This window comes from Microcebus murinus, unplaced genomic scaffold (genome assembly GCF_040939455.1).
Source record: "Microcebus murinus isolate Inina unplaced genomic scaffold, M.murinus_Inina_mat1.0 scaf013_hap2_Mmur4.0, whole genome shotgun sequence".
In the NCBI taxonomy this organism is placed as follows: Eukaryota; Metazoa; Chordata; class Mammalia; order Primates; family Cheirogaleidae; genus Microcebus; species Microcebus murinus.
In genome coordinates this window covers 1-134,422 of record NW_027438959.1, presented here as the reverse complement: position 1 = coordinate 134,422, position 134,422 = coordinate 1, and the positions used below count along the sequence as shown (strand labels likewise).

Sequence of the window (134,422 nt, the reverse complement as noted above, 5' to 3'; positions counted from 1 at the left end):
ACCCCTTTCAGCTGCGCCCCCCCCCTCGCCCTGTGGGTGGGCTGCCGCCTATTCCCCCGGGCCAGGGCTGGGGCACAGCCAGTGTATGGGGCGTCTCTCTCTGGGGATGTGTCCCATGGGTGGGGTGGGGTGGCGTGGTTTGGGGGGCGCTGAAGAAATCAGTCCCCTCCATCTCCTACCTCTGGAAAACGCCCAAGCCCGTGGAGAACTGCCGGCACCGCTTCGTGGGGGCCGGGACCCTCCTCCGTGTCCTCCTGTGGCCCAGTCCAAGGGGCCTGGGCCTGGCCGGGGCTGCATTGGACCCCGACCACCCTGGCGTGTGGACTCGCTAAAAATCGGCCATTAGATATTGGATTCCAGCTTCCTGGAGGTCATTTCACTAATGAGTGCACCGGAAAGAGTTTCCTAATCCATCTGTGAGGGTGGCAACTGAAAGAGAATTTTAAAGCTGACAGAATAGGCGAGGGAAGGCATAGGAGATTTCCACACCCAGCAAGGAAGACTGTCCCGAAATGGAAGAAAGAAACGAGCAAACAGAGACACCGGTAGCCCGCCCGGAAAAGAGTCTGCCCCTGAGAGAAAGCACCCTGACCAGGTTCACCCGTGGGTGGGTGGCGAGCTAGCGGCATTCAGAAGAGCGAGGCCCGCAGTCTGTGCGGAAGACACCTGCGCTCGGGTGTGTGTGGCGGCGCGATTCCCAAGCAGCTCTAGACGTTAAACCCAGGAGAAGCCAGGGAGTTCCCAACGCCCCAGGTGTCCTCAGCCCACGACTGGCTGCTGTGGGAATGCGAAGCCCGGCTCCTTGTCTCAGAGCGGGGTTCCCAGGAGGATCAGGCTGAAGCTGGGACTTGGCCTCAAAGTGTCCCCTCGCATGGCCACCCCCTTCCCCTTCCTGCTCCTCTACTCCTGGTGCCCCTCCATCCAGGGGCCAGACCTTAAAGAGTCACCGCAAGAGAATCCTGGTCCCAAAGGAGCCTTCTGGGGGACCGGTGCTGAGAGAGGTTGTGGGCATGGCCCGCTGGGGCTCTGCCCGACCCAGGGCTGAGAGATGCCACCTCCCAGCTCTGGGTCCCTGCAGGAAGTGTTGGCAAGCACAGGGCCGGTCCTCCAAAGGCCCAGGTGCAGGGAGCCCAGGCCAAGCAGCCTGTGGAAGAAGCCACTTGCCGTGCCACCCCGGGAACAGGACTGCAGGCCCCGGCCCTTCCCACCTCCTCCTCCTCCTCCTCCTCCTCCCCCCCGCCCCGCCCCCACAGGGCACAGGGCTCAGAGACACCTCAGACTCTTGCTACCCAAAGTGCAAAGGGCATCAGTTGCTCCTCCAACCCCCCCACCACCGCCCAGCAGACCACGTTGTCCAGCCAGCCCCCGGGCCTCCCTGGGGTGCCCAGCACAAAATTGCAGACACCCACCGGACCCTCAGTCTCAGTTTTCGGAGGTTTTTGCCACTCTAAGGACCCGCAGGCCAGCTGGGCCTTCGGGCAGGACAGAGAGCCCCGGAATCCGACGTGGAGAGCTGCGTGTACGTCCCCATCAGGAGGCGGTCCCCACCTCCGCGGCTCTCCCCTTGCGGGGAGCGGCAGCCCAGCCGGCAGCCGCAGGGCCTCAGGGAAGACACCAGGCTGGGCCCCCGCGGCACAGCGGGGGCACGTCCCCCGCACTCACGCGACTTAGGGACCGCTGCTGGAGACTGCTGCGGCCACCCTGCTGCCGGGTTTCTGGAGGGCTTCCTGGAAGCAGCATCCACACCAAGCCCTTGGAAGGCCCAGGCGACGGAGGAGCCGGTCAGGCAGGGGCCGAGGACGGTGAGAGGCCGGGCGGGAAGAAGCGTGTCAGGCAGGGGCAGAGGACGGTGACAGGCCGGGCGGGGAGGAGCCGGTCAGGCGGGGGCCCAGGACAGTGACGGGCCTGGCCGGGGAGGAGTGCGTCAGGCAGGGGCAGAGGAGACGGGCTGGGTAAGGGTTAGGGTTACAGTTAGGGCACAATTCACAATCCCAAAGACGTGGAAGCGACCCGAGTGCCCATCCATCCAGGAGTGCATCAATAAAATGTGGCGCGTGGACACCACGGAGTGCCATTCGGCTGTGAGGAGCAGCGGTGAGAGGGCGCCTCTCGTGTTCTCCTGGCCAGAGCTGGAACCCGTTCCAGTAAACCAAGTATCCCAAGAATGGACACACGAGCACCACGTGAGCGCGCTCACCAGCAAATTGGTACGAACGGATGGACGCCTAAGTGGACAGAGAGGAATCACCTTCATCGGGTGGGTGTCGGGCGGGTGGGGGGAGGGGAGGGGCATACACATCCATTAGGCATGGGGTGGGTGCGCACCGACTGGGGGATGGGCGCACTTGAAGCTCTGACCCGAGGGGGGAGGCTTGGAGAGGGCAAGGCACCCGACCTTAACATTGGTACCCCCACAATACGCTGGAACAACATGAGAGGTATATGAATAAGAACACAGGGGGGGCCGGGCGCGGTGGCTCACGCCTGTAATCCTAGCTCTCTGGGAGGCCGAGGCGGGCGGATTGCTCCAGGTCAGGAGTTCGAAACCAGCCTGAGCAAGAGCGAGACCCCGTCTCTACTAAAAATAGAAAGAAATTAATTGGCCAACTAATATATATAGAAAAACACAGCCGGGCGTGGTGGTGCATGCCTGTAGTCCCAACTACTCGGGAGGCTGAGGCAGCAGGATTGCTTGAGCCCGGAGATTGAGGTTGCTGTGAGCTAGGCTGACGCCATGGCACTCACTCTAGCCTGGGCAGCAAAACGAGACTCTGTCTCAAAAAAAAAAAAAAAAAAAGAACACAGGGGGGAGGGCGGCACGGGCAACACATGTCACCTGAATACTTGTACTCCCATCATCTGCTTGAAAAGAGAGAGAAAAGAAAATGCAATCCTAGAGGTAAGAGACACTTTTTAAAAATAATGAATCCGAAGAGAAAAGTAAAAGGAGGCCTGTGGAGCAGGTCTGGGTGTGACTCCGGATCCCCCAACATCAGGTGCCACCACCAAAGTTTCCTGCGTGTAGCCCATAGAACCCCAAAATCAACGGGACGAGTTCTGGTCACATACTCCCTCAAAATGACATCCTGGCCTTCTTCTGGAACTCCCTCCCCTCTCAGACTCTCAAGGTTTCCTCCAGCGTGTCGGTTCCCACAGAGCAGACCTTTGGTCTGAGACCTGACAGTCCAGATGCCACGCATGCTGCCGCGTGGCGGCGGTGTCGAGGCTTGGGACAAGAGGAGGCCCCACGGTGCGGGCTGGGGCGCCAGGCACCGCGCGGGCGCTGAGGGTGGGGGTGACCCCCACCCCGGGCCGCCGCCGCGCTCCCAGAAAGGGGACAGAACAAGAGGCAAGAAAAAAAAAAAAAAAAGCAGCAGCCTGTGGCACCCGGTATTCCCAGGCGGTCTCCCATCCAAGTACTAACCAGGCCCGACCCTGCTTAGCTTCCGAGACCAGACGAGATCGGGGGCGTTCAGGGTGGTGTGGCCCTAGACGGCGGCGGAGGGCGCCCCTGCCCCGCTCGAGAAGCCGAGCCTCTCTGGGCTTCCCCGCCGCCGCCTCCCGCCCCAGGCCCCGCGCCGGGCCGGGCCGGGCTGGTTGAGTTCGCCGGCCGGGTCCCGCTGGCTCCCAGGGACGGGGGTGATGGGTGGGGCGGGGCGGGGCGGGGCGGGGTGGGGGGCTGTCTCTCTATACACACACACACACACTCACACTCACTCACACTCACACAAGATGCGCCTCCACGGCTGGACTCGCCAAGGTGGAGCCCTCCCAGCCCCCCTCGTCTCCTCGCTCGGCCTCCTTCACCTACCCGCTGCCCACCCCCAGCGCGTCGCTGCCGCTGACTGTGCAGGCGCGGGACGCTCGCCCTTTGACCCCAGCCAGGGGCCGCCCTCCCCCACAACCCCTTTCAGCTGCGCCCCCCCCTCGCCCTGTGGGTGGGCTGCCGCCTATTCCCCCGGGCCAGGGCTGGGGCACAGCCAGTGTATGGGGCGTCTCTCTCTGGGGATGTGTCCCATGGGTGGGGTGGGGTGGCGTGGTTTGGGGCCGCTGAAGAAATCAGTCCCCTCCATCTCCTACCTCTGGAAAACGCCCAAGCCCGTGGAGAACTGCCGGCACCGCTTCGTGGGGGCCGGGACCCTCCTCCGTGTCCTCCTGTGGCCCAGTCCAAGGGGCCTGGGCCTGGCCGGGGCTGCATTGGACCCCGACCACCCTGGCGTGTGGACTCGCTAAAAATCGGCCATTAGATATTGGATTCCAGCTTCCTGGAGGTCATTTCACTAATGAGTGCACCGGAAAGAGTTTCCTAATCCATCTGTGAGGGTGGCAACTGAAAGAGAATTTTAAAGCTGACAGAATAGGCGAGGGAAGACATAGGAGATTTCCACACCCAGCAAGGAAGACTGTCCCGAAATGGAAGAAAGAAACGAGCAAACAGAGACACCGGTAGCCCGCCCGGAAAAGAGTCTGCCCCTGAGAGAAAGCACCCTGACCAGGTTCACCCGTGGGTGGGTGGCGAGCTAGCGGCATTCAGAAGAGCGAGGCCCGCAGTCTGTGCGGAAGACACCTGCGCTCGGGTGTGTGTGGCGGCGCGATTCACAAGCAGCTCTAGACGTTAAACCCAGGAGAAGCCAGGGAGTTCCCAACGCCCCAGGTGTCCTCAGCCCACGACTGGCTGCTGTGGGAATGCGAAGCCCGGCTCCTTGTCTCAGAGCGGGGTTCCCAGGAGGATCAGGCTGAAGCTGGGACTTGGCCTCAAAGTGTCCCCTCGCATGGCCACCCCCTTCCCCTTCCTGCTCCTCTACTCCTGGTGCCCCTCCATCCAGGGGCCAGACCTTAAAGAGTCACCGCAAGAGAATCCTGGTCCCAAAGGAGCCTTCTGGGGGACCGGTGCTGAGAGAGGTTGTGGGCATGGCCCGCTGGGGCTCTGCCCGACCCAGGGCTGAGAGATGCCACCTCCCAGCTCTGGGTCCCTGCAGGAAGTGTTGGCAAGCACAGGGCCGGTCCTCCAAAGGCCCAGGTGCAGGGAGCCCAGGCCAAGCAGCCTGTGGAAGAAGCCACTTGCCGTGCCACCCCGGGAACAGGACTGCAGGCCCCGGCCCTTCCCACCTCCTCCTCCTCCTCCTCCTCCTCCCCCCCGCCCCGCCCCCACAGGGCACAGGGCTCAGAGACACCTCAGACTCTTGCTACCCAAAGTGCAAAGGGCATCAGTTGCTCCTCCAACCCCCCCACCACCGCCCAGCAGACCACGTTGTCCAGCCAGCCCCCGGGCCTCCCTGGGGTGCCCAGCACAAAAGTGCAGACACCCACCGGACCCTCAGTCTCAGTTTTCGGAGGTTTTTGCCACTCTAAGGACCCGCAGGCCAGCTGGGCCTTCGGGCAGGACAGAGAGCCCCGGAATCCGACGTGGAGAGCTGCGTGTACGTCCCCATGAGGAGGCGGTCCCCACCTCCGCGGCTCTCCCCTTGCGGGGAGCGGCAGCCCAGCCGGCAGCCGCAGGGCCTCAGGGAAGACACCAGGCTGGGCCCCCGCGGCACAGCGGGGGCACGTCCCCCGCACTCACGCGACTTAGGGACGGCTGCTGGAGACTGCTGCGGCCACCCTGCTGCCGGGTTTCTGGAGGGCTTCCTGGAAGCAGCATCCACACCAAGCCCTTGGAAGGCCCAGGCGACGGAGGAGCCGGTCAGGCAGGGGCCGAGGACGGTGAGAGGCCGGGCGGGAAGGAGCGTGTCAGGCAGGGGCAGAGGACGGTGACCGGCCGGGCGGGGAGGAGCCGGTCAGGCGGGGGCCCAGGACAGTGACGGGCCTGGCCGGGGAGGAGTGCGTCAGGCAGGGGCAGAGGAGACGGGCTGGGTAAGGGTTAGGGTTACAGTTAGGGCACAATTCACAATCCCAAAGACGTGGAAGCGACCCGAGTGCCCATCCATCCAGGAGTGCATCAATAAAATGTGGCGCGTGGACACCACGGAGTGCCATTCGGCTGTGAGGAGCAGCGGTGAGAGGGCGCCTCTCGTGTTCTCCTGGCCAGAGCTGGAACCCGTTCCAGTAAACCAAGTATCCCAAGAATGGACACACGAGCACCACGTGAGCGCGCTCACCAGCAAATTGGTACGAACGGATGGACGCCTAAGTGGACAGAGAGGAATCACCTTCATCGGGTGGGTGTCGGGCGGGTGGGGGGAGGGGAGGGGCATACACATCCATTAGGCATGGGGTGGGTGCGCACCGACTGGGGGATGGGCGCACTTGAAGCTCTGACCCGAGGGGGGAGGCTTGGAGAGGGCAAGGCACCCGACCTTAACATTGGTACCCCCACAATACGCTGGAACAACATGAGAGGTATATGAATAAGAACACAGGGGGGGCCGGGCGCGGTGGCTCACTCCTGTAATCCTAGCTCTCTGGGAGGCCGAGGCGGGCGGATTGCTCCAGGTCAGGAGTTCGAAACCAGCCTGAGCAAGAGCGAGACCCCGTCTCTACTAAAAATAGAAAGAAATTAATTGGCCAACTAATATATATAGAAAAACACAGCCGGGCGTGGTGGTGCATGCCTGTAGTCCCAACTACTCGGGAGGCTGAGGCAGCAGGATTGCTTGAGCCCGGAGATTGAGGTTGCTGTGAGCTAGGCTGACGCCATGGCACTCACTCTAGCCTGGGCAGCAAAACGAGACTCTGTCTCAAAAAAAAAAAAAAAAAAAGAACACAGGGGGGAGGGCGGCACGGGCAACACATGTCACCTGAATACTTGTACTCCCATCATCTGCTTGAAAAGAGAGAGAAAAGAAAATGCAATCCTAGAGGTAAGAGACACTTTTTAAAAATAATGAATCCGAAGAGAAAAGTAAAAGGAGGCCTGTGGAGCAGGTCTGGGTGTGACTCCGGATCCCCCAACATCAGGTGCCACCACCAAAGTTTCCTGCGTGTAGCCCATAGAACCCCAAAATCAACGGGACGAGTTCTGGTCACATACTCCCTCAAAATGACATCCTGGCCTTCTTCTGGAACTCCCTCCCCTCTCAGACTCTCAAGGTTTCCTCCAGCGTGTCGGTTCCCACAGAGCAGACCTTTGGTCTGAGACCTGACAGTCCAGATGCCACGCATGCTGCCGCGTGGCGGCGGTGTCGAGGCTTGGGACAAGAGGAGGCCCCACGGTGCGGGCTGGGGCGCCAGGCACCGCGCGGGCGCTGAGGGTGGGGGTGACCCCCACCCCGGGCCGCCGCCGCGCTCCCAGAAAGGGGACAGAACAAGAGGCAAGAAAAAAAAAAAAAAAAAGCAGCAGCCTGTGGCACCCGGTATTCCCAGGCGGTCTCCCATCCAAGTACTAACCAGGCCCGACCCTGCTTAGCTTCCGAGACCAGACGAGATCGGGGGCGTTCAGGGTGGTGTGGCCCTAGACGGCGGCGGAGGGCGCCCCTGCCCCGCTCGAGAAGCCGAGCCTCTCTGGGCTTCCCCGCCGCCGCCTCCCGCCCCAGGCCCCGCGCCGGGCCGGGCCGGGCTGGTTGAGTTCGCCGGCCGGGTCCCGCTGGCTCCCAGGGACGGGGGTGATGGGCGGGGCGGGGCGGGGCGGGGCGGGGTGGGGGGCTGTCTCTCTATACACACACACACACACTCACACTCACTCACACTCACACAAGATGCGCCTCCACGGCTGGACTCGCCAAGGTGGAGCCCTCCCAGCCCCCCTCGTCTCCTCGCCCGGCCTCCTTCACCTACCCGCTGCCCACCCCCAGCGCGTCGCTGCCGCTGACTGCGCAGGCGCGGGACGCTCGCCCTTTGACCCCAGCCAGGGGCCGCCCTCCCCCACAACCCCTTTCAGCTGCGCCCCCCCCCTCGCCCTGTGGGTGGGCTGCCGCCTATTCCCCCGGGCCAGGGCTGGGGCACAGCCAGTGTATGGGGCGTCTCTCTCTGGGGATGTGTCCCATGGGTGGGGTGGGGTGGCGTGGTTTGGGGGGCGCTGAAGAAATCAGTCCCCTCCATCTCCTACCTCTGGAAAACGCCCAAGCCCGTGGAGAACTGCCGGCACCGCTTCGTGGGGGCCGGGACCCTCCTCCGTGTCCTCCTGTGGCCCAGTCCAAGGGGCCTGGGCCTGGCCGGGGCTGCATTGGACCCCGACCACCCTGGCGTGTGGACTCGCTAAAAATCGGCCATTAGATATTGGATTCCAGCTTCCTGGAGGTCATTTCACTAATGAGTGCACCGGAAAGAGTTTCCTAATCCATCTGTGAGGGTGGCAACTGAAAGAGAATTTTAAAGCTGACAGAATAGGCGAGGGAAGGCATAGGAGATTTCCACACCCAGCAAGGAAGACTGTCCCGAAATGGAAGAAAGAAACGAGCAAACAGAGACACCGGTAGCCCGCCCGGAAAAGAGTCTGCCCCTGAGAGAAAGCACCCTGACCAGGTTCACCCGTGGGTGGGTGGCGAGCTAGCGGCATTCAGAAGAGCGAGGCCCGCAGTCTGTGCGGAAGACACCTGCGCTCGGGTGTGTGTGGCGGCGCGATTCCCAAGCAGCTCTAGACGTTAAACCCAGGAGAAGCCAGGGAGTTCCCAACGCCCCAGGTGTCCTCAGCCCACGACTGGCTGCTGTGGGAATGCGAAGCCCGGCTCCTTGTCTCAGAGCGGGGTTCCCAGGAGGATCAGGCTGAAGCTGGGACTTGGCCTCAAAGTGTCCCCTCGCATGGCCACCCCCTTCCCCTTCCTGCTCCTCTACTCCTGGTGCCCCTCCATCCAGGGGCCAGACCTTAAAGAGTCACCGCAAGAGAATCCTGGTCCCAAAGGAGCCTTCTGGGGGACCGGTGCTGAGAGAGGTTGTGGGCATGGCCCGCTGGGGCTCTGCCCGACCCAGGGCTGAGAGATGCCACCTCCCAGCTCTGGGTCCCTGCAGGAAGTGTTGGCAAGCACAGGGCCGGTCCTCCAAAGGCCCAGGTGCAGGGAGCCCAGGCCAAGCAGCCTGTGGAAGAAGCCACTTGCCGTGCCACCCCGGGAACAGGACTGCAGGCCCCGGCCCTTCCCACCTCCTCCTCCTCCTCCTCCTCCTCCCCCCCGCCCCGCCCCCACAGGGCACAGGGCTCAGAGACACCTCAGACTCTTGCTACCCAAAGTGCAAAGGGCATCAGTTGCTCCTCCAACCCCCCCACCACCGCCCAGCAGACCACGTTGTCCAGCCAGCCCCCGGGCCTCCCTGGGGTGCCCAGCACAAAATTGCAGACACCCACCGGACCCTCAGTCTCAGTTTTCGGAGGTTTTTGCCACTCTAAGGACCCGCAGGCCAGCTGGGCCTTCGGGCAGGACAGAGAGCCCCGGAATCCGACGTGGAGAGCTGCGTGTACGTCCCCATCAGGAGGCGGTCCCCACCTCCGCGGCTCTCCCCTTGCGGGGAGCGGCAGCCCAGCCGGCAGCCGCAGGGCCTCAGGGAAGACACCAGGCTGGGCCCCCGCGGCACAGCGGGGGCACGTCCCCCGCACTCACGCGACTTAGGGACCGCTGCTGGAGACTGCTGCGGCCACCCTGCTGCCGGGTTTCTGGAGGGCTTCCTGGAAGCAGCATCCACACCAAGCCCTTGGAAGGCCCAGGCGACGGAGGAGCCGGTCAGGCAGGGGCCGAGGACGGTGAGAGGCCGGGCGGGAAGAAGCGTGTCAGGCAGGGGCAGAGGACGGTGACAGGCCGGGCGGGGAGGAGCCGGTCAGGCGGGGGCCCAGGACAGTGACGGGCCTGGCCGGGGAGGAGTGCGTCAGGCAGGGGCAGAGGAGACGGGCTGGGTAAGGGTTAGGGTTACAGTTAGGGCACAATTCACAATCCCAAAGACGTGGAAGCGACCCGAGTGCCCATCCATCCAGGAGTGCATCAATAAAATGTGGCGCGTGGACACCACGGAGTGCCATTCGGCTGTGAGGAGCAGCGGTGAGAGGGCGCCTCTCGTGTTCTCCTGGCCAGAGCTGGAACCCGTTCCAGTAAACCAAGTATCCCAAGAATGGACACACGAGCACCACGTGAGCGCGCTCACCAGCAAATTGGTACGAACGGATGGACGCCTAAGTGGACAGAGAGGAATCACCTTCATCGGGTGGGTGTCGGGCGGGTGGGGGGAGGGGAGGGGCATACACATCCATTAGGCATGGGGTGGGTGCGCACCGACTGGGGGATGGGCGCACTTGAAGCTCTGACCCGAGGGGGGAGGCTTGGAGAGGGCAAGGCACCCGACCTTAACATTGGTACCCCCACAATACGCTGGAACAACATGAGAGGTATATGAATAAGAACACAGGGGGGGCCGGGCGCGGTGGCTCACGCCTGTAATCCTAGCTCTCTGGGAGGCCGAGGCGGGCGGATTGCTCCAGGTCAGGAGTTCGAAACCAGCCTGAGCAAGAGCGAGACCCCGTCTCTACTAAAAATAGAAAGAAATTAATTGGCCAACTAATATATATAGAAAAACACAGCCGGGCGTGGTGGTGCATGCCTGTAGTCCCAACTACTCGGGAGGCTGAGGCAGCAGGATTGCTTGAGCCCGGAGATTGAGGTTGCTGTGAGCTAGGCTGACGCCATGGCACTCACTCTAGCCTGGGCAGCAAAACGAGACTCTGTCTCAAAAAAAAAAAAAAAAAAAAGAACACAGGGGGGAGGGCGGCACGGGCAACACATGTCACCTGAATACTTGTACTCCCATCATCTGCTTGAAAAGAGAGAGAAAAGAAAATGCAATCCTAGAGGTAAGAGACACTTTTTAAAAATAATGAATCCGAAGAGAAAAGTAAAAGGAGGCCTGTGGAGCAGGTCTGGGTGTGACTCCGGATCCCCCAACATCAGGTGCCACCACCAAAGTTTCCTGCGTGTAGCCCATAGAACCCCAAAATCAACGGGACGAGTTCTGGTCACATACTCCCTCAAAATGACATCCTGGCCTTCTTCTGGAACTCCCTCCCCTCTCAGACTCTCAAGGTTTCCTCCAGCGTGTCGGTTCCCACAGAGCAGACCTTTGGTCTGAGACCTGACAGTCCAGATGCCACGCATGCTGCCGCGTGGCGGCGGTGTCGAGGCTTGGGACAAGAGGAGGCCCCACGGTGCGGGCTGGGGCGCCAGGCACCGCGCGGGCGCTGAGGGTGGGGGTGACCCCCACCCCGGGCCGCCGCCGCGCTCCCAGAAAGGGGACAGAACAAGAGGCAAGAAAAAAAAAAAAAAAAGCAGCAGCCTGTGGCACCCGGTATTCCCAGGCGGTCTCCCATCCAAGTACTAACCAGGCCCGACCCTGCTTAGCTTCCGAGACCAGACGAGATCGGGGGCGTTCAGGGTGGTGTGGCCCTAGACGGCGGCGGAGGGCGCCCCTGCCCCGCTCGAGAAGCCGAGCCTCTCTGGGCTTCCCCGCCGCCGCCTCCCGCCCCAGGCCCCGCGCCGGGCCGGGCCGGGCTGGTTGAGTTCGCCGGCCGGGTCCCGCTGGCTCCCAGGGACGGGGGTGATGGGTGGGGCGGGGCGGGGCGGGGCGGGGTGGGGGGCTGTCTCTCTATACACACACACACACACTCACACTCACTCACACTCACACAAGATGCGCCTCCACGGCTGGACTCGCCAAGGTGGAGCCCTCCCAGCCCCCCTCGTCTCCTCGCCCGGCCTCCTTCACCTACCCGCTGCCCACCCCCAGCGCGTCGCTGCCGCTGACTGTGCAGGCGCGGGACGCTCGCCCTTTGACCCCAGCCAGGGGCCGCCCTCCCCCACAACCCCTTTCAGCTGCGCCCCCCCCTCGCCCTGTGGGTGGGCTGCCGCCTATTCCCCCGGGCCAGGGCTGGGGCACAGCCAGTGTATGGGGCGTCTCTCTCTGGGGATGTGTCCCATGGGTGGGGTGGGGTGGCGTGGTTTGGGGCCGCTGAAGAAATCAGTCCCCTCCATCTCCTACCTCTGGAAAACGCCCAAGCCCGTGGAGAACTGCCGGCACCGCTTCGTGGGGGCCGGGACCCTCCTCCGTGTCCTCCTGTGGCCCAGTCCAAGGGGCCTGGGCCTGGCCGGGGCTGCATTGGACCCCGACCACCCTGGCGTGTGGACTCGCTAAAAATCGGCCATTAGATATTGGATTCCAGCTTCCTGGAGGTCATTTCACTAATGAGTGCACCGGAAAGAGTTTCCTAATCCATCTGTGAGGGTGGCAACTGAAAGAGAATTTTAAAGCTGACAGAATAGGCGAGGGAAGACATAGGAGATTTCCACACCCAGCAAGGAAGACTGTCCCGAAATGGAAGAAAGAAACGAGCAAACAGAGACACCGGTAGCCCGCCCGGAAAAGAGTCTGCCCCTGAGAGAAAGCACCCTGACCAGGTTCACCCGTGGGTGGGTGGCGAGCTAGCGGCATTCAGAAGAGCGAGGCCCGCAGTCTGTGCGGAAGACACCTGCGCTCGGGTGTGTGTGGCGGCGCGATTCACAAGCAGCTCTAGACGTTAAACCCAGGAGAAGCCAGGGAGTTCCCAACGCCCCAGGTGTCCTCAGCCCACGACTGGCTGCTGTGGGAATGCGAAGCCCGGCTCCTTGTCTCAGAGCGGGGTTCCCAGGAGGATCAGGCTGAAGCTGGGACTTGGCCTCAAAGTGTCCCCTCGCATGGCCACCCCCTTCCCCTTCCTGCTCCTCTACTCCTGGTGCCCCTCCATCCAGGGGCCAGACCTTAAAGAGTCACCGCAAGAGAATCCTGGTCCCAAAGGAGCCTTCTGGGGGACCGGTGCTGAGAGAGGTTGTGGGCATGGCCCGCTGGGGCTCTGCCCGACCCAGGGCTGAGAGATGCCACCTCCCAGCTCTGGGTCCCTGCAGGAAGTGTTGGCAAGCACAGGGCCGGTCCTCCAAAGGCCCAGGTGCAGGGAGCCCAGGCCAAGCAGCCTGTGGAAGAAGCCACTTGCCGTGCCACCCCGGGAACAGGACTGCAGGCCCCGGCCCTTCCCACCTCCTCCTCCTCCTCCTCCTCCTCCCCCCCGCCCCGCCCCCACAGGGCACAGGGCTCAGAGACACCTCAGACTCTTGCTACCCAAAGTGCAAAGGGCATCAGTTGCTCCTCCAACCCCCCCACCACCGCCCAGCAGACCACGTTGTCCAGCCAGCCCCCGGGCCTCCCTGGGGTGCCCAGCACAAAAGTGCAGACACCCACCGGACCCTCAGTCTCAGTTTTCGGAGGTTTTTGCCACTCTAAGGACCCGCAGGCCAGCTGGGCCTTCGGGCAGGACAGAGAGCCCCGGAATCCGACGTGGAGAGCTGCGTGTACGTCCCCATGAGGAGGCGGTCCCCACCTCCGCGGCTCTCCCCTTGCGGGGAGCGGCAGCCCAGCCGGCAGCCGCAGGGCCTCAGGGAAGACACCAGGCTGGGCCCCCGCGGCACAGCGGGGGCACGTCCCCCGCACTCACGCGACTTAGGGACGGCTGCTGGAGACTGCTGCGGCCACCCTGCTGCCGGGTTTCTGGAGGGCTTCCTGGAAGCAGCATCCACACCAAGCCCTTGGAAGGCCCAGGCGACGGAGGAGCCGGTCAGGCAGGGGCCGAGGACGGTGAGAGGCCGGGCGGGAAGGAGCGTGTCAGGCAGGGGCAGAGGACGGTGACCGGCCGGGCGGGGAGGAGCCGGTCAGGCGGGGGCCCAGGACAGTGACGGGCCTGGCCGGGGAGGAGTGCGTCAGGCAGGGGCAGAGGAGACGGGCTGGGTAAGGGTTAGGGTTACAGTTAGGGCACAATTCACAATCCCAAAGACGTGGAAGCGACCCGAGTGCCCATCCATCCAGGAGTGCATCAATAAAATGTGGCGCGTGGACACCACGGAGTGCCATTCGGCTGTGAGGAGCAGCGGTGAGAGGGCGCCTCTCGTGTTCTCCTGGCCAGAGCTGGAACCCGTTCCAGTAAACCAAGTATCCCAAGAATGGACACACGAGCACCACGTGAGCGCGCTCACCAGCAAATTGGTACGAACGGATGGACGCCTAAGTGGACAGAGAGGAATCACCTTCATCGGGTGGGTGTCGGGCGGGTGGGGGGAGGGGAGGGGCATACACATCCATTAGGCATGGGGTGGGTGCGCACCGACTGGGGGATGGGCGCACTTGAAGCTCTGACCCGAGGGGGGAGGCTTGGAGAGGGCAAGGCACCCGACCTTAACATTGGTACCCCCACAATACGCTGGAACAACATGAGAGGTATATGAATAAGAACACAGGGGGGGCCGGGCGCGGTGGCTCACTCCTGTAATCCTAGCTCTCTGGGAGGCCGAGGCGGGCGGATTGCTCCAGGTCAGGAGTTCGAAACCAGCCTGAGCAAGAGCGAGACCCCGTCTCTACTAAAAATAGAAAGAAATTAATTGGCCAACTAATATATATAGAAAAACACAGCCGGGCGTGGTGGTGCATGCCTGTAGTCCCAACTACTCGGGAGGCTGAGGCAGCAGGATTGCTTGAGCCCGGAGATTGAGGTTGCTGTGAGCTAGGCTGACGCCATGGCACTCACTCTAGCCTGGGCAGCAAAACGAGACTCTGTCTCAAAAAAAAAAAAAAAAAAAGAACACAGGGGGGAGGGCGGCACGGGCAACACATGTCACCTGAATACTTGTACTCCCATCATCTGCTTGAAAAGAGAGAGAAAAGAAAATGCAATCCTAGAGGTAAGAGACACTTTTTAAAAATAATGAATCCGAAGAGAAAAGTAAAAGGAGGCCTGTGGAGCAGGTCTGGGTGTGACTCCGGATCCCCCAACATCAGGTGCCACCACCAAAGTTTCCTGCGTGTAGCCCATAGAACCCCAAAATCAACGGGACGAGTTCTGGTCACATACTCCCTCAAAATGACATCCTGGCCTTCTTCTGGAACTCCCTCCCCTCTCAGACTCTCAAGGTTTCCTCCAGCGTGTCGGTTCCCACAGAGCAGACCTTTGGTCTGAGACCTGACAGTCCAGATGCCACGCATGCTGCCGCGTGGCGGCGGTGTCGAGGCTTGGGACAAGAGGAGGCCCCACGGTGCGGGCTGGGGCGCCAGGCACCGCGCGGGCGCTGAGGGTGGGGGTGACCCCCACCCCGGGCCGCCGCCGCGCTCCCAGAAAGGGGACAGAACAAGAGGCAAGAAAAAAAAAAAAAAAGCAGCAGCCTGTGGCACCCGGTATTCCCAGGCGGTCTCCCATCCAAGTACTAACCAGGCCCGACCCTGCTTAGCTTCCGAGACCAGACGAGATCGGGGGCGTTCAGGGTGGTGTGGCCCTAGACGGCGGCGGAGGGCGCCCCTGCCCCGCTCGAGAAGCCGAGCCTCTCTGGGCTTCCCCGCCGCCGCCTCCCGCCCCAGGCCCCGCGCCGGGCCGGGCCGGGCTGGTTGAGTTCGCCGGCCGGGTCCCGCTGGCTCCCAGGGACGGGGGTGATGGGCGGGGCGGGGCGGGGCGGGGCGGGGTGGGGGGCTGTCTCTCTATACACACACACACACACTCACACTCACTCACACTCACACAAGATGCGCCTCCACGGCTGGACTCGCCAAGGTGGAGCCCTCCCAGCCCCCCTCGTCTCCTCGCCCGGCCTCCTTCACCTACCCGCTGCCCACCCCCAGCGCGTCGCTGCCGCTGACTGCGCAGGCGCGGGACGCTCGCCCTTTGACCCCAGCCAGGGGCCGCCCTCCCCCACAACCCCTTTCAGCTGCGCCCCCCCCCTCGCCCTGTGGGTGGGCTGCCGCCTATTCCCCCGGGCCAGGGCTGGGGCACAGCCAGTGTATGGGGCGTCTCTCTCTGGGGATGTGTCCCATGGGTGGGGTGGGGTGGCGTGGTTTGGGGGGCGCTGAAGAAATCAGTCCCCTCCATCTCCTACCTCTGGAAAACGCCCAAGCCCGTGGAGAACTGCCGGCACCGCTTCGTGGGGGCCGGGACCCTCCTCCGTGTCCTCCTGTGGCCCAGTCCAAGGGGCCTGGGCCTGGCCGGGGCTGCATTGGACCCCGACCACCCTGGCGTGTGGACTCGCTAAAAATCGGCCATTAGATATTGGATTCCAGCTTCCTGGAGGTCATTTCACTAATGAGTGCACCGGAAAGAGTTTCCTAATCCATCTGTGAGGGTGGCAACTGAAAGAGAATTTTAAAGCTGACAGAATAGGCGAGGGAAGGCATAGGAGATTTCCACACCCAGCAAGGAAGACTTTCCCGAAATGGAAGAAAGAAACGAGCAAACAGAGACACCGGTAGCCCGCCCGGAAAAGAGTCTGCCCCTGAGAGAAAGCACCCTGACCAGGTTCACCCGTGGGTGGGTGGCGAGCTAGCGGCATTCAGAAGAGCGAGGCCCGCAGTCTGTGCGGAAGACACGTGCGCTCGGGTGTGTGTGGCGGCGCGATTCACAAGCAGCTCTAGACGTTAAACCCAGGAGAAGCCAGGGAGTTCCCAACGCCCCAGGTGTCCTCAGCCCACGACTGGCTGCTGTGGGAATGCGAAGCCCGGCTCCTTGTCTCAGAGCGGGGTTCCCAGGAGGATCAGGCTGAAGCTGGGACTTGGCCTCAAAGTGTCCCCTCGCATGGCCACCCCCTTCCCCTTCCTGCTCCTCTACTCCTGGTGCCCCTCCATCCAGGGGCCAGACCTTAAAGAGTCACCGCAAGAGAATCCTGGTCCCAAAGGAGCCTTCTGGGGGACCGGTGCTGAGAGAGGTTGTGGGCATGGCCCGCTGGGGCTCTGCCCGACCCAGGGCTGAGAGATGCCACCTCCCAGCTCTGGGTCCCTGCAGGAAGTGTTGGCAAGCACAGGGCCGGTCCTCCAAAGGCCCAGGTGCAGGGAGCCCAGGCCAAGCAGCCTGTGGAAGAAGCCACTTGCCGTGCCACCCCGGGAACAGGACTGCAGGCCCCGGCCCTTCCCACCTCCTCCTCCTCCTCCTCCTCCTCCCCCCCGCCCCGCCCCCACAGGGCACAGGGCTCAGAGACACCTCAGACTCTTGCTACCCAAAGTGCAAAGGGCATCAGTTGCTCCTCCAACCCCCCCACCACCGCCCAGCAGACCACGTTGTCCAGCCAGCCCCCGGGCCTCCCTGGGGTGCCCAGCACAAAAGTGCAGACACCCACCGGACCCTCAGTCTCAGTTTTCGGAGGTTTTTGCCACTCTAAGGACCCGCAGGCCAGCTGGGCCTTCGGGCAGGACAGAGAGCCCCGGAATCCGACGTGGAGAGCTGCGTGTACGTCCCCATCAGGAGGCGGTCCCCACCTCCGCGGCTCTCCCCTTGCGGGGAGCGGCAGCCCAGCCGGCAGCCGCAGGGCCTCAGGGAAGACACCAGGCTGGGCCCCCGCGGCACAGCGGGGGCGCGTCCCCCGCACTCACGCGACTTAGGGACGGCTGCTGGAGACTGCTGCGGCCACCCTGCTGCCGGGTTTCTGGAGGGCTTCCTGGAAGCAGCATCCACACCAAGCCCTTGGAAGGCCCAGGCGACGGAGGAGCCGGTCAGGCAGGGGCCGAGGACGGTGAGAGGCCGGGCGGGAAGGAGCGTGTCAGGCAGGGGCAGAGGACGGTGACCGGCCGGGCGGGGAGGAGCCGGTCAGGCGGGGGCCCAGGACAGTGACGGGCCTGGCCGGGGAGGAGTGCGTCAGGCAGGGGCAGAGGAGACGGGCTGGGTAAGGGTTAGGGTTACAGTTAGGGCACAATTCACAATCCCAAAGACGTGGAAGCGACCCGAGTGCCCATCCATCCAGGAGTGCATCAATAAAATGTGGCGCGTGGACACCACGGAGTGCCATTCGGCTGTGAGGAGCAGCGGTGAGAGGGCGCCTCTCGTGTTCTCCTGGCCAGAGCTGGAACCCGTTCCAGTAAACCAAGTATCCCAAGAATGGACACACGAGCACCACGTGAGCGCGCTCACCAGCAAATTGGTACAAACGGATGGACGCCTAAGTGGACAGAGAGGAATCACCTTCATCGGGTGGGTGTCGGGCGGGTGGGGGGAGGGGAGGGGCATACACATCCATTAGGCATGGGGTGGGTGCGCACCGACTGGGGGATGGGCGCACTTGAAGCTCTGACCCGAGGGGGGAGGCTTGGAGAGGGCAAGGCACCCGACCTTAACATTGGTACCCCCACAATACGCTGGAACAACATGAGAGGTATATGAATAAGAACACAGGGGGGGCCGGGCGCGGTGGCTCACGCCTGTAATCCTAGCTCTCTGGGAGGCCGAGGCGGGCGGATTGCTCCAGGTCAGGAGTTCGAAACCAGCCTGAGCAAGAGCGAGACCCCGTCTCTACTAAAAATAGAAAGAAATTAATTGGCCAACTAATATATATAGAAAAACACAGCCGGGCGTGGTGGTGCATGCCTGTAGTCCCAACTACTCGGGAGGCTGAGGCAGCAGGATTGCTTGAGCCCGGAGATTGAGGTTGCTGTGAGCTAGGCTGACGCCATGGCACTCACTCTAGCCTGGGCAGCAAAACGAGACTCTGTCTCAAAAAAAAAAAAAAAAAAAGAACACAGGGGGGAGGGCGGCACGGGCAACACATGTCACCTGAATACTTGTACTCCCATCATCTGCTTGAAAAGAGAGAGAAAAGAAAATGCAATCCTAGAGGTAAGAGACACTTTTTAAAAATAATGAATCCGAAGAGAAAAGTAAAAGGAGGCCTGTGGAGCAGGTCTGGGTGTGACTCCGGATCCCCCAACATCAGGTGCCACCACCAAAGTTTCCTGCGTGTAGCCCATAGAACCCCAAAATCAACGGGACGAGTTCTGGTCACATACTCCCTCAAAATGACATCCTGGCCTTCTTCTGGAACTCCCTCCCCTCTCAGACTCTCAAGGTTTCCTCCAGCGTGTCGGTTCCCACAGAGCAGACCTTTGGTCTGAGACCTGACAGTCCAGATGCCACGCATGCTGCCGCGTGGCGGCGGTGTCGAGGCTTGGGACAAGAGGAGGCCCCACGGTGCGGGCTGGGGCGCCAGGCACCGCGCGGGCGCTGAGGGTGGGGGTGACCCCCACCCCGGGCCGCCGCCGCGCTCCCAGAAAGGGGACAGAACAAGAGGCAAGAAAAAAAAAAAAAAAAGCAGCAGCCTGTGGCACCCGGTATTCCCAGGCGGTCTCCCATCCAAGTACTAACCAGGCCCGACCCTGCTTAGCTTCCGAGACCAGACGAGATCGGGGGCGTTCAGGGTGGTGTGGCCCTAGACGGCGGCGGAGGGCGCCCCTGCCCCGCTCGAGAAGCCGAGCCTCTCTGGGCTTCCCCGCCGCCGCCTCCCGCCCCAGGCCCCGCGCCGGGCCGGGCCGGGCTGGTTGAGTTCGCCGGCCGGGTCCCGCTGGCTCCCAGGGACGGGGGTGATGGGCGGGGCGGGGCGGGGCGGGGCGGGGTGGGGGGCTGTCTCTCTATACACACACACACACACTCACACTCACTCACACTCACACAAGATGCGCCTCCACGGCTGGACTCGCCAAGGTGGAGCCCTCCCAGCCCCCCTCGTCTCCTCGCCCGGCCTCCTTCACCTACCCGCTGCCCACCCCCAGCGCGTCGCTGCCGCTGACTGCGCAGGCGCAGGACGCTCGCCCTTTGACCCCAGCCAGGGGCCGCCCTCCCCCACAACCCCTTTCAGCTGCGCCCCCCCCTCGCCCTGTGGGTGGGCTGCCGCCTATTCCCCCGGGCCAGGGCTGGGGCACAGCCAGTGTATGGGGCGTCTCTCTCTGGGGATGTGTCCCATGGGTGGGGTGGGGTGGCGTGGTTTGGGGGGCGCTGAAGAAATCAGTCCCCTCCATCTCCTACCTCTGGAAAACGCCCAAGCCCGTGGAGAACTGCCGGCACCGCTTCGTGGGGGCCGGGACCCTCCTCCGTGTCCTCCTGTGGCCCAGTCCAAGGGGCCTGGGCCTGGCCGGGGCTGCATTGGACCCCGACCACCCTGGCGTGTGGACTCGCTAAAAATCGGCCATTAGATATTGGATTCCAGCTTCCTGGAGGTCATTTCACTAATGAGTGCACCGGAAAGAGTTTCCTAATCCATCTGTGAGGGTGGCAACTGAAAGAGAATTTTAAAGCTGACAGAATAGGCGAGGGAAGGCATAGGAGATTTCCACACCCAGCAAGGAAGACTGTCCCGAAATGGAAGAAAGAAACGAGCAAACAGAGACACCGGTAGCCCGCCCGGAAAAGAGTCTGCCCCTGAGAGAAAGCACCCTGACCAGGTTCACCCGTGGGTGGGTGGCGAGCTAGCGGCATTCAGAAGAGCGAGGCCCGCAGTCTGTGCGGAAGACACCTGCGCTCGGGTGTGTGTGGCGGCGCGATTCACAAGCAGCTCTAGACGTTAAACCCAGGAGAAGCCAGGGAGTTCCCAACGCCCCAGGTGTCCTCAGCCCACGACTGGCTGCTGTGGGAATGCGAAGCCCGGCTCCTTGTCTCAGAGCGGGGTTCCCAGGAGGATCAGGCTGAAGCTGGGACTTGGCCTCAAAGTGTCCCCTCGCATGGCCACCCCCTTCCCCTTCCTGCTCCTCTACTCCTGGTGCCCCTCCATCCAGGGGCCAGACCTTAAAGAGTCACCGCAAGAGAATCCTGGTCCCAAAGGAGCCTTCTGGGGGACCGGTGCTGAGAGAGGTTGTGGGCATGGCCCGCTGGGGCTCTGCCCGACCCAGGGCTGAGAGATGCCACCTCCCAGCTCTGGGTCCCTGCAGGAAGTGTTGGCAAGCACAGGGCCGGTCCTCCAAAGGCCCAGGTGCAGGGAGCCCAGGCCAAGCAGCCTGTGGAAGAAGCCACTTGCCGTGCCACCCCGGGAACAGGACTGCAGGCCCCGGCCCTTCCCACCTCCTCCTCCTCCTCCTCCTCCTCCCCCCCGCCCCGCCCCCACAGGGCACAGGGCTCAGAGACACCTCAGACTCTTGCTACCCAAAGTGCAAAGGGCATCAGTTGCTCCTCCAACCCCCCCACCACCGCCCAGCAGACCACGTTGTCCAGCCAGCCCCCGGGCCTCCCTGGGGTGCCCAGCACAAAAGTGCAGACACCCACCGGACCCTCAGTCTCAGTTTTCGGAGGTTTTTGCCACTCTAAGGACCCGCAGGCCAGCTGGGCCTTCGGGCAGGACAGAGAGCCCCGGAATCCGACGTGGAGAGCTGCGTGTACGTCCCCATCAGGAGGCGGTCCCCACCTCCGCGGCTCTCCCCTTGCGGGGAGCGGCAGCCCAGCCGGCAGCCGCAGGGCCTCAGGGAAGACACCAGGCTGGGCCCCCGCGGCACAGCGGGGGCGCGTCCCCCGCACTCACGCGACTTAGGGACGGCTGCTGGAGACTGCTGCGGCCACCCTGCTGCCGGGTTTCTGGAGGGCTTCCTGGAAGCAGCATCCACACCAAGCCCTTGGAAGGCCCAGGCGACGGAGGAGCCGGTCAGGCAGGGGCCGAGGACGGTGAGAGGCCGGGCGGGAAGGAGCGTGTCAGGCAGGGGCAGAGGACGGTGACCGGCCGGGCGGGGAGGAGCCGGTCAGGCGGGGGCCCAGGACAGTGACGGGCCTGGCCGGGGAGGAGTGCGTCAGGCAGGGGCAGAGGAGACGGGCTGGGTAAGGGTTAGGGTTACAGTTAGGGCACAATTCACAATCCCAAAGACGTGGAAGCGACCCGAGTGCCCATCCATCCAGGAGTGCATCAATAAAATGTGGCGCGTGGACACCACGGAGTGCCATTCGGCTGTGAGGAGCAGCGGTGAGAGGGCGCCTCTCGTGTTCTCCTGGCCAGAGCTGGAACCCGTTCCAGTAAACCAAGTATCCCAAGAATGGACACACGAGCACCACGTGAGCGCGCTCACCAGCAAATTGGTACGAACGGATGGACGCCTAAGTGGACAGAGAGGAATCACCTTCATCGGGTGGGTGTCGGGCGGGTGGGGGGAGGGGAGGGGCATACACATCCATTAGGCATGGGGTGGGTGCGCACCGACTGGGGGATGGGCGCACTTGAAGCTCTGACCCGAGGGGGGAGGCTTGGAGAGGGCAAGGCACCCGACCTTAACATTGGTACCCCCACAATACGCTGGAACAACATGAGAGGTATATGAATAAGAACACAGGGGGGGCCGGGCGCGGTGGCTCACGCCTGTAATCCTAGCTCTCTGGGAGGCCGAGGCGGGCGGATTGCTCCAGGTCAGGAGTTCGAAACCAGCCTGAGCAAGAGCGAGACCCCGTCTCTACTAAAAATAGAAAGAAATTAATTGGCCAACTAATATATATAGAAAAACACAGCCGGGCGTGGTGGTGCATGCCTGTAGTCCCAACTACTCGGGAGGCTGAGGCAGCAGGATTGCTTGAGCCCGGAGATTGAGGTTGCTGTGAGCTAGGCTGACGCCATGGCACTCACTCTAGCCTGGGCAGCAAAACGAGACTCTGTCTCAAAAAAAAAAAAAAAAAAAGAACACAGGGGGGAGGGCGGCACGGGCAACACATGTCACCTGAATACTTGTACTCCCATCATCTGCTTGAAAAGAGAGAGAAAAGAAAATGCAATCCTAGAGGTAAGAGACACTTTTTAAAAATAATGAATCCGAAGAGAAAAGTAAAAGGAGGCCTGTGGAGCAGGTCTGGGTGTGACTCCGGATCCCCCAACATCAGGTGCCACCACCAAAGTTTCCTGCGTGTAGCCCATAGAACCCCAAAATCAACGGGACGAGTTCTGGTCACATACTCCCTCAAAATGACATCCTGGCCTTCTTCTGGAACTCCCTCCCCTCTCAGACTCTCAAGGTTTCCTCCAGCGTGTCGGTTCCCACAGAGCAGACCTTTGGTCTGAGACCTGACGGTCCAGATGCCACGCATGCTGCCGCGTGGCGGCGGTGTCGAGGCTTGGGACAAGAGGAGGCCCCACGGTGCGGGCTGGGGCGCCAGGCACCGCGCGGGCGCTGAGGGTGGGGGTGACCCCCACCCCGGGCCGCCGCCGCGCTCCCAGAAAGGGGACAGAACAAGAGGCAAGAAAAAAAAAAAAAAAAGCAGCAGCCTGTGGCACCCGGTATTCCCAGGCGGTCTCCCATCCAAGTACTAACCAGGCCCGACCCTGCTTAGCTTCCGAGACCAGACGAGATCGGGGGCGTTCAGGGTGGTGTGGCCCTAGACGGCGGCGGAGGGCGCCCCTGCCCCGCTCGAGAAGCCGAGCCTCTCTGGGCTTCCCCGCCGCCGCCTCCCGCCCCAGGCCCCGCGCCGGGCCGGGCCGGGCTGGTTGAGTTCGCCGGCCGGGTCCCGCTGGCTCCCAGGGACGGGGGTGATGGGCGGGGCGGGGCGGGGCGGGGCGGGGTGGGGGGCTGTCTCTCTATACACACACACACACACTCACACTCACTCACACTCACACAAGATGCGCCTCCACGGCTGGACTCGCCAAGGTGGAGCCCTCCCAGCCCCCCTCGTCTCCTCGCCCGGCCTCCTTCACCTACCCGCTGCCCACCCCCAGCGCGTCGCTGCCGCTGACTGCGCAGGCGCGGGACGCTCGCCCTTTGACCCCAGCCAGGGGCCGCCCTCCCCCACAACCCCTTTCAGCTGCGCCCCCCCCCTCGCCCTGTGGGTGGGCTGCCGCCTATTCCCCCGGGCCAGGGCTGGGGCACAGCCAGTGTATGGGGCGTCTCTCTCTGGGGATGTGTCCCATGGGTGGGGTGGGGTGGCGTGGTTTGGGGGGCGCTGAAGAAATCAGTCCCCTCCATCTCCTACCTCTGGAAAACGCCCAAGCCCGTGGAGAACTGCCGGCACCGCTTCGTGGGGGCCGGGACCCTCCTCCGTGTCCTCCTGTGGCCCAGTCCAAGGGGCCTGGGCCTGGCCGGGGCTGCATTGGACCCCGACCACCCTGGCGTGTGGACTCGCTAAAAATCGGCCATTAGATATTGGATTCCAGCTTCCTGGAGGTCATTTCACTAATGAGTGCACCGGAAAGAGTTTCCTAATCCATCTGTGAGGGTGGCAACTGAAAGAGAATTTTAAAGCTGACAGAATAGGCGAGGGAAGGCATAGGAGATTTCCACACCCAGCAAGGAAGACTGTCCCGAAATGGAAGAAAGAAACGAGCAAACAGAGACACCGGTAGCCCGCCCGGAAAAGAGTCTGCCCCTGAGAGAAAGCACCCTGACCAGGTTCACCCGTGGGTGGGTGGCGAGCTAGCGGCATTCAGAAGAGCGAGGCCCGCAGTCTGTGCGGAAGACACCTGCGCTCGGGTGTGTGTGGCGGCGCGATTCACAAGCAGCTCTAGACGTTAAACCCAGGAGAAGCCAGGGAGTTCCCAACGCCCCAGGTGTCCTCAGCCCACGACTGGCTGCTGTGGGAATGCGAAGCCCGGCTCCTTGTCTCAGAGCGGGGTTCCCAGGAGGATCAGGCTGAAGCTGGGACTTGGCCTCAAAGTGTCCCCTCGCATGGCCACCCCCTTCCCCTTCCTGCTCCTCTACTCCTGGTGCCCCTCCATCCAGGGGCCAGACCTTAAAGAGTCACCGCAAGAGAATCCTGGTCCCAAAGGAGCCTTCTGGGGGACCGGTGCTGAGAGAGGTTGTGGGCATGGCCCGCTGGGGCTCTGCCCGACCCAGGGCTGAGAGATGCCACCTCCCAGCTCTGGGTCCCTGCAGGAAGTGTTGGCAAGCACAGGGCCGGTCCTCCAAAGGCCCAGGTGCAGGGAGCCCAGGCCAAGCAGCCTGTGGAAGAAGCCACTTGCCGTGCCACCCCGGGAACAGGACTGCAGGCCCCGGCCCTTCCCACCTCCTCCTCCTCCTCCTCCTCCTCCCCCCCGCCCCGCCCCCACAGGGCACAGGGCTCAGAGACACCTCAGACTCTTGCTACCCAAAGTGCAAAGGGCATCAGTTGCTCCTCCAACCCCCCCACCACCGCCCAGCAGACCACGTTGTCCAGCCAGCCCCCGGGCCTCCCTGGGGTGCCCAGCACAAAAGTGCAGACACCCACCGGACCCTCAGTCTCAGTTTTCGGAGGTTTTTGCCACTCTAAGGACCCGCAGGCCAGCTGGGCCTTCGGGCAGGACAGAGAGCCCCGGAATCCGACGTGGAGAGCTTCGTGTACGTCCCCATCAGGAGGCGGTCCCCACCTCCGCGGCTCTCCCCTTGCGGGGAGCGGCAGCCCAGCCGGCAGCCGCAGGGCCTCAGGGAAGACACCAGGCTGGGCCCCCGCGGCACAGCGGGGGCACGTCCCCCGCACTCACGCGACTTAGGGACGGCTGCTGGAGACTGCTGCGGCCACCCTGCTGCCGGGTTTCTGGAGGGCTTCCTGGAAGCAGCATCCACACCAAGCCCTTGGAAGGCCCAGGCGACGGAGGAGCCGGTCAGGCAGGGGCCGAGGACGGTGAGAGGCCGGGCGGGAAGGAGCGTGTCAGGCAGGGGCAGAGGACGGTGACCGGCCGGGCGGGGAGGAGCCGGTCAGGCGGGGGCCCAGGACAGTGACGGGCCTGGCCGGGGAGGAGTGCGTCAGGCAGGGGCAGAGGAGACGGGCTGGGTAAGGGTTAGGGTTACAGTTAGGGCACAATTCACAATCCCAAAGACGTGGAAGCGACCCGAGTGCCCATCCATCCAGGAGTGCATCAATAAAATGTGGCGCGTGGACACCACGGAGTGCCATTCGGCTGTGAGGAGCAGCGGTGAGAGGGCGCCTCTCGTGTTCTCCTGGCCAGAGCTGGAACCCGTTCCAGTAAACCAAGTATCCCAAGAATGGACACACGAGCACCACGTGAGCGCGCTCACCAGCAAATTGGTACGAACGGATGGACGCCTAAGTGGACAGAGAGGAATCACCTTCATCGGGTGGGTGTCGGGCGGGTGGGGGGAGGGGAGGGGCATACACATCCATTAGGCATGGGGTGGGTGCGCACCGACTGGGGGATGGGCGCACTTGAAGCTCTGACCCGAGGGGGGAGGCTTGGAGAGGGCAAGGCACCCGACCTTAACATTGGTACCCCCACAATACGCTGGAACAACATGAGAGGTATATGAATAAGAACACAGGGGGGGCCGGGCGCGGTGGCTCACGCCTGTAATCCTAGCTCTCTGGGAGGCCGAGGCGGGCGGATTGCTCCAGGTCAGGAGTTCGAAACCAGCCTGAGCAAGAGCGAGACCCCGTCTCTACTAAAAATAGAAAGAAATTAATTGGCCAACTAATATATATAGAAAAACACAGCCGGGCGTGGTGGTGCATGCCTGTAGTCCCAACTACTCGGGAGGCTGAGGCAGCAGGATTGCTTGAGCCCAGAGATTGAGGTTGCTGTGAGCTAGGCTGACGCCATGGCACTCACTCTAGCCTGGGCAGCAAAACGAGACTCTGTCTCAAAAAAAAAAAAAAAAAAAAGAACACAGGGGGGAGGGCGGCACGGGCAACACATGTCACCTGAATACTTGTACTCCCATCATCTGCTTGAAAAGAGAGAGAAAAGAAAATGCAATCCTAGAGGTAAGAGACACTTTTTAAAAATAATGAATCCGAAGAGAAAAGTAAAAGGAGGCCTGTGGAGCAGGTCTGGGTGTGACTCCGGATCCCCCAACATCAGGTGCCACCACCAAAGTTTCCTGCGTGTAGCCCATAGAACCCCAAAATCAACGGGACGAGTTCTGGTCACATACTCCCTCAAAATGACATCCTGGCCTTCTTCTGGAACTCCCTCCCCTCTCAGACTCTCAAGGTTTCCTCCAGCGTGTCGGTTCCCACAGAGCAGACCTTTGGTCTGAGACCTGACGGTCCAGATGCCACGCATGCTGCCGCGTGGCGGCGGTGTCGAGGCTTGGGACAAGAGGAGGCCCCACGGTGCGGGCTGGGGCGCCAGGCACCGCGCGGGCGCTGAGGGTGGGGGTGACCCCCACCCCGGGCCGCCGCCGCGCTCCCAGAAAGGGGACAGAACAAGAGGCAAGAAAAAAAAAAAAAAAGCAGCAGCCTGTGGCACCCGGTATTCCCAGGCGGTCTCCCATCCAAGTACTAACCAGGCCCGACCCTGCTTAGCTTCCGAGACCAGACGAGATCGGGGGCGTTCAGGGTGGTGTGGCCCTAGACGGCGGCGGAGGGCGCCCCTGCCCCGCTCGAGAAGCCGAGCCTCTCTGGGCTTCCCCGCCGCCGCCTCCCGCCCCAGGCCCCGCGCCGGGCCGGGCCGGGCTGGTTGAGTTCGCCGGCCGGTCCCGCTGGCTCCCAGGGACGGGGGTGATGGGCGGGGCGGGGCGGGGCGGGGCGGGGTGGGGGGCTGTCTCTCTATACACACACACACACACTCACACTCACTCACACTCACACAAGATGCGCCTCCACGGCTGGACTCGCCAAGGTGGAGCCCTCCCAGCCCCCCTCGTCTCCTCGCCCGGCCTCCTTCACCTACCCGCTGCCCACCCCCAGCGCGTCGCTGCCGCTGACTGCGCAGGCGCGGGACGCTCGCCCTTTGACCCCAGCCAGGGGCCGCCCTCCCCCACAACCCCTTTCAGCTGCGCCCCCCCCCTCGCCCTGTGGGTGGGCTGCCGCCTATTCCCCCGGGCCAGGGCTGGGGCACAGCCAGTGTATGGGGCGTCTCTCTCTGGGGATGTGTCCCATGGGTGGGGTGGGGTGGCGTGGTTTGGGGGGCGCTGAAGAAATCAGTCCCCTCCATCTCCTACCTCTGGAAAACGCCCAAGCCCGTGGAGAACTGCCGGCACCGCTTCGTGGGGGCCGGGACCCTCCTCCGTGTCCTCCTGTGGCCCAGTCCAAGGGGCCTGGGCCTGGCCGGGGCTGCATTGGACCCCGACCACCCTGGCGTGTGGACTCGCTAAAAATCGGCCATTAGATATTGGATTCCAGCTTCCTGGAGGTCATTTCACTAATGAGTGCACCGGAAAGAGTTTCCTAATCCATGTGTGAGGGTGGCAACTGAAAGAGAATTTTAAAGCTGACAGAATAGGCGAGGGAAGGCATAGGAGATTTCCACACCCAGCAAGGAAGACTTTCCCGAAATGGAAGAAAGAAACGAGCAAACAGAGACACCGGTAGCCCGCCCGGAAAAGAGTCTGCCCCTGAGAGAAAGCACCCTGACCAGGTTCACCCGTGGGTGGGTGGCGAGCTAGCGGCATTCAGAAGAGCGAGGCCCGCAGTCTGTGCGGAAGACACCTGCGCTCGGGTGTGTGTGGCGGCGCGATTCACAAGCAGCTCTAGACGTTAAACCCAGGAGAAGCCAGGGAGTTCCCAACGCCCCAGGTGTCCTCAGCCCACGACTGGCTGCTGTGGGAATGCGAAGCCCGGCTCCTTGTCTCAGAGCGGGGTTCCCAGGAGGATCAGGCTGAAGCTGGGACTTGGCCTCAAAGTGTCCCCTCGCATGGCCACCCCCTTCCCCTTCCTGCTCCTCTACTCCTGGTGCCCCTCCATCCAGGGGCCAGACCTTAAAGAGTCACCGCAAGAGAATCCTGGTCCCAAAGGAGCCTTCTGGGGGACCGGTGCTGAGAGAGGTTGTGGGCATGGCCCGCTGGGGCTCTGCCCGACCCAGGGCTGAGAGATGCCACCTCCCAGCTCTGGGTCCCTGCAGGAAGTGTTGGCAAGCACAGGGCCGGTCCTCCAAAGGCCCAGGTGCAGGGAGCCCAGGCCAAGCAGCCTGTGGAAGAAGCCACTTGCCGTGCCACCCCGGGAACAGGACTGCAGGCCCCGGCCCTTCCCACCTCCTCCTCCTCCTCCTCCCCCCCGCCCCGCCCCCACAGGGCACAGGGCTCAGAGACACCTCAGACTCTTGCTACCCAAAGTGCAAAGGGCATCAGTTGCTCCTCCAACCCCCCCACCACCGCCCAGCAGACCACGTTGTCCAGCCAGCCCCCGGGCCTCCCTGGGGTGCCCAGCACAAAAGTGCAGACACCCACCGGACCCTCAGTCTCAGTTTTCGGAGGTTTTTGCCACTCTAAGGACCCGCAGGCCAGCTGGGCCTTCGGGCAGGACAGAGAGCCCCGGAATCCGACGTGGAGAGCTTCGTGTACGTCCCCATCAGGAGGCGGTCCCCACCTCCGCGGCTCTCCCCTTGCGGGGAGCGGCAGCCCAGCCGGCAGCCGCAGGGCCTCAGGGAAGACACCAGGCTGGGCCCCCGCGGCACAGCGGGGGCACGTCCCCCGCACTCACGCGACTTAGGGACGGCTGCTGGAGACTGCTGCGGCCACCCTGCTGCCGGGTTTCTGGAGGGCTTCCTGGAAGCAGCATCCACACCAAGCCCTTGGAAGGCCCAGGCGACGGAGGAGCCGGTCAGGCAGGGGCCGAGGACGGTGAGAGGCCGGGCGGGAAGGAGCGTGTCAGGCAGGGGCAGAGGACGGTGACCGGCCGGGCGGGGAGGAGCCGGTCAGGCGGGGGCCCAGGACAGTGACGGGCCTGGCCGGGGAGGAGTGCGTCAGGCAGGGGCAGAGGAGACGGGCTGGGTAAGGGTTAGGGTTACAGTTAGGGCACAATTCACAATCCCAAAGACGTGGAAGCGACCCGAGTGCCCATCCATCCAGGAGTGCATCAATAAAATGTGGCGCGTGGACACCACGGAGTGCCATTCGGCTGTGAGGAGCAGCGGTGAGAGGGCGCCTCTCGTGTTCTCCTGGCCAGAGCTGGAACCCGTTCCAGTAAACCAAGTATCCCAAGAATGGACACACGAGCACCACGTGAGCGCGCTCACCAGCAAATTGGTACGAACGGATGGACGCCTAAGTGGACAGAGAGGAATCACCTTCATCGGGTGGGTGTCGGGCGGGTGGGGGGAGGGGAGGGGCATACACATCCATTAGGCATGGGGTGGGTGCGCACCGACTGGGGGATGGGCGCACTTGAAGCTCTGACCCGAGGGGGGAGGCTTGGAGAGGGCAAGGCACCCGACCTTAACATTGGTACCCCCACAATACGCTGGAACAACATGAGAGGTATATGAATAAGAACACAGGGGGGGCCGGGCGCGGTGGCTCACGCCTGTAATCCTAGCTCTCTGGGAGGCCGAGGCGGGCGGATTGCTCCAGGTCAGGAGTTCGAAACCAGCCTGAGCAAGAGCGAGACCCCGTCTCTACTAAAAATAGAAAGAAATTAATTGGCCAACTAATATATATAGAAAAACACAGCCGGGCGTGGTGGTGCATGCCTGTAGTCCCAACTACTCGGGAGGCTGAGGCAGCAGGATTGCTTGAGCCCGGAGATTGAGGTTGCTGTGAGCTAGGCTGACGCCATGGCACTCACTCTAGCCTGGGCAGCAAAACGAGACTCTGTCTCAAAAAAAAAAAAAAAAAAAGAACACAGGGGGGAGGGCGGCACGGGCAACACATGTCACCTGAATACTTGTACTCCCATCATCTGCTTGAAAAGAGAGAGAAAAGAAAATGCAATCCTAGAGGTAAGAGACACTTTTTAAAAATAATGAATCCGAAGAGAAAAGTAAAAGGAGGCCTGTGGAGCAGGTCTGGGTGTGACTCCGGATCCCCCAACATCAGGTGCCACCACCAAAGTTTCCTGCGTGTAGCCCATAGAACCCCAAAATCAACGGGACGAGTTCTGGTCACATACTCCCTCAAAATGACATCCTGGCCTTCTTCTGGAACTCCCTCCCCTCTCAGACTCTCAAGGTTTCCTCCAGCGTGTCGGTTCCCACAGAGCAGACCTTTGGTCTGAGACCTGACAGTCCAGATGCCACGCATGCTGCCGCGTGGCGGCGGTGTCGAGGCTTGGGACAAGAGGAGGCCCCACGGTGCGGGCTGGGGCGCCAGGCACCGCGCGGGCGCTGAGGGTGGGGGTGACCCCCACCCCGGGCCGCCGCCGCGCTCCCAGAAAGGGGACAGAACAAGAGGCAAGAAAAAAAAAAAAAAAGCAGCAGCCTGTGGCACCCGGTATTCCCAGGCGGTCTCCCATCCAAGTACTAACCAGGCCCGACCCTGCTTAGCTTCCGAGACCAGACGAGATCGGGGGCGTTCAGGGTGGTGTGGCCCTAGACGGCGGCGGAGGGCGCCCCTGCCCCGCTCGAGAAGCCGAGCCTCTCTGGGCTTCCCCGCCGCCGCCTCCCGCCCCAGGCCCCGCGCCGGGCCGGGCCGGGCTGGTTGAGTTCGCCGGCCGGGTCCCGCTGGCTCCCAGGGACGGGGGTGATGGGCGGGGCGGGGCGGGGCGGGGCGGGGTGGGGGGCTGTCTCTCTATACACACACACACACACTCACACTCACTCACACTCACACAAGATGCGCCTCCACGGCTGGACTCGCCAAGGTGGAGCCCTCCCAGCCCCCCTCGTCTCCTCGCCCGGCCTCCTTCACCTACCCGCTGCCCACCCCCAGCGCGTCGCTGCCGCTGACTGCGCAGGCGCGGGACGCTCGCCCTTTGACCCCAGCCAGGGGCCGCCCTCCCCCACAACCCCTTTCAGCTGCGCCCCCCCCCTCGCCCTGTGGGTGGGCTGCCGCCTATTCCCCCGGGCCAGGGCTGGGGCACAGCCAGTGTATGGGGCGTCTCTCTCTGGGGATGTGTCCCATGGGTGGGGTGGGGTGGCGTGGTTTGGGGGGCGCTGAAGAAATCAGTCCCCTCCATCTCCTACCTCTGGAAAACGCCCAAGCCCGTGGAGAACTGCCGGCACCGCTTCGTGGGGGCCGGGACCCTCCTCCGTGTCCTCCTGTGGCCCAGTCCAAGGGGCCTGGGCCTGGCCGGGGCTGCATTGGACCCCGACCACCCTGGCGTGTGGACTCGCTAAAAATCGGCCATTAGATATTGGATTCCAGCTTCCTGGAGGTCATTTCACTAATGAGTGCACCGGAAAGAGTTTCCTAATCCATGTGTGAGGGTGGCAACTGAAAGAGAATTTTAAAGCTGACAGAATAGGCGAGGGAAGGCATAGGAGATTTCCACACCCAGCAAGGAAGACTTTCCCGAAATGGAAGAAAGAAACGAGCAAACAGAGACACCGGTAGCCCGCCCGGAAAAGAGTCTGCCCCTGAGAGAAAGCACCCTGACCAGGTTCACCCGTGGGTGGGTGGCGAGCTAGCGGCATTCAGAAGAGCGAGGCCCGCAGTCTGTGCGGAAGACACCTGCGCTCGGGTGTGTGTGGCGGCGCGATTCACAAGCAGCTCTAGACGTTAAACCCAGGAGAAGCCAGGGAGTTCCCAACGCCCCAGGTGTCCTCAGCCCACGACTGGCTGCTGTGGGAATGCGAAGCCCGGCTCCTTGTCTCAGAGCGGGGTTCCCAGGAGGATCAGGCTGAAGCTGGGACTTGGCCTCAAAGTGTCCCCTCGCATGGCCACCCCCTTCCCCTTCCTGCTCCTCTACTCCTGGTGCCCCTCCATCCAGGGGCCAGACCTTAAAGAGTCACCGCAAGAGAATCCTGGTCCCAAAGGAGCCTTCTGGGGGACCGGTGCTGAGAGAGGTTGTGGGCATGGCCCGCTGGGGCTCTGCCCGACCCAGGGCTGAGAGATGCCACCTCCCAGCTCTGGGTCCCTGCAGGAAGTGTTGGCAAGCACAGGGCCGGTCCTCCAAAGGCCCAGGTGCAGGGAGCCCAGGCCAAGCAGCCTGTGGAAGAAGCCACTTGCCGTGCCACCCCGGGAACAGGACTGCAGGCCCCGGCCCTTCCCACCTCCTCCTCCTCCTCCTCCTCCTCCCCCCCGCCCCGCCCCCACAGGGCACAGGGCTCAGAGACACCTCAGACTCTTGCTACCCAAAGTGCAAAGGGCATCAGTTGCTCCTCCAACCCCCCCACCACCGCCCAGCAGACCACGTTGTCCAGCCAGCCCCCGGGCCTCCCTGGGGTGCCCAGCACAAAAGTGCAGACACCCACCGGACCCTCAGTCTCAGTTTTCGGAGGTTTTTGCCACTCTAAGGACCCGCAGGCCAGCTGGGCCTTCGGGCAGGACAGAGAGCCCCGGAATCCGACGTGGAGAGCTTCGTGTACGTCCCCATCAGGAGGCGGTCCCCACCTCCGCGGCTCTCCCCTTGCGGGGAGCGGCAGCCCAGCCGGCAGCCGCAGGGCCTCAGGGAAGACACCAGGCTGGGCCCCCGCGGCACAGCGGGGGCACGTCCCCCGCACTCACGCGACTTAGGGACGGCTGCTGGAGACTGCTGCGGCCACCCTGCTGCCGGGTTTCTGGAGGGCTTCCTGGAAGCAGCATCCACACCAAGCCCTTGGAAGGCCCAGGCGACGGAGGAGCCGGTCAGGCAGGGGCCGAGGACGGTGAGAGGCCGGGCGGGAAGGAGCGTGTCAGGCAGGGGCAGAGGACGGTGACCGGCCGGGCGGGGAGGAGCCGGTCAGGCGGGGGCCCAGGACAGTGACGGGCCTGGCCGGGGAGGAGTGCGTCAGGCAGGGGCAGAGGAGACGGGCTGGGTAAGGGTTAGGGTTACAGTTAGGGCACAATTCACAATCCCAAAGACGTGGAAGCGACCCGAGTGCCCATCCATCCAGGAGTGCATCAATAAAATGTGGCGCGTGGACACCACGGAGTGCCATTCGGCTGTGAGGAGCAGCGGTGAGAGGGCGCCTCTCGTGTTCTCCTGGCCAGAGCTGGAACCCGTTCCAGTAAACCAAGTATCCCAAGAATGGACACACGAGCACCACGTGAGCGCGCTCACCAGCAAATTGGTACGAACGGATGGACGCCTAAGTGGACAGAGAGGAATCACCTTCATCGGGTGGGTGTCGGGCGGGTGGGGGGAGGGGAGGGGCATACACATCCATTAGGCATGGGGTGGGTGCGCACCGACTGGGGGATGGGCGCACTTGAAGCTCTGACCCGAGGGGGGAGGCTTGGAGAGGGCAAGGCACCCGACCTTAACATTGGTACCCCCACAATACGCTGGAACAACATGAGAGGTATATGAATAAGAACACAGGGGGGGCCGGGCGCGGTGGCTCACGCCTGTAATCCTAGCTCTCTGGGAGGCCGAGGCGGGCGGATTGCTCCAGGTCAGGAGTTCGAAACCAGCCTGAGCAAGAGCGAGACCCCGTCTCTACTAAAAATAGAAAGAAATTAATTGGCCAACTAATATATATAGAAAAACACAGCCGGGCGTGGTGGTGCATGCCTGTAGTCCCAACTACTCGGGAGGCTGAGGCAGCAGGATTGCTTGAGCCCAGAGATTGAGGTTGCTGTGAGCTAGGCTGACGCCATGGCACTCACTCTAGCCTGGGCAGCAAAACGAGACTCTGTCTCAAAAAAAAAAAAAAAAAAAAGAACACAGGGGGGAGGGCGGCACGGGCAACACATGTCACCTGAATACTTGTACTCCCATCATCTGCTTGAAAAGAGAGAGAAAAGAAAATGCAATCCTAGAGGTAAGAGACACTTTTTAAAAATAATGAATCCGAAGAGAAAAGTAAAAGGAGGCCTGTGGAGCAGGTCTGGGTGTGACTCCGGATCCCCCAACATCAGGTGCCACCACCAAAGTTTCCTGCGTGTAGCCCATAGAACCCCAAAATCAACGGGACGAGTTCTGGTCACATACTCCCTCAAAATGACATCCTGGCCTTCTTCTGGAACTCCCTCCCCTCTCAGACTCTCAAGGTTTCCTCCAGCGTGTCGGTTCCCACAGAGCAGACCTTTGGTCTGAGACCTGACGGTCCAGATGCCACGCATGCTGCCGCGTGGCGGCGGTGTCGAGGCTTGGGACAAGAGGAGGCCCCACGGTGCGGGCTGGGGCGCCAGGCACCGCGCGGGCGCTGAGGGTGGGGGTGACCCCCACCCCGGGCCGCCGCCGCGCTCCCAGAAAGGGGACAGAACAAGAGGCAAGAAAAAAAAAAAAAAAGCAGCAGCCTGTGGCACCCGGTATTCCCAGGCGGTCTCCCATCCAAGTACTAACCAGGCCCAACCCTGCTTAGCTTCCGAGACCAGACGAGATCGGGGGCGTTCAGGGTGGTGTGGCCCTAGACGGCGGCGGAGGGCGCCCCTGCCCCGCTCGAGAAGCCGAGCCTCTCTGGGCTTCCCCGCCGCCGCCTCCCGCCCCAGGCCCCGCGCCGGGCCGGGCCGGGCTGGTTGAGTTCGCCGGCCGGTCCCGCTGGCTCCCAGGGACGGGGGTGATGGGCGGGGCGGGGCGGGGCGGGGCGGGGTGGGGGGCTGTCTCTCTATACACACACACACACACTCACACTCACTCACACTCACACAAGATGCGCCTCCACGGCTGGACTCGCCAAGGTGGAGCCCTCCCAGCCCCCCTCGTCTCCTCGCCCGGCCTCCTTCACCTACCCGCTGCCCACCCCCAGCGCGTCGCTGCCGCTGACTGCGCAGGCGCGGGACGCTCGCCCTTTGACCCCAGCCAGGGGCCGCCCTCCCCCACAACCCCTTTCAGCTGCGCCCCCCCCCTCGCCCTGTGGGTGGGCTGCCGCCTATTCCCCCGGGCCAGGGCTGGGGCACAGCCAGTGTATGGGGCGTCTCTCTCTGGGGATGTGTCCCATGGGTGGGGTGGGGTGGCGTGGTTTGGGGGGCGCTGAAGAAATCAGTCCCCTCCATCTCCTACCTCTGGAAAACGCCCAAGCCCGTGGAGAACTGCCGGCACCGCTTCGTGGGGGCCGGGACCCTCCTCCGTGTCCTCCTGTGGCCCAGTCCAAGGGGCCTGGGCCTGGCCGGGGCTGCATTGGACCCCGACCACCCTGGCGTGTGGACTCGCTAAAAATCGGCCATTAGATATTGGATTCCAGCTTCCTGGAGGTCATTTCACTAATGAGTGCACCGGAAAGAGTTTCCTAATCCATCTGTGAGGGTGGCAACTGAAAGAGAATTTTAAAGCTGACAGAATAGGCGAGGGAAGGCATAGGAGATTTCCACACCCAGCAAGGAAGACTTTCCCGAAATGGAAGAAAGAAACGAGCAAACAGAGACACCGGTAGCCCGCCCGGAAAAGAGTCTGCCCCTGAGAGAAAGCACCCTGACCAGGTTCACCCGTGGGTGGGTGGCGAGCTAGCGGCATTCAGAAGAGCGAGGCCCGCAGTCTGTGCGGAAGACACCTGCGCTCGGGTGTGTGTGGCGGCGCGATTCACAAGCAGCTCTAGACGTTAAACCCAGGAGAAGCCAGGGAGTTCCCAACGCCCCAGGTGTCCTCAGCCCACGACTGGCTGCTGTGGGAATGCGAAGCCCGGCTCCTTGTCTCAGAGCGGGGTTCCCAGGAGGATCAGGCTGAAGCTGGGACTTGGCCTCAAAGTGTCCCCTCGCATGGCCACCCCCTTCCCCTTCCTGCTCCTCTACTCCTGGTGCCCCTCCATCCAGGGGCCAGACCTTAAAGAGTCACCGCAAGAGAATCCTGGTCCCAAAGGAGCCTTCTGGGGGACCGGTGCTGAGAGAGGTTGTGGGCATGGCCCGCTGGGGCTCTGCCCGACCCAGGGCTGAGAGATGCCACCTCCCAGCTCTGGGTCCCTGCAGGAAGTGTTGGCAAGCACAGGGCCGGTCCTCCAAAGGCCCAGGTGCAGGGAGCCCAGGCCAAGCAGCCTGTGGAAGAAGCCACTTGCCGTGCCACCCCGGGAACAGGACTGCAGGCCCCGGCCCTTCCCACCTCCTCCTCCTCCTCCTCCTCCTCCCCCCCGCCCCGCCCCCACAGGGCACAGGGCTCAGAGACACCTCAGACTCTTGCTACCCAAAGTGCAAAGGGCATCAGTTGCTCCTCCAACCCCCCCACCACCGCCCAGCAGACCACGTTGTCCAGCCAGCCCCCGGGCCTCCCTGGGGTGCCCAGCACAAAAGTGCAGACACCCACCGGACCCTCAGTCTCAGTTTTCGGAGGTTTTTGCCACTCTAAGGACCCGCAGGCCAGCTGGGCCTTCGGGCAGGACAGAGAGCCCCGGAATCCGACGTGGAGAGCTTCGTGTACGTCCCCATCAGGAGGCGGTCCCCACCTCCGCGGCTCTCCCCTTGCGGGGAGCGGCAGCCCAGCCGGCAGCCGCAGGGCCTCAGGGAAGACACCAGGCTGGGCCCCCGCGGCACAGCGGGGGCACGTCCCCCGCACTCACGCGACTTAGGGACGGCTGCTGGAGACTGCTGCGGCCACCCTGCTGCCGGGTTTCTGGAGGGCTTCCTGGAAGCAGCATCCACACCAAGCCCTTGGAAGGCCCAGGCGACGGAGGAGCCGGTCAGGCAGGGGCCGAGGACGGTGAGAGGCCGGGCGGGAAGGAGCGTGTCAGGCAGGGGCAGAGGACGGTGACCGGCCGGGCGGGGAGGAGCCGGTCAGGCGGGGGCCCAGGACAGTGACGGGCCTGGCCGGGGAGGAGTGCGTCAGGCAGGGGCAGAGGAGACGGGCTGGGTAAGGGTTAGGGTTACAGTTAGGGCACAATTCACAATCCCAAAGACGTGGAAGCGACCCGAGTGCCCATCCATCCAGGAGTGCATCAATAAAATGTGGCGCGTGGACACCACGGAGTGCCATTCGGCTGTGAGGAGCAGCGGTGAGAGGGCGCCTCTCGTGTTCTCCTGGCCAGAGCTGGAACCCGTTCCAGTAAACCAAGTATCCCAAGAATGGACACACGAGCACCACGTGAGCGCGCTCACCAGCAAATTGGTACGAACGGATGGACGCCTAAGTGGACAGAGAGGAATCACCTTCATCGGGTGGGTGTCGGGCGGGTGGGGGGAGGGGAGGGGCATACACATCCATTAGGCATGGGGTGGGTGCGCACCGACTGGGGGATGGGCGCACTTGAAGCTCTGACCCGAGGGGGGAGGCTTGGAGAGGGCAAGGCACCCGACCTTAACATTGGTACCCCCACAATACGCTGGAACAACATGAGAGGTATATGAATAAGAACACAGGGGGGGCCGGGCGCGGTGGCTCACGCCTGTAATCCTAGCTCTCTGGGAGGCCGAGGCGGGCGGATTGCTCCAGGTCAGGAGTTCGAAACCAGCCTGAGCAAGAGCGAGACCCCGTCTCTACTAAAAATAGAAAGAAATTAATTGGCCAACTAATATATATAGAAAAACACAGCCGGGCGTGGTGGTGCATGCCTGTAGTCCCAACTACTCGGGAGGCTGAGGCAGCAGGATTGCTTGAGCCCAGAGATTGAGGTTGCTGTGAGCTAGGCTGACGCCATGGCACTCACTCTAGCCTGGGCAGCAAAACGAGACTCTGTCTCAAAAAAAAAAAAAAAAAAAAGAACACAGGGGGGAGGGCGGCACGGGCAACACATGTCACCTGAATACTTGTACTCCCATCATCTGCTTGAAAAGAGAGAGAAAAGAAAATGCAATCCTAGAGGTAAGAGACACTTTTTAAAAATAATGAATCCGAAGAGAAAAGTAAAAGGAGGCCTGTGGAGCAGGTCTGGGTGTGACTCCGGATCCCCCAACATCAGGTGCCACCACCAAAGTTTCCTGCGTGTAGCCCATAGAACCCCAAAATCAACGGGACGAGTTCTGGTCACATACTCCCTCAAAATGACATCCTGGCCTTCTTCTGGAACTCCCTCCCCTCTCAGACTCTCAAGGTTTCCTCCAGCGTGTCGGTTCCCACAGAGCAGACCTTTGGTCTGAGACCTGACGGTCCAGATGCCACGCATGCTGCCGCGTGGCGGCGGTGTCGAGGCTTGGGACAAGAGGAGGCCCCACGGTGCGGGCTGGGGCGCCAGGCACCGCGCGGGCGCTGAGGGTGGGGGTGACCCCCACCCCGGGCCGCCGCCGCGCTCCCAGAAAGGGGACAGAACAAGAGGCAAGAAAAAAAAAAAAAAAGCAGCAGCCTGTGGCACCCGGTATTCCCAGGCGGTCTCCCATCCAAGTACTAACCAGGCCCGACCCTGCTTAGCTTCCGAGACCAGACGAGATCGGGGGCGTTCAGGGTGGTGTGGCCCTAGACGGCGGCGGAGGGCGCCCCTGCCCCGCTCGAGAAGCCGAGCCTCTCTGGGCTTCCCCGCCGCCGCCTCCCGCCCCAGGCCCCGCGCCGGGCCGGGCCGGGCTGGTTGAGTTCGCCGGCCGGTCCCGCTGGCTCCCAGGGACGGGGGTGATGGGCGGGGCGGGGCGGGGCGGGGCGGGGTGGGGGGCTGTCTCTCTATACACACACACACACACTCACACTCACTCACACTCACACAAGATGCGCCTCCACGGCTGGACTCGCCAAGGTGGAGCCCTCCCAGCCCCCCTCGTCTCCTCGCCCGGCCTCCTTCACCTACCCGCTGCCCACCCCCAGCGCGTCGCTGCCGCTGACTGCGCAGGCGCGGGACGCTCGCCCTTTGACCCCAGCCAGGGGCCGCCCTCCCCCACAACCCCTTTCAGCTGCGCCCCCCCCCTCGCCCTGTGGGTGGGCTGCCGCCTATTCCCCCGGGCCAGGGCTGGGGCACAGCCAGTGTATGGGGCGTCTCTCTCTGGGGATGTGTCCCATGGGTGGGGTGGGGTGGCGTGGTTTGGGGGGCGCTGAAGAAATCAGTCCCCTCCATCTCCTACCTCTGGAAAACGCCCAAGCCCGTGGAGAACTGCCGGCACCGCTTCGTGGGGGCCGGGACCCTCCTCCGTGTCCTCCTGTGGCCCAGTCCAAGGGGCCTGGGCCTGGCCGGGGCTGCATTGGACCCCGACCACCCTGGCGTGTGGACTCGCTAAAAATCGGCCATTAGATATTGGATTCCAGCTTCCTGGAGGTCATTTCACTAATGAGTGCACCGGAAAGAGTTTCCTAATCCATCTGTGAGGGTGGCAACTGAAAGAGAATTTTAAAGCTGACAGAATAGGCGAGGGAAGGCATAGGAGATTTCCACACCCAGCAAGGAAGACTTTCCCGAAATGGAAGAAAGAAACGAGCAAACAGAGACACCGGTAGCCCGCCCGGAAAAGAGTCTGCCCCTGAGAGAAAGCACCCTGACCAGGTTCACCCGTGGGTGGGTGGCGAGCTAGCGGCATTCAGAAGAGCGAGGCCCGCAGTCTGTGCGGAAGACACCTGCGCTCGGGTGTGTGTGGCGGCGCGATTCACAAGCAGCTCTAGACGTTAAACCCAGGAGAAGCCAGGGAGTTCCCAACGCCCCAGGTGTCCTCAGCCCACGACTGGCTGCTGTGGGAATGCGAAGCCCGGCTCCTTGTCTCAGAGCGGGGTTCCCAGGAGGATCAGGCTGAAGCTGGGACTTGGCCTCAAAGTGTCCCCTCGCATGGCCACCCCCTTCCCCTTCCTGCTCCTCTACTCCTGGTGCCCCTCCATCCAGGGGCCAGACCTTAAAGAGTCACCGCAAGAGAATCCTGGTCCCAAAGGAGCCTTCTGGGGGACCGGTGCTGAGAGAGGTTGTGGGCATGGCCCGCTGGGGCTCTGCCCGACCCAGGGCTGAGAGATGCCACCTCCCAGCTCTGGGTCCCTGCAGGAAGTGTTGGCAAGCACAGGGCCGGTCCTCCAAAGGCCCAGGTGCAGGGAGCCCAGGCCAAGCAGCCTGTGGAAGAAGCCACTTGCCGTGCCACCCCGGGAACAGGACTGCAGGCCCCGGCCCTTCCCACCTCCTCCTCCTCCTCCTCCCCCCCGCCCCGCCCCCACAGGGCACAGGGCTCAGAGACACCTCAGACTCTTGCTACCCAAAGTGCAAAGGGCATCAGTTGCTCCTCCAACCCCCCCACCACCGCCCAGCAGACCACGTTGTCCAGCCAGCCCCCGGGCCTCCCTGGGGTGCCCAGCACAAAAGTGCAGACACCCACCGGACCCTCAGTCTCAGTTTTCGGAGGTTTTTGCCACTCTAAGGACCCGCAGGCCAGCTGGGCCTTCGGGCAGGACAGAGAGCCCCGGAATCCGACGTGGAGAGCTTCGTGTACGTCCCCATCAGGAGGCGGTCCCCACCTCCGCGGCTCTCCCCTTGCGGGGAGCGGCAGCCCAGCCGGCAGCCGCAGGGCCTCAGGGAAGACACCAGGCTGGGCCCCCGCGGCACAGCGGGGGCACGTCCCCCGCACTCACGCGACTTAGGGACGGCTGCTGGAGACTGCTGCGGCCACCCTGCTGCCGGGTTTCTGGAGGGCTTCCTGGAAGCAGCATCCACACCAAGCCCTTGGAAGGCCCAGGCGACGGAGGAGCCGGTCAGGCAGGGGCCGAGGACGGTGAGAGGCCGGGCGGGAAGGAGCGTGTCAGGCAGGGGCAGAGGACGGTGACCGGCCGGGCGGGGAGGAGCCGGTCAGGCGGGGGCCCAGGACAGTGACGGGCCTGGCCGGGGAGGAGTGCGTCAGGCAGGGGCAGAGGAGACGGGCTGGGTAAGGGTTAGGGTTACAGTTAGGGCACAATTCACAATCCCAAAGACGTGGAAGCGACCCGAGTGCCCATCCATCCAGGAGTGCATCAATAAAATGTGGCGCGTGGACACCACGGAGTGCCATTCGGCTGTGAGGAGCAGCGGTGAGAGGGCGCCTCTCGTGTTCTCCTGGCCAGAGCTGGAACCCGTTCCAGTAAACCAAGTATCCCAAGAATGGACACACGAGCACCACGTGAGCGCGCTCACCAGCAAATTGGTACGAACGGATGGACGCCTAAGTGGACAGAGAGGAATCACCTTCATCGGGTGGGTGTCGGGCGGGTGGGGGGAGGGGAGGGGCATACACATCCATTAGGCATGGGGTGGGTGCGCACCGACTGGGGGATGGGCGCACTTGAAGCTCTGACCCGAGGGGGGAGGCTTGGAGAGGGCAAGGCACCCGACCTTAACATTGGTACCCCCACAATACGCTGGAACAACATGAGAGGTATATGAATAAGAACACAGGGGGGGCCGGGCGCGGTGGCTCACGCCTGTAATCCTAGCTCTCTGGGAGGCCGAGGCGGGCGGATTGCTCCAGGTCAGGAGTTCGAAACCAGCCTGAGCAAGAGCGAGACCCCGTCTCTACTAAAAATAGAAAGAAATTAATTGGCCAACTAATATATATAGAAAAACACAGCCGGGCGTGGTGGTGCATGCCTGTAGTCCCAACTACTCGGGAGGCTGAGGCAGCAGGATTGCTTGAGCCCAGAGATTGAGGTTGCTGTGAGCTAGGCTGACGCCATGGCACTCACTCTAGCCTGGGCAGCAAAACGAGACTCTGTCTCAAAAAAAAAAAAAAAAAAAGAACACAGGGGGGAGGGCGGCACGGGCAACACATGTCACCTGAATACTTGTACTCCCATCATCTGCTTGAAAAGAGAGAGAAAAGAAAATGCAATCCTAGAGGTAAGAGACACTTTTTAAAAATAATGAATCCGAAGAGAAAAGTAAAAGGAGGCCTGTGGAGCAGGTCTGGGTGTGACTCCGGATCCCCCAACATCAGGTGCCACCACCAAAGTTTCCTGCGTGTAGCCCATAGAACCCCAAAATCAACGGGACGAGTTCTGGTCACATACTCCCTCAAAATGACATCCTGGCCTTCTTCTGGAACTCCCTCCCCTCTCAGACTCTCAAGGTTTCCTCCAGCGTGTCGGTTCCCACAGAGCAGACCTTTGGTCTGAGACCTGACGGTCCAGATGCCACGCATGCTGCCGCGTGGCGGCGGTGTCGAGGCTTGGGACAAGAGGAGGCCCCACGGTGCGGGCTGGGGCGCCAGGCACCGCGCGGGCGCTGAGGGTGGGGGTGACCCCCACCCCGGGCCGCCGCCGCGCTCCCAGAAAGGGGACAGAACAAGAGGCAAGAAAAAAAAAAAAAAAGCAGCAGCCTGTGGCACCCGGTATTCCCAGGCGGTCTCCCATCCAAGTACTAACCAGGCCCAACCCTGCTTAGCTTCCGAGACCAGACGAGATCGGGGGCGTTCAGGGTGGTGTGGCCCTAGACGGCGGCGGAGGGCGCCCCTGCCCCGCTCGAGAAGCCGAGCCTCTCTGGGCTTCCCCGCCGCCGCCTCCCGCCCCAGGCCCCGCGCCGGGCCGGGCCGGGCTGGTTGAGTTCGCCGGCCGGTCCCGCTGGCTCCCAGGGACGGGGGTGATGGGCGGGGCGGGGCGGGGCGGGGCGGGGTGGGGGGCTGTCTCTCTATACACACACACACACACTCACACTCACTCACACTCACACAAGATGCGCCTCCACGGCTGGACTCGCCAAGGTGGAGCCCTCCCAGCCCCCCTCGTCTCCTCGCCCGGCCTCCTTCACCTACCCGCTGCCCACCCCCAGCGCGTCGCTGCCGCTGACTGCGCAGGCGCGGGACGCTCGCCCTTTGACCCCAGCCAGGGGCCGCCCTCCCCCACAACCCCTTTCAGCTGCGCCCCCCCCCTCGCCCTGTGGGTGGGCTGCCGCCTATTCCCCCGGGCCAGGGCTGGGGCACAGCCAGTGTATGGGGCGTCTCTCTCTGGGGATGTGTCCCATGGGTGGGGTGGGGTGGCGTGGTTTGGGGGGCGCTGAAGAAATCAGTCCCCTCCATCTCCTACCTCTGGAAAACGCCCAAGCCCGTGGAGAACTGCCGGCACCGCTTCGTGGGGGCCGGGACCCTCCTCCGTGTCCTCCTGTGGCCCAGTCCAAGGGGCCTGGGCCTGGCCGGGGCTGCATTGGACCCCGACCACCCTGGCGTGTGGACTCGCTAAAAATCGGCCATTAGATATTGGATTCCAGCTTCCTGGAGGTCATTTCACTAATGAGTGCACCGGAAAGAGTTTCCTAATCCATCTGTGAGGGTGGCAACTGAAAGAGAATTTTAAAGCTGACAGAATAGGCGAGGGAAGGCATAGGAGATTTCCACACCCAGCAAGGAAGACTGTCCCGAAATGGAAGAAAGAAACGAGCAAACAGAGACACCGGTAGCCCGCCCGGAAAAGAGTCTGCCCCTGAGAGAAAGCACCCTGACCAGGTTCACCCGTGGGTGGGTGGCGAGCTAGCGGCATTCAGAAGAGCGAGGCCCGCAGTCTGTGCGGAAGACACCTGCGCTCGGGTGTGTGTGGCGGCGCGATTCCCAAGCAGCTCTAGACGTTAAACCCAGGAGAAGCCAGGGAGTTCCCAACGCCCCAGGTGTCCTCAGCCCACGACTGGCTGCTGTGGGAATGCGAAGCCCGGCTCCTTGTCTCAGAGCGGGGTTCCCAGGAGGATCAGGCTGAAGCTGGGACTTGGCCTCAAAGTGTCCCCTCGCATGGCCACCCCCTTCCCCTTCCTGCTCCTCTACTCCTGGTGCCCCTCCATCCAGGGGCCAGACCTTAAAGAGTCACCGCAAGAGAATCCTGGTCCCAAAGGAGCCTTCTGGGGGACCGGTGCTGAGAGAGGTTGTGGGCATGGCCCGCTGGGGCTCTGCCCGACCCAGGGCTGAGAGATGCCACCTCCCAGCTCTGGGTCCCTGCAGGAAGTGTTGGCAAGCACAGGGCCGGTCCTCCAAAGGCCCAGGTGCAGGGAGCCCAGGCCAAGCAGCCTGTGGAAGAAGCCACTTGCCGTGCCACCCCGGGAACAGGACTGCAGGCCCCGGCCCTTCCCACCTCCTCCTCCTCCTCCTCCTCCTCCCCCCCGCCCCGCCCCCACAGGGCACAGGGCTCAGAGACACCTCAGACTCTTGCTACCCAAAGTGCAAAGGGCATCAGTTGCTCCTCCAACCCCCCCACCACCGCCCAGCAGACCACGTTGTCCAGCCAGCCCCCGGGCCTCCCTGGGGTGCCCAGCACAAAAGTGCAGACACCCACCGGACCCTCAGTCTCAGTTTTCGGAGGTTTTTGCCACTCTAAGGACCCGCAGGCCAGCTGGGCCTTCGGGCAGGACAGAGAGCCCCGGAATCCGACGTGGAGAGCTGCGTGTACGTCCCCATCAGGAGGCGGTCCCCACCTCCGCGGCTCTCCCCTTGCGGGGAGCGGCAGCCCAGCCGGCAGCCGCAGGGCCTCAGGGAAGACACCAGGCTGGGCCCCCGCGGCACAGCGGGGGCACGTCCCCCGCACTCACGCGACTTAGGGACCGCTGCTGGAGACTGCTGCGGCCACCCTGCTGCCGGGTTTCTGGAGGGCTTCCTGGAAGCAGCATCCACACCAAGCCCTTGGAAGGCCCAGGCGACGGAGGAGCCGGTCAGGCAGGGGCCGAGGACGGTGAGAGGCCGGGCGGGAAGGAGCGTGTCAGGCAGGGGCAGAGGACGGTGACAGGCCGGGCGGGGAGGAGCCGGTCAGGCGGGGGCCCAGGACAGTGACGGGCCTGGCCGGGGAGGAGTGCGTCAGGCAGGGGCAGAGGAGACGGGCTGGGTAAGGGTTAGGGTTACAGTTAGGGCACAATTCACAATCCCAAAGACGTGGAAGCGACCCGAGTGCCCATCCATCCAGGAGTGCATCAATAAAATGTGGCGCGTGGACACCACGGAGTGCCATTCGGCTGTGAGGAGCAGCGGTGAGAGGGCGCCTCTCGTGTTCTCCTGGCCAGAGCTGGAACCCGTTCCAGTAAACCAAGTATCCCAAGAATGGACACACGAGCACCACGTGAGCGCGCTCACCAGCAAATTGGTACGAACGGATGGACGCCTAAGTGGACAGAGAGGAATCACCTTCATCGGGTGGGTGTCGGGCGGGTGGGGGGAGGGGAGGGGCATACACATCCATTAGGCATGGGGTGGGTGCGCACCGACTGGGGGATGGGCGCACTTGAAGCTCTGACCCGAGGGGGGAGGCTTGGAGAGGGCAAGGCACCCGACCTTAACATTGGTACCCCCACAATACGCTGGAACAACATGAGAGGTATATGAATAAGAACACAGGGGGGGCCGGGCGCGGTGGCTCACGCCTGTAATCCTAGCTCTCTGGGAGGCCGAGGCGGGCGGATTGCTCCAGGTCAGGAGTTCGAAACCAGCCTGAGCAAGAGCGAGACCCCGTCTCTACTAAAAATAGAAAGAAATTAATTGGCCAACTAATATATATAGAAAAACACAGCCGGGCGTGGTGGTGCATGCCTGTAGTCCCAACTACTCGGGAGGCTGAGGCAGCAGGATTGCTTGAGCCCGGAGATTGAGGTTGCTGTGAGCTAGGCTGACGCCATGGCACTCACTCTAGCCTGGGCAGCAAAACGAGACTCTGTCTCAAAAAAAAAAAAAAAAAAAGAACACAGGGGGGAGGGCGGCACGGGCAACACATGTCACCTGAATACTTGTACTCCCATCATCTGCTTGAAAAGAGAGAGAAAAGAAAATGCAATCCTAGAGGTAAGAGACACTTTTTAAAAATAATGAATCCGAAGAGAAAAGTAAAAGGAGGCCTGTGGAGCAGGTCTGGGTGTGACTCCGGATCCCCCAACATCAGGTGCCACCACCAAAGTTTCCTGCGTGTAGCCCATAGAACCCCAAAATCAACGGGACGAGTTCTGGTCACATACTCCCTCAAAATGACATCCTGGCCTTCTTCTGGAACTCCCTCCCCTCTCAGACTCTCAAGGTTTCCTCCAGCGTGTCGGTTCCCACAGAGCAGACCTTTGGTCTGAGACCTGACGGTCCAGATGCCACGCATGCTGCCGCGTGGCGGCGGTGTCGAGGCTTGGGACAAGAGGAGGCCCCACGGTGCGGGCTGGGGCGCCAGGCACCGCGCGGGCGCTGAGGGTGGGGGTGACCCCCACCCCGGGCCGCCGCCGCGCTCCCAGAAAGGGGACAGAACAAGAGGCAAGAAAAAAAAAAAAAAAAGCAGCAGCCTGTGGCACCCGGTATTCCCAGGCGGTCTCCCATCCAAGTACTAACCAGGCCCGACCCTGCTTAGCTTCCGAGACCAGACGAGATCGGGGGCGTTCAGGGTGGTGTGGCCCTAGACGGCGGCGGAGGGCGCCCCTGCCCCGCTCGAGAAGCCGAGCCTCTCTGGGCTTCCCCGCCGCCGCCTCCCGCCCCAGGCCCCGCGCCGGGCCGGGCCGGGCTGGTTGAGTTCGCCGGCCGGGTCCCGCTGGCTCCCAGGGACGGGGGTGATGGGCGGGGCGGGGCGGGGCGGGGCGGGGTGGGGGGCTGTCTCTCTATACACACACACACACACTCACACTCACTCACACTCACACAAGATGCGCCTCCACGGCTGGACTCGCCAAGGTGGAGCCCTCCCAGCCCCCCTCGTCTCCTCGCCCGGCCTCCTTCACCTACCCGCTGCCCACCCCCAGCGCGTCGCTGCCGCTGACTGCGCAGGCGCGGGACGCTCGCCCTTTGACCCCAGCCAGGGGCCGCCCTCCCCCACAACCCCTTTCAGCTGCGCCCCCCCCCCTCGCCCTGTGGGTGGGCTGCCGCCTATTCCCCCGGGCCAGGGCTGGGGCACAGCCAGTGTATGGGGCGTCTCTCTCTGGGGATGTGTCCCATGGGTGGGGTGGGGTGGCGTGGTTTGGGGGGCGCTGAAGAAATCAGTCCCCTCCATCTCCTACCTCTGGAAAACGCCCAAGCCCGTGGAGAACTGCCGGCACCGCTTCGTGGGGGCCGGGACCCTCCTCCGTGTCCTCCTGTGGCCCAGTCCAAGGGGCCTGGGCCTGGCCGGGGCTGCATTGGACCCCGACCACCCTGGCGTGTGGACTCGCTAAAAATCGGCCATTAGATATTGGATTCCAGCTTCCTGGAGGTCATTTCACTAATGAGTGCACCGGAAAGAGTTTCCTAATCCATCTGTGAGGGTGGCAACTGAAAGAGAATTTTAAAGCTGACAGAATAGGCGAGGGAAGGCATAGGAGATTTCCACACCCAGCAAGGAAGACTTTCCCGAAATGGAAGAAAGAAACGAGCAAACAGAGACACCGGTAGCCCGCCCGGAAAAGAGTCTGCCCCTGAGAGAAAGCACCCTGACCAGGTTCACCCGTGGGTGGGTGGCGAGCTAGCGGCATTCAGAAGAGCGAGGCCCGCAGTCTGTGCGGAAGACACGTGCGCTCGGGTGTGTGTGGCGGCGCGATTCACAAGCAGCTCTAGACGTTAAACCCAGGAGAAGCCAGGGAGTTCCCAACGCCCCAGGTGTCCTCAGCCCACGACTGGCTGCTGTGGGAATGCGAAGCCCGGCTCCTTGTCTCAGAGCGGGGTTCCCAGGAGGATCAGGCTGAAGCTGGGACTTGGCCTCAAAGTGTCCCCTCGCATGGCCACCCCCTTCCCCTTCCTGCTCCTCTACTCCTGGTGCCCCTCCATCCAGGGGCCAGACCTTAAAGAGTCACCGCAAGAGAATCCTGGTCCCAAAGGAGCCTTCTGGGGGACCGGTGCTGAGAGAGGTTGTGGGCATGGCCCGCTGGGGCTCTGCCCGACCCAGGGCTGAGAGATGCCACCTCCCAGCTCTGGGTCCCTGCAGGAAGTGTTGGCAAGCACAGGGCCGGTCCTCCAAAGGCCCAGGTGCAGGGAGCCCAGGCCAAGCAGCCTGTGGAAGAAGCCACTTGCCGTGCCACCCCGGGAACAGGACTGCAGGCCCCGGCCCTTCCCACCTCCTCCTCCTCCTCCTCCTCCTCCCCCCCGCCCCGCCCCCACAGGGCACAGGGCTCAGAGACACCTCAGACTCTTGCTACCCAAAGTGCAAAGGGCATCAGTTGCTCCTCCAACCCCCCCACCACCGCCCAGCAGACCACGTTGTCCAGCCAGCCCCCGGGCCTCCCTGGGGTGCCCAGCACAAAAGTGCAGACACCCACCGGACCCTCAGTCTCAGTTTTCGGAGGTTTTTGCCACTCTAAGGACCCGCAGGCCAGCTGGGCCTTCGGGCAGGACAGAGAGCCCCGGAATCCGACGTGGAGAGCTGCGTGTACGTCCCCATCAGGAGGCGGTCCCCACCTCCGCGGCTCTCCCCTTGCGGGGAGCGGCAGCCCAGCCGGCAGCCGCAGGGCCTCAGGGAAGACACCAGGCTGGGCCCCCGCGGCACAGCGGGGGCACGTCCCCCGCACTCACGCGACTTAGGGACGGCTGCTGGAGACTGCTGCGGCCACCCTGCTGCCGGGTTTCTGGAGGGCTTCCTGGAAGCAGCATCCACACCAAGCCCTTGGAAGGCCCAGGCGACGGAGGAGCCGGTCAGGCAGGGGCCGAGGACGGTGAGAGGCCGGGCGGGAAGGAGCGTGTCAGGCAGGGGCAGAGGACGGTGACCGGCCGGGCGGGGAGGAGCCGGTCAGGCGGGGGCCCAGGACAGTGACGGGCCTGGCCGGGGAGGAGTGCGTCAGGCAGGGGCAGAGGAGACGGGCTGGGTAAGGGTTAGGGTTACAGTTAGGGCACAATTCACAATCCCAAAGACGTGGAAGCGACCCGAGTGCCCATCCATCCAGGAGTGCATCAATAAAATGTGGCGCGTGGACACCACGGAGTGCCATTCGGCTGTGAGGAGCAGCGGTGAGAGGGCGCCTCTCGTGTTCTCCTGGCCAGAGCTGGAACCCGTTCCAGTAAACCAAGTATCCCAAGAATGGACACACGAGCACCACGTGAGCGCGCTCACCAGCAAATTGGTACGAACGGATGGACGCCTAAGTGGACAGAGAGGAATCACCTTCATCGGGTGGGTGTCGGGCGGGTGGGGGGAGGGGAGGGGCATACACATCCATTAGGCATGGGGTGGGTGCGCACCGACTGGGGGATGGGCGCACTTGAAGCTCTGACCCGAGGGGGGAGGCTTGGAGAGGGCAAGGCACCCGACCTTAACATTGGTACCCCCACAATACGCTGGAACAACATGAGAGGTATATGAATAAGAACACAGGGGGGGCCGGGCGCGGTGGCTCACGCCTGTAATCCTAGCTCTCTGGGAGGCCGAGGCGGGCGGATTGCTCCAGGTCAGGAGTTCGAAACCAGCCTGAGCAAGAGCGAGACCCCGTCTCTACTAAAAATAGAAAGAAATTAATTGGCCAACTAATATATATAGAAAAACACAGCCGGGCGTGGTGGTGCATGCCTGTAGTCCCAACTACTCGGGAGGCTGAGGCAGCAGGATTGCTTGAGCCCGGAGATTGAGGTTGCTGTGAGCTAGGCTGACGCCATGGCACTCACTCTAGCCTGGGCAGCAAAACGAGACTCTGTCTCAAAAAAAAAAAAAAAAAAAGAACACAGGGGGGAGGGCGGCACGGGCAACACATGTCACCTGAATACTTGTACTCCCATCATCTGCTTGAAAAGAGAGAGAAAAGAAAATGCAATCCTAGAGGTAAGAGACACTTTTTAAAAATAATGAATCCGAAGAGAAAAGTAAAAGGAGGCCTGTGGAGCAGGTCTGGGTGTGACTCCGGATCCCCCAACATCAGGTGCCACCACCAAAGTTTCCTGCGTGTAGCCCATAGAACCCCAAAATCAACGGGACGAGTTCTGGTCACATACTCCCTCAAAATGACATCCTGGCCTTCTTCTGGAACTCCCTCCCCTCTCAGACTCTCAAGGTTTCCTCCAGCGTGTCGGTTCCCACAGAGCAGACCTTTGGTCTGAGACCTGACAGTCCAGATGCCACGCATGCTGCCGCGTGGCGGCGGTGTCGAGGCTTGGGACAAGAGGAGGCCCCACGGTGCGGGCTGGGGCGCCAGGCACCGCGCGGGCGCTGAGGGTGGGGGTGACCCCCACCCCGGGCCGCCGCCGCGCTCCCAGAAAGGGGACAGAACAAGAGGCAAGAAAAAAAAAAAAAAAAGCAGCAGCCTGTGGCACCCGGTATTCCCAGGCGGTCTCCCATCCAAGTACTAACCAGGCCCGACCCTGCTTAGCTTCCGAGACCAGACGAGATCGGGGGCGTTCAGGGTGGTGTGGCCCTAGACGGCGGCGGAGGGCGCCCCTGCCCCGCTCGAGAAGCCGAGCCTCTCTGGGCTTCCCCGCCGCCGCCTCCCGCCCCAGGCCCCGCGCCGGGCCGGGCCGGGCTGGTTGAGTTCGCCGGCCGGGTCCCGCTGGCTCCCAGGGACGGGGGTGATGGGCGGGGCGGGGCGGGGCGGGGCGGGGCGGGGGGGTGTCTCTCTATACACACACACACACACTCACACTCACTCACACTCACACAAGATGCGCCTCCACGGCTGGACTCGCCAAGGTGGAGCCCTCCCAGCCCCCCTCGTCTCCTCGCCCGGCCTCCTTCACCTACCCGCTGCCCACCCCCAGCGCGTCGCTGCCGCTGACTGCGCAGGCGCGGGACGCTCGCCCTTTGACCCCAGCCAGGGGCCGCCCTCCCCCACAACCCCTTTCAGCTGCGCCCCCCCCCTCGCCCTGTGGGTGGGCTGCCGCCTATTCCCCCGGGCCAGGGCTGGGGCACAGCCAGTGTATGGGGCGTCTCTCTCTGGGGATGTGTCCCATGGGTGGGGTGGGGTGGCGTGGTTTGGGGGGCGCTGAAGAAATCAGTCCCCTCCATCTCCTACCTCTGGAAAACGCCCAAGCCCGTGGAGAACTGCCGGCACCGCTTCGTGGGGGCCGGGACCCTCCTCCGTGTCCTCCTGTGGCCCAGTCCAAGGGGCCTGGGCCTGGCCGGGGCTGCATTGGACCCCGACCACCCTGGCGTGTGGACTCGCTAAAAATCGGCCATTAGATATTGGATTCCAGCTTCCTGGAGGTCATTTCACTAATGAGTGCACCGGAAAGAGTTTCCTAATCCATGTGTGAGGGTGGCAACTGAAAGAGAATTTTAAAGCTGACAGAATAGGCGAGGGAAGGCATAGGAGATTTCCACACCCAGCAAGGAAGACTTTCCCGAAATGGAAGAAAGAAACGAGCAAACAGAGACACCGGTAGCCCGCCCGGAAAAGAGTCTGCCCCTGAGAGAAAGCACCCTGACCAGGTTCACCCGTGGGTGGGTGGCGAGCTAGCGGCATTCAGAAGAGCGAGGCCCGCAGTCTGTGCGGAAGACACCTGCGCTCGGGTGTGTGTGGCGGCGCGATTCACAAGCAGCTCTAGACGTTAAACCCAGGAGAAGCCAGGGAGTTCCCAACGCCCCAGGTGTCCTCAGCCCACGACTGGCTGCTGTGGGAATGCGAAGCCCGGCTCCTTGTCTCAGAGCGGGGTTCCCAGGAGGATCAGGCTGAAGCTGGGACTTGGCCTCAAAGTGTCCCCTCGCATGGCCACCCCCTTCCCCTTCCTGCTCCTCTACTCCTGGTGCCCCTCCATCCAGGGGCCAGACCTTAAAGAGTCACCGCAAGAGAATCCTGGTCCCAAAGGAGCCTTCTGGGGGACCGGTGCTGAGAGAGGTTGTGGGCATGGCCCGCTGGGGCTCTGCCCGACCCAGGGCTGAGAGATGCCACCTCCCAGCTCTGGGTCCCTGCAGGAAGTGTTGGCAAGCACAGGGCCGGTCCTCCAAAGGCCCAGGTGCAGGGAGCCCAGGCCAAGCAGCCTGTGGAAGAAGCCACTTGCCGTGCCACCCCGGGAACAGGACTGCAGGCCCCGGCCCTTCCCACCTCCTCCTCCTCCTCCTCCTCCTCCCCCCCGCCCCGCCCCCACAGGGCACAGGGCTCAGAGACACCTCAGACTCTTGCTACCCAAAGTGCAAAGGGCATCAGTTGCTCCTCCAACCCCCCCACCACCGCCCAGCAGACCACGTTGTCCAGCCAGCCCCCGGGCCTCCCTGGGGTGCCCAGCACAAAAGTGCAGACACCCACCGGACCCTCAGTCTCAGTTTTCGGAGGTTTTTGCCACTCTAAGGACCCGCAGGCCAGCTGGGCCTTCGGGCAGGACAGAGAGCCCCGGAATCCGACGTGGAGAGCTGCGTGTACGTCCCCATCAGGAGGCGGTCCCCACCTCCGCGGCTCTCCCCTTGCGGGGAGCGGCAGCCCAGCCGGCAGCCGCAGGGCCTCAGGGAAGACACCAGGCTGGGCCCCCGCGGCACAGCGGGGGCACGTCCCCCGCACTCACGCGACTTAGGGACGGCTGCTGGAGACTGCTGCGGCCACCCTGCTGCCGGGTTTCTGGAGGGCTTCCTGGAAGCAGCATCCACACCAAGCCCTTGGAAGGCCCAGGCGACGGAGGAGCCGGTCAGGCAGGGGCCGAGGACGGTGAGAGGCCGGGCGGGAAGGAGCGTGTCAGGCAGGGGCAGAGGACGGTGACCGGCCGGGCGGGGAGGAGCCGGTCAGGCGGGGGCCCAGGACAGTGACGGGCCTGGCCGGGGAGGAGTGCGTCAGGCAGGGGCAGAGGAGACGGGCTGGGTAAGGGTTAGGGTTACAGTTAGGGCACAATTCACAATCCCAAAGACGTGGAAGCGACCCGAGTGCCCATCCATCCAGGAGTGCATCAATAAAATGTGGCGCGTGGACACCACGGAGTGCCATTCGGCTGTGAGGAGCAGCGGTGAGAGGGCGCCTCTCGTGTTCTCCTGGCCAGAGCTGGAACCCGTTCCAGTAAACCAAGTATCCCAAGAATGGACACACGAGCACCACGTGAGCGCGCTCACCAGCAAATTGGTACGAACGGATGGACGCCTAAGTGGACAGAGAGGAATCACCTTCATCGGGTGGGTGTCGGGCGGGTGGGGGGAGGGGAGGGGCATACACATCCATTAGGCATGGGGTGGGTGCGCACCGACTGGGGGATGGGCGCACTTGAAGCTCTGACCCGAGGGGGGAGGCTTGGAGAGGGCAAGGCACCCGACCTTAACATTGGTACCCCCACAATACGCTGGAACAACATGAGAGGTATATGAATAAGAACACAGGGGGGGCCGGGCGCGGTGGCTCACGCCTGTAATCCTAGCTCTCTGGGAGGCCGAGGCGGGCGGATTGCTCCAGGTCAGGAGTTCGAAACCAGCCTGAGCAAGAGCGAGACCCCGTCTCTACTAAAAATAGAAAGAAATTAATTGGCCAACTAATATATATAGAAAAACACAGCCGGGCGTGGTGGTGCATGCCTGTAGTCCCAACTACTCGGGAGGCTGAGGCAGCAGGATTGCTTGAGCCCGGAGATTGAGGTTGCTGTGAGCTAGGCTGACGCCATGGCACTCACTCTAGCCTGGGCAGCAAAACGAGACTCTGTCTCAAAAAAAAAAAAAAAAAAAAGAACACAGGGGGGAGGGCGGCACGGGCAACACATGTCACCTGAATACTTGTACTCCCATCATCTGCTTGAAAAGAGAGAGAAAAGAAAATGCAATCCTAGAGGTAAGAGACACTTTTTAAAAATAATGAATCCGAAGAGAAAAGTAAAAGGAGGCCTGTGGAGCAGGTCTGGGTGTGACTCCGGATCCCCCAACATCAGGTGCCACCACCAAAGTTTCCTGCGTGTAGCCCATAGAACCCCAAAATCAACGGGACGAGTTCTGGTCACATACTCCCTCAAAATGACATCCTGGCCTTCTTCTGGAACTCCCTCCCCTCTCAGACTCTCAAGGTTTCCTCCAGCGTGTCGGTTCCCACAGAGCAGACCTTTGGTCTGAGACCTGACAGTCCAGATGCCACGCATGCTGCCGCGTGGCGGCGGTGTCGAGGCTTGGGACAAGAGGAGGCCCCACGGTGCGGGCTGGGGCGCCAGGCACCGCGCGGGCGCTGAGGGTGGGGGTGACCCCCACCCCGGGCCGCCGCCGCGCTCCCAGAAAGGGGACAGAACAAGAGGCAAGAAAAAAAAAAAAAAAAGCAGCAGCCTGTGGCACCCGGTATTCCCAGGCGGTCTCCCATCCAAGTACTAACCAGGCCCGACCCTGCTTAGCTTCCGAGACCAGACGAGATCGGGGGCGTTCAGGGTGGTGTGGCCCTAGACGGCGGCGGAGGGCGCCCCTGCCCCGCTCGAGAAGCCGAGCCTCTCTGGGCTTCCCCGCCGCCGCCTCCCGCCCCAGGCCCCGCGCCGGGCCGGGCCGGGCTGGTTGAGTTCGCCGGCCGGGTCCCGCTGGCTCCCAGGGACGGGGGTGATGGGCGGGGCGGGGCGGGGCGGGGCGGGGTGGGGGGGCTGTCTCTCTATACACACACACACACACTCACACTCACTCACACTCACACAAGATGCGCCTCCACGGCTGGACTCGCCAAGGTGGAGCCCTCCCAGCCCCCCTCGTCTCCTCGCCCGGCCTCCTTCACCTACCCGCTGCCCACCCCCAGCGCGTCGCTGCCGCTGACTGCGCAGGCGCGGGACGCTCGCCCTTTGACCCCAGCCAGGGGCCGCCCTCCCCCACAACCCCTTTCAGCTGCGCCCCCCCCCCTCGCCCTGTGGGTGGGCTGCCGCCTATTCCCCCGGGCCAGGGCTGGGGCACAGCCAGTGTATGGGGCGTCTCTCTCTGGGGATGTGTCCCATGGGTGGGGTGGGGTGGCGTGGTTTGGGGGGCGCTGAAGAAATCAGTCCCCTCCATCTCCTACCTCTGGAAAACGCCCAAGCCCGTGGAGAACTGCCGGCACCGCTTCGTGGGGGCCGGGACCCTCCTCCGTGTCCTCCTGTGGCCCAGTCCAAGGGGCCTGGGCCTGGCCGGGGCTGCATTGGACCCCGACCACCCTGGCGTGTGGACTCGCTAAAAATCGGCCATTAGATATTGGATTCCAGCTTCCTGGAGGTCATTTCACTAATGAGTGCACCGGAAAGAGTTTCCTAATCCATCTGTGAGGGTGGCAACTGAAAGAGAATTTTAAAGCTGACAGAATAGGCGAGGGAAGGCATAGGAGATTTCCACACCCAGCAAGGAAGACTTTCCCGAAATGGAAGAAAGAAACGAGCAAACAGAGACACCGGTAGCCCGCCCGGAAAAGAGTCTGCCCCTGAGAGAAAGCACCCTGACCGGGTTCACCCGTGGGTGGGTGGCGAGCTAGCGGCATTCAGAAGAGCGAGGCCCGCAGTCTGTGCGGAAGACACGTGCGCTCGGGTGTGTGTGGCGGCGCGATTCACAAGCAGCTCTAGACGTTAAACCCAGGAGAAGCCAGGGAGTTCCCAACGCCCCAGGTGTCCTCAGCCCACGACTGGCTGCTGTGGGAATGCGAAGCCCGGCTCCTTGTCTCAGAGCGGGGTTCCCAGGAGGATCAGGCTGAAGCTGGGACTTGGCCTCAAAGTGTCCCCTCGCATGGCCACCCCCTTCCCCTTCCTGCTCCTCTACTCCTGGTGCCCCTCCATCCAGGGGCCAGACCTTAAAGAGTCACCGCAAGAGAATCCTGGTCCCAAAGGAGCCTTCTGGGGGACCGGTGCTGAGAGAGGTTGTGGGCATGGCCCGCTGGGGCTCTGCCCGACCCAGGGCTGAGAGATGCCACCTCCCAGCTCTGGGTCCCTGCAGGAAGTGTTGGCAAGCACAGGGCCGGTCCTCCAAAGGCCCAGGTGCAGGGAGCCCAGGCCAAGCAGCCTGTGGAAGAAGCCACTTGCCGTGCCACCCCGGGAACAGGACTGCAGGCCCCGGCCCTTCCCACCTCCTCCTCCTCCTCCTCCTCCTCCCCCCCGCCCCGCCCCCACAGGGCACAGGGCTCAGAGACACCTCAGACTCTTGCTACCCAAAGTGCAAAGGGCATCAGTTGCTCCTCCAACCCCCCCACCACCGCCCAGCAGACCACGTTGTCCAGCCAGCCCCCGGGCCTCCCTGGGGTGCCCAGCACAAAAGTGCAGACACCCACCGGACCCTCAGTCTCAGTTTTCGGAGGTTTTTGCCACTCTAAGGACCCGCAGGCCAGCTGGGCCTTCGGGCAGGACAGAGAGCCCCGGAATCCGACGTGGAGAGCTGCGTGTACGTCCCCATCAGGAGGCGGTCCCCACCTCCGCGGCTCTCCCCTTGCGGGGAGCGGCAGCCCAGCCGGCAGCCGCAGGGCCTCAGGGAAGACACCAGGCTGGGCCCCCGCGGCACAGCGGGGGCACGTCCCCCGCACTCACGCGACTTAGGGACGGCTGCTGGAGACTGCTGCGGCCACCCTGCTGCCGGGTTTCTGGAGGGCTTCCTGGAAGCAGCATCCACACCAAGCCCTTGGAAGGCCCAGGCGACGGAGGAGCCGGTCAGGCAGGGGCCGAGGACGGTGAGAGGCCGGGCGGGAAGGAGCGTGTCAGGCAGGGGCAGAGGACGGTGACCGGCCGGGCGGGGAGGAGCCGGTCAGGCGGGGGCCCAGGACAGTGACGGGCCTGGCCGGGGAGGAGTGCGTCAGGCAGGGGCAGAGGAGACGGGCTGGGTAAGGGTTAGGGTTACAGTTAGGGCACAATTCACAATCCCAAAGACGTGGAAGCGACCCGAGTGCCCATCCATCCAGGAGTGCATCAATAAAATGTGGCGCGTGGACACCACGGAGTGCCATTCGGCTGTGAGGAGCAGCGGTGAGAGGGCGCCTCTCGTGTTCTCCTGGCCAGAGCTGGAACCCGTTCCAGTAAACCAAGTATCCCAAGAATGGACACACGAGCACCACGTGAGCGCGCTCACCAGCAAATTGGTACGAACGGATGGACGCCTAAGTGGACAGAGAGGAATCACCTTCATCGGGTGGGTGTCGGGCGGGTGGGGGGAGGGGAGGGGCATACACATCCATTAGGCATGGGGTGGGTGCGCACCGACTGGGGGATGGGCGCACTTGAAGCTCTGACCCGAGGGGGGAGGCTTGGAGAGGGCAAGGCACCCGACCTTAACATTGGTACCCCCACAATACGCTGGAACAACATGAGAGGTATATGAATAAGAACACAGGGGGGGCCGGGCGCGGTGGCTCACGCCTGTAATCCTAGCTCTCTGGGAGGCCGAGGCGGGCGGATTGCTCCAGGTCAGGAGTTCGAAACCAGCCTGAGCAAGAGCGAGACCCCGTCTCTACTAAAAATAGAAAGAAATTAATTGGCCAACTAATATATATAGAAAAACACAGCCGGGCGTGGTGGTGCATGCCTGTAGTCCCAACTACTCGGGAGGCTGAGGCAGCAGGATTGCTTGAGCCCGGAGATTGAGGTTGCTGTGAGCTAGGCTGACGCCATGGCACTCACTCTAGCCTGGGCAGCAAAACGAGACTCTGTCTCAAAAAAAAAAAAAAAAAAAGAACACAGGGGGGAGGGCGGCACGGGCAACACATGTCACCTGAATACTTGTACTCCCATCATCTGCTTGAAAAGAGAGAGAAAAGAAAATGCAATCCTAGAGGTAAGAGACACTTTTTAAAAATAATGAATCCGAAGAGAAAAGTAAAAGGAGGCCTGTGGAGCAGGTCTGGGTGTGACTCCGGATCCCCCAACATCAGGTGCCACCACCAAAGTTTCCTGCGTGTAGCCCATAGAACCCCAAAATCAACGGGACGAGTTCTGGTCACATACTCCCTCAAAATGACATCCTGGCCTTCTTCTGGAACTCCCTCCCCTCTCAGACTCTCAAGGTTTCCTCCAGCGTGTCGGTTCCCACAGAGCAGACCTTTGGTCTGAGACCTGACGGTCCAGATGCCACGCATGCTGCCGCGTGGCGGCGGTGTCGAGGCTTGGGACAAGAGGAGGCCCCACGGTGCGGGCTGGGGCGCCAGGCACCGCGCGGGCGCTGAGGGTGGGGGTGACCCCCACCCCGGGCCGCCGCCGCGCTCCCAGAAAGGGGACAGAACAAGAGGCAAGAAAAAAAAAAAAAAAAGCAGCAGCCTGTGGCACCCGGTATTCCCAGGCGGTCTCCCATCCAAGTACTAACCAGGCCCGACCCTGCTTAGCTTCCGAGACCAGACGAGATCGGGGGCGTTCAGGGTGGTGTGGCCCTAGACGGCGGCGGAGGGCGCCCCTGCCCCGCTCGAGAAGCCGAGCCTCTCTGGGCTTCCCCGCCGCCGCCTCCCGCCCCAGGCCCCGCGCCGGGCCGGGCCGGGCTGGTTGAGTTCGCCGGCCGGGTCCCGCTGGCTCCCAGGGACGGGGGTGATGGGCGGGGCGGGGCGGGGCGGGGCGGGGTGGGGGGCTGTCTCTCTATACACACACACACACACTCACACTCACTCACACTCACACAAGATGCGCCTCCACGGCTGGACTCGCCAAGGTGGAGCCCTCCCAGCCCCCCTCGTCTCCTCGCCCGGCCTCCTTCACCTACCCGCTGCCCACCCCCAGCGCGTCGCTGCCGCTGACTGCGCAGGCGCGGGACGCTCGCCCTTTGACCCCAGCCAGGGGCCGCCCTCCCCCACAACCCCTTTCAGCTGCGCCCCCCCCCTCGCCCTGTGGGTGGGCTGCCGCCTATTCCCCCGGGCCAGGGCTGGGGCACAGCCAGTGTATGGGGCGTCTCTCTCTGGGGATGTGTCCCATGGGTGGGGTGGGGTGGCGTGGTTTGGGGGGCGCTGAAGAAATCAGTCCCCTCCATCTCCTACCTCTGGAAAACGCCCAAGCCCGTGGAGAACTGCCGGCACCGCTTCGTGGGGGCCGGGACCCTCCTCCGTGTCCTCCTGTGGCCCAGTCCAAGGGGCCTGGGCCTGGCCGGGGCTGCATTGGACCCCGACCACCCTGGCGTGTGGACTCGCTAAAAATCGGCCATTAGATATTGGATTCCAGCTTCCTGGAGGTCATTTCACTAATGAGTGCACCGGAAAGAGTTTCCTAATCCATCTGTGAGGGTGGCAACTGAAAGAGAATTTTAAAGCTGACAGAATAGGCGAGGGAAGGCATAGGAGATTTCCACACCCAGCAAGGAAGACTTTCCCGAAATGGAAGAAAGAAACGAGCAAACAGAGACACCGGTAGCCCGCCCGGAAAAGAGTCTGCCCCTGAGAGAAAGCACCCTGACCAGGTTCACCCGTGGGTGGGTGGCGAGCTAGCGGCATTCAGAAGAGCGAGGCCCGCAGTCTGTGCGGAAGACACCTGCGCTCGGGTGTGTGTGGCGGCGCGATTCACAAGCAGCTCTAGACGTTAAACCCAGGAGAAGCCAGGGAGTTCCCAACGCCCCAGGTGTCCTCAGCCCACGACTGGCTGCTGTGGGAATGCGAAGCCCGGCTCCTTGTCTCAGAGCGGGGTTCCCAGGAGGATCAGGCTGAAGCTGGGACTTGGCCTCAAAGTGTCCCCTCGCATGGCCACCCCCTTCCCCTTCCTGCTCCTCTACTCCTGGTGCCCCTCCATCCAGGGGCCAGACCTTAAAGAGTCACCGCAAGAGAATCCTGGTCCCAAAGGAGCCTTCTGGGGGACCGGTGCTGAGAGAGGTTGTGGGCATGGCCCGCTGGGGCTCTGCCCGACCCAGGGCTGAGAGATGCCACCTCCCAGCTCTGGGTCCCTGCAGGAAGTGTTGGCAAGCACAGGGCCGGTCCTCCAAAGGCCCAGGTGCAGGGAGCCCAGGCCAAGCAGCCTGTGGAAGAAGCCACTTGCCGTGCCACCCCGGGAACAGGACTGCAGGCCCCGGCCCTTCCCACCTCCTCCTCCTCCTCCTCCTCCTCCCCCCCGCCCCGCCCCCACAGGGCACAGGGCTCAGAGACACCTCAGACTCTTGCTACCCAAAGTGCAAAGGGCATCAGTTGCTCCTCCAACCCCCCCACCACCGCCCAGCAGACCACGTTGTCCAGCCAGCCCCCGGGCCTCCCTGGGGTGCCCAGCACAAAAGTGCAGACACCCACCGGACCCTCAGTCTCAGTTTTCGGAGGTTTTTGCCACTCTAAGGACCCGCAGGCCAGCTGGGCCTTCGGGCAGGACAGAGAGCCCCGGAATCCGACGTGGAGAGCTGCGTGTACGTCCCCATGAGGAGGCGGTCCCCACCTCCGCGGCTCTCCCCTTGCGGGGAGCGGCAGCCCAGCCGGCAGCCGCAGGGCCTCAGGGAAGACACCAGGCTGGGCCCCCGCGGCACAGCGGGGGCACGTCCCCCGCACTCACGCGACTTAGGGACGGCTGCTGGAGACTGCTGCGGCCACCCTGCTGCCGGGTTTCTGGAGGGCTTCCTGGAAGCAGCATCCACACCAAGCCCTTGGAAGGCCCAGGCGACGGAGGAGCCGGTCAGGCAGGGGCCGAGGACGGTGAGAGGCCGGGCGGGAAGGAGCGTGTCAGGCAGGGGCAGAGGACGGTGACCGGCCGGGCGGGGAGGAGCCGGTCAGGCGGGGGCCCAGGACAGTGACGGGCCTGGCCGGGGAGGAGTGCGTCAGGCAGGGGCAGAGGAGACGGGCTGGGTAAGGGTTAGGGTTACAGTTAGGGCACAATTCACAATCCCAAAGACGTGGAAGCGACCCGAGTGCCCATCCATCCAGGAGTGCATCAATAAAATGTGGCGCGTGGACACCACGGAGTGCCATTCGGCTGTGAGGAGCAGCGGTGAGAGGGCGCCTCTCGTGTTCTCCTGGCCAGAGCTGGAACCCGTTCCAGTAAACCAAGTATCCCAAGAATGGACACACGAGCACCACGTGAGCGCGCTCACCAGCAAATTGGTACGAACGGATGGACGCCTAAGTGGACAGAGAGGAATCACCTTCATCGGGTGGGTGTCGGGCGGGTGGGGGGAGGGGAGGGGCATACACATCCATTAGGCATGGGGTGGGTGCGCACCGACTGGGGGATGGGCGCACTTGAAGCTCTGACCCGAGGGGGGAGGCTTGGAGAGGGCAAGGCACCCGACCTTAACATTGGTACCCCCACAATACGCTGGAACAACATGAGAGGTATATGAATAAGAACACAGGGGGGGCCGGGCGCGGTGGCTCACGCCTGTAATCCTAGCTCTCTGGGAGGCCGAGGCGGGCGGATTGCTCCAGGTCAGGAGTTCGAAACCAGCCTGAGCAAGAGCGAGACCCCGTCTCTACTAAAAATAGAAAGAAATTAATTGGCCAACTAATATATATAGAAAAACACAGCCGGGCGTGGTGGTGCATGCCTGTAGTCCCAACTACTCGGGAGGCTGAGGCAGCAGGATTGCTTGAGCCCGGAGATTGAGGTTGCTGTGAGCTAGGCTGACGCCATGGCACTCACTCTAGCCTGGGCAGCAAAACGAGACTCTGTCTCAAAAAAAAAAAAAAAAAAAGAACACAGGGGGGAGGGCGGCACGGGCAACACATGTCACCTGAATACTTGTACTCCCATCATCTGCTTGAAAAGAGAGAGAAAAGAAAATGCAATCCTAGAGGTAAGAGACACTTTTTAAAAATAATGAATCCGAAGAGAAAAGTAAAAGGAGGCCTGTGGAGCAGGTCTGGGTGTGACTCCGGATCCCCCAACATCAGGTGCCACCACCAAAGTTTCCTGCGTGTAGCCCATAGAACCCCAAAATCAACGGGACGAGTTCTGGTCACATACTCCCTCAAAATGACATCCTGGCCTTCTTCTGGAACTCCCTCCCCTCTCAGACTCTCAAGGTTTCCTCCAGCGTGTCGGTTCCCACAGAGCAGACCTTTGGTCTGAGACCTGACGGTCCAGATGCCACGCATGCTGCCGCGTGGCGGCGGTGTCGAGGCTTGGGACAAGAGGAGGCCCCACGGTGCGGGCTGGGGCGCCAGGCACCGCGCGGGCGCTGAGGGTGGGGGTGACCCCCACCCCGGGCCGCCGCCGCGCTCCCAGAAAGGGGACAGAACAAGAGGCAAGAAAAAAAAAAAAAAAGCAGCAGCCTGTGGCACCCGGTATTCCCAGGCGGTCTCCCATCCAAGTACTAACCAGGCCCGACCCTGCTTAGCTTCCGAGACCAGACGAGATCGGGGGCGTTCAGGGTGGTGTGGCCCTAGACGGCGGCGGAGGGCGCCCCTGCCCCGCTCGAGAAGCCGAGCCTCTCTGGGCTTCCCCGCCGCCGCCTCCCGCCCCAGGCCCCGCGCCGGGCCGGGCCGGGCTGGTTGAGTTCGCCGGCCGGGTCCCGCTGGCTCCCAGGGACGGGGGTGATGGGCGGGGCGGGGCGGGGCGGGGCGGGGTGGGGGGCTGTCTCTCTATACACACACACACACACTCACACTCACTCACACTCACACAAGATGCGCCTCCACGGCTGGACTCGCCAAGGTGGAGCCCTCCCAGCCCCCCTCGTCTCCTCGCCCGGCCTCCTTCACCTACCCGCTGCCCACCCCCAGCGCGTCGCTGCCGCTGACTGCGCAGGCGCGGGACGCTCGCCCTTTGACCCCAGCCAGGGGCCGCCCTCCCCCACAACCCCTTTCAGCTGCGCCCCCCCCCTCGCCCTGTGGGTGGGCTGCCGCCTATTCCCCCGGGCCAGGGCTGGGGCACAGCCAGTGTATGGGGCGTCTCTCTCTGGGGATGTGTCCCATGGGTGGGGTGGGGTGGCGTGGTTTGGGGGGCGCTGAAGAAATCAGTCCCCTCCATCTCCTACCTCTGGAAAACGCCCAAGCCCGTGGAGAACTGCCGGCACCGCTTCGTGGGGGCCGGGACCCTCCTCCGTGTCCTCCTGTGGCCCAGTCCAAGGGGCCTGGGCCTGGCCGGGGCTGCATTGGACCCCGACCACCCTGGCGTGTGGACTCGCTAAAAATCGGCCATTAGATATTGGATTCCAGCTTCCTGGAGGTCATTTCACTAATGAGTGCACCGGAAAGAGTTTCCTAATCCATCTGTGAGGGTGGCAACTGAAAGAGAATTTTAAAGCTGACAGAATAGGCGAGGGAAGGCATAGGAGATTTCCACACCCAGCAAGGAAGACTGTCCCGAAATGGAAGAAAGAAACGAGCAAACAGAGACACCGGTAGCCCGCCCGGAAAAGAGTCTGCCCCTGAGAGAAAGCACCCTGACCAGGTTCACCCGTGGGTGGGTGGCGAGCTAGCGGCATTCAGAAGAGCGAGGCCCGCAGTCTGTGCGGAAGACACGTGCGCTCGGGTGTGTGTGGCGGCGCGATTCACAAGCAGCTCTAGACGTTAAACCCAGGAGAAGCCAGGGAGTTCCCAACGCCCCAGGTGTCCTCAGCCCACGACTGGCTGCTGTGGGAATGCGAAGCCCGGCTCCTTGTCTCAGAGCGGGGTTCCCAGGAGGATCAGGCTGAAGCTGGGACTTGGCCTCAAAGTGTCCCCTCGCATGGCCACCCCCTTCCCCTTCCTGCTCCTCTACTCCTGGTGCCCCTCCATCCAGGGGCCAGACCTTAAAGAGTCACCGCAAGAGAATCCTGGTCCCAAAGGAGCCTTCTGGGGGACCGGTGCTGAGAGAGGTTGTGGGCATGGCCCGCTGGGGCTCTGCCCGACCCAGGGCTGAGAGATGCCACCTCCCAGCTCTGGGTCCCTGCAGGAAGTGTTGGCAAGCACAGGGCCGGTCCTCCAAAGGCCCAGGTGCAGGGAGCCCAGGCCAAGCAGCCTGTGGAAGAAGCCACTTGCCGTGCCACCCCGGGAACAGGACTGCAGGCCCCGGCCCTTCCCACCTCCTCCTCCTCCTCCTCCTCCTCCCCCCCGCCCCGCCCCCACAGGGCACAGGGCTCAGAGACACCTCAGACTCTTGCTACCCAAAGTGCAAAGGGCATCAGTTGCTCCTCCAACCCCCCCACCACCGCCCAGCAGACCACGTTGTCCAGCCAGCCCCCGGGCCTCCCTGGGGTGCCCAGCACAAAATTGCAGACACCCACCGGACCCTCAGTCTCAGTTTTCGGAGGTTTTTGCCACTCTAAGGACCCGCAGGCCAGCTGGGCCTTCGGGCAGGACAGAGAGCCCCGGAATCCGACGTGGAGAGCTGCGTGTACGTCCCCATCAGGAGGCGGTCCCCACCTCCGCGGCTCTCCCCTTGCGGGGAGCGGCAGCCCAGCCGGCAGCCGCAGGGCCTCAGGGAAGACACCAGGCTGGGCCCCCGCGGCACAGCGGGGGCACGTCCCCCGCACTCACGCGACTTAGGGACCGCTGCTGGAGACTGCTGCGGCCACCCTGCTGCCGGGTTTCTGGAGGGCTTCCTGGAAGCAGCATCCACACCAAGCCCTTGGAAGGCCCAGGCGACGGAGGAGCCGGTCAGGCAGGGGCCGAGGACGGTGAGAGGCCGGGCGGGAAGGAGCGTGTCAGGCAGGGGCAGAGGACGGTGACAGGCCGGGCGGGGAGGAGCCGGTCAGGCGGGGGCCCAGGACAGTGACGGGCCTGGCCGGGGAGGAGTGCGTCAGGCAGGGGCAGAGGAGACGGGCTGGGTAAGGGTTAGGGTTACAGTTAGGGCACAATTCACAATCCCAAAGACGTGGAAGCGACCCGAGTGCCCATCCATCCAGGAGTGCATCAATAAAATGTGGCGCGTGGACACCACGGAGTGCCATTCGGCTGTGAGGAGCAGCGGTGAGAGGGCGCCTCTCGTGTTCTCCTGGCCAGAGCTGGAACCCGTTCCAGTAAACCAAGTATCCCAAGAATGGACACACGAGCACCACGTGAGCGCGCTCACCAGCAAATTGGTACGAACGGATGGACGCCTAAGTGGACAGAGAGGAATCACCTTCATCGGGTGGGTGTCGGGCGGGTGGGGGGAGGGGAGGGGCATACACATCCATTAGGCATGGGGTGGGTGCGCACCGACTGGGGGATGGGCGCACTTGAAGCTCTGACCCGAGGGGGGAGGCTTGGAGAGGGCAAGGCACCCGACCTTAACATTGGTACCCCCACAATACGCTGGAACAACATGAGAGGTATATGAATAAGAACACAGGGGGGGCCGGGCGCGGTGGCTCACGCCTGTAATCCTAGCTCTCTGGGAGGCCGAGGCGGGCGGATTGCTCCAGGTCAGGAGTTCGAAACCAGCCTGAGCAAGAGCGAGACCCCGTCTCTACTAAAAATAGAAAGAAATTAATTGGCCAACTAATATATATAGAAAAACACAGCCGGGCGTGGTGGTGCATGCCTGTAGTCCCAACTACTCGGGAGGCTGAGGCAGCAGGATTGCTTGAGCCCGGAGATTGAGGTTGCTGTGAGCTAGGCTGACGCCATGGCACTCACTCTAGCCTGGGCAGCAAAACGAGACTCTGTCTCAAAAAAAAAAAAAAAAAAAAGAACACAGGGGGGAGGGCGGCACGGGCAACACATGTCACCTGAATACTTGTACTCCCATCATCTGCTTGAAAAGAGAGAGAAAAGAAAATGCAATCCTAGAGGTAAGAGACACTTTTTAAAAATAATGAATCCGAAGAGAAAAGTAAAAGGAGGCCTGTGGAGCAGGTCTGGGTGTGACTCCGGATCCCCCAACATCAGGTGCCACCACCAAAGTTTCCTGCGTGTAGCCCATAGAACCCCAAAATCAACGGGACGAGTTCTGGTCACATACTCCCTCAAAATGACATCCTGGCCTTCTTCTGGAACTCCCTCCCCTCTCAGACTCTCAAGGTTTCCTCCAGCGTGTCGGTTCCCACAGAGCAGACCTTTGGTCTGAGACCTGACAGTCCAGATGCCACGCATGCTGCCGCGTGGCGGCGGTGTCGAGGCTTGGGACAAGAGGAGGCCCCACGGTGCGGGCTGGGGCGCCAGGCACCGCGCGGGCGCTGAGGGTGGGGGTGACCCCCACCCCGGGCCGCCGCCGCGCTCCCAGAAAGGGGACAGAACAAGAGGCAAGAAAAAAAAAAAAAAAGCAGCAGCCTGTGGCACCCGGTATTCCCAGGCGGTCTCCCATCCAAGTACTAACCAGGCCCGACCCTGCTTAGCTTCCGAGACCAGACGAGATCGGGGGCGTTCAGGGTGGTGTGGCCCTAGACGGCGGCGGAGGGCGCCCCTGCCCCGCTCGAGAAGCCGAGCCTCTCTGGGCTTCCCCGCCGCCGCCTCCCGCCCCAGGCCCCGCGCCGGGCCGGGCCGGGCTGGTTGAGTTCGCCGGCCGGGTCCCGCTGGCTCCCAGGGACGGGGGTGATGGGTGGGGCGGGGCGGGGCGGGGCGGGGTGGGGGGCTGTCTCTCTATACACACACACACACACTCACACTCACTCACACTCACACAAGATGCGCCTCCACGGCTGGACTCGCCAAGGTGGAGCCCTCCCAGCCCCCCTCGTCTCCTCGCCCGGCCTCCTTCACCTACCCGCTGCCCACCCCCAGCGCGTCGCTGCCGCTGACTGTGCAGGCGCGGGACGCTCGCCCTTTGACCCCAGCCAGGGGCCGCCCTCCCCCACAACCCCTTTCAGCTGCGCCCCCCCCTCGCCCTGTGGGTGGGCTGCCGCCTATTCCCCCGGGCCAGGGCTGGGGCACAGCCAGTGTATGGGGCGTCTCTCTCTGGGGATGTGTCCCATGGGTGGGGTGGGGTGGCGTGGTTTGGGGCCGCTGAAGAAATCAGTCCCCTCCATCTCCTACCTCTGGAAAACGCCCAAGCCCGTGGAGAACTGCCGGCACCGCTTCGTGGGGGCCGGGACCCTCCTCCGTGTCCTCCTGTGGCCCAGTCCAAGGGGCCTGGGCCTGGCCGGGGCTGCATTGGACCCCGACCACCCTGGCGTGTGGACTCGCTAAAAATCGGCCATTAGATATTGGATTCCAGCTTCCTGGAGGTCATTTCACTAATGAGTGCACCGGAAAGAGTTTCCTAATCCATCTGTGAGGGTGGCAACTGAAAGAGAATTTTAAAGCTGACAGAATAGGCGAGGGAAGGCATAGGAGATTTCCACACCCAGCAAGGAAGACTGTCCCGAAATGGAAGAAAGAAACGAGCAAACAGAGACACCGGTAGCCCGCCCGGAAAAGAGTCTGCCCCTGAGAGAAAGCACCCTGACCAGGTTCACCCGTGGGTGGGTGGCGAGCTAGCGGCATTCAGAAGAGCGAGGCCCGCAGTCTGTGCGGAAGACACGTGCGCTCGGGTGTGTGTGGCGGCGCGATTCACAAGCAGCTCTAGACGTTAAACCCAGGAGAAGCCAGGGAGTTCCCAACGCCCCAGGTGTCCTCAGCCCACGACTGGCTGCTGTGGGAATGCGAAGCCCGGCTCCTTGTCTCAGAGCGGGGTTCCCAGGAGGATCAGGCTGAAGCTGGGACTTGGCCTCAAAGTGTCCCCTCGCATGGCCACCCCCTTCCCCTTCCTGCTCCTCTACTCCTGGTGCCCCTCCATCCAGGGGCCAGACCTTAAAGAGTCACCGCAAGAGAATCCTGGTCCCAAAGGAGCCTTCTGGGGGACCGGTGCTGAGAGAGGTTGTGGGCATGGCCCGCTGGGGCTCTGCCCGACCCAGGGCTGAGAGATGCCACCTCCCAGCTCTGGGTCCCTGCAGGAAGTGTTGGCAAGCACAGGGCCGGTCCTCCAAAGGCCCAGGTGCAGGGAGCCCAGGCCAAGCAGCCTGTGGAAGAAGCCACTTGCCGTGCCACCCCGGGAACAGGACTGCAGGCCCCGGCCCTTCCCACCTCCTCCTCCTCCTCCTCCTCCTCCCCCCCGCCCCGCCCCCACAGGGCACAGGGCTCAGAGACACCTCAGACTCTTGCTACCCAAAGTGCAAAGGGCATCAGTTGCTCCTCCAACCCCCCCACCACCGCCCAGCAGACCACGTTGTCCAGCCAGCCCCCGGGCCTCCCTGGGGTGCCCAGCACAAAATTGCAGACACCCACCGGACCCTCAGTCTCAGTTTTCGGAGGTTTTTGCCACTCTAAGGACCCGCAGGCCAGCTGGGCCTTCGGGCAGGACAGAGAGCCCCGGAATCCGACGTGGAGAGCTGCGTGTACGTCCCCATGAGGAGGCGGTCCCCACCTCCGCGGCTCTCCCCTTGCGGGGAGCGGCAGCCCAGCCGGCAGCCGCAGGGCCTCAGGGAAGACACCAGGCTGGGCCCCCGCGGCACAGCGGGGGCACGTCCCCCGCACTCACGCGACTTAGGGACCGCTGCTGGAGACTGCTGCGGCCACCCTGCTGCCGGGTTTCTGGAGGGCTTCCTGGAAGCAGCATCCACACCAAGCCCTTGGAAGGCCCAGGCGACGGAGGAGCCGGTCAGGCAGGGGCCGAGGACGGTGAGAGGCCGGGCGGGAAGGAGCGTGTCAGGCAGGGGCAGAGGACGGTGACAGGCCGGGCGGGGAGGAGCCGGTCAGGCGGGGGCCCAGGACAGTGACGGGCCTGGCCGGGGAGGAGTGCGTCAGGCAGGGGCAGAGGAGACGGGCTGGGTAAGGGTTAGGGTTACAGTTAGGGCACAATTCACAATCCCAAAGACGTGGAAGCGACCCGAGTGCCCATCCATCCAGGAGTGCATCAATAAAATGTGGCGCGTGGACACCACGGAGTGCCATTCGGCTGTGAGGAGCAGCGGTGAGAGGGCGCCTCTCGTGTTCTCCTGGCCAGAGCTGGAACCCGTTCCAGTAAACCAAGTATCCCAAGAATGGACACACGAGCACCACGTGAGCGCGCTCACCAGCAAATTGGTACGAACGGATGGACGCCTAAGTGGACAGAGAGGAATCACCTTCATCGGGTGGGTGTCGGGCGGGTGGGGGGAGGGGAGGGGCATACACATCCATTAGGCATGGGGTGGGTGCGCACCGACTGGGGGATGGGCGCACTTGAAGCTCTGACCCGAGGGGGGAGGCTTGGAGAGGGCAAGGCACCCGACCTTAACATTGGTACCCCCACAATACGCTGGAACAACATGAGAGGTATATGAATAAGAACACAGGGGGGGCCGGGCGCGGTGGCTCACGCCTGTAATCCTAGCTCTCTGGGAGGCCGAGGCGGGCGGATTGCTCCAGGTCAGGAGTTCGAAACCAGCCTGAGCAAGAGCGAGACCCCGTCTCTACTAAAAATAGAAAGAAATTAATTGGCCAACTAATATATATAGAAAAACACAGCCGGGCGTGGTGGTGCATGCCTGTAGTCCCAACTACTCGGGAGGCTGAGGCAGCAGGATTGCTTGAGCCCGGAGATTGAGGTTGCTGTGAGCTAGGCTGACGCCATGGCACTCACTCTAGCCTGGGCAGCAAAACGAGACTCTGTCTCAAAAAAAAAAAAAAAAAAAAGAACACAGGGGGGAGGGCGGCACGGGCAACACATGTCACCTGAATACTTGTACTCCCATCATCTGCTTGAAAAGAGAGAGAAAAGAAAATGCAATCCTAGAGGTAAGAGACACTTTTTAAAAATAATGAATCCGAAGAGAAAAGTAAAAGGAGGCCTGTGGAGCAGGTCTGGGTGTGACTCCGGATCCCCCAACATCAGGTGCCACCACCAAAGTTTCCTGCGTGTAGCCCATAGAACCCCAAAATCAACGGGACGAGTTCTGGTCACATACTCCCTCAAAATGACATCCTGGCCTTCTTCTGGAACTCCCTCCCCTCTCAGACTCTCAAGGTTTCCTCCAGCGTGTCGGTTCCCACAGAGCAGACCTTTGGTCTGAGACCTGACAGTCCAGATGCCACGCATGCTGCCGCGTGGCGGCGGTGTCGAGGCTTGGGACAAGAGGAGGCCCCACGGTGCGGGCTGGGGCGCCAGGCACCGCGCGGGCGCTGAGGGTGGGGGTGACCCCCACCCCGGGCCGCCGCCGCGCTCCCAGAAAGGGGACAGAACAAGAGGCAAGAAAAAAAAAAAAAAAGCAGCAGCCTGTGGCACCCGGTATTCCCAGGCGGTCTCCCATCCAAGTACTAACCAGGCCCGACCCTGCTTAGCTTCCGAGACCAGACGAGATCGGGGGCGTTCAGGGTGGTGTGGCCCTAGACGGCGGCGGAGGGCGCCCCTGCCCCGCTCGAGAAGCCGAGCCTCTCTGGGCTTCCCCGCCGCCGCCTCCCGCCCCAGGCCCCGCGCCGGGCCGGGCCGGGTCCCGCTGGCTCCCAGGGACGGGGGTGATGGGTGGGGCGGGGCGGGGCGGGGCGGGGTGGGGGGCTGTCTCTCTATACACACACACACACACTCACACTCACTCACACTCACACAAGATGCGCCTCCACGGCTGGACTCGCCAAGGTGGAGCCCTCCCAGCCCCCCTCGTCTCCTCGCCCGGCCTCCTTCACCTACCCGCTGCCCACCCCCAGCGCGTCGCTGCCGCTGACTGTGCAGGCGCGGGACGCTCGCCCTTTGACCCCAGCCAGGGGCCGCCCTCCCCCACAACCCCTTTCAGCTGCGCCCCCCCCTCGCCCTGTGGGTGGGCTGCCGCCTATTCCCCCGGGCCAGGGCTGGGGCACAGCCAGTGTATGGGGCGTCTCTCTCTGGGGATGTGTCCCATGGGTGGGGTGGGGTGGCGTGGTTTGGGGCCGCTGAAGAAATCAGTCCCCTCCATCTCCTACCTCTGGAAAACGCCCAAGCCCGTGGAGAACTGCCGGCACCGCTTCGTGGGGGCCGGGACCCTCCTCCGTGTCCTCCTGTGGCCCAGTCCAAGGGGCCTGGGCCTGGCCGGGGCTGCATTGGACCCCGACCACCCTGGCGTGTGGACTCGCTAAAAATCGGCCATTAGATATTGGATTCCAGCTTCCTGGAGGTCATTTCACTAATGAGTGCACCGGAAAGAGTTTCCTAATCCATCTGTGAGGGTGGCAACTGAAAGAGAATTTTAAAGCTGACAGAATAGGCGAGGGAAGGCATAGGAGATTTCCACACCCAGCAAGGAAGACTGTCCCGAAATGGAAGAAAGAAACGAGCAAACAGAGACACCGGTAGCCCGCCCGGAAAAGAGTCTGCCCCTGAGAGAAAGCACCCTGACCAGGTTCACCCGTGGGTGGGTGGCGAGCTAGCGGCATTCAGAAGAGCGAGGCCCGCAGTCTGTGCGGAAGACACCTGCGCTCGGGTGTGTGTGGCGGCGCGATTCACAAGCAGCTCTAGACGTTAAACCCAGGAGAAGCCAGGGAGTTCCCAACGCCCCAGGTGTCCTCAGCCCACGACTGGCTGCTGTGGGAATGCGAAGCCCGGCTCCTTGTCTCAGAGCGGGGTTCCCAGGAGGATCAGGCTGAAGCTGGGACTTGGCCTCAAAGTGTCCCCTCGCATGGCCACCCCCTTCCCCTTCCTGCTCCTCTACTCCTGGTGCCCCTCCATCCAGGGGCCAGACCTTAAAGAGTCACCGCAAGAGAATCCTGGTCCCAAAGGAGCCTTCTGGGGGACCGGTGCTGAGAGAGGTTGTGGGCATGGCCCGCTGGGGCTCTGCCCGACCCAGGGCTGAGAGATGCCACCTCCCAGCTCTGGGTCCCTGCAGGAAGTGTTGGCAAGCACAGGGCCGGTCCTCCAAAGGCCCAGGTGCAGGGAGCCCAGGCCAAGCAGCCTGTGGAAGAAGCCACTTGCCGTGCCACCCCGGGAACAGGACTGCAGGCCCCGGCCCTTCCCACCTCCTCCTCCTCCTCCTCCTCCTCCCCCCCGCCCCGCCCCCACAGGGCACAGGGCTCAGAGACACCTCAGACTCTTGCTACCCAAAGTGCAAAGGGCATCAGTTGCTCCTCCAACCCCCCCACCACCGCCCAGCAGACCACGTTGTCCAGCCAGCCCCCGGGCCTCCCTGGGGTGCCCAGCACAAAAGTGCAGACACCCACCGGACCCTCAGTCTCAGTTTTCGGAGGTTTTTGCCACTCTAAGGACCCGCAGGCCAGCTGGGCCTTCGGGCAGGACAGAGAGCCCCGGAATCCGACGTGGAGAGCTGCGTGTACGTCCCCATGAGGAGGCGGTCCCCACCTCCGCGGCTCTCCCCTTGCGGGGAGCGGCAGCCCAGCCGGCAGCCGCAGGGCCTCAGGGAAGACACCAGGCTGGGCCCCCGCGGCACAGCGGGGGCACGTCCCCCGCACTCACGCGACTTAGGGACGGCTGCTGGAGACTGCTGCGGCCACCCTGCTGCCGGGTTTCTGGAGGGCTTCCTGGAAGCAGCATCCACACCAAGCCCTTGGAAGGCCCAGGCGACGGAGGAGCCGGTCAGGCAGGGGCCGAGGACGGTGAGAGGCCGGGCGGGAAGGAGCGTGTCAGGCAGGGGCAGAGGACGGTGACCGGCCGGGCGGGGAGGAGCCGGTCAGGCGGGGGCCCAGGACAGTGACGGGCCTGGCCGGGGAGGAGTGCGTCAGGCAGGGGCAGAGGAGACGGGCTGGGTAAGGGTTAGGGTTACAGTTAGGGCACAATTCACAATCCCAAAGACGTGGAAGCGACCCGAGTGCCCATCCATCCAGGAGTGCATCAATAAAATGTGGCGCGTGGACACCACGGAGTGCCATTCGGCTGTGAGGAGCAGCGGTGAGAGGGCGCCTCTCGTGTTCTCCTGGCCAGAGCTGGAACCCGTTCCAGTAAACCAAGTATCCCAAGAATGGACACACGAGCACCACGTGAGCGCGCTCACCAGCAAATTGGTACGAACGGATGGACGCCTAAGTGGACAGAGAGGAATCACCTTCATCGGGTGGGTGTCGGGCGGGTGGGGGGAGGGGAGGGGCATACACATCCATTAGGCATGGGGTGGGTGCGCACCGACTGGGGGATGGGCGCACTTGAAGCTCTGACCCGAGGGGGGAGGCTTGGAGAGGGCAAGGCACCCGACCTTAACATTGGTACCCCCACAATACGCTGGAACAACATGAGAGGTATATGAATAAGAACACAGGGGGGGCCGGGCGCGGTGGCTCACGCCTGTAATCCTAGCTCTCTGGGAGGCCGAGGCGGGCGGATTGCTCCAGGTCAGGAGTTCGAAACCAGCCTGAGCAAGAGCGAGACCCCGTCTCTACTAAAAATAGAAAGAAATTAATTGGCCAACTAATATATATAGAAAAACACAGCCGGGCGTGGTGGTGCATGCCTGTAGTCCCAACTACTCGGGAGGCTGAGGCAGCAGGATTGCTTGAGCCCGGAGATTGAGGTTGCTGTGAGCTAGGCTGACGCCATGGCACTCACTCTAGCCTGGGCAGCAAAACGAGACTCTGTCTCAAAAAAAAAAAAAAAAAAAGAACACAGGGGGGAGGGCGGCACGGGCAACACATGTCACCTGAATACTTGTACTCCCATCATCTGCTTGAAAAGAGAGAGAAAAGAAAATGCAATCCTAGAGGTAAGAGACACTTTTTAAAAATAATGAATCCGAAGAGAAAAGTAAAAGGAGGCCTGTGGAGCAGGTCTGGGTGTGACTCCGGATCCCCCAACATCAGGTGCCACCACCAAAGTTTCCTGCGTGTAGCCCATAGAACCCCAAAATCAACGGGACGAGTTCTGGTCACATACTCCCTCAAAATGACATCCTGGCCTTCTTCTGGAACTCCCTCCCCTCTCAGACTCTCAAGGTTTCCTCCAGCGTGTCGGTTCCCACAGAGCAGACCTTTGGTCTGAGACCTGACAGTCCAGATGCCACGCATGCTGCCGCGTGGCGGCGGTGTCGAGGCTTGGGACAAGAGGAGGCCCCACGGTGCGGGCTGGGGCGCCAGGCACCGCGCGGGCGCTGAGGGTGGGGGTGACCCCCACCCCGGGCCGCCGCCGCGCTCCCAGAAAGGGGACAGAACAAGAGGCAAGAAAAAAAAAAAAAAAAGCAGCAGCCTGTGGCACCCGGTATTCCCAGGCGGTCTCCCATCCAAGTACTAACCAGGCCCGACCCTGCTTAGCTTCCGAGACCAGACGAGATCGGGGGCGTTCAGGGTGGTGTGGCCCTAGACGGCGGCGGAGGGCGCCCCTGCCCCGCTCGAGAAGCCGAGCCTCTCTGGGCTTCCCCGCCGCCGCCTCCCGCCCCAGGCCCCGCGCCGGGCCGGGCCGGGCTGGTTGAGTTCGCCGGCCGGGTCCCGCTGGCTCCCAGGGACGGGGGTGATGGGCGGGGCGGGGCGGGGCGGGGCGGGGCGGGGGGGTGTCTCTCTATACACACACACACACACTCACACTCACTCACACTCACACAAGATGCGCCTCCACGGCTGGACTCGCCAAGGTGGAGCCCTCCCAGCCCCCCTCGTCTCCTCGCCCGGCCTCCTTCACCTACCCGCTGCCCACCCCCAGCGCGTCGCTGCCGCTGACTGCGCAGGCGCGGGACGCTCGCCCTTTGACCCCAGCCAGGGGCCGCCCTCCCCCACAACCCCTTTCAGCTGCGCCCCCCCCCTCGCCCTGTGGGTGGGCTGCCGCCTATTCCCCCGGGCCAGGGCTGGGGCACAGCCAGTGTATGGGGCGTCTCTCTCTGGGGATGTGTCCCATGGGTGGGGTGGGGTGGCGTGGTTTGGGGGGCGCTGAAGAAATCAGTCCCCTCCATCTCCTACCTCTGGAAAACGCCCAAGCCCGTGGAGAACTGCCGGCACCGCTTCGTGGGGGCCGGGACCCTCCTCCGTGTCCTCCTGTGGCCCAGTCCAAGGGGCCTGGGCCTGGCCGGGGCTGCATTGGACCCCGACCACCCTGGCGTGTGGACTCGCTAAAAATCGGCCATTAGATATTGGATTCCAGCTTCCTGGAGGTCATTTCACTAATGAGTGCACCGGAAAGAGTTTCCTAATCCATCTGTGAGGGTGGCAACTGAAAGAGAATTTTAAAGCTGACAGAATAGGCGAGGGAAGGCATAGGAGATTTCCACACCCAGCAAGGAAGACTGTCCCGAAATGGAAGAAAGAAACGAGCAAACAGAGACACCGGTAGCCCGCCCGGAAAAGAGTCTGCCCCTGAGAGAAAGCACCCTGACCAGGTTCACCCGTGGGTGGGTGGCGAGCTAGCGGCATTCAGAAGAGCGAGGCCCGCAGTCTGTGCGGAAGACACGTGCGCTCGGGTGTGTGTGGCGGCGCGATTCACAAGCAGCTCTAGACGTTAAACCCAGGAGAAGCCAGGGAGTTCCCAACGCCCCAGGTGTCCTCAGCCCACGACTGGCTGCTGTGGGAATGCGAAGCCCGGCTCCTTGTCTCAGAGCGGGGTTCCCAGGAGGATCAGGCTGAAGCTGGGACTTGGCCTCAAAGTGTCCCCTCGCATGGCCACCCCCTTCCCCTTCCTGCTCCTCTACTCCTGGTGCCCCTCCATCCAGGGGCCAGACCTTAAAGAGTCACCGCAAGAGAATCCTGGTCCCAAAGGAGCCTTCTGGGGGACCGGTGCTGAGAGAGGTTGTGGGCATGGCCCGCTGGGGCTCTGCCCGACCCAGGGCTGAGAGATGCCACCTCCCAGCTCTGGGTCCCTGCAGGAAGTGTTGGCAAGCACAGGGCCGGTCCTCCAAAGGCCCAGGTGCAGGGAGCCCAGGCCAAGCAGCCTGTGGAAGAAGCCACTTGCCGTGCCACCCCGGGAACAGGACTGCAGGCCCCGGCCCTTCCCACCTCCTCCTCCTCCTCCTCCTCCTCCCCCCCGCCCCGCCCCCACAGGGCACAGGGCTCAGAGACACCTCAGACTCTTGCTACCCAAAGTGCAAAGGGCATCAGTTGCTCCTCCAACCCCCCCACCACCGCCCAGCAGACCACGTTGTCCAGCCAGCCCCCGGGCCTCCCTGGGGTGCCCAGCACAAAAGTGCAGACACCCACCGGACCCTCAGTCTCAGTTTTCGGAGGTTTTTGCCACTCTAAGGACCCGCAGGCCAGCTGGGCCTTCGGGCAGGACAGAGAGCCCCGGAATCCGACGTGGAGAGCTGCGTGTACGTCCCCATGAGGAGGCGGTCCCCACCTCCGCGGCTCTCCCCTTGCGGGGAGCGGCAGCCCAGCCGGCAGCCGCAGGGCCTCAGGGAAGACACCAGGCTGGGCCCCCGCGGCACAGCGGGGGCACGTCCCCCGCACTCACGCGACTTAGGGACGGCTGCTGGAGACTGCTGCGGCCACCCTGCTGCCGGGTTTCTGGAGGGCTTCCTGGAAGCAGCATCCACACCAAGCCCTTGGAAGGCCCAGGCGACGGAGGAGCCGGTCAGGCAGGGGCCGAGGACGGTGAGAGGCCGGGCGGGAAGGAGCGTGTCAGGCAGGGGCAGAGGACGGTGACCGGCCGGGCGGGGAGGAGCCGGTCAGGCGGGGGCCCAGGACAGTGACGGGCCTGGCCGGGGAGGAGTGCGTCAGGCAGGGGCAGAGGAGACGGGCTGGGTAAGGGTTAGGGTTACAGTTAGGGCACAATTCACAATCCCAAAGACGTGGAAGCGACCCGAGTGCCCATCCATCCAGGAGTGCATCAATAAAATGTGGCGCGTGGACACCACGGAGTGCCATTCGGCTGTGAGGAGCAGCGGTGAGAGGGCGCCTCTCGTGTTCTCCTGGCCAGAGCTGGAACCCGTTCCAGTAAACCAAGTATCCCAAGAATGGACACACGAGCACCACGTGAGCGCGCTCACCAGCAAATTGGTACGAACGGATGGACGCCTAAGTGGACAGAGAGGAATCACCTTCATCGGGTGGGTGTCGGGCGGGTGGGGGGAGGGGAGGGGCATACACATCCATTAGGCATGGGGTGGGTGCGCACCGACTGGGGGATGGGCGCACTTGAAGCTCTGACCCGAGGGGGGAGGCTTGGAGAGGGCAAGGCACCCGACCTTAACATTGGTACCCCCACAATACGCTGGAACAACATGAGAGGTATATGAATAAGAACACAGGGGGGGCCGGGCGCGGTGGCTCACGCCTGTAATCCTAGCTCTCTGGGAGGCCGAGGCGGGCGGATTGCTCCAGGTCAGGAGTTCGAAACCAGCCTGAGCAAGAGCGAGACCCCGTCTCTACTAAAAATAGAAAGAAATTAATTGGCCAACTAATATATATAGAAAAACACAGCCGGGCGTGGTGGTGCATGCCTGTAGTCCCAACTACTCGGGAGGCTGAGGCAGCAGGATTGCTTGAGCCCGGAGATTGAGGTTGCTGTGAGCTAGGCTGACGCCATGGCACTCACTCTAGCCTGGGCAGCAAAACGAGACTCTGTCTCAAAAAAAAAAAAAAAAAAAGAACACAGGGGGGAGGGCGGCACGGGCAACACATGTCACCTGAATACTTGTACTCCCATCATCTGCTTGAAAAGAGAGAGAAAAGAAAATGCAATCCTAGAGGTAAGAGACACTTTTTAAAAATAATGAATCCGAAGAGAAAAGTAAAAGGAGGCCTGTGGAGCAGGTCTGGGTGTGACTCCGGATCCCCCAACATCAGGTGCCACCACCAAAGTTTCCTGCGTGTAGCCCATAGAACCCCAAAATCAACGGGACGAGTTCTGGTCACATACTCCCTCAAAATGACATCCTGGCCTTCTTCTGGAACTCCCTCCCCTCTCAGACTCTCAAGGTTTCCTCCAGCGTGTCGGTTCCCACAGAGCAGACCTTTGGTCTGAGACCTGACAGTCCAGATGCCACGCATGCTGCCGCGTGGCGGCGGTGTCGAGGCTTGGGACAAGAGGAGGCCCCACGGTGCGGGCTGGGGCGCCAGGCACCGCGCGGGCGCTGAGGGTGGGGGTGACCCCCACCCCGGGCCGCCGCCGCGCTCCCAGAAAGGGGACAGAACAAGAGGCAAGAAAAAAAAAAAAAAAAGCAGCAGCCTGTGGCACCCGGTATTCCCAGGCGGTCTCCCATCCAAGTACTAACCAGGCCCGACCCTGCTTAGCTTCCGAGACCAGACGAGATCGGGGGCGTTCAGGGTGGTGTGGCCCTAGACGGCGGCGGAGGGCGCCCCTGCCCCGCTCGAGAAGCCGAGCCTCTCTGGGCTTCCCCGCCGCCGCCTCCCGCCCCAGGCCCCGCGCCGGGCCGGGCCGGGCTGGTTGAGTTCGCCGGCCGGGTCCCGCTGGCTCCCAGGGACGGGGGTGATGGGCGGGGCGGGGCGGGGCGGGGCGGGGCGGGGGGGTGTCTCTCTATACACACACACACACACTCACACTCACTCACACTCACACAAGATGCGCCTCCACGGCTGGACTCGCCAAGGTGGAGCCCTCCCAGCCCCCCTCGTCTCCTCGCCCGGCCTCCTTCACCTACCCGCTGCCCACCCCCAGCGCGTCGCTGCCGCTGACTGCGCAGGCGCGGGACGCTCGCCCTTTGACCCCAGCCAGGGGCCGCCCTCCCCCACAACCCCTTTCAGCTGCGCCCCCCCCCTCGCCCTGTGGGTGGGCTGCCGCCTATTCCCCCGGGCCAGGGCTGGGGCACAGCCAGTGTATGGGGCGTCTCTCTCTGGGGATGTGTCCCATGGGTGGGGTGGGGTGGCGTGGTTTGGGGGGCGCTGAAGAAATCAGTCCCCTCCATCTCCTACCTCTGGAAAACGCCCAAGCCCGTGGAGAACTGCCGGCACCGCTTCGTGGGGGCCGGGACCCTCCTCCGTGTCCTCCTGTGGCCCAGTCCAAGGGGCCTGGGCCTGGCCGGGGCTGCATTGGACCCCGACCACCCTGGCGTGTGGACTCGCTAAAAATCGGCCATTAGATATTGGATTCCAGCTTCCTGGAGGTCATTTCACTAATGAGTGCACCGGAAAGAGTTTCCTAATCCATCTGTGAGGGTGGCAACTGAAAGAGAATTTTAAAGCTGACAGAATAGGCGAGGGAAGGCATAGGAGATTTCCACACCCAGCAAGGAAGACTGTCCCGAAATGGAAGAAAGAAACGAGCAAACAGAGACACCGGTAGCCCGCCCGGAAAAGAGTCTGCCCCTGAGAGAAAGCACCCTGACCAGGTTCACCCGTGGGTGGGTGGCGAGCTAGCGGCATTCAGAAGAGCGAGGCCCGCAGTCTGTGCGGAAGACACGTGCGCTCGGGTGTGTGTGGCGGCGCGATTCACAAGCAGCTCTAGACGTTAAACCCAGGAGAAGCCAGGGAGTTCCCAACGCCCCAGGTGTCCTCAGCCCACGACTGGCTGCTGTGGGAATGCGAAGCCCGGCTCCTTGTCTCAGAGCGGGGTTCCCAGGAGGATCAGGCTGAAGCTGGGACTTGGCCTCAAAGTGTCCCCTCGCATGGCCACCCCCTTCCCCTTCCTGCTCCTCTACTCCTGGTGCCCCTCCATCCAGGGGCCAGACCTTAAAGAGTCACCGCAAGAGAATCCTGGTCCCAAAGGAGCCTTCTGGGGGACCGGTGCTGAGAGAGGTTGTGGGCATGGCCCGCTGGGGCTCTGCCCGACCCAGGGCTGAGAGATGCCACCTCCCAGCTCTGGGTCCCTGCAGGAAGTGTTGGCAAGCACAGGGCCGGTCCTCCAAAGGCCCAGGTGCAGGGAGCCCAGGCCAAGCAGCCTGTGGAAGAAGCCACTTGCCGTGCCACCCCGGGAACAGGACTGCAGGCCCCGGCCCTTCCCACCTCCTCCTCCTCCTCCTCCTCCTCCCCCCCGCCCCGCCCCCACAGGGCACAGGGCTCAGAGACACCTCAGACTCTTGCTACCCAAAGTGCAAAGGGCATCAGTTGCTCCTCCAACCCCCCCACCACCGCCCAGCAGACCACGTTGTCCAGCCAGCCCCCGGGCCTCCCTGGGGTGCCCAGCACAAAAGTGCAGACACCCACCGGACCCTCAGTCTCAGTTTTCGGAGGTTTTTGCCACTCTAAGGACCCGCAGGCCAGCTGGGCCTTCGGGCAGGACAGAGAGCCCCGGAATCCGACGTGGAGAGCTGCGTGTACGTCCCCATCAGGAGGCGGTCCCCACCTCCGCGGCTCTCCCCTTGCGGGGAGCGGCAGCCCAGCCGGCAGCCGCAGGGCCTCAGGGAAGACACCAGGCTGGGCCCCCGCGGCACAGCGGGGGCACGTCCCCCGCACTCACGCGACTTAGGGACGGCTGCTGGAGACTGCTGCGGCCACCCTGCTGCCGGGTTTCTGGAGGGCTTCCTGGAAGCAGCATCCACACCAAGCCCTTGGAAGGCCCAGGCGACGGAGGAGCCGGTCAGGCAGGGGCCGAGGACGGTGAGAGGCCGGGCGGGAAGGAGCGTGTCAGGCAGGGGCAGAGGACGGTGACCGGCCGGGCGGGGAGGAGCCGGTCAGGCGGGGGCCCAGGACAGTGACGGGCCTGGCCGGGGAGGAGTGCGTCAGGCAGGGGCAGAGGAGACGGGCTGGGTAAGGGTTAGGGTTACAGTTAGGGCACAATTCACAATCCCAAAGACGTGGAAGCGACCCGAGTGCCCATCCATCCAGGAGTGCATCAATAAAATGTGGCGCGTGGACACCACGGAGTGCCATTCGGCTGTGAGGAGCAGCGGTGAGAGGGCGCCTCTCGTGTTCTCCTGGCCAGAGCTGGAACCCGTTCCAGTAAACCAAGTATCCCAAGAATGGACACACGAGCACCACGTGAGCGCGCTCACCAGCAAATTGGTACGAACGGATGGACGCCTAAGTGGACAGAGAGGAATCACCTTCATCGGGTGGGTGTCGGGCGGGTGGGGGGAGGGGAGGGGCATACACATCCATTAGGCATGGGGTGGGTGCGCACCGACTGGGGGATGGGCGCACTTGAAGCTCTGACCCGAGGGGGGAGGCTTGGAGAGGGCAAGGCACCCGACCTTAACATTGGTACCCCCACAATACGCTGGAACAACATGAGAGGTATATGAATAAGAACACAGGGGGGGCCGGGCGCGGTGGCTCACGCCTGTAATCCTAGCTCTCTGGGAGGCCGAGGCGGGCGGATTGCTCCAGGTCAGGAGTTCGAAACCAGCCTGAGCAAGAGCGAGACCCCGTCTCTACTAAAAATAGAAAGAAATTAATTGGCCAACTAATATATATAGAAAAACACAGCCGGGCGTGGTGGTGCATGCCTGTAGTCCCAACTACTCGGGAGGCTGAGGCAGCAGGATTGCTTGAGCCCGGAGATTGAGGTTGCTGTGAGCTAGGCTGACGCCATGGCACTCACTCTAGCCTGGGCAGCAAAACGAGACTCTGTCTCAAAAAAAAAAAAAAAAAAAAGAACACAGGGGGGAGGGCGGCACGGGCAACACATGTCACCTGAATACTTGTACTCCCATCATCTGCTTGAAAAGAGAGAGAAAAGAAAATGCAATCCTAGAGGTAAGAGACACTTTTTAAAAATAATGAATCCGAAGAGAAAAGTAAAAGGAGGCCTGTGGAGCAGGTCTGGGTGTGACTCCGGATCCCCCAACATCAGGTGCCACCACCAAAGTTTCCTGCGTGTAGCCCATAGAACCCCAAAATCAACGGGACGAGTTCTGGTCACATACTCCCTCAAAATGACATCCTGGCCTTCTTCTGGAACTCCCTCCCCTCTCAGACTCTCAAGGTTTCCTCCAGCGTGTCGGTTCCCACAGAGCAGACCTTTGGTCTGAGACCTGACAGTCCAGATGCCACGCATGCTGCCGCGTGGCGGCGGTGTCGAGGCTTGGGACAAGAGGAGGCCCCACGGTGCGGGCTGGGGCGCCAGGCACCGCGCGGGCGCTGAGGGTGGGGGTGACCCCCACCCCGGGCCGCCGCCGCGCTCCCAGAAAGGGGACAGAACAAGAGGCAAGAAAAAAAAAAAAAAAGCAGCAGCCTGTGGCACCCGGTATTCCCAGGCGGTCTCCCATCCAAGTACTAACCAGGCCCGACCCTGCTTAGCTTCCGAGACCAGACGAGATCGGGGGCGTTCAGGGTGGTGTGGCCCTAGACGGCGGCGGAGGGCGCCCCTGCCCCGCTCGAGAAGCCGAGCCTCTCTGGGCTTCCCCGCCGCCGCCTCCCGCCCCAGGCCCCGCGCCGGGCCGGGCCGGGCTGGTTGAGTTCGCCGGCCGGGTCCCGCTGGCTCCCAGGGACGGGGGTGATGGGTGGGGCGGGGCGGGGCGGGGCGGGGTGGGGGGCTGTCTCTCTATACACACACACACACACTCACACTCACTCACACTCACACAAGATGCGCCTCCACGGCTGGACTCGCCAAGGTGGAGCCCTCCCAGCCCCCCTCGTCTCCTCGCCCGGCCTCCTTCACCTACCCGCTGCCCACCCCCAGCGCGTCGCTGCCGCTGACTGTGCAGGCGCGGGACGCTCGCCCTTTGACCCCAGCCAGGGGACGCCCTCCCCCACAACCCCTTTCAGCTGCGCCCCCCCCTCGCCCTGTGGGTGGGCTGCCGCCTATTCCCCCGGGCCAGGGCTGGGGCACAGCCAGTGTATGGGGCGTCTCTCTCTGGGGATGTGTCCCATGGGTGGGGTGGGGTGGCGTGGTTTGGGGCCGCTGAAGAAATCAGTCCCCTCCATCTCCTACCTCTGGAAAACGCCCAAGCCCGTGGAGAACTGCCGGCACCGCTTCGTGGGGGCCGGGACCCTCCTCCGTGTCCTCCTGTGGCCCAGTCCAAGGGGCCTGGGCCTGGCCGGGGCTGCATTGGACCCCGACCACCCTGGCGTGTGGACTCGCTAAAAATCGGCCATTAGATATTGGATTCCAGCTTCCTGGAGGTCATTTCACTAATGAGTGCACCGGAAAGAGTTTCCTAATCCATCTGTGAGGGTGGCAACTGAAAGAGAATTTTAAAGCTGACAGAATAGGCGAGGGAAGGCATAGGAGATTTCCACACCCAGCAAGGAAGACTGTCCCGAAATGGAAGAAAGAAACGAGCAAACAGAGACACCGGTAGCCCGCCCGGAAAAGAGTCTGCCCCTGAGAGAAAGCACCCTGACCAGGTTCACCCGTGGGTGGGTGGCGAGCTAGCGGCATTCAGAAGAGCGAGGCCCGCAGTCTGTGCGGAAGACACGTGCGCTCGGGTGTGTGTGGCGGCGCGATTCACAAGCAGCTCTAGACGTTAAACCCAGGAGAAGCCAGGGAGTTCCCAACGCCCCAGGTGTCCTCAGCCCACGACTGGCTGCTGTGGGAATGCGAAGCCCGGCTCCTTGTCTCAGAGCGGGGTTCCCAGGAGGATCAGGCTGAAGCTGGGACTTGGCCTCAAAGTGTCCCCTCGCATGGCCACCCCCTTCCCCTTCCTGCTCCTCTACTCCTGGTGCCCCTCCATCCAGGGGCCAGACCTTAAAGAGTCACCGCAAGAGAATCCTGGTCCCAAAGGAGCCTTCTGGGGGACCGGTGCTGAGAGAGGTTGTGGGCATGGCCCGCTGGGGCTCTGCCCGACCCAGGGCTGAGAGATGCCACCTCCCAGCTCTGGGTCCCTGCAGGAAGTGTTGGCAAGCACAGGGCCGGTCCTCCAAAGGCCCAGGTGCAGGGAGCCCAGGCCAAGCAGCCTGTGGAAGAAGCCACTTGCCGTGCCACCCCGGGAACAGGACTGCAGGCCCCGGCCCTTCCCACCTCCTCCTCCTCCTCCTCCTCCTCCCCCCCGCCCCGCCCCCACAGGGCACAGGGCTCAGAGACACCTCAGACTCTTGCTACCCAAAGTGCAAAGGGCATCAGTTGCTCCTCCAACCCCCCCACCACCGCCCAGCAGACCACGTTGTCCAGCCAGCCCCCGGGCCTCCCTGGGGTGCCCAGCACAAAATTGCAGACACCCACCGGACCCTCAGTCTCAGTTTTCGGAGGTTTTTGCCACTCTAAGGACCCGCAGGCCAGCTGGGCCTTCGGGCAGGACAGAGAGCCCCGGAATCCGACGTGGAGAGCTGCGTGTACGTCCCCATGAGGAGGCGGTCCCCACCTCCGCGGCTCTCCCCTTGCGGGGAGCGGCAGCCCAGCCGGCAGCCGCAGGGCCTCAGGGAAGACACCAGGCTGGGCCCCCGCGGCACAGCGGGGGCACGTCCCCCGCACTCACGCGACTTAGGGACCGCTGCTGGAGACTGCTGCGGCCACCCTGCTGCCGGGTTTCTGGAGGGCTTCCTGGAAGCAGCATCCACACCAAGCCCTTGGAAGGCCCAGGCGACGGAGGAGCCGGTCAGGCAGGGGCCGAGGACGGTGAGAGGCCGGGCGGGAAGGAGCGTGTCAGGCAGGGGCAGAGGACGGTGACAGGCCGGGCGGGGAGGAGCCGGTCAGGCGGGGGCCCAGGACAGTGACGGGCCTGGCCGGGGAGGAGTGCGTCAGGCAGGGGCAGAGGAGACGGGCTGGGTAAGGGTTAGGGTTACAGTTAGGGCACAATTCACAATCCCAAAGACGTGGAAGCGACCCGAGTGCCCATCCATCCAGGAGTGCATCAATAAAATGTGGCGCGTGGACACCACGGAGTGCCATTCGGCTGTGAGGAGCAGCGGTGAGAGGGCGCCTCTCGTGTTCTCCTGGCCAGAGCTGGAACCCGTTCCAGTAAACCAAGTATCCCAAGAATGGACACACGAGCACCACGTGAGCGCGCTCACCAGCAAATTGGTACGAACGGATGGACGCCTAAGTGGACAGAGAGGAATCACCTTCATCGGGTGGGTGTCGGGCGGGTGGGGGGAGGGGAGGGGCATACACATCCATTAGGCATGGGGTGGGTGCGCACCGACTGGGGGATGGGCGCACTTGAAGCTCTGACCCGAGGGGGGAGGCTTGGAGAGGGCAAGGCACCCGACCTTAACATTGGTACCCCCACAATACGCTGGAACAACATGAGAGGTATATGAATAAGAACACAGGGGGGGCCGGGCGCGGTGGCTCACGCCTGTAATCCTAGCTCTCTGGGAGGCCGAGGCGGGCGGATTGCTCCAGGTCAGGAGTTCGAAACCAGCCTGAGCAAGAGCGAGACCCCGTCTCTACTAAAAATAGAAAGAAATTAATTGGCCAACTAATATATATAGAAAAACACAGCCGGGCGTGGTGGTGCATGCCTGTAGTCCCAACTACTCGGGAGGCTGAGGCAGCAGGATTGCTTGAGCCCGGAGATTGAGGTTGCTGTGAGCTAGGCTGACGCCATGGCACTCACTCTAGCCTGGGCAGCAAAACGAGACTCTGTCTCAAAAAAAAAAAAAAAAAAAAGAACACAGGGGGGAGGGCGGCACGGGCAACACATGTCACCTGAATACTTGTACTCCCATCATCTGCTTGAAAAGAGAGAGAAAAGAAAATGCAATCCTAGAGGTAAGAGACACTTTTTAAAAATAATGAATCCGAAGAGAAAAGTAAAAGGAGGCCTGTGGAGCAGGTCTGGGTGTGACTCCGGATCCCCCAACATCAGGTGCCACCACCAAAGTTTCCTGCGTGTAGCCCATAGAACCCCAAAATCAACGGGACGAGTTCTGGTCACATACTCCCTCAAAATGACATCCTGGCCTTCTTCTGGAACTCCCTCCCCTCTCAGACTCTCAAGGTTTCCTCCAGCGTGTCGGTTCCCACAGAGCAGACCTTTGGTCTGAGACCTGACAGTCCAGATGCCACGCATGCTGCCGCGTGGCGGCGGTGTCGAGGCTTGGGACAAGAGGAGGCCCCACGGTGCGGGCTGGGGCGCCAGGCACCGCGCGGGCGCTGAGGGTGGGGGTGACCCCCACCCCGGGCCGCCGCCGCGCTCCCAGAAAGGGGACAGAACAAGAGGCAAGAAAAAAAAAAAAAAAGCAGCAGCCTGTGGCACCCGGTATTCCCAGGCGGTCTCCCATCCAAGTACTAACCAGGCCCGACCCTGCTTAGCTTCCGAGACCAGACGAGATCGGGGGCGTTCAGGGTGGTGTGGCCCTAGACGGCGGCGGAGGGCGCCCCTGCCCCGCTCGAGAAGCCGAGCCTCTCTGGGCTTCCCCGCCGCCGCCTCCCGCCCCAGGCCCCGCGCCGGGCCGGGCCGGGCTGGTTGAGTTCGCCGGCCGGGTCCCGCTGGCTCCCAGGGACGGGGGTGATGGGTGGGGCGGGGCGGGGCGGGGCGGGGTGGGGGGCTGTCTCTCTATACACACACACACACACTCACACTCACTCACACTCACACAAGATGCGCCTCCACGGCTGGACTCGCCAAGGTGGAGCCCTCCCAGCCCCCCTCGTCTCCTCGCCCGGCCTCCTTCACCTACCCGCTGCCCACCCCCAGCGCGTCGCTGCCGCTGACTGTGCAGGCGCGGGACGCTCGCCCTTTGACCCCAGCCAGGGGCCGCCCTCCCCCACAACCCCTTTCAGCTGCGCCCCCCCCTCGCCCTGTGGGTGGGCTGCCGCCTATTCCCCCGGGCCAGGGCTGGGGCACAGCCAGTGTATGGGGCGTCTCTCTCTGGGGATGTGTCCCATGGGTGGGGTGGGGTGGCGTGGTTTGGGGCCGCTGAAGAAATCAGTCCCCTCCATCTCCTACCTCTGGAAAACGCCCAAGCCCGTGGAGAACTGCCGGCACCGCTTCGTGGGGGCCGGGACCCTCCTCCGTGTCCTCCTGTGGCCCAGTCCAAGGGGCCTGGGCCTGGCCGGGGCTGCATTGGACCCCGACCACCCTGGCGTGTGGACTCGCTAAAAATCGGCCATTAGATATTGGATTCCAGCTTCCTGGAGGTCATTTCACTAATGAGTGCACCGGAAAGAGTTTCCTAATCCATCTGTGAGGGTGGCAACTGAAAGAGAATTTTAAAGCTGACAGAATAGGCGAGGGAAGGCATAGGAGATTTCCACACCCAGCAAGGAAGACTGTCCCGAAATGGAAGAAAGAAACGAGCAAACAGAGACACCGGTAGCCCGCCCGGAAAAGAGTCTGCCCCTGAGAGAAAGCACCCTGACCAGGTTCACCCGTGGGTGGGTGGCGAGCTAGCGGCATTCAGAAGAGCGAGGCCCGCAGTCTGTGCGGAAGACACCTGCGCTCGGGTGTGTGTGGCGGCGCGATTCACAAGCAGCTCTAGACGTTAAACCCAGGAGAAGCCAGGGAGTTCCCAACGCCCCAGGTGTCCTCAGCCCACGACTGGCTGCTGTGGGAATGCGAAGCCCGGCTCCTTGTCTCAGAGCGGGGTTCCCAGGAGGATCAGGCTGAAGCTGGGACTTGGCCTCAAAGTGTCCCCTCGCATGGCCACCCCCTTCCCCTTCCTGCTCCTCTACTCCTGGTGCCCCTCCATCCAGGGGCCAGACCTTAAAGAGTCACCGCAAGAGAATCCTGGTCCCAAAGGAGCCTTCTGGGGGACCGGTGCTGAGAGAGGTTGTGGGCATGGCCCGCTGGGGCTCTGCCCGACCCAGGGCTGAGAGATGCCACCTCCCAGCTCTGGGTCCCTGCAGGAAGTGTTGGCAAGCACAGGGCCGGTCCTCCAAAGGCCCAGGTGCAGGGAGCCCAGGCCAAGCAGCCTGTGGAAGAAGCCACTTGCCGTGCCACCCCGGGAACAGGACTGCAGGCCCCGGCCCTTCCCACCTCCTCCTCCTCCTCCTCCTCCTCCCCCCCGCCCCGCCCCCACAGGGCACAGGGCTCAGAGACACCTCAGACTCTTGCTACCCAAAGTGCAAAGGGCATCAGTTGCTCCTCCAACCCCCCCACCACCGCCCAGCAGACCACGTTGTCCAGCCAGCCCCCGGGCCTCCCTGGGGTGCCCAGCACAAAAGTGCAGACACCCACCGGACCCTCAGTCTCAGTTTTCGGAGGTTTTTGCCACTCTAAGGACCCGCAGGCCAGCTGGGCCTTCGGGCAGGACAGAGAGCCCCGGAATCCGACGTGGAGAGCTGCGTGTACGTCCCCATGAGGAGGCGGTCCCCACCTCCGCGGCTCTCCCCTTGCGGGGAGCGGCAGCCCAGCCGGCAGCCGCAGGGCCTCAGGGAAGACACCAGGCTGGGCCCCCGCGGCACAGCGGGGGCACGTCCCCCGCACTCACGCGACTTAGGGACCGCTGCTGGAGACTGCTGCGGCCACCCTGCTGCCGGGTTTCTGGAGGGCTTCCTGGAAGCAGCATCCACACCAAGCCCTTGGAAGGCCCAGGCGACGGAGGAGCCGGTCAGGCAGGGGCCGAGGACGGTGAGAGGCCGGGCGGGAAGGAGCGTGTCAGGCAGGGGCAGAGGACGGTGACAGGCCGGGCGGGGAGGAGCCGGTCAGGCGGGGGCCCAGGACAGTGACGGGCCTGGCCGGGGAGGAGTGCGTCAGGCAGGGGCAGAGGAGACGGGCTGGGTAAGGGTTAGGGTTACAGTTAGGGCACAATTCACAATCCCAAAGACGTGGAAGCGACCCGAGTGCCCATCCATCCAGGAGTGCATCAATAAAATGTGGCGCGTGGACACCACGGAGTGCCATTCGGCTGTGAGGAGCAGCGGTGAGAGGGCGCCTCTCGTGTTCTCCTGGCCAGAGCTGGAACCCGTTCCAGTAAACCAAGTATCCCAAGAATGGACACACGAGCACCACGTGAGCGCGCTCACCAGCAAATTGGTACGAACGGATGGACGCCTAAGTGGACAGAGAGGAATCACCTTCATCGGGTGGGTGTCGGGCGGGTGGGGGGAGGGGAGGGGCATACACATCCATTAGGCATGGGGTGGGTGCGCACCGACTGGGGGATGGGCGCACTTGAAGCTCTGACCCGAGGGGGGAGGCTTGGAGAGGGCAAGGCACCCGACCTTAACATTGGTACCCCCACAATACGCTGGAACAACATGAGAGGTATATGAATAAGAACACAGGGGGGGCCGGGCGCGGTGGCTCACGCCTGTAATCCTAGCTCTCTGGGAGGCCGAGGCGGGCGGATTGCTCCAGGTCAGGAGTTCGAAACCAGCCTGAGCAAGAGCGAGACCCCGTCTCTACTAAAAATAGAAAGAAATTAATTGGCCAACTAATATATATAGAAAAACACAGCCGGGCGTGGTGGTGCATGCCTGTAGTCCCAACTACTCGGGAGGCTGAGGCAGCAGGATTGCTTGAGCCCGGAGATTGAGGTTGCTGTGAGCTAGGCTGACGCCATGGCACTCACTCTAGCCTGGGCAGCAAAACGAGACTCTGTCTCAAAAAAAAAAAAAAAAAAAAGAACACAGGGGGGAGGGCGGCACGGGCAACACATGTCACCTGAATACTTGTACTCCCATCATCTGCTTGAAAAGAGAGAGAAAAGAAAATGCAATCCTAGAGGTAAGAGACACTTTTTAAAAATAATGAATCCGAAGAGAAAAGTAAAAGGAGGCCTGTGGAGCAGGTCTGGGTGTGACTCCGGATCCCCCAACATCAGGTGCCACCACCAAAGTTTCCTGCGTGTAGCCCATAGAACCCCAAAATCAACGGGACGAGTTCTGGTCACATACTCCCTCAAAATGACATCCTGGCCTTCTTCTGGAACTCCCTCCCCTCTCAGACTCTCAAGGTTTCCTCCAGCGTGTCGGTTCCCACAGAGCAGACCTTTGGTCTGAGACCTGACAGTCCAGATGCCACGCATGCTGCCGCGTGGCGGCGGTGTCGAGGCTTGGGACAAGAGGAGGCCCCACGGTGCGGGCTGGGGCGCCAGGCACCGCGCGGGCGCTGAGGGTGGGGGTGACCCCCACCCCGGGCCGCCGCCGCGCTCCCAGAAAGGGGACAGAACAAGAGGCAAGAAAAAAAAAAAAAAAGCAGCAGCCTGTGGCACCCGGTATTCCCAGGCGGTCTCCCATCCAAGTACTAACCAGGCCCGACCCTGCTTAGCTTCCGAGACCAGACGAGATCGGGGGCGTTCAGGGTGGTGTGGCCCTAGACGGCGGCGGAGGGCGCCCCTGCCCCGCTCGAGAAGCCGAGCCTCTCTGGGCTTCCCCGCCGCCGCCTCCCGCCCCAGGCCCCGCGCCGGGCCGGGCCGGGCTGGTTGAGTTCGCCGGCCGGGTCCCGCTGGCTCCCAGGGACGGGGGTGATGGGTGGGGCGGGGCGGGGCGGGGCGGGGTGGGGGGCTGTCTCTCTATACACACACACACACACTCACACTCACTCACACTCACACAAGATGCGCCTCCACGGCTGGACTCGCCAAGGTGGAGCCCTCCCAGCCCCCCTCGTCTCCTCGCCCGGCCTCCTTCACCTACCCGCTGCCCACCCCCAGCGCGTCGCTGCCGCTGACTGTGCAGGCGCGGGACGCTCGCCCTTTGACCCCAGCCAGGGGCCGCCCTCCCCCACAACCCCTTTCAGCTGCGCCCCCCCCTCGCCCTGTGGGTGGGCTGCCGCCTATTCCCCCGGGCCAGGGCTGGGGCACAGCCAGTGTATGGGGCGTCTCTCTCTGGGGATGTGTCCCATGGGTGGGGTGGGGTGGCGTGGTTTGGGGCCGCTGAAGAAATCAGTCCCCTCCATCTCCTACCTCTGGAAAACGCCCAAGCCCGTGGAGAACTGCCGGCACCGCTTCGTGGGGGCCGGGACCCTCCTCCGTGTCCTCCTGTGGCCCAGTCCAAGGGGCCTGGGCCTGGCCGGGGCTGCATTGGACCCCGACCACCCTGGCGTGTGGACTCGCTAAAAATCGGCCATTAGATATTGGATTCCAGCTTCCTGGAGGTCATTTCACTAATGAGTGCACCGGAAAGAGTTTCCTAATCCATCTGTGAGGGTGGCAACTGAAAGAGAATTTTAAAGCTGACAGAATAGGCGAGGGAAGGCATAGGAGATTTCCACACCCAGCAAGGAAGACTGTCCCGAAATGGAAGAAAGAAACGAGCAAACAGAGACACCGGTAGCCCGCCCGGAAAAGAGTCTGCCCCTGAGAGAAAGCACCCTGACCAGGTTCACCCGTGGGTGGGTGGCGAGCTAGCGGCATTCAGAAGAGCGAGGCCCGCAGTCTGTGCGGAAGACACCTGCGCTCGGGTGTGTGTGGCGGCGCGATTCACAAGCAGCTCTAGACGTTAAACCCAGGAGAAGCCAGGGAGTTCCCAACGCCCCAGGTGTCCTCAGCCCACGACTGGCTGCTGTGGGAATGCGAAGCCCGGCTCCTTGTCTCAGAGCGGGGTTCCCAGGAGGATCAGGCTGAAGCTGGGACTTGGCCTCAAAGTGTCCCCTCGCATGGCCACCCCCTTCCCCTTCCTGCTCCTCTACTCCTGGTGCCCCTCCATCCAGGGGCCAGACCTTAAAGAGTCACCGCAAGAGAATCCTGGTCCCAAAGGAGCCTTCTGGGGGACCGGTGCTGAGAGAGGTTGTGGGCATGGCCCGCTGGGGCTCTGCCCGACCCAGGGCTGAGAGATGCCACCTCCCAGCTCTGGGTCCCTGCAGGAAGTGTTGGCAAGCACAGGGCCGGTCCTCCAAAGGCCCAGGTGCAGGGAGCCCAGGCCAAGCAGCCTGTGGAAGAAGCCACTTGCCGTGCCACCCCGGGAACAGGACTGCAGGCCCCGGCCCTTCCCACCTCCTCCTCCTCCTCCTCCTCCTCCCCCCCGCCCCGCCCCCACAGGGCACAGGGCTCAGAGACACCTCAGACTCTTGCTACCCAAAGTGCAAAGGGCATCAGTTGCTCCTCCAACCCCCCCACCACCGCCCAGCAGACCACGTTGTCCAGCCAGCCCCCGGGCCTCCCTGGGGTGCCCAGCACAAAAGTGCAGACACCCACCGGACCCTCAGTCTCAGTTTTCGGAGGTTTTTGCCACTCTAAGGACCCGCAGGCCAGCTGGGCCTTCGGGCAGGACAGAGAGCCCCGGAATCCGACGTGGAGAGCTGCGTGTACGTCCCCATGAGGAGGCGGTCCCCACCTCCGCGGCTCTCCCCTTGCGGGGAGCGGCAGCCCAGCCGGCAGCCGCAGGGCCTCAGGGAAGACACCAGGCTGGGCCCCCGCGGCACAGCGGGGGCACGTCCCCCGCACTCACGCGACTTAGGGACGGCTGCTGGAGACTGCTGCGGCCACCCTGCTGCCGGGTTTCTGGAGGGCTTCCTGGAAGCAGCATCCACACCAAGCCCTTGGAAGGCCCAGGCGACGGAGGAGCCGGTCAGGCAGGGGCCGAGGACGGTGAGAGGCCGGGCGGGAAGGAGCGTGTCAGGCAGGGGCAGAGGACGGTGACCGGCCGGGCGGGGAGGAGCCGGTCAGGCGGGGGCCCAGGACAGTGACGGGCCTGGCCGGGGAGGAGTGCGTCAGGCAGGGGCAGAGGAGACGGGCTGGGTAAGGGTTAGGGTTACAGTTAGGGCACAATTCACAATCCCAAAGACGTGGAAGCGACCCGAGTGCCCATCCATCCAGGAGTGCATCAATAAAATGTGGCGCGTGGACACCACGGAGTGCCATTCGGCTGTGAGGAGCAGCGGTGAGAGGGCGCCTCTCGTGTTCTCCTGGCCAGAGCTGGAACCCGTTCCAGTAAACCAAGTATCCCAAGAATGGACACACGAGCACCACGTGAGCGCGCTCACCAGCAAATTGGTACGAACGGATGGACGCCTAAGTGGACAGAGAGGAATCACCTTCATCGGGTGGGTGTCGGGCGGGTGGGGGGAGGGGAGGGGCATACACATCCATTAGGCATGGGGTGGGTGCGCACCGACTGGGGGATGGGCGCACTTGAAGCTCTGACCCGAGGGGGGAGGCTTGGAGAGGGCAAGGCACCCGACCTTAACATTGGTACCCCCACAATACGCTGGAACAACATGAGAGGTATATGAATAAGAACACAGGGGGGGCCGGGCGCGGTGGCTCACGCCTGTAATCCTAGCTCTCTGGGAGGCCGAGGCGGGCGGATTGCTCCAGGTCAGGAGTTCGAAACCAGCCTGAGCAAGAGCGAGACCCCGTCTCTACTAAAAATAGAAAGAAATTAATTGGCCAACTAATATATATAGAAAAACACAGCCGGGCGTGGTGGTGCATGCCTGTAGTCCCAACTACTCGGGAGGCTGAGGCAGCAGGATTGCTTGAGCCCGGAGATTGAGGTTGCTGTGAGCTAGGCTGACGCCATGGCACTCACTCTAGCCTGGGCAGCAAAACGAGACTCTGTCTCAAAAAAAAAAAAAAAAAAAGAACACAGGGGGGAGGGCGGCACGGGCAACACATGTCACCTGAATACTTGTACTCCCATCATCTGCTTGAAAAGAGAGAGAAAAGAAAATGCAATCCTAGAGGTAAGAGACACTTTTTAAAAATAATGAATCCGAAGAGAAAAGTAAAAGGAGGCCTGTGGAGCAGGTCTGGGTGTGACTCCGGATCCCCCAACATCAGGTGCCACCACCAAAGTTTCCTGCGTGTAGCCCATAGAACCCCAAAATCAACGGGACGAGTTCTGGTCACATACTCCCTCAAAATGACATCCTGGCCTTCTTCTGGAACTCCCTCCCCTCTCAGACTCTCAAGGTTTCCTCCAGCGTGTCGGTTCCCACAGAGCAGACCTTTGGTCTGAGACCTGACAGTCCAGATGCCACGCATGCTGCCGCGTGGCGGCGGTGTCGAGGCTTGGGACAAGAGGAGGCCCCACGGTGCGGGCTGGGGCGCCAGGCACCGCGCGGGCGCTGAGGGTGGGGGTGACCCCCACCCCGGGCCGCCGCCGCGCTCCCAGAAAGGGGACAGAACAAGAGGCAAGAAAAAAAAAAAAAAAAGCAGCAGCCTGTGGCACCCGGTATTCCCAGGCGGTCTCCCATCCAAGTACTAACCAGGCCCGACCCTGCTTAGCTTCCGAGACCAGACGAGATCGGGGGCGTTCAGGGTGGTGTGGCCCTAGACGGCGGCGGAGGGCGCCCCTGCCCCGCTCGAGAAGCCGAGCCTCTCTGGGCTTCCCCGCCGCCGCCTCCCGCCCCAGGCCCCGCGCCGGGCCGGGCCGGGCTGGTTGAGTTCGCCGGCCGGGTCCCGCTGGCTCCCAGGGACGGGGGTGATGGGCGGGGCGGGGCGGGGCGGGGCGGGGCGGGGGGGTGTCTCTCTATACACACACACACACACTCACACTCACTCACACTCACACAAGATGCGCCTCCACGGCTGGACTCGCCAAGGTGGAGCCCTCCCAGCCCCCCTCGTCTCCTCGCCCGGCCTCCTTCACCTACCCGCTGCCCACCCCCAGCGCGTCGCTGCCGCTGACTGCGCAGGCGCGGGACGCTCGCCCTTTGACCCCAGCCAGGGGCCGCCCTCCCCCACAACCCCTTTCAGCTGCGCCCCCCCCCTCGCCCTGTGGGTGGGCTGCCGCCTATTCCCCCGGGCCAGGGCTGGGGCACAGCCAGTGTATGGGGCGTCTCTCTCTGGGGATGTGTCCCATGGGTGGGGTGGGGTGGCGTGGTTTGGGGGGCGCTGAAGAAATCAGTCCCCTCCATCTCCTACCTCTGGAAAACGCCCAAGCCCGTGGAGAACTGCCGGCACCGCTTCGTGGGGGCCGGGACCCTCCTCCGTGTCCTCCTGTGGCCCAGTCCAAGGGGCCTGGGCCTGGCCGGGGCTGCATTGGACCCCGACCACCCTGGCGTGTGGACTCGCTAAAAATCGGCCATTAGATATTGGATTCCAGCTTCCTGGAGGTCATTTCACTAATGAGTGCACCGGAAAGAGTTTCCTAATCCATCTGTGAGGGTGGCAACTGAAAGAGAATTTTAAAGCTGACAGAATAGGCGAGGGAAGGCATAGGAGATTTCCACACCCAGCAAGGAAGACTGTCCCGAAATGGAAGAAAGAAACGAGCAAACAGAGACACCGGTAGCCCGCCCGGAAAAGAGTCTGCCCCTGAGAGAAAGCACCCTGACCAGGTTCACCCGTGGGTGGGTGGCGAGCTAGCGGCATTCAGAAGAGCGAGGCCCGCAGTCTGTGCGGAAGACACGTGCGCTCGGGTGTGTGTGGCGGCGCGATTCACAAGCAGCTCTAGACGTTAAACCCAGGAGAAGCCAGGGAGTTCCCAACGCCCCAGGTGTCCTCAGCCCACGACTGGCTGCTGTGGGAATGCGAAGCCCGGCTCCTTGTCTCAGAGCGGGGTTCCCAGGAGGATCAGGCTGAAGCTGGGACTTGGCCTCAAAGTGTCCCCTCGCATGGCCACCCCCTTCCCCTTCCTGCTCCTCTACTCCTGGTGCCCCTCCATCCAGGGGCCAGACCTTAAAGAGTCACCGCAAGAGAATCCTGGTCCCAAAGGAGCCTTCTGGGGGACCGGTGCTGAGAGAGGTTGTGGGCATGGCCCGCTGGGGCTCTGCCCGACCCAGGGCTGAGAGATGCCACCTCCCAGCTCTGGGTCCCTGCAGGAAGTGTTGGCAAGCACAGGGCCGGTCCTCCAAAGGCCCAGGTGCAGGGAGCCCAGGCCAAGCAGCCTGTGGAAGAAGCCACTTGCCGTGCCACCCCGGGAACAGGACTGCAGGCCCCGGCCCTTCCCACCTCCTCCTCCTCCTCCTCCTCCTCCCCCCCGCCCCGCCCCCACAGGGCACAGGGCTCAGAGACACCTCAGACTCTTGCTACCCAAAGTGCAAAGGGCATCAGTTGCTCCTCCAACCCCCCCACCACCGCCCAGCAGACCACGTTGTCCAGCCAGCCCCCGGGCCTCCCTGGGGTGCCCAGCACAAAAGTGCAGACACCCACCGGACCCTCAGTCTCAGTTTTCGGAGGTTTTTGCCACTCTAAGGACCCGCAGGCCAGCTGGGCCTTCGGGCAGGACAGAGAGCCCCGGAATCCGACGTGGAGAGCTGCGTGTACGTCCCCATGAGGAGGCGGTCCCCACCTCCGCGGCTCTCCCCTTGCGGGGAGCGGCAGCCCAGCCGGCAGCCGCAGGGCCTCAGGGAAGACACCAGGCTGGGCCCCCGCGGCACAGCGGGGGCACGTCCCCCGCACTCACGCGACTTAGGGACGGCTGCTGGAGACTGCTGCGGCCACCCTGCTGCCGGGTTTCTGGAGGGCTTCCTGGAAGCAGCATCCACACCAAGCCCTTGGAAGGCCCAGGCGACGGAGGAGCCGGTCAGGCAGGGGCCGAGGACGGTGAGAGGCCGGGCGGGAAGGAGCGTGTCAGGCAGGGGCAGAGGACGGTGACCGGCCGGGCGGGGAGGAGCCGGTCAGGCGGGGGCCCAGGACAGTGACGGGCCTGGCCGGGGAGGAGTGCGTCAGGCAGGGGCAGAGGAGACGGGCTGGGTAAGGGTTAGGGTTACAGTTAGGGCACAATTCACAATCCCAAAGACGTGGAAGCGACCCGAGTGCCCATCCATCCAGGAGTGCATCAATAAAATGTGGCGCGTGGACACCACGGAGTGCCATTCGGCTGTGAGGAGCAGCGGTGAGAGGGCGCCTCTCGTGTTCTCCTGGCCAGAGCTGGAACCCGTTCCAGTAAACCAAGTATCCCAAGAATGGACACACGAGCACCACGTGAGCGCGCTCACCAGCAAATTGGTACGAACGGATGGACGCCTAAGTGGACAGAGAGGAATCACCTTCATCGGGTGGGTGTCGGGCGGGTGGGGGGAGGGGAGGGGCATACACATCCATTAGGCATGGGGTGGGTGCGCACCGACTGGGGGATGGGCGCACTTGAAGCTCTGACCCGAGGGGGGAGGCTTGGAGAGGGCAAGGCACCCGACCTTAACATTGGTACCCCCACAATACGCTGGAACAACATGAGAGGTATATGAATAAGAACACAGGGGGGGCCGGGCGCGGTGGCTCACGCCTGTAATCCTAGCTCTCTGGGAGGCCGAGGCGGGCGGATTGCTCCAGGTCAGGAGTTCGAAACCAGCCTGAGCAAGAGCGAGACCCCGTCTCTACTAAAAATAGAAAGAAATTAATTGGCCAACTAATATATATAGAAAAACACAGCCGGGCGTGGTGGTGCATGCCTGTAGTCCCAACTACTCGGGAGGCTGAGGCAGCAGGATTGCTTGAGCCCGGAGATTGAGGTTGCTGTGAGCTAGGCTGACGCCATGGCACTCACTCTAGCCTGGGCAGCAAAACGAGACTCTGTCTCAAAAAAAAAAAAAAAAAAAGAACACAGGGGGGAGGGCGGCACGGGCAACACATGTCACCTGAATACTTGTACTCCCATCATCTGCTTGAAAAGAGAGAGAAAAGAAAATGCAATCCTAGAGGTAAGAGACACTTTTTAAAAATAATGAATCCGAAGAGAAAAGTAAAAGGAGGCCTGTGGAGCAGGTCTGGGTGTGACTCCGGATCCCCCAACATCAGGTGCCACCACCAAAGTTTCCTGCGTGTAGCCCATAGAACCCCAAAATCAACGGGACGAGTTCTGGTCACATACTCCCTCAAAATGACATCCTGGCCTTCTTCTGGAACTCCCTCCCCTCTCAGACTCTCAAGGTTTCCTCCAGCGTGTCGGTTCCCACAGAGCAGACCTTTGGTCTGAGACCTGACAGTCCAGATGCCACGCATGCTGCCGCGTGGCGGCGGTGTCGAGGCTTGGGACAAGAGGAGGCCCCACGGTGCGGGCTGGGGCGCCAGGCACCGCGCGGGCGCTGAGGGTGGGGGTGACCCCCACCCCGGGCCGCCGCCGCGCTCCCAGAAAGGGGACAGAACAAGAGGCAAGAAAAAAAAAAAAAAAAGCAGCAGCCTGTGGCACCCGGTATTCCCAGGCGGTCTCCCATCCAAGTACTAACCAGGCCCGACCCTGCTTAGCTTCCGAGACCAGACGAGATCGGGGGCGTTCAGGGTGGTGTGGCCCTAGACGGCGGCGGAGGGCGCCCCTGCCCCGCTCGAGAAGCCGAGCCTCTCTGGGCTTCCCCGCCGCCGCCTCCCGCCCCAGGCCCCGCGCCGGGCCGGGCCGGGCTGGTTGAGTTCGCCGGCCGGGTCCCGCTGGCTCCCAGGGACGGGGGTGATGGGCGGGGCGGGGCGGGGCGGGGCGGGGCGGGGGGGTGTCTCTCTATACACACACACACACACTCACACTCACTCACACTCACACAAGATGCGCCTCCACGGCTGGACTCGCCAAGGTGGAGCCCTCCCAGCCCCCCTCGTCTCCTCGCCCGGCCTCCTTCACCTACCCGCTGCCCACCCCCAGCGCGTCGCTGCCGCTGACTGCGCAGGCGCGGGACGCTCGCCCTTTGACCCCAGCCAGGGGCCGCCCTCCCCCACAACCCCTTTCAGCTGCGCCCCCCCCCTCGCCCTGTGGGTGGGCTGCCGCCTATTCCCCCGGGCCAGGGCTGGGGCACAGCCAGTGTATGGGGCGTCTCTCTCTGGGGATGTGTCCCATGGGTGGGGTGGGGTGGCGTGGTTTGGGGGGCGCTGAAGAAATCAGTCCCCTCCATCTCCTACCTCTGGAAAACGCCCAAGCCCGTGGAGAACTGCCGGCACCGCTTCGTGGGGGCCGGGACCCTCCTCCGTGTCCTCCTGTGGCCCAGTCCAAGGGGCCTGGGCCTGGCCGGGGCTGCATTGGACCCCGACCACCCTGGCGTGTGGACTCGCTAAAAATCGGCCATTAGATATTGGATTCCAGCTTCCTGGAGGTCATTTCACTAATGAGTGCACCGGAAAGAGTTTCCTAATCCATCTGTGAGGGTGGCAACTGAAAGAGAATTTTAAAGCTGACAGAATAGGCGAGGGAAGGCATAGGAGATTTCCACACCCAGCAAGGAAGACTGTCCCGAAATGGAAGAAAGAAACGAGCAAACAGAGACACCGGTAGCCCGCCCGGAAAAGAGTCTGCCCCTGAGAGAAAGCACCCTGACCAGGTTCACCCGTGGGTGGGTGGCGAGCTAGCGGCATTCAGAAGAGCGAGGCCCGCAGTCTGTGCGGAAGACACGTGCGCTCGGGTGTGTGTGGCGGCGCGATTCACAAGCAGCTCTAGACGTTAAACCCAGGAGAAGCCAGGGAGTTCCCAACGCCCCAGGTGTCCTCAGCCCACGACTGGCTGCTGTGGGAATGCGAAGCCCGGCTCCTTGTCTCAGAGCGGGGTTCCCAGGAGGATCAGGCTGAAGCTGGGACTTGGCCTCAAAGTGTCCCCTCGCATGGCCACCCCCTTCCCCTTCCTGCTCCTCTACTCCTGGTGCCCCTCCATCCAGGGGCCAGACCTTAAAGAGTCACCGCAAGAGAATCCTGGTCCCAAAGGAGCCTTCTGGGGGACCGGTGCTGAGAGAGGTTGTGGGCATGGCCCGCTGGGGCTCTGCCCGACCCAGGGCTGAGAGATGCCACCTCCCAGCTCTGGGTCCCTGCAGGAAGTGTTGGCAAGCACAGGGCCGGTCCTCCAAAGGCCCAGGTGCAGGGAGCCCAGGCCAAGCAGCCTGTGGAAGAAGCCACTTGCCGTGCCACCCCGGGAACAGGACTGCAGGCCCCGGCCCTTCCCACCTCCTCCTCCTCCTCCTCCTCCTCCCCCCCGCCCCGCCCCCACAGGGCACAGGGCTCAGAGACACCTCAGACTCTTGCTACCCAAAGTGCAAAGGGCATCAGTTGCTCCTCCAACCCCCCCACCACCGCCCAGCAGACCACGTTGTCCAGCCAGCCCCCGGGCCTCCCTGGGGTGCCCAGCACAAAAGTGCAGACACCCACCGGACCCTCAGTCTCAGTTTTCGGAGGTTTTTGCCACTCTAAGGACCCGCAGGCCAGCTGGGCCTTCGGGCAGGACAGAGAGCCCCGGAATCCGACGTGGAGAGCTGCGTGTACGTCCCCATCAGGAGGCGGTCCCCACCTCCGCGGCTCTCCCCTTGCGGGGAGCGGCAGCCCAGCCGGCAGCCGCAGGGCCTCAGGGAAGACACCAGGCTGGGCCCCCGCGGCACAGCGGGGGCACGTCCCCCGCACTCACGCGACTTAGGGACGGCTGCTGGAGACTGCTGCGGCCACCCTGCTGCCGGGTTTCTGGAGGGCTTCCTGGAAGCAGCATCCACACCAAGCCCTTGGAAGGCCCAGGCGACGGAGGAGCCGGTCAGGCAGGGGCCGAGGACGGTGAGAGGCCGGGCGGGAAGGAGCGTGTCAGGCAGGGGCAGAGGACGGTGACCGGCCGGGCGGGGAGGAGCCGGTCAGGCGGGGGCCCAGGACAGTGACGGGCCTGGCCGGGGAGGAGTGCGTCAGGCAGGGGCAGAGGAGACGGGCTGGGTAAGGGTTAGGGTTACAGTTAGGGCACAATTCACAATCCCAAAGACGTGGAAGCGACCCGAGTGCCCATCCATCCAGGAGTGCATCAATAAAATGTGGCGCGTGGACACCACGGAGTGCCATTCGGCTGTGAGGAGCAGCGGTGAGAGGGCGCCTCTCGTGTTCTCCTGGCCAGAGCTGGAACCCGTTCCAGTAAACCAAGTATCCCAAGAATGGACACACGAGCACCACGTGAGCGCGCTCACCAGCAAATTGGTACGAACGGATGGACGCCTAAGTGGACAGAGAGGAATCACCTTCATCGGGTGGGTGTCGGGCGGGTGGGGGGAGGGGAGGGGCATACACATCCATTAGGCATGGGGTGGGTGCGCACCGACTGGGGGATGGGCGCACTTGAAGCTCTGACCCGAGGGGGGAGGCTTGGAGAGGGCAAGGCACCCGACCTTAACATTGGTACCCCCACAATACGCTGGAACAACATGAGAGGTATATGAATAAGAACACAGGGGGGGCCGGGCGCGGTGGCTCACGCCTGTAATCCTAGCTCTCTGGGAGGCCGAGGCGGGCGGATTGCTCCAGGTCAGGAGTTCGAAACCAGCCTGAGCAAGAGCGAGACCCCGTCTCTACTAAAAATAGAAAGAAATTAATTGGCCAACTAATATATATAGAAAAACACAGCCGGGCGTGGTGGTGCATGCCTGTAGTCCCAACTACTCGGGAGGCTGAGGCAGCAGGATTGCTTGAGCCCGGAGATTGAGGTTGCTGTGAGCTAGGCTGACGCCATGGCACTCACTCTAGCCTGGGCAGCAAAACGAGACTCTGTCTCAAAAAAAAAAAAAAAAAAAGAACACAGGGGGGAGGGCGGCACGGGCAACACATGTCACCTGAATACTTGTACTCCCATCATCTGCTTGAAAAGAGAGAGAAAAGAAAATGCAATCCTAGAGGTAAGAGACACTTTTTAAAAATAATGAATCCGAAGAGAAAAGTAAAAGGAGGCCTGTGGAGCAGGTCTGGGTGTGACTCCGGATCCCCCAACATCAGGTGCCACCACCAAAGTTTCCTGCGTGTAGCCCATAGAACCCCAAAATCAACGGGACGAGTTCTGGTCACATACTCCCTCAAAATGACATCCTGGCCTTCTTCTGGAACTCCCTCCCCTCTCAGACTCTCAAGGTTTCCTCCAGCGTGTCGGTTCCCACAGAGCAGACCTTTGGTCTGAGACCTGACAGTCCAGATGCCACGCATGCTGCCGCGTGGCGGCGGTGTCGAGGCTTGGGACAAGAGGAGGCCCCACGGTGCGGGCTGGGGCGCCAGGCACCGCGCGGGCGCTGAGGGTGGGGGTGACCCCCACCCCGGGCCGCCGCCGCGCTCCCAGAAAGGGGACAGAACAAGAGGCAAGAAAAAAAAAAAAAAAAGCAGCAGCCTGTGGCACCCGGTATTCCCAGGCGGTCTCCCATCCAAGTACTAACCAGGCCCGACCCTGCTTAGCTTCCGAGACCAGACGAGATCGGGGGCGTTCAGGGTGGTGTGGCCCTAGACGGCGGCGGAGGGCGCCCCTGCCCCGCTCGAGAAGCCGAGCCTCTCTGGGCTTCCCCGCCGCCGCCTCCCGCCCCAGGCCCCGCGCCGGGCCGGGCCGGGCTGGTTGAGTTCGCCGGCCGGTCCCGCTGGCTCCCAGGGACGGGGGTGATGGGCGGGGCGGGGCGGGGCGGGGCGGGGTGGGGGGCTGTCTCTCTATACACACACACACACACTCACACTCACTCACACTCACACAAGATGCGCCTCCACGGCTGGACTCGCCAAGGTGGAGCCCTCCCAGCCCCCCTCGTCTCCTCGCCCGGCCTCCTTCACCTACCCGCTGCCCACCCCCAGCGCGTCGCTGCCGCTGACTGCGCAGGCGCGGGACGCTCGCCCTTTGACCCCAGCCAGGGGCCGCCCTCCCCCACAACCCCTTTCAGCTGCGCCCCCCCCCTCGCCCTGTGGGTGGGCTGCCGCCTATTCCCCCGGGCCAGGGCTGGGGCACAGCCAGTGTATGGGGCGTCTCTCTCTGGGGATGTGTCCCATGGGTGGGGTGGGGTGGCGTGGTTTGGGGGGCGCTGAAGAAATCAGTCCCCTCCATCTCCTACCTCTGGAAAACGCCCAAGCCCGTGGAGAACTGCCGGCACCGCTTCGTGGGGGCCGGGACCCTCCTCCGTGTCCTCCTGTGGCCCAGTCCAAGGGGCCTGGGCCTGGCCGGGGCTGCATTGGACCCCGACCACCCTGGCGTGTGGACTCGCTAAAAATCGGCCATTAGATATTGGATTCCAGCTTCCTGGAGGTCATTTCACTAATGAGTGCACCGGAAAGAGTTTCCTAATCCATCTGTGAGGGTGGCAACTGAAAGAGAATTTTAAAGCTGACAGAATAGGCGAGGGAAGGCATAGGAGATTTCCACACCCAGCAAGGAAGACTGTCCCGAAATGGAAGAAAGAAACGAGCAAACAGAGACACCGGTAGCCCGCCCGGAAAAGAGTCTGCCCCTGAGAGAAAGCACCCTGACCAGGTTCACCCGTGGGTGGGTGGCGAGCTAGCGGCATTCAGAAGAGCGAGGCCCGCAGTCTGTGCGGAAGACACCTGCGCTCGGGTGTGTGTGGCGGCGCGATTCCCAAGCAGCTCTAGACGTTAAACCCAGGAGAAGCCAGGGAGTTCCCAACGCCCCAGGTGTCCTCAGCCCACGACTGGCTGCTGTGGGAATGCGAAGCCCGGCTCCTTGTCTCAGAGCGGGGTTCCCAGGAGGATCAGGCTGAAGCTGGGACTTGGCCTCAAAGTGTCCCCTCGCATGGCCACCCCCTTCCCCTTCCTGCTCCTCTACTCCTGGTGCCCCTCCATCCAGGGGCCAGACCTTAAAGAGTCACCGCAAGAGAATCCTGGTCCCAAAGGAGCCTTCTGGGGGACCGGTGCTGAGAGAGGTTGTGGGCATGGCCCGCTGGGGCTCTGCCCGACCCAGGGCTGAGAGATGCCACCTCCCAGCTCTGGGTCCCTGCAGGAAGTGTTGGCAAGCACAGGGCCGGTCCTCCAAAGGCCCAGGTGCAGGGAGCCCAGGCCAAGCAGCCTGTGGAAGAAGCCACTTGCCGTGCCACCCCGGGAACAGGACTGCAGGCCCCGGCCCTTCCCACCTCCTCCTCCTCCTCCTCCTCCTCCCCCCCGCCCCGCCCCCACAGGGCACAGGGCTCAGAGACACCTCAGACTCTTGCTACCCAAAGTGCAAAGGGCATCAGTTGCTCCTCCAACCCCCCCACCACCGCCCAGCAGACCACGTTGTCCAGCCAGCCCCCGGGCCTCCCTGGGGTGCCCAGCACAAAAGTGCAGACACCCACCGGACCCTCAGTCTCAGTTTTCGGAGGTTTTTGCCACTCTAAGGACCCGCAGGCCAGCTGGGCCTTCGGGCAGGACAGAGAGCCCCGGAATCCGACGTGGAGAGCTGCGTGTACGTCCCCATCAGGAGGCGGTCCCCACCTCCGCGGCTCTCCCCTTGCGGGGAGCGGCAGCCCAGCCGGCAGCCGCAGGGCCTCAGGGAAGACACCAGGCTGGGCCCCCGCGGCACAGCGGGGGCACGTCCCCCGCACTCACGCGACTTAGGGACCGCTGCTGGAGACTGCTGCGGCCACCCTGCTGCCGGGTTTCTGGAGGGCTTCCTGGAAGCAGCATCCACACCAAGCCCTTGGAAGGCCCAGGCGACGGAGGAGCCGGTCAGGCAGGGGCCGAGGACGGTGAGAGGCCGGGCGGGAAGGAGCGTGTCAGGCAGGGGCAGAGGACGGTGACAGGCCGGGCGGGGAGGAGCCGGTCAGGCGGGGGCCCAGGACAGTGACGGGCCTGGCCGGGGAGGAGTGCGTCAGGCAGGGGCAGAGGAGACGGGCTGGGTAAGGGTTAGGGTTACAGTTAGGGCACAATTCACAATCCCAAAGACGTGGAAGCGACCCGAGTGCCCATCCATCCAGGAGTGCATCAATAAAATGTGGCGCGTGGACACCACGGAGTGCCATTCGGCTGTGAGGAGCAGCGGTGAGAGGGCGCCTCTCGTGTTCTCCTGGCCAGAGCTGGAACCCGTTCCAGTAAACCAAGTATCCCAAGAATGGACACACGAGCACCACGTGAGCGCGCTCACCAGCAAATTGGTACGAACGGATGGACGCCTAAGTGGACAGAGAGGAATCACCTTCATCGGGTGGGTGTCGGGCGGGTGGGGGGAGGGGAGGGGCATACACATCCATTAGGCATGGGGTGGGTGCGCACCGACTGGGGGATGGGCGCACTTGAAGCTCTGACCCGAGGGGGGAGGCTTGGAGAGGGCAAGGCACCCGACCTTAACATTGGTACCCCCACAATACGCTGGAACAACATGAGAGGTATATGAATAAGAACACAGGGGGGGCCGGGCGCGGTGGCTCACGCCTGTAATCCTAGCTCTCTGGGAGGCCGAGGCGGGCGGATTGCTCCAGGTCAGGAGTTCGAAACCAGCCTGAGCAAGAGCGAGACCCCGTCTCTACTAAAAATAGAAAGAAATTAATTGGCCAACTAATATATATAGAAAAACACAGCCGGGCGTGGTGGTGCATGCCTGTAGTCCCAACTACTCGGGAGGCTGAGGCAGCAGGATTGCTTGAGCCCGGAGATTGAGGTTGCTGTGAGCTAGGCTGACGCCATGGCACTCACTCTAGCCTGGGCAGCAAAACGAGACTCTGTCTCAAAAAAAAAAAAAAAAAAAGAACACAGGGGGGAGGGCGGCACGGGCAACACATGTCACCTGAATACTTGTACTCCCATCATCTGCTTGAAAAGAGAGAGAAAAGAAAATGCAATCCTAGAGGTAAGAGACACTTTTTAAAAATAATGAATCCGAAGAGAAAAGTAAAAGGAGGCCTGTGGAGCAGGTCTGGGTGTGACTCCGGATCCCCCAACATCAGGTGCCACCACCAAAGTTTCCTGCGTGTAGCCCATAGAACCCCAAAATCAACGGGACGAGTTCTGGTCACATACTCCCTCAAAATGACATCCTGGCCTTCTTCTGGAACTCCCTCCCCTCTCAGACTCTCAAGGTTTCCTCCAGCGTGTCGGTTCCCACAGAGCAGACCTTTGGTCTGAGACCTGACGGTCCAGATGCCACGCATGCTGCCGCGTGGCGGCGGTGTCGAGGCTTGGGACAAGAGGAGGCCCCACGGTGCGGGCTGGGGCGCCAGGCACCGCGCGGGCGCTGAGGGTGGGGGTGACCCCCACCCCGGGCCGCCGCCGCGCTCCCAGAAAGGGGACAGAACAAGAGGCAAGAAAAAAAAAAAAAAAAGCAGCAGCCTGTGGCACCCGGTATTCCCAGGCGGTCTCCCATCCAAGTACTAACCAGGCCCGACCCTGCTTAGCTTCCGAGACCAGACGAGATCGGGGGCGTTCAGGGTGGTGTGGCCCTAGACGGCGGCGGAGGGCGCCCCTGCCCCGCTCGAGAAGCCGAGCCTCTCTGGGCTTCCCCGCCGCCGCCTCCCGCCCCAGGCCCCGCGCCGGGCCGGGCCGGGCTGGTTGAGTTCGCCGGCCGGGTCCCGCTGGCTCCCAGGGACGGGGGTGATGGGCGGGGCGGGGCGGGGCGGGGCGGGGTGGGGGGCTGTCTCTCTATACACACACACACACACTCACACTCACTCACACTCACACAAGATGCGCCTCCACGGCTGGACTCGCCAAGGTGGAGCCCTCCCAGCCCCCCTCGTCTCCTCGCCCGGCCTCCTTCACCTACCCGCTGCCCACCCCCAGCGCGTCGCTGCCGCTGACTGCGCAGGCGCGGGACGCTCGCCCTTTGACCCCAGCCAGGGGCCGCCCTCCCCCACAACCCCTTTCAGCTGCGCCCCCCCCCCTCGCCCTGTGGGTGGGCTGCCGCCTATTCCCCCGGGCCAGGGCTGGGGCACAGCCAGTGTATGGGGCGTCTCTCTCTGGGGATGTGTCCCATGGGTGGGGTGGGGTGGCGTGGTTTGGGGGGCGCTGAAGAAATCAGTCCCCTCCATCTCCTACCTCTGGAAAACGCCCAAGCCCGTGGAGAACTGCCGGCACCGCTTCGTGGGGGCCGGGACCCTCCTCCGTGTCCTCCTGTGGCCCAGTCCAAGGGGCCTGGGCCTGGCCGGGGCTGCATTGGACCCCGACCACCCTGGCGTGTGGACTCGCTAAAAATCGGCCATTAGATATTGGATTCCAGCTTCCTGGAGGTCATTTCACTAATGAGTGCACCGGAAAGAGTTTCCTAATCCATCTGTGAGGGTGGCAACTGAAAGAGAATTTTAAAGCTGACAGAATAGGCGAGGGAAGGCATAGGAGATTTCCACACCCAGCAAGGAAGACTTTCCCGAAATGGAAGAAAGAAACGAGCAAACAGAGACACCGGTAGCCCGCCCGGAAAAGAGTCTGCCCCTGAGAGAAAGCACCCTGACCAGGTTCACCCGTGGGTGGGTGGCGAGCTAGCGGCATTCAGAAGAGCGAGGCCCGCAGTCTGTGCGGAAGACACGTGCGCTCGGGTGTGTGTGGCGGCGCGATTCACAAGCAGCTCTAGACGTTAAACCCAGGAGAAGCCAGGGAGTTCCCAACGCCCCAGGTGTCCTCAGCCCACGACTGGCTGCTGTGGGAATGCGAAGCCCGGCTCCTTGTCTCAGAGCGGGGTTCCCAGGAGGATCAGGCTGAAGCTGGGACTTGGCCTCAAAGTGTCCCCTCGCATGGCCACCCCCTTCCCCTTCCTGCTCCTCTACTCCTGGTGCCCCTCCATCCAGGGGCCAGACCTTAAAGAGTCACCGCAAGAGAATCCTGGTCCCAAAGGAGCCTTCTGGGGGACCGGTGCTGAGAGAGGTTGTGGGCATGGCCCGCTGGGGCTCTGCCCGACCCAGGGCTGAGAGATGCCACCTCCCAGCTCTGGGTCCCTGCAGGAAGTGTTGGCAAGCACAGGGCCGGTCCTCCAAAGGCCCAGGTGCAGGGAGCCCAGGCCAAGCAGCCTGTGGAAGAAGCCACTTGCCGTGCCACCCCGGGAACAGGACTGCAGGCCCCGGCCCTTCCCACCTCCTCCTCCTCCTCCTCCTCCTCCCCCCCGCCCCGCCCCCACAGGGCACAGGGCTCAGAGACACCTCAGACTCTTGCTACCCAAAGTGCAAAGGGCATCAGTTGCTCCTCCAACCCCCCCACCACCGCCCAGCAGACCACGTTGTCCAGCCAGCCCCCGGGCCTCCCTGGGGTGCCCAGCACAAAAGTGCAGACACCCACCGGACCCTCAGTCTCAGTTTTCGGAGGTTTTTGCCACTCTAAGGACCCGCAGGCCAGCTGGGCCTTCGGGCAGGACAGAGAGCCCCGGAATCCGACGTGGAGAGCTGCGTGTACGTCCCCATCAGGAGGCGGTCCCCACCTCCGCGGCTCTCCCCTTGCGGGGAGCGGCAGCCCAGCCGGCAGCCGCAGGGCCTCAGGGAAGACACCAGGCTGGGCCCCCGCGGCACAGCGGGGGCACGTCCCCCGCACTCACGCGACTTAGGGACGGCTGCTGGAGACTGCTGCGGCCACCCTGCTGCCGGGTTTCTGGAGGGCTTCCTGGAAGCAGCATCCACACCAAGCCCTTGGAAGGCCCAGGCGACGGAGGAGCCGGTCAGGCAGGGGCCGAGGACGGTGAGAGGCCGGGCGGGAAGGAGCGTGTCAGGCAGGGGCAGAGGACGGTGACCGGCCGGGCGGGGAGGAGCCGGTCAGGCGGGGGCCCAGGACAGTGACGGGCCTGGCCGGGGAGGAGTGCGTCAGGCAGGGGCAGAGGAGACGGGCTGGGTAAGGGTTAGGGTTACAGTTAGGGCACAATTCACAATCCCAAAGACGTGGAAGCGACCCGAGTGCCCATCCATCCAGGAGTGCATCAATAAAATGTGGCGCGTGGACACCACGGAGTGCCATTCGGCTGTGAGGAGCAGCGGTGAGAGGGCGCCTCTCGTGTTCTCCTGGCCAGAGCTGGAACCCGTTCCAGTAAACCAAGTATCCCAAGAATGGACACACGAGCACCACGTGAGCGCGCTCACCAGCAAATTGGTACGAACGGATGGACGCCTAAGTGGACAGAGAGGAATCACCTTCATCGGGTGGGTGTCGGGCGGGTGGGGGGAGGGGAGGGGCATACACATCCATTAGGCATGGGGTGGGTGCGCACCGACTGGGGGATGGGCGCACTTGAAGCTCTGACCCGAGGGGGGAGGCTTGGAGAGGGCAAGGCACCCGACCTTAACATTGGTACCCCCACAATACGCTGGAACAACATGAGAGGTATATGAATAAGAACACAGGGGGGGCCGGGCGCGGTGGCTCACGCCTGTAATCCTAGCTCTCTGGGAGGCCGAGGCGGGCGGATTGCTCCAGGTCAGGAGTTCGAAACCAGCCTGAGCAAGAGCGAGACCCCGTCTCTACTAAAAATAGAAAGAAATTAATTGGCCAACTAATATATATAGAAAAACACAGCCGGGCGTGGTGGTGCATGCCTGTAGTCCCAACTACTCGGGAGGCTGAGGCAGCAGGATTGCTTGAGCCCGGAGATTGAGGTTGCTGTGAGCTAGGCTGACGCCATGGCACTCACTCTAGCCTGGGCAGCAAAACGAGACTCTGTCTCAAAAAAAAAAAAAAAAAAAGAACACAGGGGGGAGGGCGGCACGGGCAACACATGTCACCTGAATACTTGTACTCCCATCATCTGCTTGAAAAGAGAGAGAAAAGAAAATGCAATCCTAGAGGTAAGAGACACTTTTTAAAAATAATGAATCCGAAGAGAAAAGTAAAAGGAGGCCTGTGGAGCAGGTCTGGGTGTGACTCCGGATCCCCCAACATCAGGTGCCACCACCAAAGTTTCCTGCGTGTAGCCCATAGAACCCCAAAATCAACGGGACGAGTTCTGGTCACATACTCCCTCAAAATGACATCCTGGCCTTCTTCTGGAACTCCCTCCCCTCTCAGACTCTCAAGGTTTCCTCCAGCGTGTCGGTTCCCACAGAGCAGACCTTTGGTCTGAGACCTGACAGTCCAGATGCCACGCATGCTGCCGCGTGGCGGCGGTGTCGAGGCTTGGGACAAGAGGAGGCCCCACGGTGCGGGCTGGGGCGCCAGGCACCGCGCGGGCGCTGAGGGTGGGGGTGACCCCCACCCCGGGCCGCCGCCGCGCTCCCAGAAAGGGGACAGAACAAGAGGCAAGAAAAAAAAAAAAAAAAGCAGCAGCCTGTGGCACCCGGTATTCCCAGGCGGTCTCCCATCCAAGTACTAACCAGGCCCGACCCTGCTTAGCTTCCGAGACCAGACGAGATCGGGGGCGTTCAGGGTGGTGTGGCCCTAGACGGCGGCGGAGGGCGCCCCTGCCCCGCTCGAGAAGCCGAGCCTCTCTGGGCTTCCCCGCCGCCGCCTCCCGCCCCAGGCCCCGCGCCGGGCCGGGCCGGGCTGGTTGAGTTCGCCGGCCGGGTCCCGCTGGCTCCCAGGGACGGGGGTGATGGGCGGGGCGGGGCGGGGCGGGGCGGGGCGGGGGGGTGTCTCTCTATACACACACACACACACTCACACTCACTCACACTCACACAAGATGCGCCTCCACGGCTGGACTCGCCAAGGTGGAGCCCTCCCAGCCCCCCTCGTCTCCTCGCCCGGCCTCCTTCACCTACCCGCTGCCCACCCCCAGCGCGTCGCTGCCGCTGACTGCGCAGGCGCGGGACGCTCGCCCTTTGACCCCAGCCAGGGGCCGCCCTCCCCCACAACCCCTTTCAGCTGCGCCCCCCCCCTCGCCCTGTGGGTGGGCTGCCGCCTATTCCCCCGGGCCAGGGCTGGGGCACAGCCAGTGTATGGGGCGTCTCTCTCTGGGGATGTGTCCCATGGGTGGGGTGGGGTGGCGTGGTTTGGGGGGCGCTGAAGAAATCAGTCCCCTCCATCTCCTACCTCTGGAAAACGCCCAAGCCCGTGGAGAACTGCCGGCACCGCTTCGTGGGGGCCGGGACCCTCCTCCGTGTCCTCCTGTGGCCCAGTCCAAGGGGCCTGGGCCTGGCCGGGGCTGCATTGGACCCCGACCACCCTGGCGTGTGGACTCGCTAAAAATCGGCCATTAGATATTGGATTCCAGCTTCCTGGAGGTCATTTCACTAATGAGTGCACCGGAAAGAGTTTCCTAATCCATGTGTGAGGGTGGCAACTGAAAGAGAATTTTAAAGCTGACAGAATAGGCGAGGGAAGGCATAGGAGATTTCCACACCCAGCAAGGAAGACTTTCCCGAAATGGAAGAAAGAAACGAGCAAACAGAGACACCGGTAGCCCGCCCGGAAAAGAGTCTGCCCCTGAGAGAAAGCACCCTGACCAGGTTCACCCGTGGGTGGGTGGCGAGCTAGCGGCATTCAGAAGAGCGAGGCCCGCAGTCTGTGCGGAAGACACCTGCGCTCGGGTGTGTGTGGCGGCGCGATTCACAAGCAGCTCTAGACGTTAAACCCAGGAGAAGCCAGGGAGTTCCCAACGCCCCAGGTGTCCTCAGCCCACGACTGGCTGCTGTGGGAATGCGAAGCCCGGCTCCTTGTCTCAGAGCGGGGTTCCCAGGAGGATCAGGCTGAAGCTGGGACTTGGCCTCAAAGTGTCCCCTCGCATGGCCACCCCCTTCCCCTTCCTGCTCCTCTACTCCTGGTGCCCCTCCATCCAGGGGCCAGACCTTAAAGAGTCACCGCAAGAGAATCCTGGTCCCAAAGGAGCCTTCTGGGGGACCGGTGCTGAGAGAGGTTGTGGGCATGGCCCGCTGGGGCTCTGCCCGACCCAGGGCTGAGAGATGCCACCTCCCAGCTCTGGGTCCCTGCAGGAAGTGTTGGCAAGCACAGGGCCGGTCCTCCAAAGGCCCAGGTGCAGGGAGCCCAGGCCAAGCAGCCTGTGGAAGAAGCCACTTGCCGTGCCACCCCGGGAACAGGACTGCAGGCCCCGGCCCTTCCCACCTCCTCCTCCTCCTCCTCCTCCTCCCCCCCGCCCCGCCCCCACAGGGCACAGGGCTCAGAGACACCTCAGACTCTTGCTACCCAAAGTGCAAAGGGCATCAGTTGCTCCTCCAACCCCCCCACCACCGCCCAGCAGACCACGTTGTCCAGCCAGCCCCCGGGCCTCCCTGGGGTGCCCAGCACAAAAGTGCAGACACCCACCGGACCCTCAGTCTCAGTTTTCGGAGGTTTTTGCCACTCTAAGGACCCGCAGGCCAGCTGGGCCTTCGGGCAGGACAGAGAGCCCCGGAATCCGACGTGGAGAGCTGCGTGTACGTCCCCATCAGGAGGCGGTCCCCACCTCCGCGGCTCTCCCCTTGCGGGGAGCGGCAGCCCAGCCGGCAGCCGCAGGGCCTCAGGGAAGACACCAGGCTGGGCCCCCGCGGCACAGCGGGGGCACGTCCCCCGCACTCACGCGACTTAGGGACGGCTGCTGGAGACTGCTGCGGCCACCCTGCTGCCGGGTTTCTGGAGGGCTTCCTGGAAGCAGCATCCACACCAAGCCCTTGGAAGGCCCAGGCGACGGAGGAGCCGGTCAGGCAGGGGCCGAGGACGGTGAGAGGCCGGGCGGGAAGGAGCGTGTCAGGCAGGGGCAGAGGACGGTGACCGGCCGGGCGGGGAGGAGCCGGTCAGGCGGGGGCCCAGGACAGTGACGGGCCTGGCCGGGGAGGAGTGCGTCAGGCAGGGGCAGAGGAGACGGGCTGGGTAAGGGTTAGGGTTACAGTTAGGGCACAATTCACAATCCCAAAGACGTGGAAGCGACCCGAGTGCCCATCCATCCAGGAGTGCATCAATAAAATGTGGCGCGTGGACACCACGGAGTGCCATTCGGCTGTGAGGAGCAGCGGTGAGAGGGCGCCTCTCGTGTTCTCCTGGCCAGAGCTGGAACCCGTTCCAGTAAACCAAGTATCCCAAGAATGGACACACGAGCACCACGTGAGCGCGCTCACCAGCAAATTGGTACGAACGGATGGACGCCTAAGTGGACAGAGAGGAATCACCTTCATCGGGTGGGTGTCGGGCGGGTGGGGGGAGGGGAGGGGCATACACATCCATTAGGCATGGGGTGGGTGCGCACCGACTGGGGGATGGGCGCACTTGAAGCTCTGACCCGAGGGGGGAGGCTTGGAGAGGGCAAGGCACCCGACCTTAACATTGGTACCCCCACAATACGCTGGAACAACATGAGAGGTATATGAATAAGAACACAGGGGGGGCCGGGCGCGGTGGCTCACGCCTGTAATCCTAGCTCTCTGGGAGGCCGAGGCGGGCGGATTGCTCCAGGTCAGGAGTTCGAAACCAGCCTGAGCAAGAGCGAGACCCCGTCTCTACTAAAAATAGAAAGAAATTAATTGGCCAACTAATATATATAGAAAAACACAGCCGGGCGTGGTGGTGCATGCCTGTAGTCCCAACTACTCGGGAGGCTGAGGCAGCAGGATTGCTTGAGCCCGGAGATTGAGGTTGCTGTGAGCTAGGCTGACGCCATGGCACTCACTCTAGCCTGGGCAGCAAAACGAGACTCTGTCTCAAAAAAAAAAAAAAAAAAAAGAACACAGGGGGGAGGGCGGCACGGGCAACACATGTCACCTGAATACTTGTACTCCCATCATCTGCTTGAAAAGAGAGAGAAAAGAAAATGCAATCCTAGAGGTAAGAGACACTTTTTAAAAATAATGAATCCGAAGAGAAAAGTAAAAGGAGGCCTGTGGAGCAGGTCTGGGTGTGACTCCGGATCCCCCAACATCAGGTGCCACCACCAAAGTTTCCTGCGTGTAGCCCATAGAACCCCAAAATCAACGGGACGAGTTCTGGTCACATACTCCCTCAAAATGACATCCTGGCCTTCTTCTGGAACTCCCTCCCCTCTCAGACTCTCAAGGTTTCCTCCAGCGTGTCGGTTCCCACAGAGCAGACCTTTGGTCTGAGACCTGACAGTCCAGATGCCACGCATGCTGCCGCGTGGCGGCGGTGTCGAGGCTTGGGACAAGAGGAGGCCCCACGGTGCGGGCTGGGGCGCCAGGCACCGCGCGGGCGCTGAGGGTGGGGGTGACCCCCACCCCGGGCCGCCGCCGCGCTCCCAGAAAGGGGACAGAACAAGAGGCAAGAAAAAAAAAAAAAAAAGCAGCAGCCTGTGGCACCCGGTATTCCCAGGCGGTCTCCCATCCAAGTACTAACCAGGCCCGACCCTGCTTAGCTTCCGAGACCAGACGAGATCGGGGGCGTTCAGGGTGGTGTGGCCCTAGACGGCGGCGGAGGGCGCCCCTGCCCCGCTCGAGAAGCCGAGCCTCTCTGGGCTTCCCCGCCGCCGCCTCCCGCCCCAGGCCCCGCGCCGGGCCGGGCCGGGCTGGTTGAGTTCGCCGGCCGGGTCCCGCTGGCTCCCAGGGACGGGGGTGATGGGCGGGGCGGGGCGGGGCGGGGCGGGGTGGGGGGGCTGTCTCTCTATACACACACACACACACTCACACTCACTCACACTCACACAAGATGCGCCTCCACGGCTGGACTCGCCAAGGTGGAGCCCTCCCAGCCCCCCTCGTCTCCTCGCCCGGCCTCCTTCACCTACCCGCTGCCCACCCCCAGCGCGTCGCTGCCGCTGACTGCGCAGGCGCGGGACGCTCGCCCTTTGACCCCAGCCAGGGGCCGCCCTCCCCCACAACCCCTTTCAGCTGCGCCCCCCCCCCTCGCCCTGTGGGTGGGCTGCCGCCTATTCCCCCGGGCCAGGGCTGGGGCACAGCCAGTGTATGGGGCGTCTCTCTCTGGGGATGTGTCCCATGGGTGGGGTGGGGTGGCGTGGTTTGGGGGGCGCTGAAGAAATCAGTCCCCTCCATCTCCTACCTCTGGAAAACGCCCAAGCCCGTGGAGAACTGCCGGCACCGCTTCGTGGGGGCCGGGACCCTCCTCCGTGTCCTCCTGTGGCCCAGTCCAAGGGGCCTGGGCCTGGCCGGGGCTGCATTGGACCCCGACCACCCTGGCGTGTGGACTCGCTAAAAATCGGCCATTAGATATTGGATTCCAGCTTCCTGGAGGTCATTTCACTAATGAGTGCACCGGAAAGAGTTTCCTAATCCATCTGTGAGGGTGGCAACTGAAAGAGAATTTTAAAGCTGACAGAATAGGCGAGGGAAGGCATAGGAGATTTCCACACCCAGCAAGGAAGACTTTCCCGAAATGGAAGAAAGAAACGAGCAAACAGAGACACCGGTAGCCCGCCCGGAAAAGAGTCTGCCCCTGAGAGAAAGCACCCTGACCAGGTTCACCCGTGGGTGGGTGGCGAGCTAGCGGCATTCAGAAGAGCGAGGCCCGCAGTCTGTGCGGAAGACACGTGCGCTCGGGTGTGTGTGGCGGCGCGATTCACAAGCAGCTCTAGACGTTAAACCCAGGAGAAGCCAGGGAGTTCCCAACGCCCCAGGTGTCCTCAGCCCACGACTGGCTGCTGTGGGAATGCGAAGCCCGGCTCCTTGTCTCAGAGCGGGGTTCCCAGGAGGATCAGGCTGAAGCTGGGACTTGGCCTCAAAGTGTCCCCTCGCATGGCCACCCCCTTCCCCTTCCTGCTCCTCTACTCCTGGTGCCCCTCCATCCAGGGGCCAGACCTTAAAGAGTCACCGCAAGAGAATCCTGGTCCCAAAGGAGCCTTCTGGGGGACCGGTGCTGAGAGAGGTTGTGGGCATGGCCCGCTGGGGCTCTGCCCGACCCAGGGCTGAGAGATGCCACCTCCCAGCTCTGGGTCCCTGCAGGAAGTGTTGGCAAGCACAGGGCCGGTCCTCCAAAGGCCCAGGTGCAGGGAGCCCAGGCCAAGCAGCCTGTGGAAGAAGCCACTTGCCGTGCCACCCCGGGAACAGGACTGCAGGCCCCGGCCCTTCCCACCTCCTCCTCCTCCTCCTCCTCCTCCCCCCCGCCCCGCCCCCACAGGGCACAGGGCTCAGAGACACCTCAGACTCTTGCTACCCAAAGTGCAAAGGGCATCAGTTGCTCCTCCAACCCCCCCACCACCGCCCAGCAGACCACGTTGTCCAGCCAGCCCCCGGGCCTCCCTGGGGTGCCCAGCACAAAAGTGCAGACACCCACCGGACCCTCAGTCTCAGTTTTCGGAGGTTTTTGCCACTCTAAGGACCCGCAGGCCAGCTGGGCCTTCGGGCAGGACAGAGAGCCCCGGAATCCGACGTGGAGAGCTGCGTGTACGTCCCCATCAGGAGGCGGTCCCCACCTCCGCGGCTCTCCCCTTGCGGGGAGCGGCAGCCCAGCCGGCAGCCGCAGGGCCTCAGGGAAGACACCAGGCTGGGCCCCCGCGGCACAGCGGGGGCACGTCCCCCGCACTCACGCGACTTAGGGACGGCTGCTGGAGACTGCTGCGGCCACCCTGCTGCCGGGTTTCTGGAGGGCTTCCTGGAAGCAGCATCCACACCAAGCCCTTGGAAGGCCCAGGCGACGGAGGAGCCGGTCAGGCAGGGGCCGAGGACGGTGAGAGGCCGGGCGGGAAGGAGCGTGTCAGGCAGGGGCAGAGGACGGTGACCGGCCGGGCGGGGAGGAGCCGGTCAGGCGGGGGCCCAGGACAGTGACGGGCCTGGCCGGGGAGGAGTGCGTCAGGCAGGGGCAGAGGAGACGGGCTGGGTAAGGGTTAGGGTTACAGTTAGGGCACAATTCACAATCCCAAAGACGTGGAAGCGACCCGAGTGCCCATCCATCCAGGAGTGCATCAATAAAATGTGGCGCGTGGACACCACGGAGTGCCATTCGGCTGTGAGGAGCAGCGGTGAGAGGGCGCCTCTCGTGTTCTCCTGGCCAGAGCTGGAACCCGTTCCAGTAAACCAAGTATCCCAAGAATGGACACACGAGCACCACGTGAGCGCGCTCACCAGCAAATTGGTACGAACGGATGGACGCCTAAGTGGACAGAGAGGAATCACCTTCATCGGGTGGGTGTCGGGCGGGTGGGGGGAGGGGAGGGGCATACACATCCATTAGGCATGGGGTGGGTGCGCACCGACTGGGGGATGGGCGCACTTGAAGCTCTGACCCGAGGGGGGAGGCTTGGAGAGGGCAAGGCACCCGACCTTAACATTGGTACCCCCACAATACGCTGGAACAACATGAGAGGTATATGAATAAGAACACAGGGGGGGCCGGGCGCGGTGGCTCACGCCTGTAATCCTAGCTCTCTGGGAGGCCGAGGCGGGCGGATTGCTCCAGGTCAGGAGTTCGAAACCAGCCTGAGCAAGAGCGAGACCCCGTCTCTACTAAAAATAGAAAGAAATTAATTGGCCAACTAATATATATAGAAAAACACAGCCGGGCGTGGTGGTGCATGCCTGTAGTCCCAACTACTCGGGAGGCTGAGGCAGCAGGATTGCTTGAGCCCGGAGATTGAGGTTGCTGTGAGCTAGGCTGACGCCATGGCACTCACTCTAGCCTGGGCAGCAAAACGAGACTCTGTCTCAAAAAAAAAAAAAAAAAAAGAACACAGGGGGGAGGGCGGCACGGGCAACACATGTCACCTGAATACTTGTACTCCCATCATCTGCTTGAAAAGAGAGAGAAAAGAAAATGCAATCCTAGAGGTAAGAGACACTTTTTAAAAATAATGAATCCGAAGAGAAAAGTAAAAGGAGGCCTGTGGAGCAGGTCTGGGTGTGACTCCGGATCCCCCAACATCAGGTGCCACCACCAAAGTTTCCTGCGTGTAGCCCATAGAACCCCAAAATCAACGGGACGAGTTCTGGTCACATACTCCCTCAAAATGACATCCTGGCCTTCTTCTGGAACTCCCTCCCCTCTCAGACTCTCAAGGTTTCCTCCAGCGTGTCGGTTCCCACAGAGCAGACCTTTGGTCTGAGACCTGACGGTCCAGATGCCACGCATGCTGCCGCGTGGCGGCGGTGTCGAGGCTTGGGACAAGAGGAGGCCCCACGGTGCGGGCTGGGGCGCCAGGCACCGCGCGGGCGCTGAGGGTGGGGGTGACCCCCACCCCGGGCCGCCGCCGCGCTCCCAGAAAGGGGACAGAACAAGAGGCAAGAAAAAAAAAAAAAAAAGCAGCAGCCTGTGGCACCCGGTATTCCCAGGCGGTCTCCCATCCAAGTACTAACCAGGCCCGACCCTGCTTAGCTTCCGAGACCAGACGAGATCGGGGGCGTTCAGGGTGGTGTGGCCCTAGACGGCGGCGGAGGGCGCCCCTGCCCCGCTCGAGAAGCCGAGCCTCTCTGGGCTTCCCCGCCGCCGCCTCCCGCCCCAGGCCCCGCGCCGGGCCGGGCCGGGCTGGTTGAGTTCGCCGGCCGGGTCCCGCTGGCTCCCAGGGACGGGGGTGATGGGCGGGGCGGGGCGGGGCGGGGCGGGGTGGGGGGCTGTCTCTCTATACACACACACACACACTCACACTCACTCACACTCACACAAGATGCGCCTCCACGGCTGGACTCGCCAAGGTGGAGCCCTCCCAGCCCCCCTCGTCTCCTCGCCCGGCCTCCTTCACCTACCCGCTGCCCACCCCCAGCGCGTCGCTGCCGCTGACTGCGCAGGCGCGGGACGCTCGCCCTTTGACCCCAGCCAGGGGCCGCCCTCCCCCACAACCCCTTTCAGCTGCGCCCCCCCCCTCGCCCTGTGGGTGGGCTGCCGCCTATTCCCCCGGGCCAGGGCTGGGGCACAGCCAGTGTATGGGGCGTCTCTCTCTGGGGATGTGTCCCATGGGTGGGGTGGGGTGGCGTGGTTTGGGGGGCGCTGAAGAAATCAGTCCCCTCCATCTCCTACCTCTGGAAAACGCCCAAGCCCGTGGAGAACTGCCGGCACCGCTTCGTGGGGGCCGGGACCCTCCTCCGTGTCCTCCTGTGGCCCAGTCCAAGGGGCCTGGGCCTGGCCGGGGCTGCATTGGACCCCGACCACCCTGGCGTGTGGACTCGCTAAAAATCGGCCATTAGATATTGGATTCCAGCTTCCTGGAGGTCATTTCACTAATGAGTGCACCGGAAAGAGTTTCCTAATCCATCTGTGAGGGTGGCAACTGAAAGAGAATTTTAAAGCTGACAGAATAGGCGAGGGAAGGCATAGGAGATTTCCACACCCAGCAAGGAAGACTTTCCCGAAATGGAAGAAAGAAACGAGCAAACAGAGACACCGGTAGCCCGCCCGGAAAAGAGTCTGCCCCTGAGAGAAAGCACCCTGACCAGGTTCACCCGTGGGTGGGTGGCGAGCTAGCGGCATTCAGAAGAGCGAGGCCCGCAGTCTGTGCGGAAGACACCTGCGCTCGGGTGTGTGTGGCGGCGCGATTCACAAGCAGCTCTAGACGTTAAACCCAGGAGAAGCCAGGGAGTTCCCAACGCCCCAGGTGTCCTCAGCCCACGACTGGCTGCTGTGGGAATGCGAAGCCCGGCTCCTTGTCTCAGAGCGGGGTTCCCAGGAGGATCAGGCTGAAGCTGGGACTTGGCCTCAAAGTGTCCCCTCGCATGGCCACCCCCTTCCCCTTCCTGCTCCTCTACTCCTGGTGCCCCTCCATCCAGGGGCCAGACCTTAAAGAGTCACCGCAAGAGAATCCTGGTCCCAAAGGAGCCTTCTGGGGGACCGGTGCTGAGAGAGGTTGTGGGCATGGCCCGCTGGGGCTCTGCCCGACCCAGGGCTGAGAGATGCCACCTCCCAGCTCTGGGTCCCTGCAGGAAGTGTTGGCAAGCACAGGGCCGGTCCTCCAAAGGCCCAGGTGCAGGGAGCCCAGGCCAAGCAGCCTGTGGAAGAAGCCACTTGCCGTGCCACCCCGGGAACAGGACTGCAGGCCCCGGCCCTTCCCACCTCCTCCTCCTCCTCCTCCTCCTCCCCCCCGCCCCGCCCCCACAGGGCACAGGGCTCAGAGACACCTCAGACTCTTGCTACCCAAAGTGCAAAGGGCATCAGTTGCTCCTCCAACCCCCCCACCACCGCCCAGCAGACCACGTTGTCCAGCCAGCCCCCGGGCCTCCCTGGGGTGCCCAGCACAAAAGTGCAGACACCCACCGGACCCTCAGTCTCAGTTTTCGGAGGTTTTTGCCACTCTAAGGACCCGCAGGCCAGCTGGGCCTTCGGGCAGGACAGAGAGCCCCGGAATCCGACGTGGAGAGCTGCGTGTACGTCCCCATGAGGAGGCGGTCCCCACCTCCGCGGCTCTCCCCTTGCGGGGAGCGGCAGCCCAGCCGGCAGCCGCAGGGCCTCAGGGAAGACACCAGGCTGGGCCCCCGCGGCACAGCGGGGGCACGTCCCCCGCACTCACGCGACTTAGGGACGGCTGCTGGAGACTGCTGCGGCCACCCTGCTGCCGGGTTTCTGGAGGGCTTCCTGGAAGCAGCATCCACACCAAGCCCTTGGAAGGCCCAGGCGACGGAGGAGCCGGTCAGGCAGGGGCCGAGGACGGTGAGAGGCCGGGCGGGAAGGAGCGTGTCAGGCAGGGGCAGAGGACGGTGACAGGCCGGGCGGGGAGGAGCCGGTCAGGCGGGGGCCCAGGACAGTGACGGGCCTGGCCGGGGAGGAGTGCGTCAGGCAGGGGCAGAGGAGACGGGCTGGGTAAGGGTTAGGGTTACAGTTAGGGCACAATTCACAATCCCAAAGACGTGGAAGCGACCCGAGTGCCCATCCATCCAGGAGTGCATCAATAAAATGTGGCGCGTGGACACCACGGAGTGCCATTCGGCTGTGAGGAGCAGCGGTGAGAGGGCGCCTCTCGTGTTCTCCTGGCCAGAGCTGGAACCCGTTCCAGTAAACCAAGTATCCCAAGAATGGACACACGAGCACCACGTGAGCGCGCTCACCAGCAAATTGGTACGAACGGATGGACGCCTAAGTGGACAGAGAGGAATCACCTTCATCGGGTGGGTGTCGGGCGGGTGGGGGGAGGGGAGGGGCATACACATCCATTAGGCATGGGGTGGGTGCGCACCGACTGGGGGATGGGCGCACTTGAAGCTCTGACCCGAGGGGGGAGGCTTGGAGAGGGCAAGGCACCCGACCTTAACATTGGTACCCCCACAATACGCTGGAACAACATGAGAGGTATATGAATAAGAACACAGGGGGGGCCGGGCGCGGTGGCTCACGCCTGTAATCCTAGCTCTCTGGGAGGCCGAGGCGGGCGGATTGCTCCAGGTCAGGAGTTCGAAACCAGCCTGAGCAAGAGCGAGACCCCGTCTCTACTAAAAATAGAAAGAAATTAATTGGCCAACTAATATATATAGAAAAACACAGCCGGGCGTGGTGGTGCATGCCTGTAGTCCCAACTACTCGGGAGGCTGAGGCAGCAGGATTGCTTGAGCCCGGAGATTGAGGTTGCTGTGAGCTAGGCTGACGCCATGGCACTCACTCTAGCCTGGGCAGCAAAACGAGACTCTGTCTCAAAAAAAAAAAAAAAAAAAGAACACAGGGGGGAGGGCGGCACGGGCAACACATGTCACCTGAATACTTGTACTCCCATCATCTGCTTGAAAAGAGAGAGAAAAGAAAATGCAATCCTAGAGGTAAGAGACACTTTTTAAAAATAATGAATCCGAAGAGAAAAGTAAAAGGAGGCCTGTGGAGCAGGTCTGGGTGTGACTCCGGATCCCCCAACATCAGGTGCCACCACCAAAGTTTCCTGCGTGTAGCCCATAGAACCCCAAAATCAACGGGACGAGTTCTGGTCACATACTCCCTCAAAATGACATCCTGGCCTTCTTCTGGAACTCCCTCCCCTCTCAGACTCTCAAGGTTTCCTCCAGCGTGTCGGTTCCCACAGAGCAGACCTTTGGTCTGAGACCTGACGGTCCAGATGCCACGCATGCTGCCGCGTGGCGGCGGTGTCGAGGCTTGGGACAAGAGGAGGCCCCACGGTGCGGGCTGGGGCGCCAGGCACCGCGCGGGCGCTGAGGGTGGGGGTGACCCCCACCCCGGGCCGCCGCCGCGCTCCCAGAAAGGGGACAGAACAAGAGGCAAGAAAAAAAAAAAAAAGCAGCAGCCTGTGGCACCCGGTATTCCCAGGCGGTCTCCCATCCAAGTACTAACCAGGCCCGACCCTGCTTAGCTTCCGAGACCAGACGAGATCGGGGGCGTTCAGGGTGGTGTGGCCCTAGACGGCGGCGGAGGGCGCCCCTGCCCCGCTCGAGAAGCCGAGCCTCTCTGGGCTTCCCCGCCGCCGCCTCCCGCCCCAGGCCCCGCGCCGGGCCGGGCCGGGCTGGTTGAGTTCGCCGGCCGGGTCCCGCTGGCTCCCAGGGACGGGGGTGATGGGCGGGGCGGGGCGGGGCGGGGCGGGGTGGGGGGCTGTCTCTCTATACACACACACACACACTCACACTCACTCACACTCACACAAGATGCGCCTCCACGGCTGGACTCGCCAAGGTGGAGCCCTCCCAGCCCCCCTCGTCTCCTCGCCCGGCCTCCTTCACCTACCCGCTGCCCACCCCCAGCGCGTCGCTGCCGCTGACTGCGCAGGCGCGGGACGCTCGCCCTTTGACCCCAGCCAGGGGCCGCCCTCCCCCACAACCCCTTTCAGCTGCGCCCCCCCCCTCGCCCTGTGGGTGGGCTGCCGCCTATTCCCCCGGGCCAGGGCTGGGGCACAGCCAGTGTATGGGGCGTCTCTCTCTGGGGATGTGTCCCATGGGTGGGGTGGGGTGGCGTGGTTTGGGGGGCGCTGAAGAAATCAGTCCCCTCCATCTCCTACCTCTGGAAAACGCCCAAGCCCGTGGAGAACTGCCGGCACCGCTTCGTGGGGGCCGGGACCCTCCTCCGTGTCCTCCTGTGGCCCAGTCCAAGGGGCCTGGGCCTGGCCGGGGCTGCATTGGACCCCGACCACCCTGGCGTGTGGACTCGCTAAAAATCGGCCATTAGATATTGGATTCCAGCTTCCTGGAGGTCATTTCACTAATGAGTGCACCGGAAAGAGTTTCCTAATCCATCTGTGAGGGTGGCAACTGAAAGAGAATTTTAAAGCTGACAGAATAGGCGAGGGAAGGCATAGGAGATTTCCACACCCAGCAAGGAAGACTGTCCCGAAATGGAAGAAAGAAACGAGCAAACAGAGACACCGGTAGCCCGCCCGGAAAAGAGTCTGCCCCTGAGAGAAAGCACCCTGACCAGGTTCACCCGTGGGTGGGTGGCGAGCTAGCGGCATTCAGAAGAGCGAGGCCCGCAGTCTGTGCGGAAGACACCTGCGCTCGGGTGTGTGTGGCGGCGCGATTCACAAGCAGCTCTAGACGTTAAACCCAGGAGAAGCCAGGGAGTTCCCAACGCCCCAGGTGTCCTCAGCCCACGACTGGCTGCTGTGGGAATGCGAAGCCCGGCTCCTTGTCTCAGAGCGGGGTTCCCAGGAGGATCAGGCTGAAGCTGGGACTTGGCCTCAAAGTGTCCCCTCGCATGGCCACCCCCTTCCCCTTCCTGCTCCTCTACTCCTGGTGCCCCTCCATCCAGGGGCCAGACCTTAAAGAGTCACCGCAAGAGAATCCTGGTCCCAAAGGAGCCTTCTGGGGGACCGGTGCTGAGAGAGGTTGTGGGCATGGCCCGCTGGGGCTCTGCCCGACCCAGGGCTGAGAGATGCCACCTCCCAGCTCTGGGTCCCTGCAGGAAGTGTTGGCAAGCACAGGGCCGGTCCTCCAAAGGCCCAGGTGCAGGGAGCCCAGGCCAAGCAGCCTGTGGAAGAAGCCACTTGCCGTGCCACCCCGGGAACAGGACTGCAGGCCCCGGCCCTTCCCACCTCCTCCTCCTCCTCCTCCTCCTCCCCCCCGCCCCGCCCCCACAGGGCACAGGGCTCAGAGACACCTCAGACTCTTGCTACCCAAAGTGCAAAGGGCATCAGTTGCTCCTCCAACCCCCCCACCACCGCCCAGCAGACCACGTTGTCCAGCCAGCCCCCGGGCCTCCCTGGGGTGCCCAGCACAAAATTGCAGACACCCACCGGACCCTCAGTCTCAGTTTTCGGAGGTTTTTGCCACTCTAAGGACCCGCAGGCCAGCTGGGCCTTCGGGCAGGACAGAGAGCCCCGGAATCCGACGTGGAGAGCTGCGTGTACGTCCCCATCAGGAGGCGGTCCCCACCTCCGCGGCTCTCCCCTTGCGGGGAGCGGCAGCCCAGCCGGCAGCCGCAGGGCCTCAGGGAAGACACCAGGCTGGGCCCCCGCGGCACAGCGGGGGCACGTCCCCCGCACTCACGCGACTTAGGGACCGCTGCTGGAGACTGCTGCGGCCACCCTGCTGCCGGGTTTCTGGAGGGCTTCCTGGAAGCAGCATCCACACCAAGCCCTTGGAAGGCCCAGGCGACGGAGGAGCCGGTCAGGCAGGGGCCGAGGACGGTGAGAGGCCGGGCGGGAAGGAGCGTGTCAGGCAGGGGCAGAGGACGGTGACAGGCCGGGCGGGGAGGAGCCGGTCAGGCGGGGGCCCAGGACAGTGACGGGCCTGGCCGGGGAGGAGTGCGTCAGGCAGGGGCAGAGGAGACGGGCTGGGTAAGGGTTAGGGTTACAGTTAGGGCACAATTCACAATCCCAAAGACGTGGAAGCGACCCGAGTGCCCATCCATCCAGGAGTGCATCAATAAAATGTGGCGCGTGGACACCACGGAGTGCCATTCGGCTGTGAGGAGCAGCGGTGAGAGGGCGCCTCTCGTGTTCTCCTGGCCAGAGCTGGAACCCGTTCCAGTAAACCAAGTATCCCAAGAATGGACACACGAGCACCACGTGAGCGCGCTCACCAGCAAATTGGTACGAACGGATGGACGCCTAAGTGGACAGAGAGGAATCACCTTCATCGGGTGGGTGTCGGGCGGGTGGGGGGAGGGGAGGGGCATACACATCCATTAGGCATGGGGTGGGTGCGCACCGACTGGGGGATGGGCGCACTTGAAGCTCTGACCCGAGGGGGGAGGCTTGGAGAGGGCAAGGCACCCGACCTTAACATTGGTACCCCCACAATACGCTGGAACAACATGAGAGGTATATGAATAAGAACACAGGGGGGGCCGGGCGCGGTGGCTCACGCCTGTAATCCTAGCTCTCTGGGAGGCCGAGGCGGGCGGATTGCTCCAGGTCAGGAGTTCGAAACCAGCCTGAGCAAGAGCGAGACCCCGTCTCTACTAAAAATAGAAAGAAATTAATTGGCCAACTAATATATATAGAAAAACACAGCCGGGCGTGGTGGTGCATGCCTGTAGTCCCAACTACTCGGGAGGCTGAGGCAGCAGGATTGCTTGAGCCCGGAGATTGAGGTTGCTGTGAGCTAGGCTGACGCCATGGCACTCACTCTAGCCTGGACAGCAAAACGAGACTCTGTCTCAAAAAAAAAAAAAAAAAAAAGAACACAGGGGGGAGGGCGGCACGGGCAACACATGTCACCTGAATACTTGTACTCCCATCATCTGCTTGAAAAGAGAGAGAAAAGAAAATGCAATCCTAGAGGTAAGAGACACTTTTTAAAAATAATGAATCCGAAGAGAAAAGTAAAAGGAGGCCTGTGGAGCAGGTCTGGGTGTGACTCCGGATCCCCCAACATCAGGTGCCACCACCAAAGTTTCCTGCGTGTAGCCCATAGAACCCCAAAATCAACGGGACGAGTTCTGGTCACATACTCCCTCAAAATGACATCCTGGCCTTCTTCTGGAACTCCCTCCCCTCTCAGACTCTCAAGGTTTCCTCCAGCGTGTCGGTTCCCACAGAGCAGACCTTTGGTCTGAGACCTGACAGTCCAGATGCCACGCATGCTGCCGCGTGGCGGCGGTGTCGAGGCTTGGGACAAGAGGAGGCCCCACGGTGCGGGCTGGGGCGCCAGGCACCGCGCGGGCGCTGAGGGTGGGGGTGACCCCCACCCCGGGCCGCCGCCGCGCTCCCAGAAAGGGGACAGAACAAGAGGCAAGAAAAAAAAAAAAAAAGCAGCAGCCTGTGGCACCCGGTATTCCCAGGCGGTCTCCCATCCAAGTACTAACCAGGCCCGACCCTGCTTAGCTTCCGAGACCAGACGAGATCGGGGGCGTTCAGGGTGGTGTGGCCCTAGACGGCGGCGGAGGGCGCCCCTGCCCCGCTCGAGAAGCCGAGCCTCTCTGGGCTTCCCCGCCGCCGCCTCCCGCCCCAGGCCCCGCGCCGGGCCGGGCCGGGCTGGTTGAGTTCGCCGGCCGGGTCCCGCTGGCTCCCAGGGACGGGGGTGATGGGCGGGGCGGGGCGGGGCGGGGCGGGGTGGGGGGCTGTCTCTCTATACACACACACACACACTCACACTCACTCACACTCACACAAGATGCGCCTCCACGGCTGGACTCGCCAAGGTGGAGCCCTCCCAGCCCCCCTCGTCTCCTCGCCCGGCCTCCTTCACCTACCCGCTGCCCACCCCCAGCGCGTCGCTGCCGCTGACTGTGCAGGCGCGGGACGCTCGCCCTTTGACCCCAGCCAGGGGCCGCCCTCCCCCACAACCCCTTTCAGCTGCGCCCCCCCCTCGCCCTGTGGGTGGGCTGCCGCCTATTCCCCCGGGCCAGGGCTGGGGCACAGCCAGTGTATGGGGCGTCTCTCTCTGGGGATGTGTCCCATGGGTGGGGTGGGGTGGCGTGGTTTGGGGCCGCTGAAGAAATCAGTCCCCTCCATCTCCTACCTCTGGAAAACGCCCAAGCCCGTGGAGAACTGCCGGCACCGCTTCGTGGGGGCCGGGACCCTCCTCCGTGTCCTCCTGTGGCCCAGTCCAAGGGGCCTGGGCCTGGCCGGGGCTGCATTGGACCCCGACCACCCTGGCGTGTGGACTCGCTAAAAATCGGCCATTAGATATTGGATTCCAGCTTCCTGGAGGTCATTTCACTAATGAGTGCACCGGAAAGAGTTTCCTAATCCATCTGTGAGGGTGGCAACTGAAAGAGAATTTTAAAGCTGACAGAATAGGCGAGGGAAGGCATAGGAGATTTCCACACCCAGCAAGGAAGACTGTCCCGAAATGGAAGAAAGAAACGAGCAAACAGAGACACCGGTAGCCCGCCCGGAAAAGAGTCTGCCCCTGAGAGAAAGCACCCTGACCAGGTTCACCCGTGGGTGGGTGGCGAGCTAGCGGCATTCAGAAGAGCGAGGCCCGCAGTCTGTGCGGAAGACACGTGCGCTCGGGTGTGTGTGGCGGCGCGATTCACAAGCAGCTCTAGACGTTAAACCCAGGAGAAGCCAGGGAGTTCCCAACGCCCCAGGTGTCCTCAGCCCACGACTGGCTGCTGTGGGAATGCGAAGCCCGGCTCCTTGTCTCAGAGCGGGGTTCCCAGGAGGATCAGGCTGAAGCTGGGACTTGGCCTCAAAGTGTCCCCTCGCATGGCCACCCCCTTCCCCTTCCTGCTCCTCTACTCCTGGTGCCCCTCCATCCAGGGGCCAGACCTTAAAGAGTCACCGCAAGAGAATCCTGGTCCCAAAGGAGCCTTCTGGGGGACCGGTGCTGAGAGAGGTTGTGGGCATGGCCCGCTGGGGCTCTGCCCGACCCAGGGCTGAGAGATGCCACCTCCCAGCTCTGGGTCCCTGCAGGAAGTGTTGGCAAGCACAGGGCCGGTCCTCCAAAGGCCCAGGTGCAGGGAGCCCAGGCCAAGCAGCCTGTGGAAGAAGCCACTTGCCGTGCCACCCCGGGAACAGGACTGCAGGCCCCGGCCCTTCCCACCTCCTCCTCCTCCTCCTCCTCCTCCCCCCCGCCCCGCCCCCACAGGGCACAGGGCTCAGAGACACCTCAGACTCTTGCTACCCAAAGTGCAAAGGGCATCAGTTGCTCCTCCAACCCCCCCACCACCGCCCAGCAGACCACGTTGTCCAGCCAGCCCCCGGGCCTCCCTGGGGTGCCCAGCACAAAATTGCAGACACCCACCGGACCCTCAGTCTCAGTTTTCGGAGGTTTTTGCCACTCTAAGGACCCGCAGGCCAGCTGGGCCTTCGGGCAGGACAGAGAGCCCCGGAATCCGACGTGGAGAGCTGCGTGTACGTCCCCATGAGGAGGCGGTCCCCACCTCCGCGGCTCTCCCCTTGCGGGGAGCGGCAGCCCAGCCGGCAGCCGCAGGGCCTCAGGGAAGACACCAGGCTGGGCCCCCGCGGCACAGCGGGGGCACGTCCCCCGCACTCACGCGACTTAGGGACCGCTGCTGGAGACTGCTGCGGCCACCCTGCTGCCGGGTTTCTGGAGGGCTTCCTGGAAGCAGCATCCACACCAAGCCCTTGGAAGGCCCAGGCGACGGAGGAGCCGGTCAGGCAGGGGCCGAGGACGGTGAGAGGCCGGGCGGGAAGGAGCGTGTCAGGCAGGGGCAGAGGACGGTGACAGGCCGGGCGGGGAGGAGCCGGTCAGGCGGGGGCCCAGGACAGTGACGGGCCTGGCCGGGGAGGAGTGCGTCAGGCAGGGGCAGAGGAGACGGGCTGGGTAAGGGTTAGGGTTACAGTTAGGGCACAATTCACAATCCCAAAGACGTGGAAGCGACCCGAGTGCCCATCCATCCAGGAGTGCATCAATAAAATGTGGCGCGTGGACACCACGGAGTGCCATTCGGCTGTGAGGAGCAGCGGTGAGAGGGCGCCTCTCGTGTTCTCCTGGCCAGAGCTGGAACCCGTTCCAGTAAACCAAGTATCCCAAGAATGGACACACGAGCACCACGTGAGCGCGCTCACCAGCAAATTGGTACGAACGGATGGACGCCTAAGTGGACAGAGAGGAATCACCTTCATCGGGTGGGTGTCGGGCGGGTGGGGGGAGGGGAGGGGCATACACATCCATTAGGCATGGGGTGGGTGCGCACCGACTGGGGGATGGGCGCACTTGAAGCTCTGACCCGAGGGGGGAGGCTTGGAGAGGGCAAGGCACCCGACCTTAACATTGGTACCCCCACAATACGCTGGAACAACATGAGAGGTATATGAATAAGAACACAGGGGGGGCCGGGCGCGGTGGCTCACGCCTGTAATCCTAGCTCTCTGGGAGGCCGAGGCGGGCGGATTGCTCCAGGTCAGGAGTTCGAAACCAGCCTGAGCAAGAGCGAGACCCCGTCTCTACTAAAAATAGAAAGAAATTAATTGGCCAACTAATATATATAGAAAAACACAGCCGGGCGTGGTGGTGCATGCCTGTAGTCCCAACTACTCGGGAGGCTGAGGCAGCAGGATTGCTTGAGCCCGGAGATTGAGGTTGCTGTGAGCTAGGCTGACGCCATGGCACTCACTCTAGCCTGGGCAGCAAAACGAGACTCTGTCTCAAAAAAAAAAAAAAAAAAAAGAACACAGGGGGGAGGGCGGCACGGGCAACACATGTCACCTGAATACTTGTACTCCCATCATCTGCTTGAAAAGAGAGAGAAAAGAAAATGCAATCCTAGAGGTAAGAGACACTTTTTAAAAATAATGAATCCGAAGAGAAAAGTAAAAGGAGGCCTGTGGAGCAGGTCTGGGTGTGACTCCGGATCCCCCAACATCAGGTGCCACCACCAAAGTTTCCTGCGTGTAGCCCATAGAACCCCAAAATCAACGGGACGAGTTCTGGTCACATACTCCCTCAAAATGACATCCTGGCCTTCTTCTGGAACTCCCTCCCCTCTCAGACTCTCAAGGTTTCCTCCAGCGTGTCGGTTCCCACAGAGCAGACCTTTGGTCTGAGACCTGACAGTCCAGATGCCACGCATGCTGCCGCGTGGCGGCGGTGTCGAGGCTTGGGACAAGAGGAGGCCCCACGGTGCGGGCTGGGGCGCCAGGCACCGCGCGGGCGCTGAGGGTGGGGGTGACCCCCACCCCGGGCCGCCGCCGCGCTCCCAGAAAGGGGACAGAACAAGAGGCAAGAAAAAAAAAAAAAAAAGCAGCAGCCTGTGGCACCCGGTATTCCCAGGCGGTCTCCCATCCAAGTACTAACCAGGCCCGACCCTGCTTAGCTTCCGAGACCAGACGAGATCGGGGGCGTTCAGGGTGGTGTGGCCCTAGACGGCGGCGGAGGGCGCCCCTGCCCCGCTCGAGAAGCCGAGCCTCTCTGGGCTTCCCCGCCGCCGCCTCCCGCCCCAGGCCCCGCGCCGGGCCGGGCCGGGCTGGTTGAGTTCGCCGGCCGGGTCCCGCTGGCTCCCAGGGACGGGGGTGATGGGCGGGGCGGGGCGGGGCGGGGCGGGGCGGGGTGGGGGGCTGTCTCTCTATACACACACACACACACTCACACTCACTCACACTCACACAAGATGCGCCTCCACGGCTGGACTCGCCAAGGTGGAGCCCTCCCAGCCCCCCTCGTCTCCTCGCCCGGCCTCCTTCACCTACCCGCTGCCCACCCCCAGCGCGTCGCTGCCGCTGACTGCGCAGGCGCGGGACGCTCGCCCTTTGACCCCAGCCAGGGGCCGCCCTCCCCCACAACCCCTTTCAGCTGCGCCCCCCCCCTCGCCCTGTGGGTGGGCTGCCGCCTATTCCCCCGGGCCAGGGCTGGGGCACAGCCAGTGTATGGGGCGTCTCTCTCTGGGGATGTGTCCCATGGGTGGGGTGGGGTGGCGTGGTTTGGGGGGCGCTGAAGAAATCAGTCCCCTCCATCTCCTACCTCTGGAAAACGCCCAAGCCCGTGGAGAACTGCCGGCACCGCTTCGTGGGGGCCGGGACCCTCCTCCGTGTCCTCCTGTGGCCCAGTCCAAGGGGCCTGGGCCTGGCCGGGGCTGCATTGGACCCCGACCACCCTGGCGTGTGGACTCGCTAAAAATCGGCCATTAGATATTGGATTCCAGCTTCCTGGAGGTCATTTCACTAATGAGTGCACCGGAAAGAGTTTCCTAATCCATCTGTGAGGGTGGCAACTGAAAGAGAATTTTAAAGCTGACAGAATAGGCGAGGGAAGGCATAGGAGATTTCCACACCCAGCAAGGAAGACTGTCCCGAAATGGAAGAAAGAAACGAGCAAACAGAGACACCGGTAGCCCGCCCGGAAAAGAGTCTGCCCCTGAGAGAAAGCACCCTGACCAGGTTCACCCGTGGGTGGGTGGCGAGCTAGCGGCATTCAGAAGAGCGAGGCCCGCAGTCTGTGCGGAAGACACGTGCGCTCGGGTGTGTGTGGCGGCGCGATTCACAAGCAGCTCTAGACGTTAAACCCAGGAGAAGCCAGGGAGTTCCCAACGCCCCAGGTGTCCTCAGCCCACGACTGGCTGCTGTGGGAATGCGAAGCCCGGCTCCTTGTCTCAGAGCGGGGTTCCCAGGAGGATCAGGCTGAAGCTGGGACTTGGCCTCAAAGTGTCCCCTCGCATGGCCACCCCCTTCCCCTTCCTGCTCCTCTACTCCTGGTGCCCCTCCATCCAGGGGCCAGACCTTAAAGAGTCACCGCAAGAGAATCCTGGTCCCAAAGGAGCCTTCTGGGGGACCGGTGCTGAGAGAGGTTGTGGGCATGGCCCGCTGGGGCTCTGCCCGACCCAGGGCTGAGAGATGCCACCTCCCAGCTCTGGGTCCCTGCAGGAAGTGTTGGCAAGCACAGGGCCGGTCCTCCAAAGGCCCAGGTGCAGGGAGCCCAGGCCAAGCAGCCTGTGGAAGAAGCCACTTGCCGTGCCACCCCGGGAACAGGACTGCAGGCCCCGGCCCTTCCCACCTCCTCCTCCTCCTCCTCCTCCTCCCCCCCGCCCCGCCCCCACAGGGCACAGGGCTCAGAGACACCTCAGACTCTTGCTACCCAAAGTGCAAAGGGCATCAGTTGCTCCTCCAACCCCCCCACCACCGCCCAGCAGACCACGTTGTCCAGCCAGCCCCCGGGCCTCCCTGGGGTGCCCAGCACAAAAGTGCAGACACCCACCGGACCCTCAGTCTCAGTTTTCGGAGGTTTTTGCCACTCTAAGGACCCGCAGGCCAGCTGGGCCTTCGGGCAGGACAGAGAGCCCCGGAATCCGACGTGGAGAGCTGCGTGTACGTCCCCATGAGGAGGCGGTCCCCACCTCCGCGGCTCTCCCCTTGCGGGGAGCGGCAGCCCAGCCGGCAGCCGCAGGGCCTCAGGGAAGACACCAGGCTGGGCCCCCGCGGCACAGCGGGGGCACGTCCCCCGCACTCACGCGACTTAGGGACGGCTGCTGGAGACTGCTGCGGCCACCCTGCTGCCGGGTTTCTGGAGGGCTTCCTGGAAGCAGCATCCACACCAAGCCCTTGGAAGGCCCAGGCGACGGAGGAGCCGGTCAGGCAGGGGCCGAGGACGGTGAGAGGCCGGGCGGGAAGGAGCGTGTCAGGCAGGGGCAGAGGACGGTGACCGGCCGGGCGGGGAGGAGCCGGTCAGGCGGGGGCCCAGGACAGTGACGGGCCTGGCCGGGGAGGAGTGCGTCAGGCAGGGGCAGAGGAGACGGGCTGGGTAAGGGTTAGGGTTACAGTTAGGGCACAATTCACAATCCCAAAGACGTGGAAGCGACCCGAGTGCCCATCCATCCAGGAGTGCATCAATAAAATGTGGCGCGTGGACACCACGGAGTGCCATTCGGCTGTGAGGAGCAGCGGTGAGAGGGCGCCTCTCGTGTTCTCCTGGCCAGAGCTGGAACCCGTTCCAGTAAACCAAGTATCCCAAGAATGGACACACGAGCACCACGTGAGCGCGCTCACCAGCAAATTGGTACGAACGGATGGACGCCTAAGTGGACAGAGAGGAATCACCTTCATCGGGTGGGTGTCGGGCGGGTGGGGGGAGGGGAGGGGCATACACATCCATTAGGCATGGGGTGGGTGCGCACCGACTGGGGGATGGGCGCACTTGAAGCTCTGACCCGAGGGGGGAGGCTTGGAGAGGGCAAGGCACCCGACCTTAACATTGGTACCCCCACAATACGCTGGAACAACATGAGAGGTATATGAATAAGAACACAGGGGGGGCCGGGCGCGGTGGCTCACGCCTGTAATCCTAGCTCTCTGGGAGGCCGAGGCGGGCGGATTGCTCCAGGTCAGGAGTTCGAAACCAGCCTGAGCAAGAGCGAGACCCCGTCTCTACTAAAAATAGAAAGAAATTAATTGGCCAACTAATATATATAGAAAAACACAGCCGGGCGTGGTGGTGCATGCCTGTAGTCCCAACTACTCGGGAGGCTGAGGCAGCAGGATTGCTTGAGCCCGGAGATTGAGGTTGCTGTGAGCTAGGCTGACGCCATGGCACTCACTCTAGCCTGGGCAGCAAAACGAGACTCTGTCTCAAAAAAAAAAAAAAAAAAAGAACACAGGGGGGAGGGCGGCACGGGCAACACATGTCACCTGAATACTTGTACTCCCATCATCTGCTTGAAAAGAGAGAGAAAAGAAAATGCAATCCTAGAGGTAAGAGACACTTTTTAAAAATAATGAATCCGAAGAGAAAAGTAAAAGGAGGCCTGTGGAGCAGGTCTGGGTGTGACTCCGGATCCCCCAACATCAGGTGCCACCACCAAAGTTTCCTGCGTGTAGCCCATAGAACCCCAAAATCAACGGGACGAGTTCTGGTCACATACTCCCTCAAAATGACATCCTGGCCTTCTTCTGGAACTCCCTCCCCTCTCAGACTCTCAAGGTTTCCTCCAGCGTGTCGGTTCCCACAGAGCAGACCTTTGGTCTGAGACCTGACAGTCCAGATGCCACGCATGCTGCCGCGTGGCGGCGGTGTCGAGGCTTGGGACAAGAGGAGGCCCCACGGTGCGGGCTGGGGCGCCAGGCACCGCGCGGGCGCTGAGGGTGGGGGTGACCCCCACCCCGGGCCGCCGCCGCGCTCCCAGAAAGGGGACAGAACAAGAGGCAAGAAAAAAAAAAAAAAAAGCAGCAGCCTGTGGCACCCGGTATTCCCAGGCGGTCTCCCATCCAAGTACTAACCAGGCCCGACCCTGCTTAGCTTCCGAGACCAGACGAGATCGGGGGCGTTCAGGGTGGTGTGGCCCTAGACGGCGGCGGAGGGCGCCCCTGCCCCGCTCGAGAAGCCGAGCCTCTCTGGGCTTCCCCGCCGCCGCCTCCCGCCCCAGGCCCCGCGCCGGGCCGGGCCGGGCTGGTTGAGTTCGCCGGCCGGGTCCCGCTGGCTCCCAGGGACGGGGGTGATGGGCGGGGCGGGGCGGGGCGGGGCGGGGCGGGGGGGTGTCTCTCTATACACACACACACACACTCACACTCACTCACACTCACACAAGATGCGCCTCCACGGCTGGACTCGCCAAGGTGGAGCCCTCCCAGCCCCCCTCGTCTCCTCGCCCGGCCTCCTTCACCTACCCGCTGCCCACCCCCAGCGCGTCGCTGCCGCTGACTGCGCAGGCGCGGGACGCTCGCCCTTTGACCCCAGCCAGGGGCCGCCCTCCCCCACAACCCCTTTCAGCTGCGCCCCCCCCCTCGCCCTGTGGGTGGGCTGCCGCCTATTCCCCCGGGCCAGGGCTGGGGCACAGCCAGTGTATGGGGCGTCTCTCTCTGGGGATGTGTCCCATGGGTGGGGTGGGGTGGCGTGGTTTGGGGGGCGCTGAAGAAATCAGTCCCCTCCATCTCCTACCTCTGGAAAACGCCCAAGCCCGTGGAGAACTGCCGGCACCGCTTCGTGGGGGCCGGGACCCTCCTCCGTGTCCTCCTGTGGCCCAGTCCAAGGGGCCTGGGCCTGGCCGGGGCTGCATTGGACCCCGACCACCCTGGCGTGTGGACTCGCTAAAAATCGGCCATTAGATATTGGATTCCAGCTTCCTGGAGGTCATTTCACTAATGAGTGCACCGGAAAGAGTTTCCTAATCCATCTGTGAGGGTGGCAACTGAAAGAGAATTTTAAAGCTGACAGAATAGGCGAGGGAAGGCATAGGAGATTTCCACACCCAGCAAGGAAGACTGTCCCGAAATGGAAGAAAGAAACGAGCAAACAGAGACACCGGTAGCCCGCCCGGAAAAGAGTCTGCCCCTGAGAGAAAGCACCCTGACCAGGTTCACCCGTGGGTGGGTGGCGAGCTAGCGGCATTCAGAAGAGCGAGGCCCGCAGTCTGTGCGGAAGACACGTGCGCTCGGGTGTGTGTGGCGGCGCGATTCACAAGCAGCTCTAGACGTTAAACCCAGGAGAAGCCAGGGAGTTCCCAACGCCCCAGGTGTCCTCAGCCCACGACTGGCTGCTGTGGGAATGCGAAGCCCGGCTCCTTGTCTCAGAGCGGGGTTCCCAGGAGGATCAGGCTGAAGCTGGGACTTGGCCTCAAAGTGTCCCCTCGCATGGCCACCCCCTTCCCCTTCCTGCTCCTCTACTCCTGGTGCCCCTCCATCCAGGGGCCAGACCTTAAAGAGTCACCGCAAGAGAATCCTGGTCCCAAAGGAGCCTTCTGGGGGACCGGTGCTGAGAGAGGTTGTGGGCATGGCCCGCTGGGGCTCTGCCCGACCCAGGGCTGAGAGATGCCACCTCCCAGCTCTGGGTCCCTGCAGGAAGTGTTGGCAAGCACAGGGCCGGTCCTCCAAAGGCCCAGGTGCAGGGAGCCCAGGCCAAGCAGCCTGTGGAAGAAGCCACTTGCCGTGCCACCCCGGGAACAGGACTGCAGGCCCCGGCCCTTCCCACCTCCTCCTCCTCCTCCTCCTCCTCCCCCCCGCCCCGCCCCCACAGGGCACAGGGCTCAGAGACACCTCAGACTCTTGCTACCCAAAGTGCAAAGGGCATCAGTTGCTCCTCCAACCCCCCCACCACCGCCCAGCAGACCACGTTGTCCAGCCAGCCCCCGGGCCTCCCTGGGGTGCCCAGCACAAAAGTGCAGACACCCACCGGACCCTCAGTCTCAGTTTTCGGAGGTTTTTGCCACTCTAAGGACCCGCAGGCCAGCTGGGCCTTCGGGCAGGACAGAGAGCCCCGGAATCCGACGTGGAGAGCTGCGTGTACGTCCCCATCAGGAGGCGGTCCCCACCTCCGCGGCTCTCCCCTTGCGGGGAGCGGCAGCCCAGCCGGCAGCCGCAGGGCCTCAGGGAAGACACCAGGCTGGGCCCCCGCGGCACAGCGGGGGCACGTCCCCCGCACTCACGCGACTTAGGGACGGCTGCTGGAGACTGCTGCGGCCACCCTGCTGCCGGGTTTCTGGAGGGCTTCCTGGAAGCAGCATCCACACCAAGCCCTTGGAAGGCCCAG

At 63.0% G+C, this 134,422-nt stretch overlaps 34 non-coding genes across 34 annotated transcripts; all 34 read right to left on the bottom strand.

The window, feature by feature from the left end:
- Positions 1–3,375: 3,375 nt before the first annotated feature.
- Positions 3,376–3,494, bottom strand: LOC142867162 (5S ribosomal RNA). The gene has a single exon (XR_012916889.1). It is a non-coding gene; the product is annotated as a 5S ribosomal RNA (ribosomal RNA).
- A 3,783-nt stretch (positions 3,495–7,277) lies between these two features.
- On the bottom strand, positions 7,278–7,396 carry LOC142867161 (5S ribosomal RNA). Its single transcript, XR_012916888.1, has one exon. It is a non-coding gene; the product is annotated as a 5S ribosomal RNA (ribosomal RNA).
- Positions 7,397–11,181: 3,785 nt separating this feature from the next.
- LOC142867160 (5S ribosomal RNA) lies at positions 11,182–11,300 on the bottom strand. The gene has a single exon (XR_012916887.1). It is a non-coding gene; the product is annotated as a 5S ribosomal RNA (ribosomal RNA).
- A 3,781-nt stretch (positions 11,301–15,081) lies between these two features.
- LOC142867159 (5S ribosomal RNA) lies at positions 15,082–15,200 on the bottom strand. The gene has a single exon (XR_012916886.1). It is a non-coding gene; the product is annotated as a 5S ribosomal RNA (ribosomal RNA).
- A 3,784-nt stretch (positions 15,201–18,984) lies between these two features.
- LOC142867158 (5S ribosomal RNA) lies at positions 18,985–19,103 on the bottom strand. Its single transcript, XR_012916885.1, has one exon. It is a non-coding gene; the product is annotated as a 5S ribosomal RNA (ribosomal RNA).
- Positions 19,104–22,886: 3,783 nt separating this feature from the next.
- Positions 22,887–23,005, bottom strand: LOC142867157 (5S ribosomal RNA). The gene has a single exon (XR_012916884.1). It is a non-coding gene; the product is annotated as a 5S ribosomal RNA (ribosomal RNA).
- Positions 23,006–26,789: 3,784 nt separating this feature from the next.
- LOC142867156 (5S ribosomal RNA) lies at positions 26,790–26,908 on the bottom strand. Its single transcript, XR_012916883.1, has one exon. It is a non-coding gene; the product is annotated as a 5S ribosomal RNA (ribosomal RNA).
- Positions 26,909–30,684: 3,776 nt separating this feature from the next.
- On the bottom strand, positions 30,685–30,803 carry LOC142867155 (5S ribosomal RNA). The gene has a single exon (XR_012916882.1). It is a non-coding gene; the product is annotated as a 5S ribosomal RNA (ribosomal RNA).
- A 3,784-nt stretch (positions 30,804–34,587) lies between these two features.
- On the bottom strand, positions 34,588–34,706 carry LOC142867140 (5S ribosomal RNA). The gene has a single exon (XR_012916869.1). It is a non-coding gene; the product is annotated as a 5S ribosomal RNA (ribosomal RNA).
- Positions 34,707–38,489: 3,783 nt separating this feature from the next.
- Positions 38,490–38,608, bottom strand: LOC142867154 (5S ribosomal RNA). The gene has a single exon (XR_012916881.1). It is a non-coding gene; the product is annotated as a 5S ribosomal RNA (ribosomal RNA).
- Positions 38,609–42,384: 3,776 nt separating this feature from the next.
- Positions 42,385–42,503, bottom strand: LOC142867029 (5S ribosomal RNA). The gene has a single exon (XR_012916760.1). It is a non-coding gene; the product is annotated as a 5S ribosomal RNA (ribosomal RNA).
- Positions 42,504–46,286: 3,783 nt separating this feature from the next.
- On the bottom strand, positions 46,287–46,405 carry LOC142867152 (5S ribosomal RNA). The gene has a single exon (XR_012916879.1). It is a non-coding gene; the product is annotated as a 5S ribosomal RNA (ribosomal RNA).
- Positions 46,406–50,190: 3,785 nt separating this feature from the next.
- Positions 50,191–50,309, bottom strand: LOC142867151 (5S ribosomal RNA). The gene has a single exon (XR_012916878.1). It is a non-coding gene; the product is annotated as a 5S ribosomal RNA (ribosomal RNA).
- A 3,785-nt stretch (positions 50,310–54,094) lies between these two features.
- LOC142867150 (5S ribosomal RNA) lies at positions 54,095–54,213 on the bottom strand. The gene has a single exon (XR_012916877.1). It is a non-coding gene; the product is annotated as a 5S ribosomal RNA (ribosomal RNA).
- Positions 54,214–57,999: 3,786 nt separating this feature from the next.
- Positions 58,000–58,118, bottom strand: LOC142867149 (5S ribosomal RNA). Its single transcript, XR_012916876.1, has one exon. It is a non-coding gene; the product is annotated as a 5S ribosomal RNA (ribosomal RNA).
- A 3,783-nt stretch (positions 58,119–61,901) lies between these two features.
- Positions 61,902–62,020, bottom strand: LOC142867148 (5S ribosomal RNA). Its single transcript, XR_012916875.1, has one exon. It is a non-coding gene; the product is annotated as a 5S ribosomal RNA (ribosomal RNA).
- A 3,784-nt stretch (positions 62,021–65,804) lies between these two features.
- Positions 65,805–65,923, bottom strand: LOC142867147 (5S ribosomal RNA). The gene has a single exon (XR_012916874.1). It is a non-coding gene; the product is annotated as a 5S ribosomal RNA (ribosomal RNA).
- Positions 65,924–69,705: 3,782 nt separating this feature from the next.
- Positions 69,706–69,824, bottom strand: LOC142867146 (5S ribosomal RNA). Its single transcript, XR_012916873.1, has one exon. It is a non-coding gene; the product is annotated as a 5S ribosomal RNA (ribosomal RNA).
- Positions 69,825–73,584: 3,760 nt separating this feature from the next.
- Positions 73,585–73,703, bottom strand: LOC142867145 (5S ribosomal RNA). The gene has a single exon (XR_012916872.1). It is a non-coding gene; the product is annotated as a 5S ribosomal RNA (ribosomal RNA).
- Positions 73,704–77,487: 3,784 nt separating this feature from the next.
- LOC142867144 (5S ribosomal RNA) lies at positions 77,488–77,606 on the bottom strand. The gene has a single exon (XR_012916871.1). It is a non-coding gene; the product is annotated as a 5S ribosomal RNA (ribosomal RNA).
- A 3,784-nt stretch (positions 77,607–81,390) lies between these two features.
- Positions 81,391–81,509, bottom strand: LOC142867143 (5S ribosomal RNA). The gene has a single exon (XR_012916870.1). It is a non-coding gene; the product is annotated as a 5S ribosomal RNA (ribosomal RNA).
- Positions 81,510–85,291: 3,782 nt separating this feature from the next.
- Positions 85,292–85,410, bottom strand: LOC142867134 (5S ribosomal RNA). The gene has a single exon (XR_012916865.1). It is a non-coding gene; the product is annotated as a 5S ribosomal RNA (ribosomal RNA).
- A 3,782-nt stretch (positions 85,411–89,192) lies between these two features.
- LOC142867123 (5S ribosomal RNA) lies at positions 89,193–89,311 on the bottom strand. The gene has a single exon (XR_012916854.1). It is a non-coding gene; the product is annotated as a 5S ribosomal RNA (ribosomal RNA).
- Positions 89,312–93,093: 3,782 nt separating this feature from the next.
- On the bottom strand, positions 93,094–93,212 carry LOC142867112 (5S ribosomal RNA). The gene has a single exon (XR_012916843.1). It is a non-coding gene; the product is annotated as a 5S ribosomal RNA (ribosomal RNA).
- Positions 93,213–96,996: 3,784 nt separating this feature from the next.
- On the bottom strand, positions 96,997–97,115 carry LOC142867101 (5S ribosomal RNA). Its single transcript, XR_012916832.1, has one exon. It is a non-coding gene; the product is annotated as a 5S ribosomal RNA (ribosomal RNA).
- A 3,784-nt stretch (positions 97,116–100,899) lies between these two features.
- On the bottom strand, positions 100,900–101,018 carry LOC142867090 (5S ribosomal RNA). The gene has a single exon (XR_012916821.1). It is a non-coding gene; the product is annotated as a 5S ribosomal RNA (ribosomal RNA).
- A 3,783-nt stretch (positions 101,019–104,801) lies between these two features.
- LOC142867079 (5S ribosomal RNA) lies at positions 104,802–104,920 on the bottom strand. The gene has a single exon (XR_012916810.1). It is a non-coding gene; the product is annotated as a 5S ribosomal RNA (ribosomal RNA).
- A 3,785-nt stretch (positions 104,921–108,705) lies between these two features.
- Positions 108,706–108,824, bottom strand: LOC142867068 (5S ribosomal RNA). Its single transcript, XR_012916799.1, has one exon. It is a non-coding gene; the product is annotated as a 5S ribosomal RNA (ribosomal RNA).
- Positions 108,825–112,609: 3,785 nt separating this feature from the next.
- Positions 112,610–112,728, bottom strand: LOC142867057 (5S ribosomal RNA). Its single transcript, XR_012916788.1, has one exon. It is a non-coding gene; the product is annotated as a 5S ribosomal RNA (ribosomal RNA).
- Positions 112,729–116,514: 3,786 nt separating this feature from the next.
- LOC142867046 (5S ribosomal RNA) lies at positions 116,515–116,633 on the bottom strand. Its single transcript, XR_012916777.1, has one exon. It is a non-coding gene; the product is annotated as a 5S ribosomal RNA (ribosomal RNA).
- A 3,782-nt stretch (positions 116,634–120,415) lies between these two features.
- LOC142867035 (5S ribosomal RNA) lies at positions 120,416–120,534 on the bottom strand. Its single transcript, XR_012916766.1, has one exon. It is a non-coding gene; the product is annotated as a 5S ribosomal RNA (ribosomal RNA).
- A 3,784-nt stretch (positions 120,535–124,318) lies between these two features.
- LOC142867175 (5S ribosomal RNA) lies at positions 124,319–124,437 on the bottom strand. Its single transcript, XR_012916902.1, has one exon. It is a non-coding gene; the product is annotated as a 5S ribosomal RNA (ribosomal RNA).
- A 3,783-nt stretch (positions 124,438–128,220) lies between these two features.
- Positions 128,221–128,339, bottom strand: LOC142867164 (5S ribosomal RNA). Its single transcript, XR_012916891.1, has one exon. It is a non-coding gene; the product is annotated as a 5S ribosomal RNA (ribosomal RNA).
- A 3,789-nt stretch (positions 128,340–132,128) lies between these two features.
- LOC142867153 (5S ribosomal RNA) lies at positions 132,129–132,247 on the bottom strand. The gene has a single exon (XR_012916880.1). It is a non-coding gene; the product is annotated as a 5S ribosomal RNA (ribosomal RNA).
- Positions 132,248–134,422: the final 2,175 nt, after the last annotated feature.